The 144,179-nt window shown below is 42.8% G+C and overlaps 1 long non-coding RNA gene across 1 annotated transcript; it reads left to right on the top strand.

Moving 5' to 3' along the window:
* The first annotated feature begins 60,635 nt into the window (after positions 1-60,635).
* On the top strand, positions 60,636-133,586 carry LOC132679297 (uncharacterized). The gene is made up of 3 exons (XR_009610065.3): positions 60,636-60,751; positions 77,483-77,597; positions 132,250-133,586. It is a non-coding gene; the product is annotated as an uncharacterized LOC132679297 (long non-coding RNA).
* The last annotated feature ends 10,593 nt before the right edge of the window (positions 133,587-144,179 follow it).

Raw genomic sequence — 144,179 nt, 5'->3', positions numbered from 1 at the left:
TCCTTAAACTCACGCTTTTAAGGTCCTCAGTCTCACCAAAATCACAAAGACAAGCTGCTACGTTGCAGTTGGAGCCTCTTTTGGGGTCTGTGTTATTTTATCTTTTCAAACATCTCCTTTCGCGCTTTTATTTTATTTAAAAAAATTTTTTTTAATGTTTATTTATTTTTGAGAGAGAGAGAGACAGAGCACGAGCAGGGGAGGAGCAGAGAGAGAAGGAGACACAGAATCTGAAACAGGCTCCAGGCTCTGAACTGTCAGCACAGAGCCCGACGCGGGGCTCGAACTCACAAACCATGAGATCATGACCTGAGCCGAAGCCCGACGCTCAACCGACTGAGCCACCCAGGCGCCCCTCCTTTTGCGCTTTTAAATAAAACCATGAAGTGATATGTGGACAAATCCCCAGGTGGAAGACACTGGGTGCGCTCTTGCTCCCAAGGACCTTACAACACTTAATAGAGGATTTGATTTAACGTTCACTGAAAAGCCGCCTTTGGCCTGACCTGGTTTCTGGAATTTTCGGGGTTATGGAGGCTGTGCAGGTCTTCATTTTCTTGGCCTTGCCCGTGACATTCCATGCGGACGTGGCTGCGTTTGCCTGCTCTGTGTCTGAAATGTTCCTGGCGTTTTCCTTGGGTGTTTGCTACCCCAACGTTGTTGGTGATGGGTTCAGAGAGAAACCGGGCCACAGAGCAAGGCAGAGAGGAGATAGCGCCCCCCAGAGGGAGCTCTTGGGCTTTGCACACAGCCACAGGTAATTGGAGCAGAGTGACAGCGGTGCTGTGCAGGGTCCGGTGATCTCTCTCAGCTTCGCCCGGAGGCACCAGCCTGTGGTTCCAGACAGCGGCCACGTGTGTATATGCTGCAGACCTGGGAGAGCGGGGAGGGCTAGCTTTCTCAAGCAGCAGACCCTGGGAATAAGCCACATGGATGGTTCCCGTGAAGGTGGAAGCTAGGAGGGCTTCTCTAATCAGGAGGATTTGTGTTTGGAATACGCTACTTATCGGAATTTCTTCAGCAGGTGCTTACTCAGTGCTCGCGATGCGCCAGGCAGCATTGAGGGCATTCAGGACACATTTTGGCAGGACAAACTAGAGAATGTTTCTCTCTTCATGGTTTTCTTGTTGTGGGGGGAGGCAGAAATCAAATGATCAAATATGTAGGTATCATATGATTCAGGGAGAGACACGGCTTTTAAAGGGAAATAAAGCAAGTAAGGAATGTAGAGTGATGTGCGACCACAGACACAGAAGTCAGAAGAGTTTTTTCAAGGAGGTGATGCTTAGCAGGGATCTGAATGAAGCAGGAGAGTGAGCTGAATTTCTAGGGATTTATATTCTAGGCCCATGTGCAAATGTCCTGAGGAAGGTGCTTGCTCGGCTAGAGGAGCAGCTGAAGGTACAGTGTAGCTGGCACGAGGCAAAGAGCAGTGGGGGTGGGCTTGCCAGGCAGCCAGTGACCCCATCATATAGGGCCTCGCAGAAGTAAGACTGGTGCGAGTCCAGTCTGTGCCTCAGTTTCCTTATTTAATGCTGTTTGCAATCATAAGATACGCAATGAATTGTCTGGATGTAAGAGGCGCTCAGAAAGCGCCGGTTATCTTTCTCCTCCCCCAGGAGATGGCAACAGGAACATTTGTGATGCCCCCATCCCCATAGGACTTGCTTGGTTCACCAGGATTGTCACCCTTTAGTTTCGCCTTCAGTCGGGCATTTAAAAAGTCTAGTTTATCTCCACTTTTGACTATCACTAGACCTCCTGTGTGCTGACTTTGATTGTGGTGGAGAAAGGAATTGGAAGACCTATGCCATGGGAATGCTTTCCTTGGCTTGCCAGCAGGGACTGCGTCTATAGTTGGTCATTGTATTTGGTGCCCAGAGGAGGAAGAAGCATATGGTGCTTCATGAAGCCAGAGAAGGGGCCTGGGTGCCCAATGATCTCTTCAGTTCCCGCCTGTGATCGTTAAGCAGTATGGTGAGTGTTCACTTTACTCTTCTGCACCTATTTGTTTTTTCTTTTCTGTTTTGTTTTTATTAAAAATTTTTATAATGTTTATTTTTGAGAGAGACAGAGAGACAGAGTGTGAGCGGGGGAGGGGCAGAGAGAGAGGGAGACACGGAATTGGAAGCAGCCTCCAGGCTCTGAGCAGCCAGCACAGAGCCTGACGCGGGACTCGAACCCACGAACCATGAGATCGTGGCCTGAGCTGCACTCGGATGTTCAACTGACTGAGCCACCCAGATGTCCCTAGCTTTCCATTGTTGAGCTGAAAAGAAGAGTCCCCTTAGAAGTTAGGCATCCTTCATGCCCCATCCCCTCCCTCCCCCTCTCCCCTCCTCTCCATGGTCTGGAACAGCCTCTCCTCCTCAACCAGTTAATCCCCTGTGAGTCACTTGCAGGTGTGGGTGGGGTGGAGATGCCGGGGGCTGTCTCCAAGTGGCCTTCTGTGAGCAATAGATTGAATTCTGCCTCAAAGGGAATCCCACAGCATGGGTTTCATGGGACTTCATGTTGCCTTTGGCTCATAGATCAGTAGCAGCATCTGTTTATAATAAAATGAAGTGTCTGTGCCCTTACTCTGTTTGCAAAGGGCCACCCTGCCACAGCCATTCAGAATGGACCAGACCATTAGTCTGGCCGTCCACTAGAGAGCTACATGTCAGTTCTCCAAAACGAAACTACAACAAAACAAAACCCAAAACAACACGACCGCTTCCTAACAATAGCATTTAAGTGCCTTTTATTGTGGGAACTTTTAAGTATATACAAAAGTAGAGAGAAAAGTGTAATAAATCACCTTTGCATCCAGCACCCAGGTTCCCAAATTACCAACTTATGGCTGATCTTGTTTCATTTATAGCTCCCTGATTTCCCCCATGCCCTGGAATATTTTGAGGTAGATCTCAGACATCATATCATTTCATCCCCATACGTTGTTTAAAAAGACCATTTAGGATATTGAACCACCTGGTGAATGGTAAGCGGCAGAGAAAACCCAAAACCTCACTAAAAGCAGCCAGTGTGCCTATGACCTTCGAGGGACCTCTGTAAAAAAATGGAGTGGGGAAATGGCCAAACTAAACTCACTGTCTCAACGCTGAGGCAGCTACTAGGGGCACATCCGGTCCTGAGTCTTCAACTCCTTCACAGCATCAATCAATTAAGAAGTAAATTTTCTGGGATGCCTGGGTGGCTCCGTCGATCGAGAATCTGACTCTTGATTTTGGCTCAGGTCATGGTCTCACGGTTTGTGAGTTAGAGCCCTGTGTTGGGGTCTGTGCTAACAGCATGGAGCCTGCTTGGGATTCTCTCTCTCTCCGTCTGCCCTTCCCCTGTTCATGCACACGCAGGCACGCTCTCTTTCTTTTTCTCAAAATAGGTAAACTAAAAAAAAAAGAAAAAATTAAAATAAAAAAAAATCCTTTAGAAAAATTACAGCCACAAAGAAGAACATATTAATGCAGGAATAAGCTAGATAGAATCTGGGAACCTGGTTGTAGTCTGAGGGGGGATCGTGAAGCTCCCATCAACTTAGGGGGTGTGTTATTGAGCCTTGGGATTGGAGAATCAGTGACTCAGATGTATCAAAGAGGGACTTGTACATTTCTGAGGGAAAATGGCAAAACTGGTATAGAAGAAAATGATAATGCCTGATTTGCCTTCGAAAAAGGAACCCGGAGAAGATTTCAGTGGCCTTTTCCTTGTCATCCTGCTGAAGAGTGTGGTTAGGTGCCCACTTCCTTCCCTCCCCGAGCACTCCCGTAGCATGGGGACAAGCCACTCGGGTAGTTTTTGAAATGTCACCAGCTCCTGATAGACAATCTAAATAAGGAATGCTAAGTGAGTAACTTGTTGTAGTTGTTGTTCGGAATTTGAAATTCTAGAAAGTTTTATCCAGCATTTCTACACATTTTTTTTTTCTTGGAGAGCCTAAACAATTTCTTTATTTTACACATTTTGCTCAAACAATTCTGTTCTTCTCTATTACCACGGTCCTAATACATCATGTTCAACTTCTCTTTTCTTTTACTTTCTCCTTCTTCTTCTTCTTCTTCTTCTTCTTCTTCTTCTTCTTCTTCTATTCTAATGATTTTCATTAGTAATCCATGCCACAGGAAAAGATACAATTTTAACATGAAAGCAATTTTTCTTCCACCTAAGTAAACTATTAAAGACAATGGAAAGGAGAACGAATGTGCTTTTCAAGAGCCATTTTCCCCCTCCATTGTATCAGCTCATTGCAGATGGCATGTATACAATTCACTTTTGACTGAATCATAATAAATATGAGACAATATGGTATAAACCACTTTTTACAACACGATGCTTACCAATAAATTCCACTTATAGCCTTAAATCAAATTGGTGCAGATGCGAAAATTATATAAAACTGGTGGTACCTGTTCCTGACCTTGTGCGGGCCTTCCCAGATTTGACTCAATAAACTTTTTCTTCCCTAATGATCTGGCAGTTATTCCTATCAAGAGGATACAATGGGGGAGCTGCATGGTGGGGGAGTGAAGCAGTGATTCAGAGACCACCAGGGCCCTTAAGAAGATTAATTTGTATGAGGAACCTGAAAAGTTGGAAAAATCTCAGTGCATTTCTGAATACACATATTCATTTTGAGCTGATTTCTGTTCCTCTTGTGCCCTGTAAAATTTCAAGGAATGTAGTTGAGGTCTGGAGATTTCCACAAAGAGATTAAGAGAGGCTATAAACTGAAGAAATAGCGGTTTTGTATAACTGTTGGGCATGAAATATTTTCAGTGCCGAGATGATTTTCAGTATAGAAATCAGTACACTGATTTTCGGTATAGAAACTGAGTAAACACCTTATAAACATTTAGGGAACATTTCTATTAGTGCTCTTTTTTTTTTTTAATTTTTTTTTTAACGTTTATTTATTTTTGAGACAGAGAGAGACAGAGCATGAACAGGGGAGGGGCAGAGAGAGAGGGAGACACAGAATCTGAACCAGGCTCCAGGCTCTGACTGTCAGCACAGAGCCCGACGCGGGGCTCGAACTCACGGACCGCGAGATCGTGACCTGAGCCGAAGTCGGCCGCTTAACCGACTGAGCCACCCAGGCGCCCCTCTATTAGTGCTCTTAATAATAGGGCATATGAGTTTAAAAAGGGCCTGCATCTGTTATCTTTACTTGGAACAACATATGAGTCTAGTGTTGTATTATTTCATTAACTAGTCACTGAAGTGGCTAAATTTTCTGTAGACATTTATGTCTGATTTTGTGTTTTGTTTAGAAGCCAACCCCTTCGGGAACCTTAATGAACACTTTTATTTAATACTCGCTGGATTTCATGATAATAACCAAATACTTATCATCTTTCTACTTTTAAAAGAAGTGGGGCCCCTTGGCCCAATGAAATCCTGAAATGTTCTCTCACAACGCGTCCGTCAGTCCACTTTAGAGCAGGGCTAGACAGACTATTTCCTGGCTCCTTCTTGCAGTCCAGATGATGCACGGATCCTGTAACTGCTTGGAGAAGGGGGAACCTTATTCATTTCTTTGAGAGTGGTAAGGTTAGGGGATTTCATGGAGTCTTACCCAAAATTTTAGCTATTTCTAGCTCAGAGGGGCGCTGGGGGGAACGAGAGCAGGGCATGATGGGAGCAGGTGCAGTTAGGTAGACCTGAGGTGCAGCCTCACTTGAGCTACTTGCGGACTCAAGCAAGGGACTTACCCTCTTTCAACCTCTGTTCTAACTTGTAAATTAAGGATAATGTTATTTACCTCCAGGGTAGATGTTAAGATTAAATGACTTTGCAAAGTGGTATGTAAAATAGAAACAGTTATTTTATTATCGTCCTGTAATTATGGAGTGGTCCTGCATCCCTAAGGGGTAAGTAAGGGCACAAGTTTGAATGACAGGGAGTTTTTTTTTTTAAATATAATTTATTGTCAAGTTAGCTAACATACATTGTATACAGTGTGCTCTTGGTTTTGGGGGTAGATTCCCGTGATTCATCAATTACATATAACACCCAGTGCTCATCCCAACAGGTGCCCTACTCAATGCCCATCACCCATTTTCCCCTATCCCCCAGTCCCCCCCCCCCACCCGCACCCCAGCCCTCAGTTTGTTCTCTGTATTTAAGAGTCTCTTCTGGTTTGCCTCCCTCCCTCTCTGTTTGTAACCATTTTTTCCCCTTCCCCTCCCCCGTGTCTTCTGTTAAGTTTCTCAAGTTCCACATATGAGTGAAAACATAGAATATCTGTCTTTCTCTGACTGACTTATTTCACCTAGCATAATACCCTCCAGTTCCATCCACGTTGCTACAAATGGCAGGATTTCATTCTTTCTCACTGCCAGGTAGTATTCCATGGTATATATAAACCACATCTTCTTTATCCATTCGTCAGTTGATGGACATTTAGGCTCTTTCCATAATTTGGCTATTGTTGAAAGTGCTGCTATAAACATTGGGGTACAAGTGGCCCTATGCATCAGCACTCCTGTATCCCTGGGGTAAATTCCTACCAGTGCTGCTGCTGGGTCATAGGGTAGGTCTATTTTTAATTTTTTGAGGAACCTCCACACTGTTTTCCAGAGCAGCTGCACCAGTTCGCATTCCCACCAACAGTGCAAGAGGGTTCCTGTTTCTCCACATCTTTGTCAACATCTGATTTTTCCTGAGTGTTTAATGTTAGCCATTCTGACAGGTGTAAGGTAGAATCTCAATGTGGTTTTGATTTGTATTTCCCTGATGAGGAGTGACGTTGAGCATCATTTCATGTGTCTGTTGGCTGTCTGGATGTCGTTTTTAGAGAAGTGTCTATTCATATCTTCTGCCCATTTTTTCACTGGATTATTTGTTTTTCGGGTGTTGAGTTTGGTAAATTCTTTATAGATTTTGGACACTAATCCTTTATCCGATATGCCATTTGCAAATATCTTTTCCCATCCTGTCGGTTGCCTTTTAGTTTTGTTGATTGGTTCATTTGCTGTGCAGAAACTTTTTATCTTGATGAGGTCCCAATAGTTCATTTTTGCTTTTATTTCCCTTGTCTTCAGAGACATGTCGAGTAAGAAGTCTCTGTGGCTGAGGTCAGAGAGATTGTTGCCTGTTTTCTCCTCTAGGGTTTTGATGGTTTCTTGTCTCACATTTAGGTCTTTCATCCATTTTGAGTTTATTTTTGTGTATGGTGTAAGAAAGTGGCCCATTTTCATTCTTTTGCATGTTGCTGTCCAGTTCTCCCAGCACCATTTGCTAAAGAGACTGTCTTTTTTCTATTGGATACACTTTCCTGCTTCGTCAAAGATTAGTTGGCCATACATTTGTGGGTCCGATTCTGGCATCTCTATTCTATTCCATTGGCCTATGCATTTGTTTTTGTGCCAATACCATACTGTGAATGACAGGGCATTTGATGGATTCAAAACCTTTTGGTTTCCACCCTTGCCCCCTTCACAAGGTGATCTTAATTCCAAAGATATTAAATAAGTGGTATCTCTATGCTAAGGAGCAATTTTATTTTTTAAGCAACAGTAACTTAATCTATTATAAACTATAATAGATTATAATGAGATGTGGAGGATGTCTGTGGGGACAGATTTACTTCTCAGATAAAAAAATACAAAATATATTGGGGATAAAGCCTTCTGATTATCCTCTTCTTTGTTAATTGCAATAGTTATGTGAAAATATGATGCTAGTGCTCTAGCAGCCATCTTGCAACCATGAGACAATTAGCAAGAAAAGCCAAAATGCTTAAGATGGTGGAGCTGAAGGAAGGAATAAGTATGAATTTTCAATAGTAAAGTCAAGCTGCTAAAAGTGTTGAATTCACCTGCTTCCAGATTCCACACAGTTCAAAGCCCCCATTAGACAGGTTTCAGTTAGTACATGAACCCATTGGCTACTCTAGGCAATATTCAAAATGCAGCATGGGATCTGTGGCAGGGGGAAGATGTATGAAGCCTTTTCAGAGTTAGGGAAGATGCATCAGGTGAGGAAGAAAGGTCAGATGAACATTTCAGTTATAAGGAACAGAATGTGCAGTGACCCAGAGGCATAGTATTGTGTGGAGTGTTTTAGAAGCTAAGAGTAGTCCAGCTTAGTTAAACGCAGTGGTTGTCCACTGGACTACCTCTCAGAGAGAATTTGGAAATGTCCCAATGCCCAGCAGGTGATTCTAGCATTTGGTGGATGGGATGCTAACTGCCTTGCAGTTTGAGGGTTGTGAAATGAGCACAAATATCAAACAGGAAGTCCATATGGCAACAAGATCTGGGTTGTCTACCTTGTTGATATAACACCTCCTCTAGGGACAAGAAGTCTTCCTTTCTTCAAATGCTGAGAAAGAGAAAGAGTGATTTCATTTCTTAGGGACAAGAGACTGTAACCATGCTTAAAGAATGAGGGGACCCCCTCCTGACAGCCACTCTTGAATATCATCAGAATTGTCTTCTTAAACATTTCAGTCTCTCATTCTGAAATTTGTCATTCTTATCATTAAAAACCAACAACCCAGGAGCAAGGAATAAATGATCCCCACGAATGAAAGGTTGTTCTTATATTTAGAACAGATCCACTCTCAAAACTCCGTAGCTACATAGCTCATTCCTTTAGAATTTTAAGGACTAAAGTGTGGGCATATTTACAAATATAAAATAGGTCGAAATATTTGTTTATGTTTCTTGAATACAAAATAATATGTGCACATGGTAAGACCATGCAGTCTATAAAGTCAAAGTTTCCTACAATTCCCTTCCTTCCAGATAAACCCTATTAACAGGTTGATGCATTAGAATGTTTCTATTGATAAAGCAACACATTTACTTTCACGTGAATGGATAAGACCTAGTTTTAAATTTTGGGACAATGCACTATGTAACAGAAGCCATCTCTTACAAGCACGGTGGGGATTTTTCCACGAGGAGGCCAAGAAGAGGAGGACTTCTGTTTCTTCTAGGTTTGAGGGGCAGAGTGAATGTTCTGCCAGTGTGCACCAGTCCAACTGCAATCCGATCAGATTTGTTCTGTATCTGTTCTAATTGGTTGGGGCCTGTGCCCAATAGTTAAATATTTTAAATACGCCCCTCTGCTATGGACTGAATTGTGCCTCCCCCCTTCCCATTCATATGTTGAGGTCCTGAGCCCCTAGTGTGGCTGTATTTAGAGAGAGGGTCTTTATAGAAATAATTCAGGTTAAATGAAGTCATGAGAGTGGAATCCTGATCTGGTAAAATTAGTGTCCTTACAAGAAGAGAAACCAGAGATTCCTCTGTCTTTCTCTCTCTCTCTCTCCATCCTGTGAAGATACAGCTAGAAGGTGGTTGCCTGTAACCCACCGAAAGAGCTTTCACCAAACACTGACCCCTGGCACCTTGATCTTACACTTCCAGCCTCCAGAGAAGTGAGGAACAAATTTTTTTGTTATTTAAGCCACCTGGTCCATGGTATTTTGTGATGACAACCTTAGCAGACTAAAAGATCCTTCTAACAATATTGATTCACCCTGAAAATTCCAGCAGTGCATTTAGTTATCTTTAGAGTATGATAGCTTGAAAGAAGATTGTGTGTGTGTGTGTGGTGGTTTTTTTTTTTTTTTTGATGGCCATTTGCAATTTATCTGTCCATATGCGATTACATAAAAACAGACTCCACATTCAAATTCCAATAGCATCAACTTTCCAAGTTCAGTGTATCCAGGGAACCACCTCTGCCTTCCTTGGACACCGCTGGGTGGAAGAAAGTCCCACTCAGGAAAACTTTCTCACATAATTACCAGCCAGGGGATAACCCAAGTCCACGGTCCACAGACATCTTTCCTTTTCCCTCATTCTCAAAATCCTGAAGCTTGGATGAGGAAAAAAAGAAAACTTTTCCCATGGAAATATTGTGTCTCACACTCTCTATTCTCCTGATTTATACTAGGTCATCATTTTGGACAAGTGTATTTTGGAGTGGGCCTTGGGAACAGAAGGGGAGAGACAGAAAACAATTTGTTTCAAGCCATACTTGTTGCAGGGATTTGCATTTGTCCTTAATTTTAAAATTAGAAGGATTATTAAAAGTATTTGGTTCTAGTTGTCTATGAAGGATGTTTTTCTTCTTTTCTTTTTTTTTTTTTTGTTTTTTAAGTTTATTTTTGAGAGACAGAGAGAGAGACAGATCATGAGTGGGGAAGGGACAGAGAGAGAGGGAGACACAGAATCTGAAGCAGGCTCCAGGCCCTGCACTGTCAGCACAGAGCCCAACACAGGGCTCGGACTCCTGAACCGGGAGATCGTGACCTGAGCCGAAGTCGGCAGCTTAACTGACTGAGCCACCCAGGCGCCCTAGGATGTTTTTCTTCTTATGTTTAGAAGTAGGTGAATGTGTTTTCTGATATGCATTGACATAATAGGACATGCATAAGCTAGGTGATATTGGGACTTCCAGTTCAGTTTGTTTTCAACTCAAATTTATTTGGAATCTCATTGCTTGATAAAACATTCCCAGGAAAAAGAAAATTACTTAACTTTCTTGGGAAAAGCTGGGCCTTCTCATGTTTACCTGAAGATAACTTTATTTTACAACTTATTAGATGTCTTTCCTGAGATGGTTCTTCAATATTTCTTACAAAAATAATTTATTGGCTTTTTTTTTAATTTACTTCATTTCAAATAGCCTTTGAGAGATTTCTTTGGTTAGATTGAAATTTATTTTAGTACGTGATATGAAGCTTCCTTTTACTTATTACTGGAAAAATCTAAAGGGTAGCTCATTATATCAACACACCCTGAAGGGTAGGACACACTCAAGCCTTCCTCAGTTGTTTAATAGAAGCTCCTAATTTTCTCCTTGTCAGTGTTCATACCCGTTAGGATTTGTCCAGAATGTTCTTAAAGGTGCCTGTGCATCTTGCTCCCCAAAATGACCACACCCATGTCTAGAATGGAGGGACCTCTTCCTTGCCATGCAGGACAGTCAATTTTGGAATTTACTGGTGTGAGAAAAATGGAGAGGCTGGGTTGTTCAGGTCCGTCCCCTGAGCCATGGGGCAAGTTAAGGTAGAAGCCGAATTGTAGTTCATGGTCATGGGGGCTTCACCGTGATGGCCGGTTGTCCATATGCCCCTTCACACCGCAAAGGCAGGAATGTCATCAATGGGAAGAACCCCCATTTCCCTGTGATCAAATGACATACAGTTCTCATGTCCCATTCTGAGAGAATATATTTTATGTATTCTCTTTCCTAGTGCAAAAATAACAGTTGAAAACGTCTATCATTTATAGGCCTTTTATCCTCTTGGAGAAAACAAAGCCACGGAATCTCAGTGCTGTGAACCTGTGGCTTCAGACCATGGTGGGTTCTTTGGGAAAGTGCCAAAAAGCTGGTTTCTGGAGGAGAAACATCAGCATTTTCCTTGTGGGACTTTAATTGGAAAGAGAATGGTGGTTCAGCCTAGACAAGAGATCAAAATGAAACGAGCTGTGTTTTCATCCTCGTCCCTTAATGGACCATAATCCTAGTTGTAAAAACCCACCACTTAAACTTTGGCAGTCTTGCGTTCCCAGGAAGCTTTATTACTCAGTATTAGCTCGACTCAAGACGTAGCTTCTCCACGCCAGGTTTGAGCCAAGGCCACTGGGGAAGAGAATGTGTTTGTGGGCAAGTCAGGGCTCCCCCGTGGCCCTGCAGTGAGCTACACAGTGGTCCTCTGCGGCCCAATGGCATTTTTCTGGGTGGAGAAAATATGTTTTAGCCCATTCCATACAAACCATAGCTTGGGCCAAGGACACAAAGGGAGGCTTAGAGAATTCTGAACCTCAGGTTTTCCTGAGAGTGGCAAGCCAATACATAACCGTAAACCACTTTAAGAACATTTCCCCCCTTCAAGTGAATCCAGCATGCTCTGGATAATCTCATGCAAAAGGGTCAGGACCTGCAGGCCACCTGGGGACGGTGTTCCTAACCAGTTCTTGCTCATTTATGCCTAGTGCTCGGTCTGTTTACCTTTGCGCCAATCAGTCAACTCTGGGTGCTCTTGACCTTGGTGCTTGGCCCTGGCTGTTTCCTGGTCAGACTGATCTGTTCCATTCATCCTGCCAGTCAGATCTTCTCCTGTGTAGGCAGTTACATGCTGAGGAAGCATCCAAGGTTCTTGCTGTATCGTTTGGCTTCCCTGGATAGTCGTAAGAAATGGAATTTACTCCAGCAGAAACCCATCCCTGATTGCCGTAGGTAGATTTAATGTCAAAAGTGGACCCACTCCAGGGTCTGCCTAGGCTGAGGATGAGCTATACTTCTCTAATTCCAGCAAAAGATAATCCATGTCCAAATTAGACTTTTTTCTTCTCTGATCAATCTTGTGGCTTAAAAGAATGTAATGGAGATGAAGTGTTTTCACTTAAGATGACTAAGTCTTATTTTTCCAAATATATTATTAAACCACTTAGATTTCTATTGCCCACCCTTCTCGCCGTTGTGCACTTTGCGGATCCCCCAGAGGAACGTTGCTTTGCTACAATGGGCCCACTCAACAGCAGCAGAGAGGGGGGAAGCCAGCACAGCCCTGCCTGGCTAGCTTTCAGAGGATGAAATGAAAATCATTTCTGTGTCTGAAACGAGAGGGGGGATATTGTGTAGGCAGGAGGCAATTATCCAGGTTGGACTTGGGCCAGGCCAGTAAGGATCAGTTGCTCCTCTTGCAAAAATTACCATCTGGTCTTTAATGACCCAGAGTGGTCAGGCTGGCATTAATTTACGCCTCATCTCAGGAAGGCACCTCTGAGAATGAGAATGCCTGGTAATGTAATACTGCTTCTCGGCTCCAAGGGAAGGGGGCTAGTGTTAAGTGGAGATGGGAACTGTTTGTTCGAAAGAGTGTATTCCAGAATGAGGGCAAGGGTTCACAAAAAGGCGACCCTTTGAACAGAAGGCAGTAAGAGGCAACACAGAAGGGATGAGCCCAGACACTAGTAACCCATCCTAAGATGTGCTAGGTCCATTGGTACCATTCACGTGTTCATTTGGCAAAGGTTCATGGGAAGCTCACCAAGCATCGAAGACTGAGCACCGTGCTGGCAAGCACAATGGCACCATGGCTTACAGTGATGAACAGACGGCGGTCTCTGCACACAGGCCAGTGGGGATGTAGATATAAATACATATTTTTGTAGAGGTCTGTTCAAGGTGCTATCACAGTACCAGAGAGCAAGAAAGGACTTTTCTTGGGGGCAGGGGTGTAGAGTGTATCAAAGTAAGGAATTTTCAAAATCCATTGAAGGTGACCTAAATGTCGAAAGATGTGCTTTGATGTGGTCTTTTTTAAAGTTATAATAAGAAAAAAATAAAGTTATAATAATAGTTTACATTCATTTGAGCCTTACATATATCAATTGCTGTTCTAAGCCCTTTATATGTATTATTAAAAAAATTTTTTTTTAATGTTTATATATTACTGAGAGACAGAGAGACACAGAGTGTGAGCAGGGGAGGGGCAGAGAGAGAGAGGGAGACACAGAATCCGAAGCAGGCTCCAGGCTCCCAGCTGTCAGCACAGAGCCCGACACGGGGCTTGAACTCACAAACTGAGACCATGACCTGAGCCAAAGTCGGTCGCCCAACCGACTGAGCCACCCAGGCGCCCCTATATGTATTATTAATAAGCTAGATTAATCCTCCTAACATTAGCCCTGTGAAAGAGAGGCTATAATTATTTCTACTTTGCAGTTGAGGGAAATAAAGCACAGAGAGATGAGGCAGCTTGGCCAGGGATACCCAGGGACTAAGTGGCAGAGTCTTGATTTGAATTTGGAACAAGACAGAAAATTACATAAAAGAATATGATCAAGAAATCAGCATAAACCAAAAGATTACCTTGTAAAACAATGACGTTTGGTTATTAACAATGACATGTATTTTGCTAACATGAAATATATTCCTAAAGAGACCAAACCACCCTGCAATTCTTTCCTTTTGACCAACAGAATATGTCCTAACATGTTACAAAGAGAAAATGAAACACAGTTAACTATAACTTTGAAGAAATCCTGTTTCAATAGCTGTTGAAAATCATTCTGCTCAATACGAGTATCTGTAAACTCTACAAACAGTTGAAAGAAACCAGTTTCACTAAGTTGGTAAAGTTGGGAAATGTATCAAATGGGGCATTTAGATAAATGGTTTATTTGGTGGTTGATTTTTCGCAAATTAGTGCCTCACAAACTGATTCTCTGTTACTGACTTACAGCCAATGCTCACTCCTGAGAGAACTTAAGGTAACGACCAGCAAATGCCTCCTCTTGTACCTGTAGTCTGCAGGCTACGAGAATCATCAAAGAGGTCTGCCAATGTGACATGATAAAGAAGGAAGGTGGGTTCTGGACAAGAGAATTCAGTGGCTGCAACCCTTGAGGACTTGAGCAGATTCAGAACTCAAACCCAGTCGAACTTCATATTCCATGTCTTTTCTATGATGCTGTGTTGCCTCACAAGAACAGCGTCATATGAGCGTCAAGATTCCAGTGAAACATTTGCAGACCAAGCTCTGAAATCTTGTTAGGGCTCCTTCCTGGGATAGCTTTGGGGGACTGTCCTTGTGGTGTCTTATCTCTTACAGATTTCATGCAAAGAGGCTGGAGGCAAATGTGAAGGAAATGAAAAACAAAATAAAACAAAGCAGCTAACACACCCACAATCCTGAGATAATAGATAATGTTAAAAAACACGGTACCGGGGCGCCTGGGTGGCTCAGTTGGTTAAGAGTCCGACTTTGGCTCAGGTCATGATCTCATGGTTTGGGAGTTCAAGGCCCGCGTTGGGCTCTGTGCTGACAGTTCAGAGCCTGGATCCTGCTTCGGATTCTGTGTCTTCCCCTCTCTATGTACCTCCCCTGTTTGCACTCTGTCTCTCTCTCTCAAAAATAAATAAACATTAAAAATTAACAACAAAAAACCCCACATGATACCAACTGTCCTGATAAGCTGCTTGAGGAGGCCAGAAATGGGCTATGAGATCTCCTCCAGTCCTGTCCAGTCTTGTGAGTCTGACAGCTGCTGGAGTTTGTGGGATGCTTATCGTTGGTTGGACCAATGGCCTGGTCATACTGCCTGTAAATATGGAGTGTGGCCTCCCTGAAATGTTGCCGTAAGATCTTTCCATTTTGGTACCCATCCTCTTTAGTGTTTCCCAAAGAAATTCTTCGGAATGTGATCTGCCAGTTTTCAGCACTTCATTCCAGCGAGCCCAAGCTGTGCCCAACATTGCTTCACCACATCAAATAGGTGTTGACGCCACGTTGGCACAAGTGTGGCATTGCTCTGCACAGACTGCACGTGTCTGGTTTGTAAACATAACAACGCTGAGCTTTCACTCGGGTATGAGGCAAGTCCCAGCACTTGTTTTTCTGCCAGAGTGCCCCGATGGTAATAAATCTGAGACACTAGCATCACCCTGGTCAGCATCTCTTGAAGACAAGCCCTCCTTCCAAGAATGTTGCAATGTGTGGGCCTCTCTCTTGGGTATTTCTGCATTTTCTATCTATTACGTGTGCCCTGTTATGGACCTCTCTTTTTTTCCCCCATGAAGCTCTTAATAAAGTACAACATTCTTAAAACAAAGGGTATTTTCTTCAGAATCCTCTTTGGTGGCCATCTAACGATTTTTTTTAAAGGCTGTTAATACTGGAGGCATTCTTTAAACAGGGCTACCCTTCGCCAGGGGCCCTGGAGGATTTGTATTTCAAATGGCAGTACTGTGAGGGAGGAAGCTTTTATGGCTGGAAGAGCTATTCTGCTTTATAGTTGTGAAAATTTGTTTTTGAAACAGGTCTTTATGGATTTACAATACTGCATCAGCCTGGCGACCAGAACCTTATGCAGTTTTGTGAGATTTCGCTCACTTCCCTTCTTCCAGTATCGCCTGCATCACGGGTCACAAATAGCTCCGGGGGGAGGGGTCCCCATTTCTGCTGATGTGGCAAAGTATGGTACAAATTAAACTGCCCCGGTGGTATACGGAGGACTGCCAACATTTTCTTTTTTTGGTGCTTTTATCTTCAAAAGGGCAGAATTGGCCCTTAACATGTGTATTTTATTTACATCTCGTACATACATGGACAAGAATAGTTAACCAGAAACAAGCCACCTTGGGGCGCCTGGCTGGCTCAGTAGGTGGAGCGTGCAACTCTTGACCTCGGGACTGTGAGTTTGAGCCACACATTGGGTATAGAGATTACTTAAAAAAAAAAAAAAATCCTGGAGTGTCTGGGTGGCTCAGTCAGTGAAGCATCCGACTCTTGATTTTGGCTCAAGTCGTGATCTCACGGTTTGTGGGATTGAGCCCCACATCAGGCTCTGTGCTGATAGCATGGAGCCTGCTTGGGATTCTCTCTCTCTCTCTCTCTCTCTCTCTCTCTCAACCCCCTTTCTAATCCCCCCCCCCAGAATAAATAAACTTAAACAAATAAAATCTTTAAAAAAAAAAGTGTAGGCATTAGTCTTTTAGTTAAAACAGGTTTATTATAGGGACACCTGGCTGGGTCAGTTGGAAGAGCACGTGACTCTTGATCTCAGGTTTGTAAGTTCAAGTCCCACGTTGGGTGTGATAATGACTTAAAAATAACATCTTTAAAAAAATAGAATGAAGCCATCTAACATTTCTTACCACAAATTTGGTAATATACACAATAGAAATGTTGTAGTTCATAGTCTTATTTTGCTTTGCAAGCTATGTTGATGTACAAAAAGTTCTCTCTTTTCAAGCTAACACTGTATTTTCATTTGCCCATGCCATGTTGGCTTACTATGAACATACTTATAAAATAAAATGTTTGTATGGCATAAAAACAGACACATAGACCAATGGGATAGAATAGAACCCCAGAACTAGACCCACAAACATATGGCCAACTAATCTTTGACAAAGCAGGAAAGAATATCCAATGGAAAAAAGACAGTCTCTTTAACAAATGGTGCTGGGAGAACTGGACAGCAACATGCAGAAGATTGAAACTAGACCACTTTCTCACACCATTCACAAAAATAAACTCAAAATGGATAAAGGACCTGAATGTGAGACAGGAAACCATAAAACCCTAGAGAAGAAAGCAGGAAAAGACCTCTCTGACCTCAGCCGTAGCAATCTCTTACTCGACACATCCCCAAAGGCAAGGGAATTAAAAGCAAACATGAATTACTGGGACCTTATGAAGATAAAAAGCTTCTGCACAGCAAAGGAAACAACCAACAAAACTAAAAGGCAACCAACGGAATGGGAAAAGATATTTGCAAATGATATATCAGACAAAGGGCTAGTATCCAAAATCTATAAAGAGCTCACCAAACTCCACACCCGAAAAACAAATAACCCAGTGAAGAAATGGGCAGAAAACATGAATAGACACTTCTCTAAAGAAGACATCCGGATGGCCAACAGGCACATGAAAAGATGCTCAACGTCGCTCCTTATCAGGGAAATACAAATCAGAACCACACCCAGATACCACCTCACGCCAGTCAGAGTGGCTAAAATGAACAAATCAGGAGACTATAGATGCTGGTGAGGATGTGGAGAAACGGGAACCCTCTTGCACTGTTGGTGGGAATGCAAGTTGGTGTAGCCACTCTGGAAAACAGTGTGGAGGTTCCTCAAAAAATTAAAAATAGACCTACCCTATGACCCAGCAATAGCACTACTAGGAATTTGCCCAAGGGATACAGGAGTACTGATGCATAGGGGCACTTGTACCCCAATGTTTATAGCAGCACTCTCAACAATAGCCAAATTATGGAAAGAGCCTAAATGTCCATCAACTGATGAATGGATGAAGAAATTGTGGTTTATATACACAATGGAGTACTACGTGGCAATGAGAAAGAATGAAATATGGCCCTTTATAGCAACATGGATGGAACTGGAGAGTGTTATGCTAAGTGAAATAAGCCATACAGAGAAGGACAGATACCATATGGTTTAGCTCTTATGTGGATCCTGAGAAACTTAACAGAAACCCATGGGGGAGGGGAAGGAAAAAAAAAAGAGGTTAGAGTGGAAGAGAGCCAAAGCATGGGAGACTCTTAAAAACTGAGAACAAGCTGAGGGTTGATGGGCGGTGGGAGGGAGGGGAGGGTAGGTGATGGGTATTGAGGAGGGCACCTTTTGGGATGAGCACTGGGTGTTGTATGGAAACCAATTTGACAATAAACTTCATATAAAAAAAATGAAATGTTTTTATAGTGCTCCAAATAGAACCATCAGGAAAAAAATTGCAACCGTTAAAAATTATCTTCGGACTTCAGTTCCAAGATGGTAATTAAATTGATATTACCAACTTGGTTTTCACCACAGAAACATTTGTTTTAGTTGTTTGGTCTGACATTTATTATTTGAAAATAGAAAATAGAAATGGTTTGTGTATGGGGCATGACATCTTTTGGAAAGAGATCTTTCTGTTGGTGATGCGGAAAATGGTCATAATTTGGTTTGCATTGCAAATGAATAAGTGAATGGGTACAAAAGTGTTTAGGGCACCTGGGTGGTTCAGTGGTTCAGTCAGTTCAGCGTCCGACTCTCGATTTCTGCTCAGGTCATAATCTGTTGGTGAGTTCGAGCCCTGCATCAGGCTCTGCGATGACAGTGCAGAGCCTGCTTGGGATTGTCTCTCTTTCCCTCTCTCTCTGCCCCTTCTCTGCTTTCACTCTCTCTCAAAATAAATAAATAAAATTAAAGACATGTTAATGTGCTTCTGAAGTAATAATTGAACTTGAGGAAACATATGGAGGGTTTGGGACGATAAGGAGGTAGCCCCCTACAGAGCAAGAGGTTTCTCAAGGCAAACAGTATGGAAATGATTTCATCTCAGGAATTCCTACAAGGATTGAGATGTAACCGAGAAAAAAATGGTCGTGTGGATGGCAGGGTGAAAGGAAATAATCTGGGTATAGGTAAATGTTTTTAAAATATTTATGTATTGAGCCTGGGTGGCTCAGTCAGTTAAGCGTCCGACTTCGGCTCAGGTCATGATCTTGCGGTTGGTGGGTTTGTGCTCCGCATCAGACTCCGGGCTGACAGCTCAGAGCCTGGAACCTGCTTCGGATTCTCTGTCTCCCTCTCTCTCTGCCCTTCCCCCACTTGTGCTCTTTCCCTCTCAAACATATAAATAAATATTAAAAAAAACATTTATGTATTAAATTGTTGGAATTATTAATAAATGGTTGAGTTTGTTAATAAGCCAAGAGTGAGTAACGCTCTTGTGCACAGTAATAGGTAAGATGTAAGGTTTGTTTGTAAAAGTCAGCTGTGTGTAAGCCATGGCCTTCCTCTAAAAAGTTTGTTCTAGAAAATGAAGAGGAGGAGTTCCTTCCACTTATTATTGAGAAAGGGTGTTGGAGAAAAGAGCACAGCATTTGTCATGTGCTTTGAGCTTCAAGCGCTATAGTCCTGCTGCAAGGAGGAGAGAGGCTCTCTGGGGACGTCATTTCCGAAGAGAATCTTCTCCCGCATCACATGCCACCTCTAACCACAGTAGCATGTTCTTAGCTTTTAAATTTTCTCGAAAGAGTGCTCATTTTTCACAGCAGAAAGCGTTTTTGCTGCATTTGAAAATAGGTTTTATGAATTAATGAGTCCTGTTCTGTATTTCCCCGTTGACCTGGATATGTTCTTTACACAACACACTCCTCTTTTAAGTTAGAAGAGGGAGTAATAAACTTTTTTTTTTTTAAGGAGAAAATCAGAACTTCTATTTCCATTTTCTAGTGGCAGATCTTTTAAAAAGTTATGTAAATTTTCAGACCAAAAACAAAAGGAGAGAACAGATGATCTCAAACGCCCACACATCCATACCCTAGCTTTAACGGTTACTAACATTTTGCCAATCTTGTGCGAAGTCATTATAAAGTACAAGTGTCTGGGGACATTTTTTGCGATCAGACGCTTTCCTGTAAAGGGGCATATAAATTGGGGAAACTCCTCTTAAAAATCATTGAGGGAAACCCGTTTGTTGGAGTGAATAATCACCCCTTTATTTTCCTGTTTTGTAAACAGAGTGAATATCTTCTATCCTCCCTCTCTCCCTTCCCGCTTTCCTTTTTGATTCAATAGGGACTACTTTTTGCAGTATGTTGGACCAGAAGGTTGTTCTCCACAGGATTGTTCTCATCTGCTGACTTTAATGAGAAAGTGAAGAGTGTTACAGAGAGGTTTGTGTTGTTGTTGTCATTGTTGGTGTGATTTAGTAACTATGTGTTTGGTTCCTGTTTTATGGGTCAATCTTGTCTGAGGAAATCTTGAAGCCACTCGCTTCCAGAATTAGTAGTGATCAAGCCTGGATCCCACAGTTGCCCACTTTGCACAAGGCATGATATAATTCAGGATTTAACCCCCTGGGAATTCCGGGCAAAGTTGTCCCTTTTGGAGAGTGAATGCCTCTGGTACTTACCAGTGTCTTGGGGGAAGACAGACTGTTTCACTGAAGTCTGGGTGTGCCCTCTCCTTTGGGTAGAGATAGGTAACTAAGAATGCTCTGTGTTAGACTCCGCCGGGGACCTTCCCAGCATCCACCATCCCCTCCACCTTACTGAGAGAAATCTGATCCTATTTGGGGCGGCAATGCACCCACCCTGCCCAGTGAGATAGTAGTGAAAATCTGCCAGGGACTTGGGGGAAAGATTTTGCTTTTCTGGTGTAGGCTGGCATCACTTTCTTCCTTTATGCTTTCTTTCTGTCTGGACCAGGAGACTTTCTGTTTTCAACAGGTGTTCAAGACCACCATCTTGGGACCATGGTAAGAAGCCCGAGGATGAGGTGAATGAGACGGACACCTGGCTCACGTTGAGGAATTGCTACACTTGCCTGGGACGGCCACTTCAGGGCTGCTTGTTATGTTTGGGAAATAAACCCCATTTGATTAAGTTGGTAGAGTCAAGTTTCTGTTGCGTGCAGATAAAGGCAATTTCAACCAGATGCATGCATAGTGTATAGGAAATATTACCACAACCTCTGGTAGCATCTCTTGAGTTAGAGAGAAACTTTCTCAGAGAACCGTGAGACCAGGGCTCACCCTTCCAGGTAGTGAACGTTCTTCTTGAAAACAGCCCGTATTTTCTATGGAGGACGTGCTGCAAATGTTCCTGAGAAAAGAGAAAAAAATATTAAAAAAAAAAAAATTTAAGTAATTAATTATTTATTTTTTTAAAAGAAAAAAAAAAATTCTTATCCCCAGTCTGTGCTGACAAAGTGAAGCAGAGAACTGCGGAAATTGCCTGGAGAGTCCTGACTTCTCGAGTTCATCACAGGAACCAGTCACGTGATCGAGTCCCAGATGATTTTTAGGCATTTTGTGGGATCATTTTTCCCTTGGTGGGTGTAGATCTGCTCTTAATGTCTCCAAGTATTACATAAATACTCTAAGAAAGTTAGAATTGTGTCGTTCTCTATTTTTAAATGCTTTCGTGGGTTAGCTGAGAAGGTGCCACATGGGGGTGGCTGATTCGGAGGTGAAGAAGCAGGGCCTGGGATGGTATCACGGTGGCTTCAAATACTCAGAGCAGTATGTATAGGAGGGGCATTCAAGAGTGGTCTTTTTGAGAAGTGACAGATTACCTAACACAATAATCCATGCGACTGGACAAATTGGTTTGAAAAGGAAGACAGCTGGCTTTGTTCCAACACCAATAATACTATTAACAGCAGCGGCGGAATGATGCCAGGAGGGCGGGGGGAGGGGGTGCTGCTTGGCAGACCTGGATCCGGGCCAGCTGAGGGGAACATGCTCAAAGAACTTTCTCCCCGCCCCCCCCGTTTTTCTGTTTACACTCGGCCTTTGGCAGCCACAGAAGGGCTGTTAACATCGGATGTTGTGTAAATCTAAACAGGTAAAGAGCAGAACTGATTTTTAAGATGGAGAATTTTCCAGCAATTCATCTTGAACACAGAACTCCAGCATTCCTCATTCTCTGGGAGGCCTCCTTTGCCACCAGATAATTTATGACTCCTCGATCTTGGCATTGCGTTAAAACCCAAGGCATGTGACAAACGATATTTTTTAAAAAGTTTTCCGTGAGTCGGTTTCTAGCAGGAGGAATTTATGATGAGTTGACTTAATCCTTGCTTTTCGGAGACTTCTAAAAAAAGTTCTTTCTCTCAACAATGGAATTGTGTGTAGGGGCTGGGAGACCAGGCGATGGTAAGACGTCAGGGCCGCTGTGTGAGAGAAGTCTCCCCAGACGACTTCTTAAAGGCCCCTGTGTGCAGCCCGGCATCTGTGTCTGCCCTCTGAGCTAATTGTGCTGTATGGCTACTGGCAGGCTTCCAGCTTTACCTGAACCAGTTCCGCTCCTGAGCCCAGCCAGGTTGCCTCTGAATTCAGTTATTACAACTAACCACTGTGAAATCATTCACAGACCTTGGAAATAACATATGTAAGGTGATTTATTTATATATTTTGACTAATAATCTTAACTTGTCATTTCGTTTTTAAAATTTGATAAACGGACTGGGAATTTGAAGAGGGAGCTGTTTGTGTTAAATTTATAACCCTGCTTCCTGGCATTTTGGAATTGGTTATTGCTTTTGGATTCTGTTCTTGTCAGAGGGGTGTGTGTGTGTGTGTGTGTGTGTAAAGAGTCCCTTGCTCACTCTTTTCTGGTTTTCTCCCCAAATAGTATGATGTCACAAAGACAATATTTGAGAGGTGTAGGTTTCACAGGATGCATTGGTGTTTTCCAAATTTCTATGCACTGACAAAATGGAAAAGTGAAAAATGTGGGCAGTGTTTTACTAGTGCAGTTTTGGCCTTCTCTTGCTGTACTTCCCAATATAAAGTCAAATGGCGTTTCAGCGACTGTTCCGTTATTTTGACAGGCAAATAGAAAATTCAGATGCCCAAATCGATCTATTTCTTGTCTGTTTCCATTGCCAACTGCATGAAATTCAGTGATGTTCACGATTTCACTTCACTCTGACCTGAATAGACATGGTTATCTTCCTAACCCTTGTCTGTTTCTATGACCAAAGAGAAATGGATGGAGAGCCGTGAGACAAGGGTCTGAATATTTCATATCCCAGTTGCGGTTGCTCGAGGGAAAAATAGGAGGACAATTATTTTGACTGAATGCAGTTGACTGATACATCTCTTCCTAGTCTCTGCCTGTGCAGACGTAGATCTGCGCAGCTTGGCTAAACAACAATAGTTCCGGCAAAGAAAATCAGAGATGTGGCAATTATCTGCATAATTCAGGTAAAAAACTACTCGCCCTGGAAACACTTTCAAAGGGAAAAATGGTTTCGTGGGGACTTATTTAGATCAGAATCTAGCAAACTTTCTTCAAAGAACCAGGTAATAAATACTTTAGACTTTGCAGACCAGATAGACTCCATCGCAATCCCTCAACTCGGTGGTTGTAGCACTGAAAAAGTCAGAGGAAATACTTAAAGGGGTAGGCATGGCTGTATCCCATAAAACTTTATTTATAGAAACAAGCAGTGGACTGGATTTGGCCTGGGGGTCATGGTGGCCAACCCGTGATTTAGTCCCACTTCCTCAGTTTACTGATGAACAGATGGACCCAGTAGGATGGAGCACAGCACTCTGAGTCACCCAGCCAGGTATGTGAGGCTAGAATCCCTCACTTGCGGCTCCCGGATACCATGATTCCTTACCCAGACAGCTTTCCTCAGTTACTCCCCTGTGGATCCTCGTTCTCGAAGTCGTGTAAACGTTGACAGCCAGTGATTGCTATGCTCTGTGGGAGTAGCAAGCACCTGTGTGAGAATGTACCCGCGTGGAGCCGCCAGGGCTGTTTATGGGTGTTAAAATGAATCAAGATATAAGAAATCTGAAGTGTGTGCAAGCTACTTATTTTCAAAATTGGTAATGTTTTTACGCGGTCTTTTCTCCTGTCAATCTTTGTGGTTGCCCCAGCTTTTCCTGCAGACGTGCCGGTGGAGCTCGGGGTCTGGGACTGGCTCAGGGTGCTGACAGGCTGTGGGAAAGGTCTCAGGCAGAGACTGAAAAATGGAAAACCGACACCTTACAGAAAATGAACAGGATGACATGGTCTGGGATGTCTGAAGAAGTGAAGAAATGAGATGTTAAAGCTGGATTAGGCTGCAAAGCCTTTCTGAGGTTCAGAACTCATCTGTCATGGACAGGTACTGCTTTTGTCTGCCCCATGACTGCTCCCATCGGCCATAGAGACTGGGGCAGGATTGCCACATGTCACCCACTAGGTGAATCGGAAGCCTTCCCCGCACTGTTAGAACACGGGTCTGGCAGTGAGGGCGTCTTTCCTCAAGCCGGAGCTGTCTGTGACCGTGCTCCCTTTAGCAAAAGAAGCCCCTTGGCAGTAGAGAGAATGGCTCCAACGGCATATAGACCCAGGCACATGAGATGCGCAGAAAGAATTCTGGTGCCCAGTTTTCCTTTGCGATGCCCAGATCAGCTCCGATCCCTGAGGTCTTTCTCTGGCTCTGTGAACACAGCAGTACCTCCTGATTACTGTCACCCCCCACCCTCCAACTTTGCTTGAGCTATTTTTAGTTGAATATTCGACAGCCCAAACCAAACAGTACAGACTGTTTTTTAAAAAACCGTATCATTGGTAAAAGTATCTGTCTTCAAATGTCAAGTTGTATATAAAATCTATATTTTCATGTAAAATCTGTTTCTTTTTAGCAGAACTGATGCCGCTATATTCCTCTGACATTCATTATGCTCCTAAGAGAAGCAAAAGTTACCTTCCAATGTCTTTTTAGGGAGAAATGTATAATAATATCCAGAACTTAATGAGTTTATGTGCACACACTCATAGCACATACATACAATCATACTTACCCTCTCTCCTAGTCTGCAAGAAAGGTTGCTATTTTGAGACACAGCTACCTTTCGTAAAAAGAACAAATAATAAAAAGAACAAAGAATAAAACTTCCACAGAGGTTTAGGCCAGTATAGAGGAACTGAGCAGTGTTTAAAGAGTGCTTTCATTGCATAAGGGGATTCTTTGAGATTTGGATTCATATAAGCACATAACTGGTCTCCTCTGCTAAGGTGAAACAGAAGCTCAGGACAGAAAGCCAGGTGGAAAAACAGAAATGAATGTAAGCAGTGTTCACAAAGTATAAATTTCAAGGAAAAAGATTCTATTTGATATGCCAATTTTCATATGAGGCAGTCCATAAAAAGCTTGATAAATAGTTTATTTTAAAGAAACCTCTTGATTCTATGCAATGGCTATGCAACCAAGTCAATAGTAGAGACAAATTCATGAAAGAAAATGTCAATCACCTTGATTTCCAATGGTGAAGACATTCTTTTGAGTTTTTACAACTTATGTACAGTACAAATCTTAAGTGGACAGATTAGTCAGTGAATTTTGATATGGAATCACCACTCAAATAAAGATTTACAGTATTTCTAGCACTCCATAATGTTTCCTCATCTCCCCCTGCCCCCGGGCGCCATAAATTCCCACCAAAGGTAACCACTGTTCTGGATCCTTTACCATATATTAGCTTTGCCTGTTCTTAAACTTCATATAAATGAGATCAAATGCCATATACCCGTTTAAGTTTGACTTTTTCCACTCAATATATCCGTGAGAATCATCCAGGTTGTTGAATGTAGCAGCAGACTTTATTGTTTTGTTTTGTTTGTTTGTTTTTCTGTGTGTCTCTGCTTTGGTCTGTGTGTGTATGTGTGTGTGTTTGTTGTGGAATAGTCCATTGTATGAGTACACAGTGATTTATTTAACTATTTTGTTTTTTTTTAAGTTTGTGGCTATTACACATTAAAGTGCTAAAAATATTCTTGTATATATCTTTTTAAAAAAAATTTATTTTTAAGTAATCTCTATACTCAACATGGGGCTTGAACCCACAACCCCAAGATCAAGAGTCACATGCTCCACTGACTGAACCACCAGGTTCCTCTCTTGTATGTATCTTTGAGTGGACACATATACCTTTTTTTCTTTGTTAATATATCCCCAAGAATGGAATTGTTGGGTCATAGAACAGGCATATGTTTAGATCTAGTAGATACTACTAAACAGTTTTCCAAAGAGATTGTACTAATATCTACCCAAAAATGTTCCATATCTTCAACACTTGACATTGTAAGTGCTTTTAATTTTAGTTTTGTTGGTGGTCTTGTACCGATATCTCATTGTGGTTTTAATTTGCATTTCTCTGAAGACTAGTAATGTTGAGCAATTTTTATTTGCTTACTGACCATTTGGCTATCCTTTTGTAATGCTCAAGGTTTTTGCTCAGTTTTAAAAACATTGGGTTGTCATTTTCCTTATTGATTTGTAAGAGCTCTTTATATATTTTGGGTACTAGTCATTTGTCAGATATATGAATTATAAGTAATCTTCTCTGAGTCTATAATCTTTTAATGTTGGGTTATAATGAACAGAATTTCTTAATATTAAGAAAGTCCAGTTTTTCAAACTTTTGAAATCAACGCTTTTTGTGTTCTGTTTAAGAAATCTTTGCCCACTTCAAAGTTATGATAATGTTCTCTTACATTTTCTTCTAGAAGCTTAATTGCTTCGACTTTCACATTTAAGTCTATGATATGCATTGAATTAGTTCTTGTATAAAGTGTGAGGTAGGGGCTCAAAATTCATTTTTTTTTTATATGCAGATCCATTTGACATTTTTAATCATTTATTAAAAAGATTCCTCACTGAATTATAAGGTACTTTCATTGTAGATCAGATAACTGTGTATGTATGGGTCTATTTTTGTGTTCTCTATTTTTTTTCCCCTTTGGTCCGTTTCTCTATGCCTATGCTTCCATTACTGTTTTTACTGCTGTAGCTTTCTAAGTTTTGTTATCCAATTACATAAGTCTGCCAGATTTGATCTTTAAGATTTCCGTGGCTAGTCCTTTGTATTTTTATGTACATTTTAGAATCAGCCTGCTAGTTTCCACACAAATCCTGCTGAGATGTTTAATGGGATCACACTGAATTTATAAGTTAAATTTATTCCCAGGTATTTTATGATTTTTAGTGCTATTGTATTTGGCATTTAAAAAATTTAATTTCTGGGGCGCCTGGGTGGCGCAGTCGGTTAAGCGTCCGACTTCAGCCAGGTCACGATCTCGCGGTCCGTGAGTTCGAGTCCTGCGTCAGGCTCTGGGCTGATGGCTCGGAGCCTGGAGCCTGTTTCCGATTCTGTGTCTCCCTCTCTCTCTGCCCCTCCCCCGTTCATGCTCTGTCTCTCTCTGTCCCAAAAATAAATAAAAAACGTTGAAAAAAAAAATTTAATTTCTAATTGTTTTCAGTATTACATAAACATACAATTATTTTTTGTATCCAACAACCTTGCTAAATTAACCTAATAAATGTAATAGTTTGAAGTTTCATTTGGATTCTCTCTGTACACTTAATAATATTTTCTATGAATACTGATATTTTACTTTTTCCTTTTCAATCATTTTACCATTTATTTCTTTTACCATTTATTTCTTTTTCTTGCCTTACTGTACTGGGTAGGACCTCTAGTATAATACTGAATAGAAGGAATATGAGAGTGTTGCATGTAGAGTTTTGTAAATTCTTTTATCAGATTAAGGATTTTCTCTGCTCTTTCTAGTTTGCTGAGAGTTTTTTTTTTTTAAAGCATAAACAGTTGTTGAATTTTATCAAATGCTATGTCTGTGAGTATATTTGAGATACGACTATATTTGAGATGAGAATATTTCTTTCTCCTTTATTCTGTTAATGTGATTAATTATTTTATTTTATAATGTCAAATCAACTTTGCATTCCTGGAGCAAATCCCATTTGGTCATGACTTATTACCTTTTTAATCTATTGCTAGATATGATTCATTAGTATCTTGCTTAGGAGTTTTGCATCAGTAATTTTCTTAGGTCAGGTTCTAATATCAGTGTTATGGTCTTCATCAAAAAGTTGAGAAAAGCCTTTTTAAAAATATTCTCTGGAAAGGCTTGTGTAAGAATTTATAACTGAAGCCATTTGAGTATATGATTTATTTTGGGGGAAGTCTTTAAATTATAGATTTAATTTCTTTAATTGATGTAAGAATATTCAGATTTTCTATTATTCTTATGTCAGTTTTGGTAAATTGTGTTTTTCTGGAATTTGTTTATTTCACCACATTTTCAAATTTATTTTCATAAAGTTCTTCATAATATCATCTTATTATCTTTTTAATATCTGTAGGATTTGTGGGGATAGCCTCTTTTTATTTTTATTCAAAAATAAATTATTTTATTCATAAATAAATACATTATTAATTTACTTTTTAAAGTTTATTTATTTATTTTGAAAGAGAGAGAGAGAGCACACTGGCAAGCGGAGAAGAGGCAGAAAGAGAGGGAGAGACAATCCCAAGCAGGCTCTGCACTTGAGGCCGACGTGGGGCTCAATCTCATGAACCACGAAATCATGATGTGAGCTGAAACCAAGAGTCAGACGTTCAACAGATTGAGCCACCCGGGTCCCCCTAATATCTTCTTTTAATCCCCAGAATTGGTTTTTTGTGATTTCTCTCTTTTTAAAAATAGTCTTACTATATGAATTTTATTAACCTTTTCAAGCTACCAACTATTTGGTTTGTTGATTTTTCTCCATTACATATTTATTTTATCAGTGATTTATGCACTTATTTTTATCATAACTCTCCTATTTTTCTTGGATTTAATTTGCTGTTTTCCCCCCAAGTTTCTCAAGATGGAAGCTTATCTCATTAACTGTCAACCTTTCTTCTCTTAAAATATATGTAAATACTTAATATATTCATTTATATTTTTAATATATGCATTCAGTTCTGTAAATATCACTTTAAGCACTGCTTAAGCTGCATTCCAAAGGTTTTGATATTCCGTATTTTCACTTGACTCAAAATATTTTTTCATTTCCATTTTGATTTCTTTGATGATCTGTGAATTATTTAAAAGTGTGTTCCTTAATTTCCAAATACTTGGTGATTTGCTATTTCTTTTTCTGGTATTGATTTCCCATGCAATGCTACTATGATCACAGAAAATATTTTTATTTCAATCTTGAAATTTGTTGAGACTTCTTTTGGTCCAGTTTATGGTTTATTTTGATAAATGTTTCATAGGCACTTAGAAAGACTGCATTCTCCAGATGTTGGGTGGAGTATTCTAAGTACACCAGTTAGGTCAAATTGGTTAATCACATTTCAAACTATGTTTTTTATGGATCTATTATCTGCATGTTCCATAAGTTACTTAGAGAGGTGATTTGAAGCTGGTACCCATTTGGCTTTGAAGAAGGTGGGCTGGGCTGCCTTATGTAGCTGCAGAAGCTGGCCCTCCCCTTAGGGAATATGTATATGGCACTTCCTGAAGGTGTGGGTTGGAACTTCGGCTGAAAATGAACGTCAACCTAGGACTTGGACCTCTAAAGGCTAGACAATCTCAAGATGAGCCCGAGGCCTGTGTGAAACATTTAGTGCCATATGTGAAGGACCAGTCAAACTCTGTCGTTTATGTAGTTGGCTTCTGGTTGGATTTTTTTATTTCTTCGCTGTGCTATTTCTTTTTTAAGTCAGGCCATAAAAACACCACTTTTCCCAGGCTACAGAGTATACACTAAGACCCCTGGCCAAGTTCTGTGTGAAGATCCTGAGGAATGTGAATGTGAATGTGGAATAACATAGATGCTGGAGGGTGGGTATATGGTAATTATCTTTTATATGGAGATTTGCTTCCTTAGCAATTTCTAATTTGGGGGACCTGACACTGGCTGAGCCATGGGTTCAAACATCTCCCTCAAACCTATTTCTACGTGGTGAACATTTCCAGATGGGTGTACATGCTGACCCCAAATTGTCTATGGCTCTGGGCTTGGTACCGGTGAGGGGTTAACAAGCAAGCATAGACCTCTTCGGAGCATCACGCTGGGGAAGGACAAAGATTTTTGAATTCAGAAAGACCTGGATTTGAATCCTAGTGTTACACTTTCTTGCTACGTGGCAAGGACAAAGTCACAAGCTATCCGAGCCGCAATGTTTTTATCTGTAAAACTTGATTCACAGGACTTATGTTTAGGATGAAATGAATAGGAAGCTAGCAGCACTGTGCCCGGCTATAGAGAAAATGAACACATGCTCTTCCTCCTCCTTCTCTCCTAGTGTCCTAAGTGAAAAAACTGAAGAACGACCCTAGTTTTTGCTTTGATGTTAGACACAGAGTGTGGGGTTGGCAGAAGATCCCAACACTGGAGTAAGGCCGGGAATAGAGAGGATTGGGGTCCACGGCTCTTTGCCGTTGAACAACAGCAAAGTTTTCTCACAAAAGGAACAAGCACCCGTTCACTTGCAATTGCCGTTCACAGGCAATATTAGACCCTACCCGTTACTCTTGGTGATGCTGATGCAGTTACTCAACCCAGGAGAACTGTAAGACAACCAGGAAAGACCTGACGGGCACTCCAGCTTGTGTCCAAACGTGGAAAAAGGCCCTCACACATCCGGAGTCGACCCAGATATAATTCTAGTGTTTTACTTTTGCACAGGACTGGGATCTGTTAGCACTCATCACTTTCTGAGATTTGCAGTAAAGCACATCAGAGGAAAATGTTATTGCCAGTGACTGAAGGAGGGCTGGTAGTTGGGACTCAGCAGGAACTCGGGCAGAAATGGAAACGTCGGCTCAGGCTGGTGGAGGGCAAATCAGGAATAAAGAGTCATTTTAGGGCTTGGGTGGGAGCTTCTGGGAGCCCTAGTATCTCTGGGAGGGTGTTCAACTTGACCTGGGGTAATGGAGGACAAGCATTCTGGGTCAATACAAGCCTGTTTAAACTGTGAGAATAAGTTATAGGCAAAGCACGAGGCAGATACACATTAAGTAAGGTCTAGTCCCAGCATGGGCTTCATCTTTTGCAAGATAAATGGAAGATTCCAGAGGGTCTTCCTGGGTTGGTGCGAGATTAGGCAGCAACTGATTAGTGATATCTTCTGTGGAGCAGGGAAGGGCTGGTTGACCCACATGGGCTCTTTCTTTCTTGATTTCCTTTAGAATTTAATTTTAATTTTTCTCAAGGAAATATATTTACAAAATGGGAAAAGGCGATGATACTACAGGGCTTTAATGAGAGCAATGTCTGATCTCACCTTTCCCCATACTGGAGTCCTGCCTTCTGCCCCCTGGCTCCCTCTCCAGAGGCAAACCTCTTCCACTTTTTACAAGCTATAGATTCTTATGTCCATATTTCTTTTTTTTTCTTTTATTAAGAAAAGACTCAGACACAAGAGTTGAGAGAATGGTATGAGAAACCCCTCATCCATCACTTGGCTTCAACCATTATCATCACATGGCCAGTCTTGTTTCTCTCTCCGCTTTATCTCTTTCCACTAAAGACTATTTCAAAGCAAGTTCAAGTCACTGAGTCATTTCATCTCTAAATAATTCACCATGACTCTATAAATAAGGAATCTTGTTTTTAACATAAACACATACCATCATCTCCTTAGTATCACCAAATATCTGGTGTTCCAATGTACTTGATGATCTTATCATTTAAAAAATATTTTGACTCACTGTTTTTAAATGATATGCTTATATTTGAGCCACTTATTTTCGAATCCAATAGCATGGTTGCTGTCTTCCAGGGACCCTCATCTATTTTGCAGAGCAAGGTTGCGAATCACTGAGGGGCACAAAGGTGGCCGTGGGTGAGTCCTGATGGCTTCCCAGCTGGGGTCCCCTCTCCTGCAGCCTCCCCTGCAGATGCTGGCATTTGGAGCAGCCGTGTGCTGGGATTAGCTAACATGGGGCTTTGTGTTTGAGAACACAGTGTTGGAGACAAGTGTTAGAAAGTGCACTTACGTAGTCACGTTTATTCGTTCTGGACACTGGGAAAGCAGCAGTAACAATGCCAATTGTTTCTGAGGTAGCCAGTGTGGAAAGACATCATGGGTTTTGGAACTAGAGAGCTGGGGTTTAAATCCAGGCTCTGTCACCTAGCAGCAGCTGTGTGACCTTGAAAAAATGACATGACCTCTCTGAGTCTCAGTTTTCATATGTGTGATACAGGGATACCAACGTGTACCTCTAAGGGAAGTTATTGTAAAGACTCAATGAAATAACACATATATCACACTGGAATAGTACCTGGCACATAGCAGGGACTCAGTGAATTCACCTGCTCTTTGTCTCTTGGTATATACATATATATGTTACATGTATGTGTACGTGTGTGTGTAAATATATATATTTCCAAATATAATATTTTACTTTTTATAGACAGATAGACAGCAAATCCCACTCAATTTTATTTTGAGTATTTACCATTGTATTCACTAAAGAACCATATAGCCTTTCTATTTAAACTTCTACTTATGACTGCCTAAAATAAAAAACAGAAAACAATTCCTTTCAGTAAACCATCCTTAATTCAAATTAAGAATCAAATTATAGAGTTGAAAAAAATAAAATAACTTATCAGTTTCACATAATGCTAACTAATTGAATGTAAATTCTTTTGGTCTGAGGTGGTACTCGATCCCATGGCCCTGGGATCCATGACTTGAGCTGAAATCAAGAGTCGGATGCTCAACCGACTGAGCCACCCAGGTGCCCCTCCCTGTTTGGGCCTACTTTTCTTTTTCTTTTTTTCTTTTTTTTCTTTTTTTTTACATTTTATTTATTTATTTTTGATAGACAGAGAGAGACAGAGCACAAGTGGGGGAGGGCCGGAGAGAGAGGGAGACACAGAATCCGAAGCAGGCTCCAGGCTCTGAGCTGTCAGCACAGAGCCTGACGCGGGGCTCGAACTCACAAAGCACGAGATCATGACCTGAGCCGAAGTCAGACGCTTAACCGACTGAGCCACCCAGACGCTCCTGTTTGGGCCTACTTTAATGGACACATGACTCATACAGTTAAAAGTGTTTCAGTCAGGGCTCCTCTGGTTGCAAAGCACAGAAAGATAGTACCAACTTGCTTAAGCAAAGAGGCATTTTACTGGCTCCCAAATGGGGCAAGTGTAGAGGCAGAGTCGTCTCCAGTTATGTCATGATCCAGAGGCTCATCAAGCATTGTTAGATTTTTCTCTTTCTCTTGCCATCTCTCAGCTCTATGCATTGGCGCCCATCTATAGTTTCTTCCATTCTCAAAGGTGTTCAGGGTAGCCACCTACCATCCCCAGCTTGTCTTGTCCATGCAGCCCTTAATCCCAGAGGAAGAGGAACTTTTGTTTTTCAGGATCCACAAATCACCTCTCCTGGAAGACTCATTTTGGCTCACTTTGGTCATGTGCTCCCACAGACGGTGAGAGCACAGCATGGGCTGTGCTGGTTGCTGGGATAGGCAGTCTCACCAGGACCACATGGAGGCAAAGAGGTGAGTCTCCAGAGGAGAAGCAGAGTTGATATCCTCTAAGGATAGTGTTTAAGGAAAAATAATTATACCATTTACATAACTTATTTGTCAAGTGGATATTGGTCATGCTCACACAATCAATATATTGTAATTTTTATCAAACTGAGAAGGTGAGTTTTAAGCTGGGCTGTAAGGGAGGAACACACATGGATTAGCAAAAATTCAAGCAAAGCCATGGCTAACATAGGCATGAAGACTGACATTTATTTGTGCTGCCATGAATTAGGCAATCTATTAACCCCTTCATGTGTAGGCTTATATAATCTTCATGCATGATAACCCTACGGGGCAAGTATTAGCATTACCCTCATCTTAAAATATGAGGAAACCGAGTCGTAGAGAAGGTTAGGCAATGTGTTCAAGGTCACACAGCTGGTAAGTAGAACTGGCATTCATGCTGAAGTTCTAGCTGTTCTAGAACCCCAATTCCAACCACTATGCCCTTAGATATATCCTGTTACAAACATTCCCATTTAAGAAATGTTGAACTCTATCATGTATCATGTACAATGGTAAGACTGATAAAGCATTCATTTGGTTCTAGATGTGGGGAGATACCCTTGGGTCTCTGGTGCACAAGCGTGTGTGGGTTCTACCACCTTCACTCGTGTGGCAGAGCAGTTGACCTGGCAAAGGGACATCTACAGACATGAGTGGCACAGTGATATTGACACGAAGAAATGCCCAGGCTCCATATTGTCCAAGCTGGATCGTTCCAGTGATTTCCATGGATGTCTTTCCTGGGGCCATACATTACCAAGGCTCTGCAAAGAAAGTGAAGGTTGGACTATAAAGCACCAGTCTAACCTTAAGCCATTGAAACAGCAAGGCAACATTATTCAGAGTTTGCTCACATCAGCATAATCTGGGTGAACCAACCCCGAGGACAAGCCAAAATGAGTAAGGAAAGGCAGGTAAATGACATACAGTCATCAGAGGCAGAGGAAAAGACAGGACAAATTGACAAAGCCAGCTGTGTGACATTTTCTAACCAGCTTTCCATCATCTTTTTGGCTACAGGGTCCACAGGCACAACCCAAGTCCCTAAGTTGACAAAGAAGAAAAAGGACATGTGTGTGTTTATTTTGCGTGCCTGCATGAGAATGTGTGAGAGTGTTTAAATTCATGACGAGCAACTCTGTTGTATGTGTTAAGTGGCTGAAAAATTAGGAGAATGCCAGGCTCTGCTTTAATTGAATTTTCTAAAGCATAAATAAAAGGTAGGAGAGGGAGATGGATTCTTTGATTGATGTCTTCCCTCAGAGTGTGCACAGCTGGTCCAGAGTCCCTCTCTTGCCTAATTAAGGGACCTTATTCTGCTCACGCTCAGAGCTGCTGCCTGTGTGCTGGTCTGGAAGCTAACATCAAACCCATGTGGCCAGAAAACGCCTCTAGAGGTAGGGTGAGTACAGAAGACTGGACCCCTAAAGTGTTCTGGAATCTATACAGGAACAAATGTTAACGTAATGGAGACTAAAGAAACATGATATACAGCTCTAGTTTGGAGAAAACGTCCCTAGAAAACTGGCTTCAAGTGAGGTTTAAAAATACACCCCAAGGGTTAACCTTTAAGAGCTTCATGAAGATAAGCCCCTAAAACCTTTGAAGACCAGCCTTTTGTGGTGGGAGTTGGATTTGGCGAGGCTGGGCGAAGAGAGAAACCATCTTGTAGTCTTGTCTTCTATTGTCCATTTTCCTCACTAGGGCCAGGACCCCAGAGAGGCAAGGTAGGCACTTAGGGCATGAAATTTAAGGAGACATTCACTCTCTGGTTCTTGCAATACCACAGTCAGACACATCTTCCAACCATGCAAATATGAGTGCCGCAAAGATGGAGTCCAAAGGCCTTAAGGCTTACAGAAGTGCTTCTCCCATTTTAATGTGCCTATAGACCACCTGGGGAGCTGTCAAACATAAAATGCAGATTCTAGGTTAGTAGGTCATGAGCTGGTCCTGAGACCATGGACTCATGGTCCTGGTCCATGAGCTGGTCCACATTTCTAACAAGCTCCTGGGTGAGGCTGAGGCTACTCGTTTGGGAATCACACTGAGAAGAGTGAAGATTCAGCTGCCAGCTAAGTAAGGCCATGAGCCATATCCAGCCTGCTGCCTGTTCTTATAAATAAAGCTTTATTGGAACAAATTCATTTACATATTGTCTGTAGGTATGTCCTTGATACAGCAGCAGAATTGAGTAGTTCTGACAAGGACTGTACTGACCACAAAGCCTAAAATATTTACTATCTGTCTTTTATGAAAAAGTTTGCTGATCCTGGTTTACAAAATCAATTTTTGTTCATCACTCATATTTTAGCCAAATGCCATGTACTTCAATTTCTAGAGCTTTGTGAATGATGTTACTTCTCTTTTGATGTTCTATCTCTTTTCTTTGTTACCTCTTACCTTGTCATTCTGATCTCAGCTTAGATGTCATTTTTTCCCATGATGCCTTGTTTGACCTCCCAAACTGAGCTAGGTGACCCTTATATATATTCTCAGAGATTCTTGAACTTCCTCTTGAGACACTAATTACCCTGGACTATAATTGCCTATTTCATCGTCTGTATCTCCTCTTAGAACACAGACTTCTTAAGGATAAGGACAACATCTGCTATTTCTTGCATTCCTAGCCCCAGACACACAGTTTTCAGTTTTAAATTTGATAATTTTATGATGACTTTAGATACCTTTCTTATTTTTAAGCACCTTGAATGGAAAGAGGTCTTGACATTCCAGGGAAGCACAGCCCAGTCTGTTTCCCATTACTGGCCTCCTTGAACAGGATGAAATACTCAGTGGTCATCCACTCTTGTGAGAATAATGCCACCACACACACCCAACACCACACACACACACACACACACACACACACACACAATGGTTGTCAGCTCAGATTCCTGCATTGGCCAGAGGACCTACATGCCTTTTGAGATTAAAAATACTTGACAATTGAAAAATGGATCTATTTTTTCTGGAATCTTCTGCATTAGGATGCCTAAGAGCTTCAGTAAGAGTTTTGGGGTGTGGGATGTGGAGGGAGGTAGTGAAACTCTTGTTTATAATGATTCTTGGATTATATTTACCAGTTCTCCTTTAACAGGAAGCATGGAAATCCAGCTCAATGGGCCATTTCAAGAAAATAATCAACCACTGGGTCAACTGCCTCTTTTAAGAGGCCAAGGAGTGGTTTTCAAAGCTCATTTCAAAGCAGGGCCAGTGGAACGTTGGGTGAAGGGCCAGAGTCTGCCCCATGAGTCACTGTGGGCCAGCCTGGGGTCTGGCTGCTGCAGACAGGCCCCTGCAGTTCCCTCAGATTGTTCCTTGAACAGCACAGCGTGTGCCTCCAGGGTGGCCCTCCGGCAGTAGGAAGAGGTGTCCAGTGGCGAGGCTTGAACATGTTAAGTCAACCATTGATTGAAGGTTGGTTAAGATTAGCTGGGTGAGATGGTCTGAGACAACCAGATGTACCTCCAACCACTGATTCCTTCATTCTTCCCTGAGATGCTGAAATCATCACCACAATGTTTGCACATCACGAGGCATTTACCTCTTTTCCCCACACTCTTCATTTCTGCCTGTTTATGGTCAGCTCCACCAGGCTCCATTCCCTCGAGTTCATGGGTAACTATCAGAATCTATGTACATCCAATGCCGCTGCTTTTTCGTTATCACAGATGAGTACTTATGACTTTTTAATATCATAGGCATTTCCTCCACAATTTCTGTCACTCTTTTTTTTTTTTTTGAAGTGAGAAAAAAAAAAGCTCCTTAGGAGAAATTATGTAACTCTAGAAACACCAGCCAGCATTTGAGACAACCTGTGACAGTGAAAAGCCAAATTCCAGATGTTGGGTTTTGATACTCTAAAGCGATGTGTGAAAGGAAGGAAGGATTGCAGGCAGGTCAGGAACTCGTTAGAGAATTGATGGTCCCCCCACCCCGCCAAGGCGCACATGGTTAAGAGTTCAAGGCAGGCAGCTGAAAAAGGCTTCAAGGGACAGGTCAAGTTGGCCAGGACCTTCAGCCCTGTCCGCTGAGCAAGCAACGGTCCTCCACCTTCAGATGTCTGGCCTATCTTCCCTCCTGATGCTTTCGACAAGCTTTTACCGATGGCCATCTGAGGTAGGATGGATAGGACGAGGTGCTTGCAGAGGTTAGTTTATTTATTTTCCTTTGTGCGGGAAAGGAAATAAAAGATTTCCCCCCCTTTCAAATATGAGGTAGATGCTCATTTCTCTGTTTTAGTTTTGTCATAGCCGAGATTCCTCAGGCCACACGCAGACATACTTTTTAGTTTTGGCAAGAAGTAAACAGCCAAAGCTCATAAATTATATTCAGAAATATTTGGTGCACTTAGTTGTGTAGAGGGGTTTTAAAGGAAAGGAAAGAAAACTGAGACTGGGTAAAAACAAGCTTTATCTAGAGGAAAACGAAATCCTTCATTGTTTGAAGACTTGAAAGCAGTCACCAAGAAACAAAAATGAACTTTTGAAGTTTTCAAAGGAATCATATTCTGCTTCCAACGTTAACGGCACGGAAAATATCTCTTGATTTCAATATTTTTGGATTAAGTGTCCCAATGACAGGGTGAAGAAGTGGTTGCTTTTAAGAGCCGATGAATCACGAAGAAAAAGAAACTGCTCCTGGAACTAATCAGTGATCTAATACGGAACCGCTCTGGGGTCAGACGGTGGGCAGGAGTCAGAGAATCTGGCTTCTCATCTTCCATTCCTGGGGAGGGAAGCCTGCATTGCCCTCCTGTGTCTGAAAGAGGTAACTAGGTGTACCCCATGTGAAGAGGCTCTAAGTGCAACTCTTTGCATCTATCAGAAAGGATGCTGGTAGGAATGGTGCTTGTTTGGGGAAAGGATTCTTCACTTCTTAAGAGTGTTCGCCTCCATTTATCTAGTGGATTGCTTCAATACATTTAAAATAGAATTTAATTTCTAGAACTTGGATTGCCACAAAGTTTTTGTTTGTTCGTTTGTTTTAGGTCTCTATTGCGTAAAGTGAGATATTCTTGTATTCTTGTGCTGGCTAACTTTGTCTCAGATTTATGGGGTATCAACTCCAACTTCCTTGCTCAAAACCTCCGGTGTCTCCCCACCACTTGCCACAAGCTTTTGCAAGTTTGGCATTCTTGATATTGGGGCTGGATAATTCTTTCTTGTGGGCAGCCATCCTGGGCATTGTAGGGCGTTTAACAGTGTCTCTGGCCTCTACCCACCAGCTGCCAGAGGTATCCCCACTCTCGCTTGTAACAATCACAAATGTCTACAGACATTGTCAAATGTTTTTCCATGGTGGGCAAAACTGCCTTCAGATGAGAACTAGTCTCTTAAATGAAGGATATAGGTATTTCTTTCTCTACCATCAAAAGTTTGGACCCCACCTCCCTTGCTCTCTCCTTGAGGCACGTTTATCTACGAGTCCCCATGATACATACTTTGTTCATTATCTCTTTTTGGTCACGTGTCTTTCTCCCTTGACGCCTTTCTTTTTGCTTGTTCCTGTATAAAGCCTTCCCCTTCTTCAGATATGTCTCTAGTTCCATCTCCGTCAGAGTTCTCAGCCCATATCTTTTTCCCTTCCAGACACAGGTAGTGTTTATTTTTTCCCTTGTGCTTTTTGGGCCAGCAGAAACTCCACCTATGGTTAGGGAAATCTGAGAGCAGGGAGATCTTGAGGTCCTGGGGACAGCCCTGGAGAAGAATCAAGAATCCAGAGTGGAAATGACTACCTGGAATTGCCCAAGAGTTCCTGTTACTCAGAGGGGACCAGATGCTTCTGAGAGAGGACGAGACTCAATGCAACTTTGCAATAGGTTGGCAGTGATGCCTGGTGATCACCTGAGGAGGCTGATTCCAGAAATCCAGATGGGGACAAGGAACATGGCTCTTGGGGATGGGTGACAACACTGAGGATAATTTCCTTGCATGCCGACATCTTGGCACTGCATAACCTATTTCAGACAGTCAATGGTGGCACCGAATGGGTAGCTTAGAAGTTTAAGTACCCCACAATCCCATCCGATTCTTCTCTAGTCCCTATGATAATGATGATGATGACGATGATGACGATTTTATTACTTAAGAGTGACCAACTCTCTCAATTTGCCAAGATGGGTCGCAAGGAGAACCTGGGACTTTCAGTTTTCAAATTGAGGGAGGGGCACCTGGGTGGCTCCTTGCTGAGCGTCTGACTCTTGATTTCGGCTCAGGTCATGATCCTAGGGTTGTGGGATTGAGCCCCATGCTGGTCTCCAAACTGAACGTAGCGCCTCCTTAAGATTTTCTCTCTCTCTCTCTCCCCCCCTTGACCCTCTCCCCCACTTGCATTCTCTCTCTCTAAAATAATAAAATAAAGTAAAAGTTAATTAATTAAAAAAATAAAATAAAATGGAGAGAGTCCCGAGCATGTTGGAATGAATTAGTCACCCTACTGCCACTGTTAACTACGGCAACTGTCACCATCATCATTACTGCAGGTTCTAGTCTTCTCTGTCATGTACAATTTAAGTTGTCTCAACTTTAGGCAAAGGTAACTGAAAGCTACTTAAAAAATTTTTTTTTTTCTGATCTGTAACATATAATCCAAGAGAAAAAAATTGTGCCTATCACCAAACATCTTTCACCCAGAGGTCCGTCCTCGTGAGGCTCCTCCAATATAGAATTCTGGAGTTCCCACTGCCCATAGGGCTTTCATTATGCCCCTGGCTGGGATACCGTTCTGTCTGATGGGGGTCAGAACACGTGTGGTCATGAGGTTGCCCAGTCATGAAAGAATATCCAAATATTTGAATGAGTAGGTTAGGTTTTCTTTTCCATTTCTGCAGTTCAGGACTCTTTACTGATTGAGCCAACTGGGTGACTCCATCTATGCCCCCTGTATTTGCTATAGGCAACTGTTCCATTTGTAAACCACCTTGAGTTCCAGATAATTTAGTTAGCTAACCTGGATTCTCCAACAGAACAAAACTAGCCAGCAAAACTAGTTTAATTGTGCTAATCCGAGTAGACTTGGTCACAGAAGTACTTGTCCTGAATTCCAGTCTCATATACATTACTGACAGGCCTTATAACTATACAGACCAGTTAATTCTCCCCCACCTCTGGCTCTCTCATCTATAAAATGGAGAAAATATTGCTTCATTTACATCAAATGAGGTGAAAGCATGCTGAGAAATGTAAAATGTTATGCAGATGGAAGTCTTTGTACTGAAAATGCTTTCTTTTGGTGACTTTTAAAAAAGAATGTTATATTAACCTTATCCTGGATTTGTGTTCAAAATCTTATGATGCATCAGCACTCGATTTCACATGTGTGGTATAGCTGTTATTTTTGGCTAATGTCATTATTCCATTCACTGTGCAGTCCTGAAGTTTGAGCCCTGAGACAGCACATGGGGAACGGAGACAATGGAATTCTCTATCCTTGGATTCCATCAAATGCCCTCGACTTCACACAGGGTCCACTTGATAGTAACTCTGAGCTGTATTGCTCCAAAGATTAAACTACCACAAAGTATTAAAAGCCTTGTTCCGGATGGACAGAGGCAACACTACCTAAACACGCCTCAAAATTCAAGCTCGAAAGAAAACGATCCAATTCTATGATTCCTATGTGATGTTTCAGCCTGGGCTATGAGGGCTGGGTGTTGGGTAGGACGTTGGGTGGGGCCTATTTTACTGCTTCAATAGTATTTTTGGCATTGAGAACATCATGGAGGTTCTGAGAGAGAGAGAGAGAAAGAGAAAGAGAGAGAGAGAGAGAGAGAGTGTGTGTGTGTGTGTGTGTGTGTAAGGAGGATGGAGGTGCACATCAGCTTTAGAGTTAGACTACCCTGGGTTTAAAGAGCTCTTTACCTGTGACTTTGAATTAATGATTACTGAATTAATAATACTCATATTAATAATTAATATAATTATGCTGGCTAAGTTGAGATGAGAATGTGGTCTTTGTGTCAAGGATGCCTGCCTGGGTGGCTCATGATGAGACAAACCTGGGAGGGTGCCTGAGAGAGGATGATTCAAGACAGGAAGAATTAGCTCTGGCCTCATCCTATCAGCATGACTGTCTTGTAGGAGAATCACCTGGGAAGTAGGTGTGTGGAAGGCTGGTTTCCAGAAGGGTCTACTGGCAGATAGAAGAGGAATAGAGGAAAATTGTCACCTAACCTTCAGGCAAAGGGGAGAACACTTCAAAAGGTGTGGCTGGGAGGGGCAGCTGGGTGGCTCAGTCGGATGAGTGTCTGACTTTGGCTCAGGTCATGATCTTGCAGCTTGTGAGTTCGAGCCCCACATCGGGCTCCTTGCTGTCAGCCTGTCAGCGCAGAGCCCGCTTCAGATCCTCTGTCCCCCTCTGTCAGCCCCTCCCCCGCTTGTGCTCTCCCCTCAAATAAATAAATATTTCAAAAAAAAATGTGTGGCTGGGAAAAGAGAGTCTTCAAGAGCCAACTGCAGCCGGGCCCAGACTGGGCCTGGTGAGGGATGGGAAGGTGGGTTTCAAGGTGAAGGACAGGAGCTCTGTCGTCTAGCAGCTCCAGGCTGTTCAAGGGCGTTCAGATAAACCTGATTCTAGACTGTGGGTAGAATGACCCAGTCTTCCTTCTTCCTTCCTTGCTTTCTCTGCAGATTCCACTCACACCACAGTCATTTCCACGTGCTGGAATCCAGCCCACCTTGAGGTCCATCTCAAAGGACTCCTTCTCCCTGGAGTGACATAGCTCACAGTGCTCTCGCTGCCCTGACTGTTGGGGTGAAGGCAAAATAAAAACAGAGAAGGAAACAATGTGAGGTTTTGGAGAGGGTAGGTTGTAGATGGACAACGTTTATGTTACTAAGTAAGGATATTTTAAAATGCACGACCAAAACTATTGTTATTTAATTTTATAAAAGTTAATATTTTAATTTCAAAGACAGGAAGAACATGTATCCAGAATAAACAAAGGCTTTTTAAATACAACAAATTTAACCTTACAAAGAAATCTGTTGTGCTGTCCTTTTTTATTTTTCTTTGCCTCGTTTCACCTTGGATTGCTGAAAAATACACTATGGGCTTATATTCCCCCTGCAGAGAGTGGGATCTCAACCTGTAACAATCTCAGCCCTGTAACAATTTATTGGTTCTTTTTTGACCTTTCTCAAGGTCCTCACTATGCTGGCATGCCTTTGGGCATCCTAATCTCCTTGGTAGAACTCTGGCCTTTCTTATTTCTGTATCCTATAAAGCTCTTAGTCTAGTCAATCCCCATAAAAGTTTGAATGGATGGATGGATAGGCTATGCTTGAACAAGATAGACTTCTGGGTGGACCGGAACAAATGATAAGGGCTTTCTTAGGTGACCTTTACTGCCCTAGTTCCAAACTGGAACCAGTGCTATGATTGATTGCATTAGCTGTCCTTTTTCTGTAACCTTATAGTGCCCTACAAGGGGCCTAGCCATATGACTTATTTGAGAAAATTGGACATTAGCACACATAATGCAAACAAGGGCTTGAAAAGGATACTTGCTTATTTCCACTTGTGTTCTTGCACTTGGTTATTGCGTTGAAAAGAACATGCTGGAAAACTGCCTGCTGGGAAATGAGGTAAATGAAGAAAGCCAAGTTATCCCAGTCAAAGCCAACCTATATTAGCCAGTGGAAAGCCAACACTCCGACACCCAAGTAAAAAAAATAACACTATTATAGGCAGAGGCAACTGGTCAAACTGCAGCTAACAAGAGGCTCATGAGATTTCAACTGAGATCAGCTTTGTTAAAATCTGAAGTGAGCAGAAAGAAGACTGAGCCAGAAGAGGGGATGGAAAGAAAAGGAAACCTGCAGAGAGGGGAGGGGGCAAAGACCACCTCTGCCCACTCAGCAGTTATCCCTGGGCCTGGACTCAGCGGCGGCCCTCGAGTTCCTGGGGACCAGCTGAGAGGGGTGTGGCACCTCTTGAACAGGATCAAGGTCCCAGGAGATGCCTCTCTGCTCCCTGGGACTCCTGGCCCTATAGTCCCAACCTCTAGCAAATGATTTTGCTGGTCTGATACACAGGTAAGTACTCACCTGATTCTGAGTTTGTTAATTAAACACATATAAAATGCATCTACATATTTTCGAAACAATGTGCCATAAAAAATAGCAAAGTTTTGATATTTAAAACTAAGCCAGACTAGACAGGCATCCCGCCTCTTGATGCCTCTGCTGCATTATCTTTCATCTTCTCAAATTTCTCAGCCAACAAGCAGGGGTGGGGCGGGGGGGGGGGGGCAGGCTTATAAAGTTTGCAAATATATAATCAGCCAGTACTCTCAGCTTTTCTGAATTCACTACTATGGAAAATGCTTTGCCCAGCTCTGGCTACAAACTTCCCTGCCATCTTGGTGAGATTTACTGCCTTTTAACACAAGCCTCTGGTACCTCTTGCCAAGCCATAGGTCAGGTGCAAATGAACCATTTTCTTCTGGCTTTTCTTAAGTTTTCAAAATTCAGCCCTCCTTGTAAGATACGGAATTCTGCTTTGAAAGGGCTTGAGAAGAGAATAAGTAGAACGAATGTCGGCCGTTCACCAGAAACCATTTGGCACCCATGGTCAAAGTGGTCTGTGGAAGATGGGATTGATGTAGCTATCTTCTAGAAAATGTGTGATTGTACTTCTTTTTTTTTTTTTTTTTTTAATTTATTTTTGGGACAGAGAGAGACAGAGCATGAACGGGGGAGGGGCAGAGAGAGAGGGAGACACAGAATCGGAAACAGGCTCCAGGCTCCGAGCCATCAGCCCAGAGCCTGATGCGGGGCTCGAACTCACGGACCGCGAGATCGTGACCTGGCTGAAGTCGGACGCTTAACCGACTGCGCCACCCAGGCGCCCCTGTACTTCTTGGCTACACCTACATGTGTACCTATAGAAATCACCTTGCTACTTTCTCTGAAAGTAGTTTCCCTGGTATAGACATAAAATGCCTTACCTTTTTCTGTCCTGGGCAATTTGTTAAAGGCTAGGCAGTCTTTGGTTTTGAAGAGACTGTAAGCAGTGGTGGATATGTGGAATGGAAGGTAAGTGGTTCTTCACCCCGGCTAGACAGGAGAAGCATATGCGAAGCTGTAAAATGACCCATGACGGTTACCTTTATGTGTCAACTTAGCTGTGCCACAGTGCCCAGGTATTTGATTGAACATCATTCTGGGTGTTTCTGTGAAGGTGTTTCTGGATGAATTTGACACTTAATTTGATCAAAGTGGACTCTTCCCATAATGTGGGTGGGCCTCATCCAATCAGGTGATGGCCTGAATCAAACGGAGGACTGAACTCTCCCAAGCAAGAGGAATTCTGTCGGCAGGCACAGTTTGGACTTCCAGTGCAGCACTGGCTTTCTGGGTTTCCGGCCTGACCACTTACCCTGCAGATACTGGATTTGCCAGCCTCCATAATCACATGAAATGGTTCCTTAAAATAAATCTCTCTCTTTATATATATGCATCCTACTGGTTTCTGTGGAGAATGCTGACTAATAACAGCAGTCGTGTTTGGACCCTTTCCCCTGTCATTAGGATGCAGTTGGCCCTGTGGTGGGCCAGAGGACTGTTATTTCTGTAAGATCTCTGGTGATACACATGTGACCAGTGTTGAGGACTACTGCCAGAGTCACTGTCTTCTCCTTGCACATAAAATAGGTCCTGGTCCATGGGGCACCTGGGTGGCTTCGTGGGTTAAGCATCTGACTTCTGCTGAGGTCATGAACTCACGGTTCATGCGTTCAACCCCGTGTTGGGCTCTGTGCTGACAGCTCAGATCCTGGAGCCTGCTTGGGATTCTGTGTCTCCCTCTCTCTCTGCCCCTCCCCGCTTGCGCTCTTTCTCTCTTAAAAATAAACATTAAAAAAAATATAACATAGGTCCTAGTCCAGTGATATCACTGTCATTTGAGTCTTGATTCTGCCGCTAACTGGCTGAATAACCTTAGGCACATAATTCTGAAACTTTCTGAGGCTCAGCGTTCTCATCTCTGGGGGACCTCAGATTGCCGTGATGATGACGACGAGGTGTCCCATGCAATGAGTGTGGAAAGGTAGGTGAGTGTGAATGTGCGCGTGTCATACGCCTGTTACTTCTGCAATCTTCGTGTGTGAAAAACACAAGGCTCTGTGAGTGATCGGGGAGGGGTTTCTTCACCCTCCGGCACTCGCCTTCGGCCTCTCCTCTCCAGTGGGCAGCTCAGTATCTGCTGTCAGCCTCCTGTGGCTTAGAGCCTGGGGTCTGCCCCGGTTTCAGCACAGCAGGGGCCAAGTCAGGATGGGGGGGGGGGGACCCTGGCTAGTCAAGATTCAGCACTTGTAGTTGATTTCGGTGGGGGGGAGCGGGGGGAGGCGCTCTGCACAGCGGGACTATCCGGGGCTTTGGGTGAAGCCATAGGTCACTTTGCAAGTGTTGGTGAAACAAATTGAAACATTGTGGTCCAGTCGAGGAGCCACACATCTGAGCGATTTTCACGGTTAGCCCTCGCCTGGGGCGAGAAGCTTCAGCTCATGTGTGGGTGAAAGCGATCCCGCTCCAGCCCAGGGGGCAGCCTGCTGCGGGTGGCTTGTTCCTTTCAGGCGGCCACGCTCCCGTCCAGGTATCGGGAGGCCCGGCTGGGAAGCACGCTCCTTGGTGCAACTTCATACCAGGACATTCGAGAGGGTTATGGGAAACCATTTTTCCCTTACTCTGTCATCTGGAATGACACGGATTCAGGGCGTGTAAAAAGCGTGTCCTTTAATTTATGGCCACATAAACAAACCTGAGCAGCCTGGACTGAAAATCAGAGATGAAGGTGATAGGAGAGAAGCGTCGGCGTGGATAATGCTGTTAACATCCTTTTACCTCCTGTGACGGGGCTCCGGGAGGGATGGCTTCGGCACGCGGGGTCTTTGCAACATGTTCTGCTCACATTAAAACTGTAGAAATAGCAGTCTTTGTTTACTTCCTGCATTGGAAGAGGGCGTTTTTAAGAGCCGAAGGAAAGCGCTTTACTGGCAAGGATTGGAGAATAAGAAGTCAGTCTACATTCCGAAAAGCGTATAGCAGGTATGCAAGTTTTCGCCTTATCCAGTAAAATGCAGTATTCAGTGGCTACCAATGGAAACCCCTTAGCAAGATCATGAAATTCTTGATGGTTTCAGATGTAATCTGAATCTGAATCTGAATCTGTAATCTGAATCTGAAGTGTAATCACTTCAGCATATACTTATAGGCCAACTCGGTAAGGTTCTGTGCTAAACTCTGAACAGGAAAAAAGATGTGTTCGTGGAATGCCAACCCTAAAGGGACTTAATATTAAAATGCAGTGATTAACACAGTATGCAAGTTCCAGGTTTTACTAGTCGAGTAATTATATGCAAACCACTTTAAGACTCAGTTTCCTCATCTGTAAAATGGGTTTGACAGTGGTGATGATGTTGATGATGATGTAATAAACACATATTGAGCATTTACTGTGTGCCAGGCTCACAAGGAGCTCAGTTGTAAGAGCATGTATTTGTCATTCAATCCTCATAATAACCTGAAAAAATAGGCTACTATTATCTCTATTTTTACTTCCTTCATAGGGTATAGCTAGGATTAAATGAACTAATGTATATAGAGCACTTAAGACAATGCTTGACATTTGCAAACCTCAGTAAATGTTAGTAATAATAATAAATATTACATTATAATTGGTTGCCAGAAGCCAGTCCCCTAATAATTGTAATATTTTCTCTAAGAGAGGTATAAGAAAAATGCTATGAGGGTTCCAAATGGGAAGACAGTACGTCTAGCATGGGTAGAGACTCCATGAGAGAGGTGGTCTGGGAACTGGGCCTTCCAGAAAAGATGTGATCATGACAGACAGGGTGGCTGCAAAGGCATGTAGGCAGGGGCACCAGCATGGACGTGACCCACACAGTGACCAGGAAGTAAGCCAGTGTGGGGCAAGTCTGGGGCGACTGTGACTAAGCCAGTTGGCCGAGGGCAGAGGAAATCTATAGGTTAAGATTGAAAACGTGTGTTGTATTGTGGAGCGCCCCCAAGCATTCCAGTTTCCACTGGATCTGGTAGGCGGGGAAGCCACTGAAGGACTGTAAGTGGTGAACGCCATGGTCAAAGCTGTTTGCCTCTTGAACACAGTGGCGCTCCAGGAGTTTCCCAGGGAACACATAAAATGTTGGCAAAACCATCAGTCCTGGGATTCAAAATGCACTCAGAGCCAGGCCATAGTCCAAAGTGGATACGAGTTTGGCTTTAAGGGTAGGATTAGATCAGACCTGAAGACTCACAGGGGCCAGATTTAGCGGGTCTGGTCCTGGCGTCAGGGGCAGTGCCAATAGTTTATCTGTTTTGAAAATGATCCTGCCCATCTTGCTTTCGTCTTTTGCCCTTCTGATAGAGACAGTTAAAAGGAGCAGCACGTAGCACACACCTGAGACCGAGCCGTGTTGGGTGAAATCTGTGTAAAACTTGCCACTAAATAGTGCAGCATTTCTTCCCCACTCCCTGTTACTTCTAAGTGGGACAAAGAGTGATTTAAGGACAATCAGTTCCTTGTGTATTTCTTATGTGATTTCAACACGCAGGCACGGAGCTATAAAGCTGCGTCCCATGAACCCTGTCCTTTAAGAGCTTAGAGTCTCCTGGAAAACCTAAGATGGGAGCATAAATAGCTGTGAGATAAAGTGAAAAGGAGGTAAGAGCATTTGGGAGCGTGCAGGCAGCGTGCTTGGGTGGTGGTGGTGGGGGGTGCAGGTGATGATGACTTTCCTTGGAGAAAGGCAACGTATATTATAACCCACCCCCCTGATTTTGTCCTTTATAATTTAGCACACCATCTACTGTGAGCTGTTTGGTATAGCGTCTTGAAGTCAGACCTTGGTTTGAATCTTGGCTCCGCCTTTTACTAGTAGGACTCCCCTGGTACATTTTTTGAGTTTCTTTTTCTGCAAAATAGTGATGATATTGGGGTATGATAAGGCAACGTATCAGTTAAGATCTGTAGATACTTTTGTGCGCAAGTAGCAGAAAACCCAACCCAAACTGACCAAGTGGGGAACTCCTTAGCTTGTAACAGAGGCACTTTAGAGTAGACTAGCTTCCAAGTGGAGCCATCTCGTCAAGGGGCATCTCTCTTCTGGTTTCTAGCCTGCTGTTCACAGTGTCAACTCTCCTCGGACCTGTTCCACTTCCGCTGTAGCATGGATGTCAATGTCCACATGACTTTATCCATATTCACTTCAGTTGAGCTAACTTAGGCCAGCGCCTGCTCCTTAACCAGGGGCAATCATCATAGGTGCCTGTGTGAATTGCTGGAAAGTTGTGAGACCTTATGTAAGTTTCTTAATCTTTCTGTGCCTGAGTTCCCGCCTCTGTTGAATGAACTAGATGATAGTACTTACCTCATAGGGGTGGTGTTAGAATTTAATGAATGATGGTTACCTTAGATCAGTGTTTTGCTTTGTTTTCCTAGACCATCTGCAGCAACCTATTGGTAAGTCATGAAATAAATTTAGTGGATTGTGGCTATCTTGAAGCCACAGAGAAAAGAAACAAAATAGGACAGTAGTGAATAGAGAATCTCAGAGCATGTAGCATATGATAAACATGAACAGTGTTTCATGAAACCTTTTTTAAGGTTTTATATGTATTTGTGCATGTACTTGGTTAAGACAGAAAACTTATTAGTGAACTTGATACATGGAAAAAAAAAAGTTGAGGAACATCAGCTTGACTAATCAGGGCGAATTGCTTTAACCAGGACATCGAGAGAGAGGAGAAACTGATGTTGGGGAGAAAGACTAATCACTAACCCTTCCACAGGGATTATTACCAAGTGCCAGGCACTGATTTAAGAACTTTGCATATATGAACACATGAGACATTTGCATCAACTGTATAAGTTAGGCTCCTTTATTAAACCCATTTTCCAGATGAACATTGAATGCTGATTCTTAGTGTAGTGTAGTAAAAATGTGGGCTGTAGGTTCAAATCCATGCAACCCAGTTCTAGAGCCCAATTTTTACATTATATTGAGAATCAGCATTCAATGTTCACTCCCTAGATTATCAGTGCTCAGCACAGGGCCAGACACAGAGAATAAGCACTCCAGAAACGTAGTTATCATTAGGAATATTTTTTTGAAAAGACCAATTTGCAGTCAGGAAACGCCCTTCTTTGGTTTCTCTGCAGCCTGAGGATGTGTAGACATATCCACGGGAGGGTAGGAAGCCTTGACCTTGTGTTCAAGTCGCATGCTTAATAAAGAGGACACCATGGTGTCCTCAAAAGACCTTTTAGGACACAGCCAAGTTTTTCAAAGGCTGTTCATATCTATGGGGTGGTCTGGGACAAAGGTAATTTGTTTTAAAATGGGCCACCTCTATCACCCTGAGCTGTGTTAGCGAATGGTTTCAATGGTGCATCCAGAAACACATAGTACTAGCCCCTGGGGCATGATGAGGTAGGTGCTGGTAGATGAGCATCAGCTTGATTCTTGTGTTTAGAAGATATTCTGATCTCTTCCTGGGGTGTTTTGAAGGGAACCTGGGAGACTAAAGTGAGGGACCTGTGTGTGCCCTGGTGTAGGCAGGAGCAACAAAGAAATATCCTGGAAGATTCTGACCTTATTTTATACAGGGCGTCTAATCTAATACAGCGGAGGAAGAATTTTTGCAAAGAGTCCCAAGAGGACTAATAAAATGGCTTTGAATTTCATTACGTTTGAGAGGGAGGCACTAATTCAATTAGCCACAAAATGAGAATTTTCCTACCCCTTCTGTTTGGAGCAGCTCCGAAGCTAGGCTGCACCCAAGGAAGTGCTCGGACTGCCTTTGGATATAGTCTTGCTTGTGAGGAAAGGCGATTCTTGTCAAATTTTAGGCCACCTTCTGAACCTTTAATCTTCTGCTCTGTGCAGTTTTTGGGAGCCAGGATAGCGTAGTGAAGAAGAACACAGACCTTGCATTCAAATCTCAGCTCTGCCATTTATGGGTGTGAGCCGTGAGCAAGCTACTTAACTTTCCCAAGCCTCAGTCCCCTCGCCTGTGAAGTGGGGTTAGTGAAAGTAGGCATCATTGTCATAGGACATAATATGAGTATTAACTTAGTTAATAGATGTTAAAGCATTCAGAAGAGTGCCTGAAGAGATTTCTGTTCTTCCGGTCTTAGAGTCAGTAGACAAGCAAACAGAAGGGAATCATCACACAAGCAGTCAGTGCCTGACATGGTAAAAGGCCCAAGGAAGGAGCAACTGTCTCTGGAATATGTGGGGAAGGAAGGAGGTGAACTTGGATCTTGAACGATTCACAGGAGGCCGCAGAGACGGGACTCAGGAATAGCATGTCTGAAAATGGGTCTTGTGCTCCCATAGTGTCTCCGGGGATTGGTGGGCATTTACCAGGGGGTGAGGCCAAGCATTTATGGGGTGGGCTGGTGAGGTAGGAGGCTGGAAGGTCCCTGGGGGCAGGCAATGAACAGGACTGTTCATTTTGGCAAGACAAGATCGTTCCATTAAATTAGGAGTTCTGTGAGCTTTACAGAATTCAATAATTCTTGTCTAGGTTTTTTTTCTTGGATAGAGGATTTCAAATACTTTTGGAGAAAGCTCATTCCATAGCTGAATAGTCATGTCTTGGGGTTGACATTGGATCTTTCACTGGTGACTGCTCTGGTGATCCTCCCTCCACTCCCCCCCCCACCCCCCACCCTCCCCCCGCCACCAACAGGAATTTGCCATTCTGGTTAAAAGGATTCTGTAAGAATCAGAAAGAAAATGTCTGCAGTTTGTTCTTCCTAAACCTGCTAAATTGTTAAAATCACGGTTACAATTTGATATGTCCATGGAATATGTGGTTTTTGACTTTGGCAGAATGTGCCATTCTGCTCTTGAAATTATTCTCATAAGTTTTTTTTTTTTTAATTTGTCAGTTTCAGAACCCTATTTACTGCATAATTCCTACTTGTAAATGGGTGATGTTTTAAAAATTCATTTTTTTTTTCCAACGTTTTTTATTTATTTTTGGGACAGAGAGAGACAGAGCATGAACAGGGGAGGGGCAGAGAGAGAGGGAGACACAGAATCGGAAACAGGCTCCAGGCTCCGAGCCATCAGCCCAGAGCCTGACGCGGGGCTCGAACTCACGGACCGCGAGATCGTGACCTGGCTGAAGTCGGACGCTTAACCGACTGCGCCACCCAGGCGCCCCTAAAAATTCATTTTTAAGTCCGTTGTTTGGACCACAGATTGCATAGTTCCATAGAAATGACCCTGTCATTTGTTAGGTCTTTAGGCAAGTTTATCAGACTTAGTTGACACAAAATGTAGCTGAACAGTAGCTAACATTTATTAAGCCAACAATACAATTACACTAATACAAATTTTTGTTATGAAAAGATAAGAAGACACTAATGGTGAATAGAAATTTTAAATTACTGTTATATTTAAATTTTTTATTTTTAACATTTATTTTTGAGACAGAGAGAGACACACTATGAACAGGGGAGGGTCGGAGAGAGAGGGAGACACAGAATCCGAAACAGGCTACAGGCTCTGAGCTGTCAGCACAGAGCCCGACTCGGGCTCGAACTCATGGACCGCGAGATCATGAGCTGAGCCGAAGTCGGACGCCCAACCGACTGAGCCACCCAGCTGCCCCAAATTACTGTTATATTTAAATATAGATCAGCTTTCCTAGATTGCTACTCTTTCATATCCTTGATAGTTTATAGGGTGCTTTTGGATACATTATCCAATTAGAGCCTCAAAACCAGCCTGTGTGGGGAGTGCAGAGAAGGAAACTGCAGTTCAGAGAGGCACACTGGCTTGTCCAAGAAAATACAACTTTCGTCAACACTCTTCAAAAAAAAAAAAAAAGGTACATTACAAATGGATGATGAAGTAAGGTTAGCTTCACAATGTCAATTGTATAGAAATCTTGCTACATTTTGATTCGAAATTTTAGAGGAGATGTTGGCTATAAGATGACAAGATCCTGCAACTGTTTACCTAATCTATTAAGTATTTATTGAACTCCTACCAATCAGTCCTGTTTTTAGGGGGGGTGGGCAGGGGGAGGGTAGAGAATCATAAATATTCAAGGCTTGGCTTCTGGTCTTTTTTAGTTATTGTGGTACAAATTGTAGGGTAGAAGGTCCCTTACCCAATGCAGGTGGGGCTGGGGGTCTGTTGGTTAATCTAAAATTGTGGTTTAAGGTAATAACGGGAACAACAACAAAAAAACCACACGTTTTCTTTTTTTTTTTTTTTTAAACAATTTTTTTTTTAACGTTTATTTATTTTTGAGACAGAGACAGAGCATGAACAGGGGAGGGTCAGAGAGAGGGATCACAGAATCCGAAACAGGCTCCAGGCTCTGAGCTGTCAGCACAGAGCGCGACGCGGGGCTTGAACTCACGGACCGCGAGATCATGACCTGAGCCGAAGTCGGCCGCTTAACCGACTGAGCCACCCAGGCGCCCCAAACCACACGTTTTCAATAGCAAATATCACCATGTCTTTCTAAATACACCAATTTACCCCAAATAAGTCAACACCTTGTAGAAAAAGCAAATTGTTTCTATAGTAGAATGAATATGTCTTGCTATATTCTAGGGCATAGGAGAAAAAAATGAGAAAATGGCAGACTGAGGTTATGTGACAATGTAACAGTCATCTGCTCATATGGAGCACCTTCCTCAGGCTGTGATGGCAACTTTTCTAGGATTTATTACTCTGTGATTTTTAATTTGCATGAATACTTCTTAAAACCAGAGACCTGCCTTATTTTTTCTGTGGGTGTTCCATGGCAGCTAATTCTGTGCTGAGTAACTAGTGCTGGATAAATGTTTGACGAATAAATGAAAGGATAATTTAACACAATATTAGCGATGTTAGTAGAATAATAACGTGAATCGGAGTCTCAAGCAGTCAGTTATTCTTTCCTGTTTAACTGTCTCCCAGAGACAGCCTTAGGCCTTGGGAGTTGAATCTGCCTCGGCTGAATTTTCAAATGACATGGCCAGCTTTCTTAAAAATGTATTTCCATTCCATTCCATTCCACACTTTGTTATGATTCTTGGCTGTCTTCCTGGACCTTGTGACAAATCCTCACGGAGAAAATGCCTTCTACACCGGGACATGTGCCAAGAAGAAGAGAGGTAAAATTCTACCCACCACCATTTTTTTTTTTTTTTTAACTTTGAGGATTCAAAAAGGGGCGGTAGGACATTTTCGTCTTACCTCCAGATTTTTCCTGGAGTTTATTTTTGCCTTCTGTGATGCATTTAAGCTCTATTGTTCCCAGTGTATTTATTTGTAAAATGGATTTAATTCTGTTCTTGTAAAGCCTTTAGAAAGGTCCGTCAGGGGCAGGCAGGGGTACACAATGCTTAAGAATGATGTTAAGGTTTTAAAAGAGATTTATTTGACCCCGAGGCCAAATGGCACAGCCTGCAAATGTGATAAATCTAACAAATAAATAAACAAATAAATAAATAAACATAAATGCCTTTGAGGAGGCAACAGGCCAATAGGCAGCTTCGCAGTTGGCATTTGCTTTTACAAGAGCACTTGTTAATCCCACATGCTCAGGACAGTTATAAAGGTTTCATTTCCTCCCCAGACCTTACTTCCCCCGCGGGTGTATGGAGTGGAACACTTTATTTGAGACCAGAGTCGTGAATGTACTCCCTGCAAGGTGATGACTTCATGTATATTGATATTGCCAGTAGGGGTTTATTTTCTTTCTTGCGAGGCTGTGATCGTTTGAAGTAAGGAACGACGACCAACACAGCTCTTTGCACAGAGCTTTATACATAGAATGTGTTCGAGAAACACTTGTTAAGTGAATGAATGAAGAAGGTCCTATTTACAGCTGTACCTCCAGCACCAAGCACCGTGCCAGCACCCGGGAGGTGCTCAAGAAATACTTGTCAAATGAATGAATTGTGCCAATCATGGTTCCAGCAGGTGTTTCTATCTTCAGTACTCTTGCAGATCAGAAGCAAGGCAATATTGGAGTTTTTCCGTTGCTGGAAAGGCACATTGTCATTATCTGAAAAAGTCAGCCTCAGAGCTTATCTCAGTGACATGTGGTGCTGGATTGTAGAAGAGGGAGGAGAGAAAGACTAGAGAATGAGAGGAGAGAGAATCAGAAGCACAAATGTCAAACATATCTGTCTGTCTGTCTACCATTCATCTATGTATCGTCTACTGATGCAGAGCTACACACGTATATGAAACTAGCTGTTGAAATTTATTAATCAACGTGGAAAACTAACATCCGCATTTATTTCCGTCTCCATCTATTTATATATAAATGTAGTTTGTGCCTTTCTCCTGAGTGAGAGACCTGAGTTCCACTGCTGTGGGACATTTCTGCCTGTATGCCCACTGACAGCCTAAACTCTCTTGTGTGTCCTTGAGGACCGAGAGGTTGAGCCATCACAGAAGTCAGCTGTACCCATCTCAGGATCCACTTTAGATAAGGTCTCTATCTCAACGATCCCCTCCCACTGTTTTACATGGAAATTTTCTAGGGGGTCCATCACTGACGTGCTGCAGATATCTGTGTAAAGTCTACTCCTACTACCCTTTCTGCTGCTCAAAAACCTTCAGTGGTTCCTCATTATTTATAGGTTGAAATTCAAATGCCTTAGTCTTGTTTTTAAAGAACTTTATAACCTTTCCTTGGAACTCTCTCCTAAGACTCTTAAGACTCTATTTATAAGACTCTATTTATATTCCGCTTTTCTAGCCGGGCTTGTACTTTTTCTAGAGAAACGGCTGTTCATTTCCATTTCCCCTCAGTGACCCTCAGTGAGCACCCTGCTATATGCCAAGCCCTAGATAACATTTTGTTTGTTTCTTCACCTGTTTGCTGGACACAGGAATGCCAGCTCTCCCTCCTCCCAGCTGAGCCAAATCCTGACATCCTTTAAGGCCTGTCTCAAGTCCTTCTTTCACCAGGTAGCCTGCTTTGACAATCCCAGCCATAGTCCTCTTTCCCCTATTTGGGCTGGTCACTTACTATTGTGTGTTGATATATCTTATAATGTTTGCCTTGTCCCCCTAATTGCATTGTAATTGTGTTGTCTGCTCCCATGAGGGAAGAGTTCCATCACAGCCTCTCTCTCTCTCTCTCTCTCTCTCTCTCTCTCTCTCTCTCTTTCTGTGTGTGTGTGTGTGTGTGTGTGTGTGTGTGTGTGTGTGTATTGCTTGCTAAAGGCACTCCTTAACTGGGGGCTAATTGATTGTGTAACTACTTTTCAACATTTTGAACCTTTTATTATTTTCTAAATTTGTACCACTTTAACAAAAGTGCCTTTGAGGCAAACATAATTTATTATACAAAAATTTCAAATCTCAGTGTTAATACACACATAGATTTGTTTATTTAATTGTTTATTTATACACATCATTTTAAACATGGACATTTAAAACACGAGTTTGTCCTTTCAACTCTCCTTAACCAACATTTTCTTTTCTGGAATGTTGGTAAAAAAGTAAACTTATCACACTCATGTCTACTTTGTGAGCTCGAAAGGATTGGAGAAAGGTCTGCCTCAGGCTCAATCTTTCCCTCATTCCTGGTGGAATAGTTGAAGGGTCATAAGGAAAGATTGTATTGCTGAGAAGTCTGGTAAAATCTCCACTATTGACTATTGACTAACCATGCTACTTTGGGTGAGACACCCATGGCTTATGCTTCAGTGTCCTCATCTATAGAAAGGGGGAAAAGGGGAGCCTGGGTGGCTCAGTTGGTTAAGCGTCTGGCTCTTAATTATGGCTCAGGTCATGATCTCATGGTTCACGGGATCGAGCCCTATGTTGGGCTCTGCGCTGACAGCACAGAGCCTGCTTGGGATTCTTTTTCTCCCTCTCTCTCTGCCCCTCCCCTGTTCTCTCTCTCTCTCTCTGTATATATCTATATCTATATCATCTATATCTATATCTATATCTATATCTATATCTATATCTATCTATACCTATCTATCTATCTATATATCTACATCTATATATAAATCTCAAAATAAAAAAATAAACTTAAAAAAAAGGGTGGTGATACCAGCTGAGGTCATGAGGTCATGTAATGCGCAGGAAAATGTTCTGAGAACTATAAAGGTCTATCTAAATGTTAGGTCTTATCATTGTCATCATCATATTACCAGCATCCCAATCACTTTATCACCCCTGCCACCATGTGCCCTCAACTCAGGCATCAAGATGAGAAATGCTTATCGGAGCTGATGACTTCTTATAGGAGGCATCAATCTGCCATTTTCCAAATGTGAGTGATTTGTAGCTCATACCTTCTTTTGTACATTACAACTTCTGAGGACACTGAGTGGAGTAGACCATTTGCCTCTTTTGCAGCACCAGGGTCCCTTCTGGTTTTTGTGACTCCCGCTCTCACTGCTGCAGTGGGTCTTTTGGATTATAAAATGTCTCTGGGGAATAGACTGGGAGTTTTAGTTTAACACTGTGAGCAGGTGGTCTTGCATATCGTTATTTTTTTGAACCTAGAAAAACATCAGCTGTAAAACACACCATTATTTCTAAAATCCCCAAGAAAGGAAAAGCTAACAATTTTCAAGTATGCCACACCATTGATTACAGATACATTCCTATTTCAGAGTTGTTGAAATGTGAAAAATGAGTGTCTGGGAATTAGTCACATACAGTGGGGTGATGGCCGGGAGAGTTTGCTTTGAGTTTTCTAAGCCCCAGCCGTGGTGGGTCCTGGGATCTCCGTGCCCCCTCCCCCTGCCCCAGCCTCCTTTGTACACATATGCTGCTAAGCACTCCTAGGCTGAGTGGCCACTGGCTGACATCCTGCTTCTTCCAGGCTTTTCGTTCTGTGTCCTATAAGGGCAGTGGGAGGAGGAGTTGGTATGGGCAGAGGGTGACGACAGGAGATGCCACCCCCTTTGTCCCCACTTCGTCTCCTTGTTGCTATGTTAAATTTTTTTTAACATTTATTTATTATTGAGAGACACAGCATGAGTATGGGAGGGGCAGAGAGAAGGGGAGACACAGAATCTGAAGCAGGCTCCGGGCTCTGAGCTGTCAGCACAGAGTCCTATGTGGAGCCGGAACTCACGGACTGTGAGATCATGACCTGAGCTGAAGTCGGATGCCTAGCCTAACCACCTGAGCCACCCCAGCAGCCCCCCCCCCCCCCCCCCCCCCCCCCCCCCGCCGTTGCTATGTTAAATCAGCCTGGTAAGAAACTGCCCCAGAGGCAGAGCCTTCCAGGTCGGAGGAAGCACATTCCTGGGCTTATATGTTCTCTTATCCAGAGGCACTGGAAGATCAAGTGCCCACTTGAGGCTTTTCCCAGCCCTGAGTAGCTCCTATTTGGTCAGGGTTCATCTTGTGACAGGGACCTGCCAAAGTGACAGTAACCTGATACACTAGGCCTGGGCTAAGAGCAAAGTGGTTTTCTTTTTTTCTCAGAGATAGAAGTGAGGGCTGGAGGTAAGCAGAAGGTTCAAAGCTATTTGCAGCAAAAGGCCTGATCCCTGCCCTTGCATGCGCGGGGTGGGGGCAGGGGCGGTCACCCGTGTTCTCAGGTGTCACTGCCAGCGGCAGATATTTCAGCACCTCTTTTCCTTCAAACGTCTTGGGTTTCAGAGAGGGAGGTAACCGGACCCTTCACATTTGTTACAGTAATGCTGTTTCAGGCCCTGTTCCTTGACCTTACAAGTCACCTGCTCCTCTTGAGATATTGTCACCCTGTGGGGTGAGACATCTACTATCCAGATTTTGCTGACGATACTGGGAGTAATGTGCAGCTCTAACTCAGGTTTATCATTTAGTGTGGCTCTTTGGGTAGCTTTTGGTAGCAAAGTGTGTTATTCTACAGTGGCTGTGGAAAGGGTTTAACTGCTTTCATTTGCATAATGAGTTAGAAGGTTCTGTGGATGTTGCCTCTGACCCCTGAAAGGTTGTTTAATCTCTCCATAGACTTTCCGTCTGCAGTACAAGTCTGTTCTCTAAGCATTGAAGAGGAGAGGCTTTTCAGTGGCTTCCCAGCCCTACCTCAGGAAGCCCAAACTCCTTAGTATAACATTCGTAGCCGAACTGGTCAGGAGTCTTGGCTCAAACTAGCTCAAAGGAGATCAGTTAATGGCTCACGTGACTGAGGAGTCTAAGGATGGATCTAGAGCCTCAGACAGAGGTGGGTGCAGGGGCTCAATCAACATCTTCTGGGCCCTGTCTCTCTCTCTGTCACCTCCTGGCTTCAGGTCCCTCATTGTCAGGGCTTCACCCTACAGGCACAGTCTGTTCAGAAAGTGGGGAAGATGGCCGCCCACATGCAAACTGATAATCTTTCAACATAGGAAGAAAGAAGCACTTCTTTTTTCTGTTATCGTTGTGTGAAGCCAGGAAAGCCCTGATTGACCCTACTAGGATCTTGTGTCCAGCCCTAGACCAGTCATTCATGCCGGCTCTGATTAGGTCCTCCCGAGCCATGTGCCCACCCCACGACTGTGGATGCCTGGACTCAGTGATGACAGACCCACTGGGACCACACGTAGTGAAGGAGGAGCAGCTGTCTAAAGGCAATATGGGTGGCGGGTGTACAAAAACACCCCCTGTCTTCTGTAAAGGTCCTGTATGGTTTGGCCCCTTCTGTCTGTCAAGCTCCTCTCAAGAGTCCCGAATGGCCTCTTACCTACCGATCAGATTAGACTATTTTCTCTGGTGAAGATCTGACTTCAGCTTACCACCTTATTTTCTTAACCCCCAGTGTCCCCTGGAATTTCTTCTTCCCCTTCTACACTTGTCAAAATTCTTCTCAGCCTTCAAGGCTTAATTAAAATGTTACTTCCTTCAAAACTTTTCCCTATATTTCTGGTCTTTCCACATGGCAGTCAAAGGATTTGGCTGGCAGCACATTTGTGAAGTTTGTCTGTTCTTCCCTCCATTTGCACCTGCCTACGTGTCTGCCCCAGAAATGCAAAGATCAAACTAGTCATTTAGTATTGGTCCAGTGTCATGTGGGAGATATGCAATAAAAATGTGTTGGATGGATAAAAGTTCTCTCAAGATCTTTTTTGAGAGGATCTCATGTGTTGGATCTACCCAAATACACATGCGCATACATTGTCAGAGGTTGAGTTCACGTATGTCCTATCTGCTTACTGATAAACACAGAGCACTTTCGTATATTCCCAGTAGCACTCTGGGAATGACATTGCTCTTTTAGTTACAAGTATACTGTCTGTCTCATCTGGTAACTTTTCCATCTCGGGATTAGGAAGCAGAACAAACTGGGAGTGGGGTCATGGAAGAAATTCTGTGAGGCCAAAAAAACCCCCCAAACTGGGCGGGTTGTGGGATTGAATCACATCACCTCTGGGAAAAGAACAAAAGCTAGGGGAGGTAGCTGAGCGTAATGGGTAAGAATGCGCCTCCAGGTTTGAGGCCAGTTCCCACTGCTTGTTAGCTGTGTGACCTTGGGCAAGTTAGCAAATATCTCTGAGCCTCAGTTTCTATGTAAAATAGAGACCATAGAGCTTTTATGTGGCAGGATGATTGTGAAAACAAAACAAGATAATGCATGCAGGGTACCTAACATAATACCTGGCTACTAGTAGGTGCTGCCCCTGCCCCATCCTCTCTCTCTCTCTCTCTCTCTCTCTCTCTGACACACACACACACACACACACACACACACACACACACACACAGAGGTGGTGGTACAAATAATTGCATGATTTTTCTTCAGTGTGACCAGCCACACTGGGGAGGTCCATACTGGGAATGCATTAAAGAATGCTCTCTCTCTGTTCTGACTGTGGTTATCTGGCTACTATTGTTGCGATCTAATGACCAGAATGATGACCGCAGTGAGAGGTGGGAATATGTGGATGGCCGGGAGCCAGTTGCCTCTGTTGAGAACTGCAGTGCTGGCGTCGACAGCAGCAGTGGATGACTGGATGACGGGTTTTTATTTCCACTGCGTCTGAAATGTGCAATTAGCCTGGAGAGCGAGGAGAGCAGAAACCCCCTTTGTCCAGATGACACCTGGTGTGTGGACGAGCCCCCCCGCCCCCGTCTCTGGCTAAAGGATCTGCATGTTCAGGGAAGGAGACTAAGCCATTTTCTGGATTAACTCTGTGTTTATTTGTAATAAACTATTGTAGGCGCTACAGGAAAGGAACCCCAGAAAGTGGTCCACTGCCAGAATGATGACGACTCCTGGAACTTTCTCTGATTCTTATTGTCCCTCCTACCTTGCTCATCATCTTATGTATTCAAATCCTTCTTGTATTTATGTAGAACAGCTACGATGCTTCACCCAGACGATTGCACATCATCACATCAGAGAGGAAGACACATGTGTGATTCATTTTCTTAAGCCTCAAGTCTAAGGATTTACCTAAGGACCCAGGAATGTCATGAGGTAAGTTTTGGAAGTGTCTGAGGTGGTCTGATGATTATCGATTGGCAGGCTCACCTCCTCTTCCACTAATTGGCTATGGGTTTGCATTTACAAACTGTGACCCACCGTGTTGATAATCTGATGGAACATTCTAGAATGTGGAGAAAAGTAAATGGATGGTCATGAGTGTGCTTACGCCCTGTGTAGCAGTCCTGGACACCGAAGGGAGGCCCTCAGGAGCCATAGAGTGTTGGGATGGGGTCAGGACTGGAGGGCTTTAAAGGTTATCTATGCAGACCCAGTCATTTTACTAATAGAGATCCAAAGAAGCTGTACTTTCTGTCCAGGGCTCCCCAAGCATTTATTTAGTTTCTCTCTTCATGTGAGGATTGATCACACTGCATCATGATTACTCATGAGTCTGTCTCCCTGTGCGTTCAGATTCTTCAGCTGTAAGTAACAGAAAACTCAACTCACACTACTTTAAGCAAAAAGGGGACTTGATTGGCTCAGTAACCAAAGAGTTCAGCTGGATTCAGAGGCTTTAACAATGCTCTTGAGATCCAGTCTTTCTCCGTTTTTCAGTTTTGCCTTCCATTGAACTGGCTCTATTACTCAGGCATGCTTTGCCTGGTGAGGCCAAATGGCTGCCAGCAGCCCTACAAATAGATCTTCCCAGCTCCAAATCCAGAAGAAAAAAGAAGACACGTTTGTCTGCTAAATTGGCTCACGTTGGCTGTGAACCACTCCTGAACAAGTCATGTGGCTCTAATGGGCCAGCCGTGGGGCACATGCCCTGAAGCTGGGGATGGGGTCAGTCCTACCTAAACTGCAAGGAGGGGGAGGGTGGGTGCTCAAACAATATCTAGGGCACCATTGTTATAAAGGAGGAAGAACTGGGGTGCCTGGGTGGCACAGTGGGTTGAACGTCCGAATTCGGCTCAGGTCACGATCGTGCAGTTGACAAGTTCGAGCCCCGCGTCGGGCTCTGTGCTGACAGCTCAGAGCACGGAGCCTGTTTCAGATCCTGTGTCTCCTCTCTCTCTGCCCCTCCCCTGCTCGTGCTCTGTCTCAAGAATAAATAAAGATTAAAAAAAAAAAGGAAGGAGGAAGGACAGAAGCTGAGCATACAAAGAAAAATAAATAGCTCCTGCCCTCCCAACTCAAACGTGAGCTCGTTAATAGAAAGACAGTGCCCATGAATTTTGCTTCTGCCCTGCTTCCTAGGGCATTCCTACCCATGACCAGGGAAGCAGAGACTCATACATGGTGACTATTGTGAATTTCTAGCTATGGGAACAGCTGGGCTAATTCTTAGTGTGAGGTTTTCACACCCTTGATATTGGTGACATGGTGGCTTCTGGAAAGGCTTAAAATCATCTATGCTTTTGGCATCGTGTCCCTTCCATTTAAACAATGTATTTAAGAACGTATTTTAACTTTGCTGTTCAAAGTCAGAAACGTCAACGGCCTTGGTTTTGGCCAACGCCATGTTCTTTGGCAAAGTGATTGGCACTTTGGTAGTTCTTCCTAACTTACAGGTATGCCAAACCTGTAGTTATAGTAGGGATTCAACTTGGCTAATTGCATTTGTACTGGACACATCTCACGAATATCTTCATATTCTTTCTGCTTTGCCTCCAGGCTCTCAGCCGCTCTCTCTGCTCAGTCCCTCCTGTGGCTTTCACTCGCTGAGGGCTGACATCATTCTGCAGCCTGACGCCATGCTGTCACACACCCACCTCTCTGGTTCTCTGTGACATCCTGGCTCTGATGGAATGCTGCCCTGCAGGCCATGGGCTGTGTCATAGGGACTAGATGGTTCAATCTGGAAGTGCGGGGTGTTAACTCCCCATGGTGCACTCATTGACCAATGGCAAACAGGAGATAGACAGGAAATTGGTAAAAACATTTCCTCTCCCTCCTCCCGCTCCAGATTCTTTGAGGCCCACCGTGAAGCATCACTTGGCCTTGCTTTTTATCCTTCCCTGCCTCGCTTCTCTTTCCTTTCACTTCTGTTGCCCCGAGACTATACCTGCCAAAGAAAGCAACAGAACTTAATTCCTGCTTCTGGCTCTGTTTACTAGGAAACCTGGTCTAACACATTATTTCGTTTTTATGTCCCATTTACTCTCAAAGCTGCAGAAGAGGGTTTTAAGTCCAGTCATCTTGATTGGCTTTAATAAAATGGGGGTTCTCTCTCTTTGCCTATTTGTAAGATGAATAAACTGAGGCACGCAGTGGATGTAACTTGGTCAACATTACAGGCTTAATCATTGGGCCACTTAAACACAGAATCTGAGTTTCCCATCTCCCCATTGAAGGTTCTGCACCCAATCACAAGGTAAGCCTCCATCTGCATGTACAAAGTGTTAGGGAATAATTGGGACAAATATCCCAATCATTCAAGCTAGGCAAACCAAACCAAAATAGCTACATAATTGAACTCAGTGTCTCCACTTCACATTGGGACTCTGGAAACAGCCAAAGACATGCTACCCAAATGTTGCCTTTGTGTTGTTATAAGTGCTCCTGATGGTGGTGGGTATGTATTTTTAAACAGCTCATTCCCATTTTTTACATTTGTTTTTAATGTTTAGTTTTTAGAGAGAGCACGTGCAAGCAGGGGAGGGGCAGAGAGAGAGGGAGACACAGAATCCAAAGCAGGCTCCAGACTCTTGAGCTGTCAGCACAGAGCCTGATGCGGGGCTCGAACCCCCAAACCGTGAGATCATGACCTGAGCCGGAGTTGGACGCTTAACCGACTGAGCCACCCAGGCACCCCCATTTCTTAAAATATTTTGCATTTTGGGCCAAATTCCTTTGCTTTTTAACTAATGGAGATGAAAATACAGTTTCAGCAAAGGTAATAGACTCTTCACAGGAGGGGAAATGTCATGATACATAAAACATTTCAGACTTGGCTAAAGACGTAGTATAAACATGAAGGTAAGGTTAATTAGTACGTGTATATTTTGTGCTCTGGTGTCTTACTGATTTCAAAGTGACTCTTTGCCATTGTTACGAGTTTGCTTAAAATGAGCTTTTTAAAAAAGATCTGAAATTATACTCAAATACTTATAGAAAACCAGTAATAAAGAGGAATCAATTACAAGAAAAAAATTCTGGTGATAGGATAAGCTCCAATCCAAACCTAAAAGGAAGATGTGATGGTTCCTGAACTCTCCTCTGTGTGGTGGCTAATATTTAGGGTAGGGAGTGGGTGCTTGAGTTGCCCTGATTTATATAGAAATTTTTAAAATTCATAATTGTGTTATTTTGGGGATCCTACTCTCTTTCAAGTATTTTCATTAAAAAAAATTAAGTTTACTTTAATTTATTTTGAGAAAGATACAGAGAGCAAGTGAGGGAGGGGAAGCGAGAAAAGGAGACAGAATCCCAAGCAGGCTCCGTGCTGTCAGCACAGAGCCCAGTGCGGGACTCGACCTGACAAACAGTGAGATCACGAACTGAGCTGAAATCAAGAGTCAGAGGCTTAACTGACAGAGCCACACAGTTGTCTCAAGTATTTTAAAGTAGTTTTTAAAAAATGCTTATTTATTTTTGAGAGAAAGAGAGAGAGAGAGAGTGAGAGGCAGAGCACGAGTGGTGGAGGGGCAGAGAGCGAGGGAGACAGAGAATGTGAAGCAGGCTCCAGGTTCTGAGCTGTCGGCCCACCGCCTGACACGGGGCTCAAACTCACGGACCTTGAGATCGTGACCTGAGCTGAAGTCAGACACTTAACTGACTGAGCCACCCAGGTGCCCCGCCCCCAAGTATTTTTCAAGCACAGTTGAGGATCTGATGCTCAGAATGCAGGTGCTTCATCATGGCACTACCGTCAGCACAGCATACGTTCACCTGCAAAGACAACGCATCAATCCGGCAGGAAAGACACTCATGCACACAGGCAGCCCAAATTGTCAATGACACACCAACAGTAAGAGCACGATAGTGCTTTCTGGCACCCATTTAAAACTGCATGCGTGGTGACTGTTCTAGAACAACAGCCAATTATATGCATACTTCAAGTACTTAAAGTAGAAAAACTCTTGGCTTTAATGAATGTGCATCTAAAAGAACTGAAGAAAAGTTTTACTTTGCTCAATGTTTCCAAACCTATCAGTTTGGAAAACGATGGTTTTAGGTTTTTGATTGGCTCCCAGCTTGGATTTTGATTTTTTCTGTAGCTTGGGTCCTGGAACAAAGAGGGAAAACGATTAAGACTTCATAGAAAATCTTGATCAGGCATTCAGAGAAAGGCCACAGCTATATTCTGTCCTGGAAAGACCAATATGAAATACCATTCACATGATGTAGTTGGGAATTACAAAGAAGGACAGGGCCTAAGCCATGGTGTCCTTGTGGGAGAGACTGTTAGAAAGAAAGGCATGACATCTTTTATTTATTTATTTTTTTGAGAGAGAGAGCACTGAGGGACAAAGAGAGAGGAAGAGAGAGAGAATCCCAGCACAGAGCCAGCACAGAGCCTGATGTGGGGCTCAACTGCATGAACTGAGAGATCATGATCAGAGCCGAAATCAAGAGTTGGATTCTTACGTGACTGAGCCACGTAAGGACAGTCCACGTTAGGACTGTGCCCTAAAGGCGTGATATCTTTTAACATCTCACCTGTCAACCTTTGCTGAAATGATAGGTGATGTGTTGATCAGTTCTCATGGAAATCTGAGAATTTATCACGTTCTGATCAAGTGTATGGAACAAATGGAAACCAAGATGAGCCAGATTCTTCTCTCTTGATTCTTTCATCTCCAGAGTCTTAGAAGAAACTTGGAAATTTCAAAAAGCTCTCTGTTTCCCAAGAAAGATAAGGAGGTTCCAGAAAGGAACAGCAATTGGCTATTTGGTGTTGTGAACTTGTCAACACTACTTGACAGAGAAGCAAATGGTGCAGAGCAAGAAAACTGAGCTTTGAACCTTGGAACATTTTCAAACAAAGATCTTCTGCCAAAGAATCTTTAATATCTATTACTGACTCTCAAATTATAATAAAAATACCATGAAATTCAATGAAACACATTCATTTCCAATATACAACAATGCTAGGCTTTTGGTCCCAATTAAGCACATGTTTTTCCAGGGCGTTGCGCTTTGTGAGAATTTGTTTTCTCACAAAAGGTTAAACAGCTCTTTCACATGAACTGCTTCAGTTTCTAAATGCATAAACCATAATAAATGTTAAACATTAGAGAAAAAAGATCATGGGACAGAATTTGACGATTAGCTCTTTCTGGCTGTGGAAGCACCATGATACTCAACTTCATTTTGGAATAAGGTAAACTTTTTCTCATTACTTAGTTTAAGGATTTACTGGACACCAGCATCTTGAGAAAAATCATCTGTGGCTGGTTCATTTCTGTGCTGTTCCAATCCAGCTTTTGGGCTCCATGGCTTGTCCAGCCCTCAGCTGAGCTAATGACAAATGCTCATATCAGGGATGCATCATTATTAACCTTAGGAACAAGCTGAGCCATGTTACTTTCTTACCTCTTCCTTTGTTCCGTTATCTCCTTCCATTCCTTCTCCTTGTATATTTAAGAGCAAAACAAGTGTTTGAAAGTTAAAGGGCACAATATCTTTCAAAGCCAGTCAACTGTATGAAAGAAACAAGGGAAATCTTACATATTTGGATTAAATTTATAGTCCACTGCTATGAAGAAGGCACTCAATGCTCATTACTCCCAACCAGAGTTAATTTTATCTTTAGAATGACTTTACTTTTCTTAGTTAAGTTCCCTTTTAAAAAGCCAGTCTTCTCCTAGATAATGATTATTCTAGTAAATTCATTATAATCCATGAGGTCTGGGAAAGTGAAGCAAAGATTAATGTGCCTGTGTATCTTTAATCCCTGGTCTAAGATCATTGTTGAGGTTCAGGGTCTTGGAAAAATTTAGCCTTATTACTGTTTAAGGATCTGACAGCCAGCTGTCTCTGTACTTTTAACAGATCAATTCATTCATTTTTTCAAATGAGCTTTTCCAAAATGCTTCTGTGCAGTGCCAAGAATATACTTCTCATATTTAAATTTAAGGCTGATATATTGGATTTCTTTTCTTAGTCAATTATTTTTGTTTTTTCCGATTCATTCTGTATCTCAATTCCTTCCAACTTATTGCTGTTTTATCATGAGGGCTGTGAATGTGGCTAATAGAAAATAGTGGATAATTTTAAAAGTAATGAAATTTACCTTTGAATATGGGTATATATGATGTTTTAGAAATTCGTAACATTCCAAGGAACATGTTAGAGCCATCCTCACAGGATTTGTTCCAGTGGGGATTACAGGTGGTCATTCAGATCCTCAGTTCCTGTCCCACTGTGGAGAGAGACGGAAAGACAGAACTCTTAGCACAAGGCAACCTGCTAAGTAAACATTTATGTTTCTGGCTCAGCATTTTCCTGAGTTGGTGAGTAGGGAAGAAGTTAGGTATTATTATGTTGAGTGCCTCTTACCGAGTCTCTTGGTTTGCATGGGAGAGAAAATGAAAGACAGAAGAGTGGTGTTTAGGATAGATTTTATTGCTCTTTTATAAGAATCTGACAAGAGTAGACTGGTTCGCAGTGGGGGTATCCTCGCACATAAGTAAGAGTGAATTGTCTAATATAGAGTCTAAATGGTAGCAACCACTTATTCCATTGAATTTGAACTGTAACAGGTTTGGTTTAAGGTTATTCCCAATGTAACCGGTCAGTGGAAGTTACTATAAGAATATACAATCCACAAAGATAGTACCCAATGGATATTATACACCAGGAAGGAAGCCTTACTGTCATCGAGGACCCAACGGACCATTTAAGTCCAGTCCCTGATATAATAGATGGTGGAATGTGGGGCCAGAGAGGGCTATGTCAACCTCTTGGTTGGGTGCAGTCAGGAATTCCTTGAGAAAGTAGTAAACAAAGATGGTTGTCTTTCCAACACAGATGATTTGATATTCAGATCTCATACTATTGGGCCTTCCACTGAGAAACATTTGGAACCCGTTGTCTGTGGTAAGGCCAGAAGTGTGAGCATCTCACAACACTGGATCTGAAATCCTTGTGAAAAATCATGAGGAGGAGGGATGGGGTTATGGGGCTTTGGAGGGTGACGTGGAGCCCCTGGATGGGAACCCAGGTCGCCATTCAGCACCCAGGAGCTCCAAGCATCTGCTCACTTGGGGCTACTCCAAGTGACATTTTTGAAGTAATCCATCCTGAGCGAAATGCTCCCTGTATCTTTTTAGATAGTAACTGAAGTCTTTTTTCGGTGGCACTCCCCCCCCCCCCCCCAGGAATTTAGACCTCTTTGTGTGTATCCCTGCCTATCTGCCCAATCCCTTAGGTTGGTTTCCTCTCAGCTTCTGCGATGAAAATGTGCAGAGATCGCAACCAAAGACCTGCAAAGCAGTTTGGAAATGTTTATTCGTTAGTGAACCCTTAGTGTCTCCCATGACTGCTGCAACTTCTGTTGGTACAGATGGCAAAGGGCTGGCTCCTGAGTGTGTCTTCCTGAGGCCATAGAGCAGGAAGATGACAATCAAGTCACCTCTTATCATGCTGCCCACTTGCTCCTCTGCATAGAGCCCCAGTGCCAAAAATCTAGTTCATTCCAAATATCCCCAGGCACAGTCTTCATGTAGGTGGTACATATTCCAAGACCCAGCATCTGGATGCCTGAGACCAGGGTATTGCTGCGTGGATGGACTTCAGCCACTCCAGATGGGGTTTATGTTCAGGAAGTATGGGACCCCCGCAGAGCCTTCAGAATGAAGGAGGAAATAAGAGACAGAAAAGAGATAGATATCATGGCCCTGGCAGCACAGAGAGGGCTTTATGTACATGTTCTTACAGGATTTGGCTAAACATCGTGTACGGTTTATGTGAAAGTGGGAAGCCCTGTAATCCCTGTCCCTGAAGCACCATAGAAGTATTGCAACAGAAAGGCCAGCCAGCCTTGGGGCTTGGCAGTGGCTCTCTCCAGCACTCAGTTTGGTCCAAAGTGCTGCCATTACCATTTGGATGTAGCTCCCTGTAATGTGCAAAGGCTACCAGGAAAATGCTTGCAGTCACAAATGCTGCCATCACAGGACACGGAAAGACAACCACGTATCTTTGTAGGAGGCCATCATGGCTCGCATTTACCTCCCTTGTTTGAGGCAGAATCCAGAGAGGGTAGAGAGAGGAGAGGAGGGGGTAAGAGGCAATAAGGCAATTTTTGCCAGTGAAGCCAGGAAGCTCAGGTAAACGCACCCCTTCTTTGTCGTTTTGGGTCTTCAGGGTGATCGGCTGAGGCCGAGGAGTCTTTGGGGGCGAACCCAAGTTAGCTTGTGTGTGTGTCTGGCCTTGAGGAAAGGAGAGAGCAAGGCAGAAAAACAAAAATGGGAAGTGGTTGCTTGGAGCTGAGTTTGGCTTAGGGTTTTGAACTCCGTTTGAGCCTTTGGGCTCCAAGCAAAACTCAAGGGGGAACGAAAGCCACAGGAACCCAAACAAGGCTAAGGCTTGGCAGGAAGCCCTTTGTGGGGCCGAGGGCTTTTCACACAGCTCTGCCTATGCCGGCCTTTCGGTGGTGGGTCCACCTTCCACCACTAATAGCGTTTCTTTGGGCTCGTGTGAACCAGTCATTGAATGTATTCAGTCAGGACTTCAGTTTTCCCAGAAGTAGAACCCCTCTTTGACACCTAAGACCGTGTCCTTGGCTGGCAAGTTATTTACCCCGTAGCCCAGCCAGGCAAGGAAATGATGTTTTTGTGAAGCAATTCACCCTGGGGTTGAAGAGATGCGGGGGGTTGTAAAAGGAAAATATGAGCAGAGATTTGGAGCTGAGACTTAGACTCTGATGGGTGAGCCCCCTGCCCACCTCCCCCCCCCCCTTCTCTATAATAGTCCTAGAAAAACAGAGGTGATGTCGTCATAGCAGCTGCTGATGGCCTGACAGACAGTTTCCGCAGCGCTACATGAGGCCCTTTGGTGTCCCTGTCAGGAGATTGGCGGCTGAATGACACCAATGAGGCCAGGCCTGTATTCCCTCTGGGAATGCCGCCCTAATTGATAGACAGAAGGCAAAGAGAAGGATTGTTTTTGAACCTGAAAAGAATCCCCTTTTTTTCTCCCTAAAGCTCATGCCCCCACTCTCCACAGCTCTATTTTCCCCTCCCCCCGACACTTTTTTTTAAAGGTGTTTTGTTCCCGAGCAGTTACAGGGCTTAATGGAACCGAATGACTTTTACCCTTCACAATCTGTCAGTCAAAAGCCCGACTCCAGGACTGTTAAATAAAGTCCTTTCAGAGGCAGACAGGAGAGGAATGTGTCAGTCAGGCAACAGACCCTGTTGTGTTTTAATCTGTCAGAGGGGTGATGGGGGAGGGCAGCGGGCCCCAGGCAGGGCACATTCCCAGCAGCCGTTAAGAGGCCTTGACAAATCCAGGTGTGGAGCCAAAATGTCACCCAATCACCCACATTCTTGAGGTGTGGGCTCAGAGCCCCCAGGCACTCGGGTGTGCAATCAACTATGAGATGTTTGGGCAAACTTTCAGCACAGGCTTCAGACTAAGCATTTTTAACATAAAACCAACCACTAAGTGCTGGGTATCGGTACAAGGCATGGCTTTCAAATTAATATCCCGCTTAGCCGCGAGCCCTGCAGACAGTAATCCTGCAACTGAAGGGCCTTCACGTAGACTCCAATTCCAAACCAATTTTGCAGAGCCACTTTCGTTTTTTTCTAATACTTTCCCTTCACATTATATGACAATCCATTAATCTTGCCCATTAACTTAAAATTGCTGGGCAATTTTTTTTTTTTCTTTGAGAGCTCTGAACAGTTGCTTTTGTTCAGTATGGATTCAGAGCTTTCCATAATAAAAAATGTCTACCGTTAGACATACTAATGATCTATTCCTTATGTTTCAGTGACATTTCCTTTAAGGGATTAAAAAAAAAAGTTGGAAGAGGATGAGGGTAGAATGGAAATGGGGCAGAAGTGGTGGGGAAGTTAATATTTAAACAAACAGGGCTTGTTCTTATCAGAATGCTCCAAAGTACCAGTGCAGATATTTCTACAAAGGCCAAAGGCCTGAGTGTTAGGGCAGGAAAGCCACCCACCGACCCGGACAAGTGGCTTGCTCATGGCGGAGGGGTCGGCGGGACAGGAGATCCGCAGTGTCTCAACTCTGAGGGTTGTTTTGGCTCAGGGGTACATGTGGGCATATTATTTATTACTTGCTTGCTTTTTTCCCTCTCTTTGGGAGACTTTGCACAAAACAAAGGAATTCCTCCCCATTCCCTGGTTGTCTTTCCTTCCGTATGCCATCTTCCACCTCCCAATGCACAACTCCCAAGATACACAGAATGAGCAGAAAATGACGTCTCTCCTCTTTTTCCCCTTTTCACCCCATGCCCAGAGCCAGGTATCGGGGTGTCCACCTCCTAGCCATCCCTGGGGCCATTGTTGATACTTGTGTGTGTTCATTGTGTGATGAGAAATCCCCCCACCCTCTTCTCTCCTTCCATCCCTCTCTAGCCAAAACAGAGAGGCTGTGTTTTCTTCTATCCGTGCATTCGGGCCTCTAAGGGTAAGCCGATTTTCGACGAATTAAAGTAAGACGTGAAAGGCCTCTGGCCTGGGCTGATAAACTGTCATGTTGAAGTAGTTCTAAACATGGTTAAAACAAATGTGGCACACTTCATGTTACTGGAGCTAAACATTTGCCAAAGAAATGGATGTTCAGCATTTTGCTACAATATATAAGCCTGGAGACTCAAAACAGGCGAAACCGGAACTGATTAACAGCAAAGCAAACCAGCTTATTTCTGCATTAGGGTGGAGAACCGCACTTCTCCCGAGTCCACTGATAAAGTTCTGGAAGCTAATCTCAGAATCTATTGCTCCTCTGCAGTTTACATGGCGCTGAGTTAGATTGGAGGCCCAGAGGAAACTTCACGGGAGCAATCTTCCTCTAGAATATTAATGAAGTCTTCAACTTCAGCCCTAGAAATATGTGCACTGAGGCTTCTCGAGTTCATCCTTCACCGATTATTAATGATCTGCCACCCTTAGAAAAAAAGCCATTTCTCGGCTCCCTTTCTGCCTGCCTTCCTTTCCCTCCACCTAAAACAAACATTGCATCTGGGGCACTGCTGGAAACACAGGGGCCTTCTTCACAAGGGAAACAGTTTTCCTTTATGCCTGAAATGCCAACGGATACCGTGGCTTCTGTTTTTAACATTAATGGCTACACAAAAACTTGCAAGCAAACCCCTACAGCTGATAGAAATGCTTCTTGAAATGGCAGTGTGTGCTCTAGTGGGAAAGAGAAACCTCTAGATAAAGCCCTCGTCCCTCCAAATTCTCTGTAGGTGGCAGTCAGAAAGCTGCTCTGGCTAAAACACAAATAAACACACAGACGAACAAATAAACAAAAATAAACCCCAATCCTACTTGTTTATCTGGCAGTCCCCAAGTTCAGTGAAAGCCCAGTGAGGAGCAGTTTCTCATCCGTCCTGGGCCATGTCTACAGCTGTGGATGGAGACAGGCAGAGCCTGTTGGTAAGTCACGCCCTGGGGCAGTGTGGTGACACTCTCAGCGTTGGACTGGTGGTGCCCACATATGACCCAAATCTCCTGTCCCCTCACTTGCAAAAGGAGCCCGTCCTTCGGTTTGTTGGTGGCTGGACAGAGCAGTCACATATTGGCCATAACATTTCTCAGCCTTCACACTTAAACGATTCTTATGAAACCTACATCCGGCTAAGTTTTCATTCGTGATGACACAGTTTCCTTCCTAGAGTTGTACATGGAAGCAACTGGAAGCCGCATTTGAAGGTGGTTGAAAAGTCCCGCTATTTTAATATTCAGCAACTTCAGTTAGAGCAATAACGTGCTCTTGGAGTTTCATCTGAAGATGTCAAAACCAGATTACCAAAAAGCCTGAGGAGCTGTCTCCATGGGCAGAGCCTGGGGAAGTGAGACACAAGTTTGCAAATCAGTACGTCAGTGACTCGGGATTGGCAACAGACTCAGAAACTTGGCCACCGCTTGTCCAGTTCATTTGTTACCAGTTCTTACATGATTTCTTTCTTTCTTTCTTTCTTTCTTTCTTTCTTTTTTCTTTCTTTCTTTCTTTTTTCTTTCTTTCTTTTTTTTAAGTTTTATTTATTTTGAGAGAGAGAGGGGAGGGGCAGAGGGAGAGAAAGAGAGAGAGAGAGAGAGAGAGAGAGAGAGGCTTCATTCACACTGTCAGTGCAGAGCCCAATGTGGGGCTCGAACTCATGAACCATGAGATCGTGATCTGAGCTGAAATCAGGAGTCAGACGTTTAACTGACTGAGCCGCCCAGGCGCCCCAGTTCTTATGTGACTTCTAGTCAAATCAGATCATCTTTATCATCAATTATTTGAAAATAATAATTTTAGTAATGTTTATTAATTGTAATATGTTGATTAGACATTATATCATGGTGTAACAGTAATAATATATGCTGGACGCACTCCACCTACATTCTCTATGCTTATCCTACTTACACCACAAAGACACCTGTTTGGGGGCGGTGTTTACAGCAATTAAGGGAATGACCTCTGGTGACAAACCGTGTGCTTTCAAACACGGGTACTGCCAGTTACCGCGTGTGATCCTCATCTATAAAACAGGGGTGATAATGGCACGCACTTCACAGGGCTTTTGTGTAACTAAATGAGTTCACATGTGGAAAGCCTCTAGAACTGTGCCTGGCACGTCCTAAGTGCCGTGTAAGTGCTGTTACTTGTTATTGTTTGGTTCCACTGTGTGCAGCCGGCATTAATCACTCAAGACGTGGTTTCCACCAATGGGAACAGCGTTTTTTTTCCTCCCCATGACTTATTCATTCCCAAACTGGAAGCCTGGGTGCCCTGCTCTCCGAGGGCTAGCATTCTTTATCAACAACAACAGGCACTGGCCTGACCGTTGACCACTATCCATCCTCCAACTGTTCTGTTGGTGTATAAAACAGCTCCAAAATGGCGGCAGTGAATTTCTTGTGAGAAAGTGGTTTTTTAAAAAATTTTTTTAAATTTTTTAAATTATTTTTGAGAGAGAGAGACAGAGAGAGAGAGAGATAGAGAGAGAGAGAGACAGAGAATGCAAGTGAGGGAGGGGCAGAGAGAGAGGGAGACACAGAATCTGGAAGCAGGCTCCAGACTCTGAGCTGTCAGCACAGAGCCTGATGCAGGGCTCGAACTCGATAACTCCAAGATCGTGACCTGAGCTGAAGTTGGACGCTTAACGCACTGAGCCAGCCAGGCGCCCCAGGAAGTGGTTTTGGAAAAGCTTCTGGGGAAAACTCCCTTGTGAGCAGACAACCTTGAAGGGACAGCCATTCCCCCAGAGTCATGCTCAATGAATCCCCTGTGCCGCGATCCCTAGAAGCGGCTGAAAACTTCTGAGGAGCCACAGGATGGCACCTTGTTCTCTGGATCCCTGTGTGTTCTTCTCACTGTGCAGTCTCAGAAGTGCTGGGCCCGGCCCTTGAGGCCATATTCTTTCAAGATGTTTGACCCTGGCCATTAAACCTGTCTTGGTTCTCCCCCAGGCTGCCCTTGATCTATACTGTTTAGTGCCATGGCAGGATATTAAAGTGGCACCCTCTGTTAAGAAAATAGTCTTGAAACTAGAGAAGATCTCTTAACAGGGCACACAGCAGAGCGTGGTTGCTTAGTAAGGGTATTCTTGAAAGCCAAAACCCCTTCCTTGGCCCGCCCTGGGGTGTTCTCAGACCATCTTGCATAGTGGATGAAGTCACACCCTTTGGGCTGCAAAGCACACACGACTTCTGCCAGGACACTGTGCCTGCTGTCTCCTAACTGCGACCAGATCTGCCACTCGCCTTTCAGAAAGACAGCTAAACTTGCCAGGCGTGGCCCGCTGGCCTGTTTAATTGAAAGACCAGACCACGCTGAATTTAATCCAGCTCAATTCAACAAATATTCATTGAACACCTCTATAGGCCTTTAATCACTTATTTTCTTTCCTATCAATAAATCGCTGGGTACATATTGCCATGAAACAAGAACATCTGCAGAACCAGACTATTTTAACGTCATTTTCTGATAACCTTGGTCCTCCCCAAATGAATTCAGAAGAGCCTGTGTTTTTTGGCTCATTCTAGAAATGGAATGTGGCTTGCCCTCTAGCTCTCACCTCTTGCAGGTTCACCTAGGTGTGGTAGGTTTGGACTGGTGTCCATACACAGCTTTGTTTGGTTTGGGGTAAAGTAAGGGGCGCTTGAGTTTGAACCTTGACCAGGTCTGACCTGGTCACAGGATAGTCTATAGCCCCTTCCTCCCAACAGGAAGCAAGCTATGGATCCATCCTGTTCTTAGGGGGGCAGGAGGAGTGGGGGAGGGTGGCACTGTCCAAATTAGAGTAAGTGGTGAGCTGGTCTTTCAGCCTCATGAACACCAACTTTGTAATAAGGACCTAGTTCGTTAATCAGCAAATGAAGTGTTTTGGAGCTCACGGGCAGGATGGTGGGGGCACTTGAGGACGAATGAGCGAGACAATACTGGACATCGTAGTTTTGTCTGCCTCTCTTCTCCTTCCGCTGGGAAATTTCTTCATCTCTATCCTAGGTGTTTCCACTGGATTGTTTGTTAATAATAGAGCCTCATCCCTGGCTGTCTTAGGCAGTTAGTGCTGCTGTAACACAGTGTCATAGACTGAATGGCTTTAAGGCAACAAAAATTTATTTCTCACAGTTCTGGAGGCAGGAAGTCTGGAATCAGGTGCCAGCGCAGTTGGGTTCTGGTGAGAACCCTCTCCAGGTTGTAGACTGCCGACCTGTATCCTCACATGGCAGAGAACAGAGACGAGCAAGCTCTTTTGTGATCTTTATAAGGGCACTGACCTCATTCAGGAGGGCTCTGTCTTCACAAACTCCTCTCATCCTAATTACCTTCCAAAGGCTTCCCTCCCCAACACTGCCACACTGGGAGGCGGGTATCAAGATATGAGTTTTGGGGGTACGCAGATATTCAGTCCATGATGCTGACCCTGGGAGTAGACCCATGACCTAGGCTTCGGCCAAATCCAATCTTTCTCTCACAGGGATTGGGCCCAGCCTTGGGCATACGGCCTAAGTAAGGTCAATCATATCCTTCCATGGGAGCTGGTATATGGGCACTGGGACAGATTTAGGGCCTCTTGCTTTTGTGTGTAGAGAAAGCCTGTGATAAGAGAATGAGGCCAGTATACAATATACAAACGAAGATAGGTAAGCAGAACAAAGAGATGGAAAGAGAGAGAGAAAGAAAAAAAGGACATTGTTATTATTTGAGTTCCCGTGCCTGAAAAAACCCCAACCTTTAACTTCCTAGTTTATGAGCCACTAAATCTACTTTTCCGTGTAAGGTTGTTTACATTGGGTTTCTTTCACTTTTGATGGAAAGGTGCCTGACTAACATATAGGGTTTAGGGACCAATAGTACATACAAGGTTTAGCTATTCCTCAACTAATGACTTGGCTTTGGCAATCTCTTAACTGATCTACATACCTCTTTCCTCACTTGTAAGTGGAGTTAAGTGTGGCTACAGTGGAGGGCACACAGTGCCTCTTAGGAAATGTATGTGGAATAGTAGGAATAATGTATGTGGAAAGTAGCTAGTAATATAGGGATAGTATTGGGTTTAATCCTATGAAACTTCCAATATATGATCATGTTTGGTCCTATAAAAGAAGCAGCTTCGTGTGATTAAACTGCTAGCAGATTTCGTTTACTGAGCAAGTAGAACCCCATTGTCAGTTAACATTGATTGTGAGGACCTACTATGCACAGGCTTTGTGCTAGAGGCTGTGGGGGAATTAAAGGTGGAGAATACAAGGTCCCTGTTCTCAGGGAGACCACAGCCAGTGAGGGACACACAACTTACTAAGAAACCATTGCTAAAGTGTTGGCCTCACCCTAGAAACTATTGAAAAAGTCTAGTGTTGGCTTTTTTTTTTTTTTTTTTAAGATTTCATCTTTATCAGTGAAATGTGTCTCGTACAATCTGAGAAGGATGTAGATAGTGTCAAACTGAAAGAAGAACTAGAACCCCTCCTTTTGCAACTTCTCTCTTTGAATCCCTTTGGAACTGTCACTCGTCAGCCCAAAAGAGTCAAGGATCAAGGAAAATGCTGAACACAAGATGCCTTTTCAGTCATCTCTGTGCCGATTCACCCTGTCTGCATGAGAATTTTCGCCTTTTGTCCCTTTTGTCTGGGAAAGAACCAACTTAAACTCTTATCTGTGCTGGCTCAAATCCCCAATTTACATCAAGCAGAGGCTGAAGAATAATAATGGGACACAGCCAACGAATAATGCAAATATTGCTATGACTTTAACCCACACGTGACTGGGTTGTCCCACGATGTGGCATTTGAGATGCGTTTTTATGCCCATATTTCTTGCTGTAGATTTCTCGACATGGTGCAGCAGTCTGGTGTGACGGCTGATTCTAAATACCTCAGTTTCAGGATGTTTGTCCATCAATTCTCCTGCACATAATGTGTACTTAAGACAGAGCCAGAGCCTTGCAATTTGCCCAGATCAGGCTGGCTGCTGATCTCATGTAGGAAAAGAATCACCCACGGAGAGCACGGTTCTTACCCTTCTCTGAGCGGCCATTTGGTTAGCTTTCCTTTGCTGACTCACTGGGGCCTGAGGACTTCTTCCTAGGAAGGGAGTCCTTCTCAGCTTTGAGTAAACAGCATTCTCTTCTTTTTTTCTTTATTTTAGGTCCTGTTTCCTCCTTTTACTTAAAAACGTCACCTTCGTGTGAAATAACCTGCTATTTTGCCAAACCGGTCTGTCAGTATAAGGAAGCCTGGGAATGCCTTAGGGGACCTATAGAGTAAGTGCTCTAATATATGTACGATGGGCTGAAGGTAAAAATGCGTGTGGGAAAAGCCATAGTCACTAGCATGCAACCCTGATGTTTGGGTTTATCTTTTGTAAATAAGAGAGATGTTCTTCTTCTACGCGTACATAAACACAACAGTTTAGTGTAACCCAAACTGTGCTGTGCGGCCTCAGAGCTCTTGTGGCTTTGCCAAAGCCTCATGCTCGTGTACACACATTTCACACGGGGCCCTTCCCGTTGCTAAAGGAGCTCGAGTCACTTTTTTGTGAATGTTCTGTGATTGGCAGGAAGGCTGGCTGTTGTAAGTATCATATTGTTCCGTGGTAGAGAATATATTTTATTGCTAGTTCAATAGCATTTCACAGTTATTAAGCCAGAGTCATTGTCTCTGCAAGCTCCCGAAGGCTCAGAAACTTTGGGGCACAGGCAAAAAAAACCCACACATGCTCAAAACCTGTCAGTTATCCCCATTGTCCCACTGTGGCTGTCATACTCTGCCTGTGGTGTTTAAAATGTTTGGGGGGAAATGTTGAGAAAGTGGATTTCTAAGCATATCATGTATAGCCATTTTTTTCATAAATAAGAATTTATCAGAAATCACATTTGTTTTGCAATGCTTGAAAATAAAAACAGTTGAAAAATGGCACACCTATATTATTACAACTGCAGATTAAAGCAGGTAGATTTAAAAAAAATGCTTGCAGCATTAGCAGATAAGGCCAATTTTCTCAAAAACTCCAAGATCAATGCCTGCCTGAAACCATGGCTATGCCCAAGTAAAAGGATCCAAGCAGGAGATGGATGGATGTGATTGGGCGGGGAACACATATATTTCTCTGTAAGTAAGAGCTCCCCCAGCTTATCTAGCAGATAATGAAAATATCCCGGGTGGATGACCTTGTACAATTGGCAGGTGTTAGGTGACAACTGAGAGCTTTGCCAGGAGAAAAAGGCAGCCCCCTTGGACAAATCTACGAGCTCCCGTGAGGAGACAGTGTGGGATCTTGGCTGTTTCTGTAGGGCAAATGTGACATCCCAACAGGAGCACATTGTCTTATGTGGGTCACCCCCGGTAAGAAGCACTTAGGATCTTCCACAAACACCCAACTTCCTGGAAATTTGATTAACATTTTGTTATTTTTCCTGACAGCGCTGAGCCGGTTCCTGCAAATTTTGCCCTCTTCAGCTCTTTGTGTACTTTCTGTATTGTTTTCTTTTTCTTCTTTAGACCAGAGTTTGTGAGGCCCCGAGGACCACACCGACACTGCAGTCGGTGGATGTTCAGTTAATCTTCTGCCGAAAGGAAAATGTATTCTTATTTCTCTTCAAGTGCCCGTGGCAACAACAGGGTGTGGGCAGAAACTTGTGTTTATCTAAACGAGAACAGAATAGCTATGACCTCTCTTAGCACTTCTGGCCAGCTCTTCTCTAATGATGCCACTCTATGGCTGGTTTCTAATATTTTTCTAGAAGTAATTGCAACTTTAAAGGAACATACTCTGTTCCCTGTTTAGAGGAACATGCCTGGGAGGAGATATACCCAAATGGTAGATGGTTATCTTTAGGGGGTTAAGGTCATTTTTTTTCTTTTTTTTAAATGTGTTTCTGTATATTCTGAATTAGTACTTACACTAAAAAAAGGCGGTGGGGGGTGGTGGTGGGTATTTTGCCAACAACCCTTTCCACAAGCTTCTCAGTGTTTTGGTGATTTTTAATGAAGTTACTTGTAAAAAGATTGTGTCTCCAAAGAGGATCTGAGTATAAGGGCTTAGTCTGCTACCTACATTAGGACATCACTTTGAATAAGTCAGGGTTCCTCACATAAGATAAGACCAAAACCTACACTGGTAGAAATTATGGCAAGAATCTAATGGCATGACGTATGGAGAAGACTATGATACATGTAAAGTGCTCCTCGGTGGGAGGAGCAACAATAGCAATCATTTGTTTGCAAGGAATCAATGGGGCAAATGTAGACCAAAGAATCTGCAACAAGGGAATGTGCACCCTGGTGACCTGAAACAGACAATATTATACTTCGGTTAGCATGGATGGAAGAACCCTTTCCAGGAGCCTTCCAACTTGTGCAAGCAGTTTAATATTCTTAGTACCAGCTTCCAGCACTGTTTTGTGAAGGGAAAGTGTGTGTGTGTGTGTGTGTGTGCGTGTGTGTGTGTGTGTTGATAACCAAAGTGCCCACATGTAATACACAGGGACATCAAACAACATTTAAAAGTAATCATTGAGGTGCCGGGGTGGTTCAGTTGGTTAAGCATCCAACTCTTTTATTATTATTATTACTACTATTTTTTGAAAACTTTTTTTAATGTTTATTTATTTTTGGGAGAGAGAGGCAGAGTACAAGTGGAGGAGGGGCAGAGAGAGAGAGGGAGATACAGAATTCAAAGCAGACTCCAGGCTCCGAGCTGTCAGCACAAAGCCCGATGCGTGGCTAGGACCACGAAGTGCGAGGTCATGACCTGAGTTGAAGTCAGACGCTTAACCGACTGAGCCACCCAGGCGCCCCTATTATTATTTTTATTATTTATTTATTTTTTGAGTTTTATTTTATTTTATTTTATTTTATTTATTTTTTAATTTACATCCAAGTTAGTTAGCATATAGTGCAATAATGATTTCAGTAGATTCCAGTGAATCATCCCCTATGTATAACACTCAGTGCTCATCACAACAAGTGTCTTCCTTAATGCATCCAGCTCTTGATTTCAGTTCAGGTCATGGTCTCCTGGTTTGTGAGGTCGAGTCCTGCATCTTTGGGCTCTGTGATGACAGCACAAAGCTGCTTGGGATTCTCTCTCTCTCCCTCTCTCTGCTTCTCTTCTAGTCCTGCTCTCTCTCTCTCGAAATAAGTAAACACTTAAAAAAAGGTAATCAATATATAAAACCCCACTACCTGACTGATTCAAGGGGTTTTTAAAGACTGTTTTATGTGGGGCCAGAGGTTTGGTATGCTGTCACAGAAAGGTAAAAATCACTAGAAACAGAAACCAAAAGCAAACAGAAATAACAGCCGTCTCTCACAGAACACCCAGCCAATCTGCTGAATGAAATAGCTCTCTAGTGACCCAACTGCAGTGGTGTTTCCTCGCTGTAAGGAAGAAGTGGAAGACAAGGCACGGCCGTGGTGACGATAAACTGTCTTCTGGGAACAGAGGCATGTTGAAAAACCAGTGCGTATGTGGGAATACCTTGACTGTCCCTGAAAACACTGGACACTCCCCGGTCTTGTCGAAGATGTCCTGTCTGCAAGGGCTCAGAATCATGTTCAACACAGCCCACGTGCTGGAGCGGGGTGCTCATCTCAGGTCTGGACTGTCCAGCAGGGAAGGGGTTACGCGCAAGAGTGATCAAAGATTTAAACTGTCATGTCGACAGTAAGCTGGGGGAACAGGCTATGCGGGGGCCTTAATAAATCTGCCCTTGACTTATGGCCGAACTTCATTCAGCAGAAAATTATTTCTGCAGCATATTGAGTGCCGTGCTCTGATGGAGACAGAAATAAAAGAAAGGTGGAAATGGGGAGAAGAGACTGGAAATTCAATCCACATGTGGTGGGGAGGACTCTTCAGTAAATTCTTTCTCAGATGAAATAAGAAACAGAATGTGTAAGACTCTCAGAATATGGTACATTCCTTTTACTAAAATGTCTTTGGGGAAGAACATGGGCAAGGAGTGATTCTCGGGAAAGACTGATATGGAGGGTGGGGAGGGGGAAAGAGGGAGAAAATCTTAGTGATTTAGACATGATTGTTCATTTATTTGTTAATTGAGTTAGCCAGGCTCTACTGAGTGCTTACTAGGAGTGAGATGTTGGCTATCAAGATGAGCCTCACGTCTTGAGGGGTTCACGGTGAAGGAATTAGATCCACTCTAAATTTGTCCCCTCCATCCCCAAGCTCAGTTCAGTCCAGCGCAATGGAGATGCTCTGCTGTCCAGAGGAGCAAAGTGCTGCAGAATCTTCTCTGAATAAAGTGTGAGAGCACTAGTCAGATTTTAGGTATCACAGAAACATCAGCACATTTTCCCAATTCAACATAAAGAACAGACTTTTCAATAATTTGAAAGGCTGATTAAAAAAAAAAAGACATCTCTCTTTTTTTGATGTTTATTTATTCTTGAGAGAGAGAGACAGAGAGAGAGAATGAGTGGGGGAGGGGCAGAGAGAGAGGGAGATGCAGAACCCGAAGCAGGCTCCAGGCTCTGAGCTGTCAGCACAGAGCCCGACGCGGGGCTCGAACCCACGAATGGTGAGATCATGACCTGAGCGGAAGTCAGACACTTAACTGACCAGGTGTCCCCAGACATCTCTTTCTTAGAGGATATGTGATTTAAATTTTCTTATTGCTTTTCCTTATGACATTTTAGAAAGAGAAGAAAGGCTTAAGATTGGGGGACTCAGTATTTTTCAGGCCAATTCACAAAGGCACAAAGAGTCCTTTCAATACCAGACCAGAGATAATTTGAATTCAGGAGACAGTTTAGGAGGCAAGACTTGTCTTTCTCTATCGGTTTTGAAGCTATTGGGAAACACTCAAGAAGATAATGAAGGCTTTTCCTCTTGTAAATAATTTATTCACTGTTTGTTTGTTTTTGTCTCCCTATACTTTCATTCCCAGAGCTGTAATGAGTTTTAGGAACAGAAGGTGTCAGATATTGGCTTGTTGCTTTTGTTGAGATCTCCAAATTCATGACCCCTCTGGGCATTCTAGGCGCAGATAATATGTAATTTACAGAGATCTGCAGCTTTTGTGTTCTCTTCCCTCCAAGTTTTGGAGCTTTTTGTTCAAAGGGATGATTTGTTTCTTCGTAGTGGAACCAGCCACATTGAGTGGAGGATCTGACACCCGGTGGTATTCCGAGCCTTCGCAGAACCTTGGTAACCATGCTGCACATTTCTGTGAGCTGGGCTTGTGGATTCTTCCTGTCTAGGGAAGGAGAGGGACCAAGGCAGAACCAGCCGGTTGTCTTCAGGAATTAAGGTGAAGGCTCAGGACATGTGTGAAAATAAAGATTTTCATCTGCTAGCGATCACGGTGGTTGGTTGAATCAGAGTAAGGATATGGTGGGCTGAAAGAGGGGAATTATGCTTATATTCCTCTCTCAACACTTCAGAGAACAAGGATACGTTTAGGCCAGGGGTTGTTCCATGGAGGACGGGACTATCACTTAAGGGCTGGGTTAACCGTCCAATGTGCAATACCCAAGGAAAGTTTGTCTCTGGTAAAGAGTGTGTAGGTCCCTGGAGGTAAAACCAATGCAAATGATCTTTTCTGACTTTCCTATCTGTATCGCTATCCCTCTCTCTATCTCCATTTCCATCCCTCTTTCTCTTTTGATGAAAGAGAGTTGGACTCTGAGTGGCCTGAAGGGGCCTGGGGTTCTGGTTGACTCTCTAGATAAATCTGGATACAACCTTGGGGCTGCAGACCTGGATGAACCAACTATTGCCAAGAAGACAGACTGTCAATAAACTTCTCTTGCTGTGTTACATAGGTAGTGATGTATTTTATTATTTGGAGGATGTTACTCATAAACTCAATTTAATATCTTTTTGTGCACGTGTTTTTTAATTTTTTTTTTAAACCTTACTACCTGTTTAGCTATACAAGTAGATTTCATCCTAACAGGGTATCCTGGTGAAGGATATATTACATATGGGTGCACAGAACCTTGTGCTTTGTTTGGCTACCCTGGGTCAGTTATGTTGTCACTCCGTTCCTGGTTTTCCCCATTTGTACAAGAAGAGAATACACCTCTTTTACTCTTGTATGAAGACTGAGATGATCCCCCTCTTCACGTTATCCCTATCAAGAGTTAAAGTTCTCTGTGAAGCTTCTATGGAAGTAATAATAATGATGATTTAACAATTTTTGTCATTATTATTTGGCCACTCTAATTTAGAACCAGGAGCAAAATTGTAGACATGTGATGGTCTCATGAAGAGTGTTAGTTATATGATCTACTTTAATTCACAGTCAATGAATAAATCCAAGTTGTCTCCCTTAGACATCATTTATCTCTTTCTGCCCAAATCCTGCCAGGAGATGTGCCAAACTGAGTTCTTGGAGGAGTTTTCTCTCCCTGCTTAAGAGAGAACTGTTAGACAGCATCTAGCCCAGGGTTCGGGGCAGCTGAAGCCCCCTCGTGCTTCCCTTTATCCTTGGCCAGCCTCTCCTTTTCTTACCTAGGCCAAATTCCTTCTCTTTCCACTTGAATTCAGAGAGTTCATGCTGGACAAAGGGGTTGGAGAACGCAGAGGGACCTTCTGACAAATGTCTTGGTGTGAAGGGTGAGCAGGAGGCGGGAGAAGCTAAAGGGAAAAAAAGTTAGGGAAAGAATGAAAAGGAGGTGTGGGGCATCTGGAGGAGGGTTTGGTTATCAATTCCTTTGAACATTCCTGCTTTGCCAGGCAACAAAGACGACTTGAAGCATGTAAAAGAAAGGAAAGCCCCGGAGCTCAAACAAAGCTGGTAAATTACAAGAGAGAGAGCATCAGGGCAGTGGGTCCTCCAGGACGGAGGGTGGGTGGAAATCCCGCTCCCCCCCCCTCCCCCCCTGCCCCGGCCCCAAACCCATGGCTTGATTCCAACTCAAGAGAAAAGGACAAGAGAAGAATGTGCCTGACTACACTTTTTCCAAACCTTGTTTTTTAGCTTGCTACATCTAAGATTGAAACCTAGCCAAATAATTGCAGGGAAAATATTTGGTTAGGTTTTGAAAGACTGTTTGGAGAAACTGACTAGTTGTAAAACGGAGTATTTGGAATGACTGTCTGGGAAAGATAAACTTAAAAACTGGAAAGGTGAGCCCCGCAGACCTAAGGGAACAAAAAGGCAGAGAGGAGAGCGTGGTGTTTTGCATTTGGGAGGATGAGAGTGAAGGTGTCTATGCAGTCATTTGCCAGGTTTTGAGTTCGGAGTGTTTTTCTTGATGCGGCTTCCAGGAAGGATTACGACCTTAGTCTTTTATGCAAAGTGGTGTCTTATTATAGAAGTAAAAGTAATCGCCTCCAGTTACCGCATCTGAAATCCTGAGCTGTGCTCCAGGGGTCCATCACCCATCTAGTTAACTGTAGAAAATAAAATCGGAGGGAATTTGGCCTTCAGGTTGTAGGGCTGGAAAATGCTTTGAGAGGCCTTCTGGTTGGATTACTTCTAAACCCTCCCTGACAGATGAAAATTTATCTTATTTTTAAATGTTCCCCAGAGGAACAGTGTCCACCGACTCCCTTAGTAACTCATTCCAGTTTTTAACGACCTCCACATTCAGGAAATTCCTTCTCCTGTCTTACCTAAACCTACTCTGCTACAGCTTAAGTCCATTTTCTTTTGACCTACCCCGGAAGAAATGGAGAAAAAAGAGGTCATCCTCTTGCATAAACATCCTTTCACATAATTAAAAATTGTTTGAATCTAGAAAGTTCTGTATCTCCTTTCTTGATCCCATCAAAGCTCCCCCCTTCCTTTAGCCTTCCCTGGGGGGATCCGCCTCCCAGTCTCTTCCCCACCTTTGCTGTAGCCTCAGAACCTTCGTCTGTTGCCTACAGTCTTGGCTGTGGTTGGGGAGAGAAGAAGGAATGAGGTAGTGCAGTCCTTCCCTCATTTCCTTGGGCTGCCTCTGCCAGAGCTGATGTAAGAGACTAAACAGTAGTGATAATGTACAACTTAAACATTGTTCTTGTCCACTTGATATTTGTTTTCAAAATCAAATTTGTCTCATACATCAGGTCTGTGGACATGTATGGGGTACATATCTTAAGGTTTTAGAGAGGCCGAAAAGAAGTATGAGAGTACATGAATACACTATACAAAGACTTGCTCAGTAGAACACAAAGGTAGGTTCAATGGTGGCCCTTAGGTAAGCAAAAATAGACTTTCTCTCATGGACTCCTTCTATTAGGTATATGCACTTCACAAAGCATCCTTTCAGCTCTGCCCAATTTTTATTAGAAATTTTCCATGAGTCAGTTTCCGTTCCTTGTGTGGAACCACTGATCCTTGTGTGGAACCTTGTGTGGAACCTTGTTCTTGGTGATAAAATCTTAAAGCTTTAACTAGATAGGACCATTGCCAGAACTTTACTCAAATGCTACCAGGGCAGGGCGAAGTCTTGCCTTGTTTTCTTGGGCATCAAAGCTGTTGACTAAACAAACTGATGTACCTTTTAGGATTTATTTTTGCTTTAAATGAGATCTAATCTGTTTGTACAGTTTCCAACACTTTTACATATGCGAGGATCAGACAGTCACATAGATGACTTTATTATAACTTGCATTTCTAATTCCTAAAAAATGCTAAGAAAATCTGAAGCATTCTCAGATTTCCCTATAGTTTTCAAAACATGCTTATGAGGGTGTTAAATAGGAAACAGGTGCTTTAAAAAACCCTATTTCTATTTTTATGACTCGTGTGTTTACTCTTACTTGTGCCTTAGCAACAGATCATAGAAGAAGCCAGAGAGAGTTGCTTGTCTGTCATTATGAAGAATGAGTTCATAGAAAATCAGGGGATAGTCTGGTTTGGAGAGGGAGTCCCAGAGCCCTCTAGGACTCCACATGCGGCCTCTGGGACTCCACATATTTATCTGCAGAGAATAAAAAGAGACAAAATCACCATCCTCAGAGAATCTACATTTAGTTTAGTTTTATACATTTATCTCCCACAGGACCTAATAGAGTTGGGGATTTTACCCTTAAAAACGTATGTCTTATTGGGGGCCTGCCTGGGTGGCTCCATTGTTAAGCATCAGCTCAGGTCATGATCTCATGGTTTGTGAGTTTGAGACCCACATTGGGTGAGCTCGTGCCCAGCTTGGGGTAAACGTGAGCCCCACTTCAGGTGAGCCCCGCTTCTCTTTCTCTCTCTCTCTCTGCCTCTCACTCACTTGTGCCCTCCCTGTCTAAAAAAATGTATCCCTTATTTTGTAGCCATTAAGAGTTACTATTTATGAGAAATTTATAATAATATGGAGAATGCTTCCTGGGTTATAATGTTGGAGAAAAGAAAGATACAAAGTTATCTATGTATTCTAAGTTAAAACTAAAAACAGCAATGTAATCATCTTTTTACACACACACACACACACACACACACACACACACAAATAAAGGTTACAATAAATAGGCATACAGAAAAGATGAAAAGAAAATACAACAAAATACTAATGGTGCTTGTCTTTGGGTAGCAGGTTGACAAGCAATTCTTCTGCTTAGTACTTTTCTGCATTTGTCTTTTTTTTTTTTTTTTTTTTGGTAGTAATCACATATTACTTTTAAAATAGAATGACACATGTTCATTAAAAAATTATTCCCTTCAATCTCTAAAGGCTTTAAGATTTTGCAGAGTCTGTCATTAAAACGCACGTGGGATGAGTCAGTTCCTAAGCCACTGTCAGTGAAGACTTGAAAGACAAGCACCTGGGGAAAAGAGGTGATGCTGAGAGGGAGGAGCATGGGAGGGAAACAAAATCAAACTTCAGTAGCAGCACACTTTTCCCACTCCCCAACAGCTATTCTCTGGACAGTCTCAATGTTTTGGGGGGCACAGGTGTTTTTTCACCTGGATATAGAAGGAAGAAATAAACATTTAATAAGTGCATCAGGCATTGTGTATTCCATCCCATTTTATGAGCAAGGAAATTGAGCTTGGAAGCATTTTGGAGTTGCTTAAAGAAAGTCAGAGGTGCGGTCAGGATTCAAATCCAACCCTGCCTGGCTGGACAGAGGTGATCTGCTCTCCCTGAACTTCCAGAAATGCCCCTTAGACCACAGGGGCAGAGGTTCCCAATGTTCTGGAAGGGCTTTAGGTTTGGCAAGTATGTGCCTGGAATGTTCAGAGTAGTCCTAATTTAAAAGAAATTGCATTATTTTTAAGAAAAGCCATTTAAAAAATATGTAACTAAATGTGACTGTAATTTTAGTAGGTTGGTCAGAATACTTTCTTTTTTTATTAAAAAATATTTTTTGGTAATCTTTATTTATTTTTGAGAGAGAGACAGCATGTGAGCAGGGGAAGAGCAGAGAGAGGGAGACCCAGAATCCGAAGCAGGCTCCAGGCTCTGAGCTGCCAGCACAGAGCCTGACATGGGGCTGGAACTCACAAACTGTGAGCTCATGACCTGAGCTGAAGTTGGACGCTCAACCAGCTGAGCCACCCAGGTGCCCCGGTCAGAATACTTTCTATCAATTTAAGCATGAATCAGAAAATTGCTGGAGCGACATTACCAAGATGGTGGCATGAATTATTCCTGACTTTGCTCCCCTTCCCAAGAACAACTAATACCTACTCATGAAGAAGACACTGCTGGGAGAATCCTAGAACATGGGGGTAAGGCTGAAGCACCTTACAGAGATCAAGACAGATGGCATTAGAAGGTTAAGAGGAGAGGCTTCTCATTGACCACATTGCCCCTCCCCCAGGACCACACAGCTCTACACAGAGAGGTACCCCTGAATGTTTGGTTCCTCCTCTGGGAAAAGAGAACCCAGCAGTGGAGGACAGCCAACCTCCCTCAGCATTGTGGGTTGCTTTGAGGAAACGCTTGACTTGATCTCCTACTGTGGGGACTACCCTGCAACCTGCAGGGCCTGGCCACTGGGAATCTGGCTGTGGCAGAGAAGGCGGGGAGGGACTTGCAACAGCGAGCACATGGGTCTCTGCAGACTGGGTTCATGTCTGCAGTGCTCAAGTAGTAACACCACCAGTGGTTTTGGTCATCTGCAGAACCAAGCTGGCAGCTCACACGGACCAGGGAACTTGGTGGAGTGTAGATCTGCTTGATTTGGATCCTCACACGAGGAATTTTGCCAGGCCCGAAGCCCCGTTTGCTCATAGCCGGGCAAGGTGCTGAGTCACAGTCCCGTCCACTATAATGAGTGCCTTCCAGCTCCATCTGACCAGAAGGGCTGGGGACAACTGGTGGAAGTTGTGTGGCCCAGCTAAAAGATGGGCAAGCAAAGCTGATCACCTCCAGAGTAAAGTCAGTACCAAGGGTGGAGTCTTCCCATGCTAAGCACAGATAGGGGGATTAATTCATAGCCAAATTGGAGGGTAGCTCTTTCCCTCCCCAACTGGAAAGCCCGTTTGGGAAATTGAGAGTAGCCTGGAGTACCCAGGCTGGGGGCGGAAACACAGCCATGCCTACTGTGATGAGCACTTTCTGGCCCTATCTGACAAGAAGCGCTGTGAAAATGCCTGCAAGCTGTACGACCCAGTGGTACTCAAGTTGAAAGAAGGGCAGAGATAGCTGATAGTTTGCAGAGCAAAGCCAGTGGTCCTGTTCAGCCAAGGAACTTGGGGTGTGGGTTGGCTTGAGTTAAGACAGTGAAGAGCATTAGTGATTTTAGAGCTGCTTCTCCCGTTGCACCCAGGCAAAGAATCTAATTCATAGCTTCACTCATTGTTGAACACAGTCTTTATCTTGTCTAAACAGGGAACCTAGGTAGAGTGCAGGGGAACCTGCAGAGCCCATTCAGTGGCCTGTGTACAGTGGCACTTCAACAGAGAGCACAACCTGTGGCTTCCCCTGTCTGCAGAGCAAAACTGGTGGTCTCACCTGACTAGGGAATTCAGTGCACGCTCAAGATTGATTCAGGACCTCAAACAATGAGCTGTATAGGTCTTGGGCTCCAGTCTGCTGCTCTGCTGGGGGAAGGAAACTAATTTATAGCCACATCTACTACTGAATATAATACCCAGTCCCAACCATCTAGTATGCCTGACCAGTGAATCCAGGCAACTTCAGAATGCATCCTACAGCGTCACTTGGGTAGGAAAACTCATCTAACTGCCCTCAGCCAGTGGATAAACCCCCATCCCTATCCCTATCCTTAGAGCTTGAACAGTTGCCTTGCCCCCCAAATAGACCATAACAGAAGGCCCCACTTGTCCAATGACATTACCAGAAAACACACCAAGAAACCCAAACTGGGCTAACTGGTGAAGAGCTATCTCTCCCAAAGCAAACTTGTAAAGTGTCTAAGAGTAGCTCCATTACTCAGATGAACAGATATCAACATAAAGAATCAAGGGTCACAAAAAAGTCGGGTAACTATGACACCATCAAAGGAAACTAATAAAGCTCTAATAACTGACCCTAAAGAAAAGGATATCTATAAATAGTCAGACAAGGAATTCAGAATAATCCTCTTAAGAAGGTTTAGAGAACTATAGGAGAACACAGACAACTAAAAAGAATTTGAAAAACAATGCATGAACCAAATGAGATTTGACAAGAAAATAGCAACCATTAAACAAATAGAAATCCTAGAGTTAAAAAATACAGTAACTAAAGTGAGAAATTTCACAAGTAGGCTCAAACATGCAGAAGGATCAGCAACCTGAAAATTAGGACATTGAAAATTACCTAGTCAGAGGAGCAAAACAAAACAAAACAAAACGTTGAAGAAAGCCTATGAATATTCTGGGACACGATGAAAAGAAATAGTATTTGCAGTATGGGAATTCCAGAAGGAGAAGAAAAAGAAAAAGAGAAAGGAACAGAAAGCATATTTAAGCAATAGTGGCTGAAACATCCTAAACCTGGGGAGAGAAATGGACATGCAGATCCATGAGACCCAAAGGATCCCAAGTAGATTGAATCTGAATTGGGCTACACTGAGACACATTATAATTAAATTGTCAAAACTCAAAGACATAGAAAGAATTTTGAGAACAGCAAGAGAAAAGAGAGAAGTTACACATAAGGGAACCCCTGAAAGACAGCAGATTTTTCAACAGAAACTTTTCAGGTCAGAAGAAAATGGGATGCCATATTCAAAATATTTAAAGAAAAGAACTGTCAACCAAGGCATTCTATACCCATTGAAGCTGTCCTTCAGAAACAACGGAGGGATAAAGACTCTTCTGAACAAACAAAAGCTGAGGGAGTTTGTTACCACCAGACCTGCCTTATAAGAAATTCTAAAGGGAGTTATTTGAGTGGAAGTAAAAGAACACTAATTAACAACATAAAAACTCAAAAGGTAGCATACGTATCATTGGTAATGGTAAATATATAGTCATAGTTAGATTCTGACATACGGTAATGAGGTGCATAACTCACAAATGTAGTTTAAGAGTTAAAAAAAAATGAACGTAGCAAAAATAAACATGAATACAATGATCTCTTACTAGTTACACAATATAAAAAACATGTACATTGTAACAGCAATAACCTGAAATGTGAGGGGGAGAAGTAAACACATGAAGTATCTGAATCCTATTCAAGTTAAGTTGTTAGTTTAATATAGAGCGTTATAACTTTAAGATAGCTTATGTTTGCCTCATGATACCCATAAGGGAAAATCTTGTAGTAATTACACAAAAGAACATGATAAAAGTTTCAAAGCATACTGATATCAAAGACACAAAACACAAAAAAGACAGCAGGGTAAGAAACAAGGAATAACAGATCTATAGAGCAACCAGAGAACAATTAGCAAAATGGAAATAGTAAGACCTTACCTGTCAATAATTACTTTAAATGCAAATGGATTAAATTTTCCATTCAAAAGACATAGAATGGCTGAATGGATTAAAAAACAAGATCCAACAATACATTGCCTATAAGAGACTCACTTTAGCCTTAAAGACACACATAGAATGAGAGTGAATGGGTGGAAAAAGTCATTTCAAGCAAATGGTGACAAAAGAAAAAAAAAAAGCAGTGTAGCTATATTTATATCAGATAAAATAGACTTTAAATTTAAAATGATAGAAAGATGATAGAGACAAAGAAGGTCATTTTATAATAATAAAGAGGTCAATACATCAAGAAGATATGACAATTGTAAATATTTATGCATTTGACATAGGAGCACCTAAATATATAAAGCAAACACTAGCAGAGCTAAAAGGAGAAACGAACAGTAATACAATAATAGTTGGAGACATTAATACCCGTTTTTCAACAATGCATGCATAGATCACCCAGACAGAATCAATAAAAATACAGTGGATTTGAACAATGTTATAGGCCAATGTACCTAACAGGCACATCCAGAACATTCTACCCAACAACAGCAGAATACACATTCTTTTCAAGCTAACATGGAATGTTTTCTAGGATAGACCATATGTTAGGCCATAAAACAAGTCTTAGCAAATTCAAGGAGACTGAAATACCAAATAGCTTTTCTTGGCCACAACAGCATGAAACTAAACATCAATAAAAGAAAAACTGAAAAATTTATGTTCACATGGAAATTAAACAACATTCTCCTGAACAATCAGAGGGTCAAATAAAAAATTAAAGGGGAAATAAAAAAGTTTCTTAAGACAAACAAAAAATGGAAACACAATGTACCAGAACTTGTGGGATGTAGCCAAAGCAGTTCTAAGAGGGAGGTTCACAGGAATGAATACCTACTTTAAGAAGCAAGAAAGATCCCCAATACACATCCTAAATCTATACCTTAAGAAATAAACTGAGCCTAAGAAAAAGAAAAATTAATAAAAATTAGAGCAGAAATAAATAAAATGGAGAACAGAAAAAACAAGAGAAAAAATGAACCAAACTAAGAGTCAGTTCTTTGAAAACATAAACAAAATTGACAAACCCTTAGCTAGACCAATCAAGGAAAAAAGAGAAAGGACCCAAATCAACAAAATTATAAGTGAAAAAGGAGACAACTGATACCACAGACATTCAAAGCATCATTAAGATGCTTCTATGAACAACTATATAACAACAAACTGCACAATCTAGAAGAAATCAAAAAGTTCTTAGAAACATAAACTTACCACGAGTGAGTCAGGAATAAAGAGAAAATCTGAGCAAACCAATCGTTAGCAAGGAGATTGAATCAGAGATCAGAGTCTCCCAAAAAAGAAAAGCCCAGGACCAGATGGTCTCACTGATGAATTTTACCAAACATTTGAAAAAGAAATAACACCAATCCTTCTCCAGTACTACCAAAAAATTAAAGAGGGGGGAACCCTCCCAAACTCATTTATAAGGTCAGTATTATTCTGATACTAAAACCAGAAAAGGACACTACTACAGGCCAATATCTCTGATGAATATAGAGGAAAAAGTCTCAGCAAAATCCTAGCAAACCAAATTCAGCAGCGCATTAAAAGAGTCATTCACCTTGACCAAGTGGGATTTATCCCTGGGATGTAAGAATGGCTCAATATATACAAACCAATCATTATGATACCTCATAGTAATAGAATGAAAGAAAAGAATGATACAATTATCTATAGATGTAGATACAGATATAGACTTAGATATTTCAGTCTGGTTTCAAGATTTGTGCTGAAAGTCTCTTAGTTCTTGCAATCCTAATATAGCCACAGAATCTCTAGGGCTTACTGAGTTGTGAGTTTAATCAGACTTCTAGTAAGCTTCAGAGATACTTTCCTAAGGTTTGTCTTCAAAGGACCAGAGGCCATGGAATGATCTAGCTAGTACTTTGTTTACTGTTTTCTTTATCAACTTTTAGGCCCTTAGAGGTTACTGATCACGGTATTGGAGATTCTCTTACTTACCATGTTAGAGGAGGTAGACTCAAAAAGTTGGAGTCAGTTGGCTCTGTATCTAAGAGGTCACACAGCATTGGGTGGTTGGTAAACTAAAGCACTTACTTGGGGATCCAAGTAAAATAACCGTTTAACACACTCAACATTGGTCACTCTGGAAGCCAGGGCTCCAGAACTCCTTTCAAACCCCTGTGGAACATCTAAACCACCATACCTTCAAACACTGGCTAAGAGTTAAGGAAGAAGCGAAAGCTTCCCCAGGTGAATTTTTTCTTTTTCTTTTTCTTTTTCTAAGTAAGAAAACTCAGATTTTTGCATCAATAGATGATAAAGTTCTATTGCTCAGCTTTTAATGATAGCATGAATTTTAAGTAAACATCGATGAAATACAACTTGTCAGCACAAAAATACCGCCTGTCATAGTCATTTGTGTATAAAATATGACCTGCAGGTTTGAACCATATGGTTACATGAGTTCTAATTTACGTGGCATCTTCTTAAGTCAGCAGAATGCGTCCTGGCCTGCCTGTGGGAGGTGGAGTCAGCACCTCACCCACTGAAGTGGAAAGGGCTCCCTGGGGCTTAGGCCAGTGTCAGCTGCTGCAGTGGAGGCTGGAGATTTGCAAGGCCAATGGCCCTGGCCCAGGCCCGTGAGGGCCATCGCTTGCAGTGGCACGGTTGTCCTGATAATCAGCCTACAAAGTCGGACATGCAAACTTGAAAAATATTCAACACCGCAGCTTGTGACTTAGGCGTTCCCTCTGTTCTCACTGGTGGGGGAGTGGGGGGAAGGTAACACAACCTCCTCTAGATGTGATGGGAAGAGCGGACATTTGGATGCCATTTTAAAGCAACGTTTAATGAAGTGAGAAAATGCATCTGCGGCGTTGTGCTTCGTGGCACATATATGCAAGGCCAGAAGTGCACAATGGACACGTTCTGTGATTTAGACATGAAGTGGAAAAGCCAAGGAAATGCCATGGAAATAAAAATCAGACTCCAGAGTCTAAGCTGAGCCAGAAACAGACGTACTTTTTGCTACTTAAAAAAGAAATTCTTCTTTTCCCCCCTCAAGCTGTGCCCTGTCACTATCTTAAGATGACCTTTCCACCGGGTCTCCCTGAGATGCTTTCAGGGAGCTGGTTGGCTGACAAGTGACTCTTGACCTTTCTGCAAATTCACGGGGAGCCCCAGGGTTCTCTGGCTGCCCTCTGGGTGGTCCCTGAAGACATGGTTGCAGATGTCTACTCCTGATAAGTGTGGAGACCAAAGGCAGGAGGCGACCCATCAGGGGCTGCACTGGAGGGTGAAGAAGCAGCCGGGGGAAGTGCTGGGCCCCGGAGCAGCTGCTCACGCTGGGAGACTGAGGGCTGCAGCTTTGGGCTTTGTGTTTCTTTGGCAGGTGTGGGGGGAGGTGACTCTTGCTTTTTGCGATTTCTTTCCCCTGCCACTGTCAGCTGACAATAAAATCTTTCTGGTGTTGACATCCTTCTGAAGGATGCTATCAACACTGAGACCCAAAATAAGGCTCCGATATTCATTCCAAGTAAGTCTCAAAGTGAAGTTTGCAATTCACATTGCTTTGGAAGAGTAAACAGAGCAGCCTTCTTAGGAAGGGATGTATGGCCAGCAGGTACAAAAGGGGAATAACTGACTAAGCATACACGTAACGGAGAAAATCTATACATCGTTGTTCCAGTTGCTAATAAATCACCGTCGCTGTGGAGAAGAGAAGAGATCCAGTGTTTACTGAGTAAACCTTACTTACATACCTACTAAATACCAAGTACGACCCTAGCACTTCCCAGGACGTGTGGCTTTGTATGGTCTTTACCACAATGCTGGGAAGGTGGTATGATTGCTCCTGTTTTAAAGATGAGAAACCGAAGTTCACAGAGATGCAGACACGTGCCCCTGGGCACAAAGCTAATAAACGGTGAGCCAAGTGACTCTTGTTTGTGTGGATCTGGATCCGGTGTTCTTTTATCACAGAAACAGCTGGTCCGAGGACCTATTAGGCTATTGTTTAAAATTAAAACATGTTTTCTTCATTTCCAGTAATGAGCTAGAATTTAGTTACCATGACTTGAGATGAGGCATTCCTATCTGGGAGTTTTTCTGCTCAAAGAAGTTCATCCCTTTTTGTCCCTTCAAAGGGATCCTGTTTGTTTGCCCATTTGTGTTAAACCCACCCCAGGTATGTACATTTCATCATTTCATCTAGCCCTTTTATTGGTTGTCTGCTCTGGTGTTTTTTTTTTTTTTTTTTTTTTCTCTCAGATTCCTTGTTCTCCAACTTCTCCTTCTGGTGCTTTGGATCCTGTGTCTTAGCCACTGTTCTCTATCTGCCTTGGTCTGAACAACCTGGTTTGGTTTTCCTCTCTTTCGGTGCCGACACAGACCTGCTCCCAGGCATCACGTGTGCCTGTGATGGGCAAGTGTTTCTGGAGGCAGCCCCTATCCTCCGGCCTTCCTGGTCCACAGAAGGTATTGGGTCACCCTTATCTGCACCATAGTTTTAGTGCAGGGATTTGTTTTTTACTTAGAAATACCCTGACAGTACAATACACATTTCTGCTTTCTCAATAATATTAAAATTATTATAATATGGTGAAGCAATGTCCTAATATGGTCAGATCATGAAGAAGGTCAAGACCAAGAGCCTCTTGACAGTTCTGTTGCTTTGTTTATCTCTGCTGCTGGCTTTTGCACTTAATACCTTGTCTTTCTGCCATCGGTGTAGCTTTTCATGTGCAATTGCCTTAGACAAACTTGAAGGTGCTTTTTATCATGCTTGAGGTAGGAGGGGCAAGGGCTTTTGATAAGTCTCTCCCTCTCTCTTTTTTTTTAGAGACAGAAAGAGAGTGAGAGTGCAAGCAGAGGGGAGGGGTAGATGGAGAGAGAAGAACGTAAGCAGGCTCCACACTCAGTGCAGAGCCTTGTGCTGGGCTCGATCTCATGACCCTGGGATCATGACCTGAGCCAAAACTAAGAGTTGAATGCTCAACCACTGAGCCACGTGGGCACCCTAATAAGTTGCTCTTGTTTTAAGGAGATCTCTTTTGCTTACTTATCTCTATTACTCTCAGTTCTACATGATTAAAGTTGCCTGAACTAGGTGGTATGTAGCCAATTAATAGCCCTACCTTGAGAAGGTTATATATCCGTGGTCTCAAACTTTCAGCCAACTGAAAGCACTTCATTATTTTCTTTTCTCATCAACCCAGTGTTTCGAAAGATTTGATCTGCAAATTGCATTTGTTTTTCCCATTATTCTATTAATTTCCCAGAAAAACACAATTATTCAGTGGCAGAATGAGATTCAAACCCTGGTGTGTCTGTTGATTGAAATCTGAACTCCTGGCCCCTGTGTTATGGGTCAAATTGAGATAGTACTAGGTCGAACGTCTAGAATTGTTAGCGTTTGACTATTTCTGATCTTCAAAAATGGCAATGGCTCCACCAAAAAATTATGGTTCCACCAAAAATTATTGGATTGAATTAATATCATTTCAGACAAAACCGACGCTTTATACGTCAACTGGCCTAGGTAGCCTTATCTTGGAAACCATATGACTTCTGAGAAAACTTTTGTGGTAATGGCAGTCGCTCTGACACCACTTTACCTGCCATGCACCCTTCCCCTAATCTTCCCTGCTCTGCTCATTCCTTAGACTTCCAAAGTCTCCTTGGGATTGGGGACATTAGCTTGGGAAACACTAAATAAGATGTATACTACAAATTATGTTTGATGGGTGTTTTTTTTTTAAGCTTAGTATTCATACCTCATTAGTATTCAAATAGGATTCTAGGACCTTTTCACTTAAACATTGTCTAGTTCTTTGTCCTTCGTCATAAAGTAAAGGAGAAACTTAGAAGAAGAAAGAGAGAGCATAAATTTGGAGGCAGAAAAACCCCTCATGACTTGGACTTGTGTACTCTGAGTGAAGCATGAGATTGCTTATGATTTCTAACTATATGGAGACTTCCTCTGTAGAAGTCATTCTTCATCATCATCATCATCATCATCAAAATAGCTAACATTTGTTTTATAGCTTCCAAAGAACTTTTATATACTTTGGATTCTCCTAACATTCCTGTGAGACAGATATTATTAGTTCCCTAATTTTTCAGATAAGGATATTGAGTGAAGCTCAAGTTCATGGTAGTGGGCTCTTTGACTGTAGAGCAGAGCTGTCCATTAGAACCTTCTGCAATGATGGAAATGTTCTGTATTTGCGCTGTTCAATATGGTAGACACTAGCCACATGTGGCTATTGAAATGTGGCTATTACGACTGAAGTTTAAGTTGGAATGGCCACATGTGCCATATTAGTACACCTCTAAAACCTGCATTCTTTTCCTTGCCACATGTTTTCCATCTGGGGCAGGGATTCTGCCCCAAAGGAAAAGGAAGGAACACAAACTCTAGCATATAATTTGATGGCTACAAAAGAATTGTAAGAGGCTGAAAAGACTTACAAGAGGTTACACATGAACCTTGTGTGATATTCTGATTTGCCTGGGATTCTTAAACTATCTTATGCCCAAAAAACCCCTCCAGGCCAGGCTAAAAACCACACTCTCCCAGTTTCCTTCCAGCCATATGGTCTTGTGACAAACATGACTAATTCCTGCTCTGTTTGGTCTGACTCTTGTTAATCTGCCAAATGGTTAGTACCCATTATAAAGCAGCTTTTATCCAGAGATTCTCATTAGCATGGGAAATTAGTCTAAGCCTAAACTCCATTTTGCCAAATCCCCCGTCAGTCTGCTCTTGAAATAGAGTCTGTTCACAATAGAGGTTTTGTTTGTTGAGTGTCAGGGCTATCTTCCATGAGGTCAGATCATTTGCTGCAGATTTTTTTTTTATTTTCAAATGTATAACACTATTTGCTGCAGCCCAAACTTTGGTAGAATTATATGTGTATATATATACAAATTTATATATATTATATATATTTATTTGTTTAATATATATATTTTAGTTATATATATTTATTTATAAATATTTATTTATAATATATAAATATTTATTCATATATATAATGTATATAATATGCATATATTTAAAACTTTTACTTCTGCTACCAAGAAGGAATATCTTTTGTTGCTCAACAAACAAATTTCTTATGGCTTCATAACAAATAATTTTAAATTATTATTTTGTTAAATTTCACTTTATCCACTGGTGGATATTCTAATTATTCACTTGTCTAATTATTCTAATCTAATTATTCCCTTGTCACCAAAACCTCTCAATGTCGCCAAGAAACCTTGCTTTTTCTACACTCTTCCATCAGGGATAGTAAGTAATACAAAGAATCAGACATGGATGGATGAAGACAAAATTAAAAAAAATAAAGTTATAGGAAGGAGGATAGGTATGTATATGTGATTCCCCTAAATTTGATGGTTTATTTCTTTCAAAATAATTTTTTATTAGTTTTTACAAAATAATCCATACTGATCAGAAAAAATGAGAAGACTCAGAAGCAGTTATCCCAAGACTTTCTCGAGTAAGTAAAAAGTTTTAAAAAGTAGTTTTGTTTCGTGTTTTCAATGGACACTAGGTAGCCAACTCTTTATTTGGTCAAATAAAGACAATTTTTTTTAAAGTACATCTTTTAAAAAAATTTTTTTTTACATTTATTTATTTTTAAGAAACAGAGTGAGACAAAGCATGAGCGGGGGAGGGGCAGAGAGAGAAGGAGACACAGAATCTGAAGCAGGCTCCAGGCTCTGAGCAAGCAGTCAGCACAGAGCCTGATGCGGGGCTCGAACCCATGAACCGTGAGATCATGACCTGAGCCAAAGTCGGACGCTCAACCGACTGAGCCACCCAGGTGCCCCATATAAAGACAATTTTTAAAAAGAGAGAAAGAAAAAGAAAATGAACATTTTCTATCACTTTCTTAGAAGAAAGGGTATTATAACACTAAAAAAAAGAAGAAAACAACTTCAGAATAAAGAATAACCACCTAAAGTAAACAAATGCAACCTTATAAGGCTCCTTGCAATGTCTCTTTTTCCTCATCTTGACCCAGACGTGGGAATGTCATGTTGGAAGAAAGAACATCTGTAGAGAAGAAGATAACAGGCCACTTGAATCCCACTTCGCATCCTGTTCAATGATTTCATTACACTTTATTGGAATAGTTCTGACTGTCTGTGAAGGAGATCTGCATTTTCGGTGGTGTTTCCCCCCCCTCTCTGGCTTGTCTATCTCCCTTTCTACCATGTTTGCAATGCCTGCCTAAAGGAGAAGCCTCCAGGAGGAACGACTGCAAATCATGCTATCAGTACAATCTTCAGAGACTCTTGAATCACATATGTTTTTTCCATCTTGTTGACTCTCTTTAAAAAATATTTATTAGTTCAACCAAAAACAAGATGGGAGATAAGTTGAATAAGAAACGTGTACCACAGTTTCCTCTGTTCCAGCCAAGAACAGTAACCAAACATTAGGAGAACTTACAGTATGCCGGTTAAGAGCTTGGGCTTTGGAACCTGCTGTTCTTAGCACATCCATTTACCAGCTTGGTAATGTTCTGAGTGTTGGTTTTCCCATCTGTAAGATGGGGACACCTATGTCTTCTCACCTATTAAAGTTGTCATAAAGATTAGCTGCCAGTTTGTTAGCGTAGGATCTGGATGGTGGTCAGGGCACTATTGTGAGTGGCAGCTATTGTTATTTTTATCTGCAGGACACTGGGCGCTGGGTGGAAGGTAAAGGAGCTTTTGTGTGTCTCATTGTTCAGGGTGCATTGTCACTGCTCACTAAGTATCGATCCTAATTGTCATAGAAAGTGGGTGCGTGCTTTTTGGAAAGGGCACGAAGGGTCTGTGCAGGGCAAATGTCAGCTTCTTTGATGTGCTGCTGGATCATAGCTAGCTTCTTAGAAACTCCAGCAGACTCAAATTTGCCTCCTCCTGAATGTCGATATTCTCTGACGTGAAGAATCCAGGACAGAGAAGTTGAGAGAAATCTCAAGTGTGGGTGGGATTCCCTGCAGAAAAGCTGTCCAAGGAATGCAGGGGGGGCTGAATCCTGATTCGTCAACCCTTTGTGAAGGGGCCCAAGATCTTAGATGCTTCCTGGGAGGGCTTCGCTTTCAGAGAAGACAAGTTCTAGGAAAAAGCTTGTTGTTTGAGGAAAAGCAAATATATTTTTATTTCTTCCTCTTTATTCTAATTTTGTATTTGTCGAGGGGCAGGAGTGGGATGGGGGAGATGGAGTGGGTCATAGATGGACTGCAAAACTCCTCTGCAAATCGACTGGGTGAAAGCAATTCGTGTTCTAAATAAGTATTTTACTATTTCTGTCCACCACAAACTGGCTTGGTTTTCCTTGGAAGGTTTTGGTTAACGGGAGAAGAACGTTTTTGCTGCAGATAACATTTTTTTTTTCTTTTTTCTTGGCTATTCCCCTCACTAGGAAAGAACGCTTGACAGCTTACAATGCCCCAGATGGTATTGTTTGAATCTAGAAGTGTAGCTTGACTAAAATATTGCGGCTACAACTTTGGCAAATTATTTACCTCCCCTAAGCTTCCCTTTCCCCATCTCTCAAATGGGGATGACAATAATACCTAGCTTATAAGGCATTTGGGAAGAACACATATGATAATGCTTGCAAAAAATTGAGCACAGTGCCTGAGCAGAGTCAGGTCCAAGGTCAGTTGACAGTAGATTGTCATGGGACAGGTAGAACTGGGCTCTATGGGTCCCAATTCATTTCACTGATTTTTTTCCCTTGGGAACTTGTGGGGGTGTGTTTCCTCCAGCCAATCAGAAGCAAAAGTAGGGATGGTGGCAAAAGGAATCATTGCTTCTCCTAAGCACAATCTTAAAGAGTGCTATGTTTTCAACCTATTTTAAGCTAACGTGTTGACTTGAGATTTGTTTATTTACAGTGGAAAGATACTAGACAAAGCCAAGAGAAATATGGCATTAGAACAGTCAAGTTAGAGTGGAAGTTCTCTCACATGCATTCCGTCACCCACCCCTGGTGTAGGTCCTTGCCCCCTGCTGCACCCCCCAGCTCATCCCACTGTTATCTGAACACTTCTGACCCTCTGCCTCCCAGTATTGGGCTCTCAGTCCCCCGCCTTTTTCTCCCTGTGCTTTCCTAGGGTTGAGTCATGCTTTATTTGGGACCTAGGGCTATATAAGCCTCCTCTCCCATAGCTGTTGGAAATGAAGGTAAATTGACACACAGGTGCTCAAAAAATTGTAATAAATTTCAAGAAAACAGCCTACCAGTAACTGGTGCCTTTTTTGAGTTTTCTAAGCCTGGTGATAGGTTGTGTTGCATCTTCCACATTTTCACCTTTGTGATAAACTCTTACTAAATGGGTCGTTAGGCTTGAAGACGCAGCAGAGTTTGCGCTTTGACTTTTGTTTTTCTTGTATAAAGCAAACTTTTCCACTATGGGGATGCAGTGTATGCCTTTCAATATGCTTAGTATTCTGTTTTCCGAGTGCCTCACAGATCTGGCTGCATCTCAGGAAAAAAAAATGGGGGCAGTGGTTTTCAAACAGTTCTGGACCTTGGCCCTGAGGATAATTCAGCGGGTCTGGACTGGCGCCTAGAGATGCCCATTTTTATCATCTGTCCTGAGAGCTAATGATGGAATCAGGTCAAGGACCAGCATTTAGGAATTGCTCTATCAGTGATAATTACCAGCACCCCCATACATGCTGTGGCTCCCCAGCAGATAATAAATCCCTCCATAGGATTAGAAGCTCAAGGCCTCCCTTTTCCAAAGGAGACAGCCCTCAAAAAGATTTTGAATGATAAGAAGCCAAGCCTGATCAAATTCCCAGGGATGGAATTTAACAGTGACTGATTACTCATCATCTGCTAGTTGAGTATCATAATAAAGATGAATGGGAACTTGGGAAAGATCTCTCCATAACTCACCTATAGCAGTCAGTGCACTGTAGACCACAGGGCAAGAGGCTGGGCCCTGGGAAGGGCAGTTAATAGGTACACACTGAGCTTATAAAATGTTTTATTAAACGACAAAATCCTAAACATTATACGGAGTTCTATTTTGTGGTCCGTATGCTGACTAAATTCCCAGATGACTTTAATGAGTGAATGGCAGCCCATTAAAATTACAGTAGTTTTGCAAAGAAAATAGCTCCCCAGAGGAGGAGAAGAAAACCACCAGGCTGCTACTGTGTTGATAATTGTCCCGAGAGCTCCTTTCTCTTGCCCAAAGCTCGCTGGTGGAAGAGAGTCTGCTGTTCTGAAAACTGTTCCCCTCCCGTCTGGCCTGTCCTCCTATGCCTGGGAGATACCACTGACTCTTGCTAATCAGTTCCCAGCCTTGCTGACCTTGAAGCAATGGAGAAAACAACACCGTGTGTGCATTTTGCTTAATAAAGAAAACATTATTAACCACTGGGAGAGAACGTATTTGTTTTTTCCATTTCGGTATAGAAACCTTCGCTTTTTTTCCCAAGAGACAGTCTTGTGAAACAATAACCTCCGATTCTACTCAGTTATCCAACTGGAGCCTCTGGCTTATGTTAGAGGTCACTAGAATTTTTGCTTTGTTTTGTCTTCAGAAAAGACACTGTTCCATGCTAGACCAAAGGGACAGTTTCTGACATCCTCTGTATTTTTCTGAGTGCCTGTGCAATGCCCAGACATGATTGGGACACGGCTCTCTCACTGTCTTAGGATCGGTTCTACAGAGACGGCATCTTGAATATTTCTTTTCTGTGCACATCATCATGCAAATGTATTCTAGAACCCTTGCCATTACTGGTTCCTAAGTGGAGATCAATGTTCAACTGACAAATTCTCAGAGGCAACAGAACAAAAAAGATATTCATTATATTAAGTAACATTATAGTATACTATATGGATGATAGCACATGGCAGCACTATCCAATGGAAATTTCTTTGATGATGGAAGTGTTTAATATCTGTTCTATACCTATTAGAATAGGTAGCTACACATGGTTACTGAGCCCATGGAGTGTGGCTAGTATGACTGAGGAACTGGATTTTTTAATTAAATTAGATTTTTAAGAACTTACTTCTTTTTAGAGCAGTTTTATTTCACATAAAAATTGAGAGGAAGTTACAGAGATTTCTCATACACCCCCCCTGCCCTGACTCACGCATAGCCTCCTTCCTTTATCAACATCCTCCATCAGAGAACATTTCTCATGATTGATGAACCTAATAATGATTGACGTATCATTATCACAAAAAGTCCATAGTTTATATTAGGATTCACTCTTTTTTTTTTTTTAAAGTAGGCTCCATGCCCAATGTGGGGCTTGAACTTACGACCCGGAGATCAAGAGTCACATGCTGTACTGGCTAAGCCAGTCAGGTGCCCCGGGGTTCACTCTTGGCATTGCACATTCTATGGGTTTGGACAAATATTTAATGACAAATGTATCCATCAGTATAGTATCATCCAGAGTATTTTCACTGCCTTAAAAATCTTCTGTGCTCTGTCTATTCATCTTGTGTCCTACCCCCCATCCCTAACTTGTGGTAGCCACTGATCTCTATACTGTCTCCATAGTTTTGCCTTTTCTAGAATATCACATATTTGGAATCATACAATACGTAGCATTTTCAGATTGGCTTTTTTCATTTCATAATATCAGTTTCAGTTTCTTCTATGGCCTGATAGTTCATTTCTTTTTGGCACTGAATAATATTCCATTGTCTGGATGTACTACAGTTTATCCATGTACCTACTGAAGGCCATCTTTGTTGCTCCCACATTTTAGCCATTATAAATAAAGCTGCTATAAACATCCATGTGCAGGCTTCTGTGTGGACATACATTTTCAAATAATATGGAGCAGGATTGCTGGATCTTAGGGTAGCCTAATTTAATTTTAATGAATTAAAATTAAAATCACAAGATGTGGCTGGCGGCTACTGTGTCAGGTAGCCAGACACACACACACACACACACACACACACACACACACACACACAAGCTTTTTCCAGAAAGAATTTGAAGCCAGGTAGGACATATAGTACAACCTTTAAAAGAAAAGCAAGAGTGAGGCAATGTGGAGCCAAGAACAAAGGTTCAAAATATATACCAGAGTTATCTACTTCCATTATGGACTGGCCCTGACCTGAACTCTACATTTTCTAACAGAGAACACATAAAAAAGAAAAAAAGTCAATTACCCAAATGAGGATGTCCAACAGCCTCAAACAAACCAATTGTTTAGGAGAATTACAATGTAGTCCTAAGATTGAACAGGAATTCTTCCCAGACATTCTCATTTCATCTGCACTGTTTTTCTTCTTAAAACCCTCCAGCAGCTTCCTACTGACCTTAGAATAAAATTCAAAGTTCTGACCATGTTGTGTCAGTCAGAGTTCTTAGGTGCAAGAAAGGGAAGTGAACTGTGGTTGGTTCTAGCAGCGAAGAAAGTTATTAGAAAGTGTTGGGAGTGGGGAGCATAGAACCCCTAGGGAGGCTGCCGAAGAGGCTCAGAAAGCAGTCAGAGCAAGGAAGTACAGGTAGAGCTGGGACCATAGCCAACATCTCACCACAAGGCATTTAGTGAGCACACTGCTCTTGCCACGGTTGAACATTCCAGGCCACTGTGTGACGACCACTCCTACTCCCGTGAGATTCTGAGCTCTGCTCTGCAACTGTGGCCCTGGTTGCCCTTGGAAACCTATTCTGATGTGATGCTACATCACCTGAACTCCAGGTGGATTCACCAGGATTCACGCTTCTTTGCATCAGTACCTTCCGGTTTAAAGACTGGGGCTTGTGCATCTGATTGGCTGAATTAGACCATGCACCAGTACCCACCTGCAAGGGAGGCTGGAAGAGAAAGTCCTTCATGTTTTTAAGTTTTATAACAAGATTGGTATGCCTCCTGTTAAGACTCAGAAGCTGAGAAATTCCAAAAGTTCTTAAAAAATAACAAAGGGGTTCAGCCACTGGGTAGACAACTGAGAAAGAAAGGAAAGAAGGGAAGGAGGAAGGAGGGAGGGAGGAAGGACCCACCAAACATGCTACAGGGTCCTACGTGATCTGGCCCCTACCTGACTCTACAGTCTCTCCTTTGGTCACTATTCTCCAGCCTACTGACTTTCTTTTTGTTTCTATAACGTGCTTCTGCCCTTGCACTCACCATTCCCTCTGCCTACAAAGCTGTCTCATGACTAAATCTTTTCATGACTGGCTCTTCATCATGCGAGTCTCCTTTACAACGTCACCTCCTCAGTGAAGTTTTCTCTGGCCAGGTACTCTAATCCTAGTTGTCCTTGCTTGTCACTCTCCATCTACTCCTTCTTTATTGTATCATTCTATCTTGTCTTTGCTCTAACACGCGCCACTAGGCAATACCATGGTATCCATTTATGGACTTGTTTGTGTTTGTCTTTCCCATCCTTGACCCTGGAACAGAGGCTCCATGAGAGCCGGGATTCCCTACATCTTGCTCACCACTGCATCTCCAGCACTTAGAACAGTACTTAGCTCAGGGTGAAAGAAGACAAGATTTGTTGAGTGACTCACCAACGTAAATCCTTTACAACATCACATTTGATATAACAGTGTGTTCCATGTAACAAGTTATAACAACTTGAGGACTACTGCTAGTCAAATCTTTTATATTGGAAGAATGCTTTCCAGCTTTACAGTTTCTCTTCATTATTTTATTTATTCCTCAAATAACCCAGTGATAGATATATCAGCATATGCGTGGCCCAGAGCATGGAGACAATCACTCCTATTGTCTGCTACCCATTAGTTGATCCTCAAGACCATAGACCTGTAGTAGCTTGTATAGTTAAATTATGTTGATTGCCATAATGTTTTGATTGCTAAGATGTTACTTATTTTAACACTAAGAATTTTAAAAATCCGGTGCAGTAGGCCCCATGTAGAGAAACACTTGCTAAGACTTAAAAGAGGAGGGGGCTTCCTACTCCACCTGCCTGCTCTGATCTGTCGGCTCCAAAGTGGACCTAACTTATAAGTCCTTAGCTTTTCAATCTCTACCCTGATCTGCTAAGTAGACTTCCCACAAGTTTTATTTTTGGCATTCTCCTTTCTTATAGTCGATATTCTACTTTTTGAGTGACAGAAGTGGTTTCCCACTAAATTTTTTTCTTGAACGATTGGTGCCATATTTTTTTTCAAGTTAAGGAAACTCTGCCAATAGCTTTGGAACATTATTTGTATTTTGGGACTTGATGTCACCTAATGGGGAGGTCACCTCATTGAGACTAACTATAATAAAATATATTGGCCCAGTTAAGTATCAAAACATGGGGCAAGGCAGTCAGAGTGGCCAAAATGAACAAATCAGGAGACCATAGATGCTGGAGAGGACGTGGAGAAACGGGAACCCTCTTGCACTGTTGGTGGGAATGCAAATTGGTGCAGCCGCTCTGGAAAGCAGTGTGGAGGTTCCTCAGAAAATTAAAAATAGACCTACCCTATGACCCAGCAATAGCACTGCTAAGAATTTATCCAAGGGATACAGGAGTACTGATGCATAGGGGCACTTGCACCCCAATGTTTATAGCAGCACTCTCAACAATAGCCAAATTATGGAAAGAGCCTAAATGTCCATCAGCTGATGAATGGATAAAGAAATGGTGGTTTATATATACAATGGAGTACTACATGGCAATGAGAAAGAATGAAATATGGCCTTTTGTAGCAACGTGGATGGAACTGGAGAGTGTGATGCTAAGTGAAATAAGCCATACAGAGAAAGACAGATACCATATGGTTTCACTCTTATGTGGATCCTGAGAAACTTAACAGAAACCCATGGGGGAGGGGAAGGAAAAAAAAAAAAAAAAGAGGTTAGAGTGGGAGAGAGCCAAAGCATAAGAGACTGTTAAAAACTGAGAACAAACTGAGGGTTGATGGGGGGTGGGAGGGAGGGGAGGGTGGGTGATGGGTATTGAGGAGGGCACCTTTTGGGATGAGCACTGGGTGTTGTATGGAAACCAATTTGACAATAAATTTCATATATTAAAAAAAAAAAAAGATAAAAGAGCCACAAAAAAAAAAAAAAAAAAAAAAACAAACCATGGGGCAAGGGAGGACGTCACTTTTTCTTTAATTCTTTAATCCCACCTCACTGTCCATTTTGAGATTCCCAGAAAGAAAGTCCTGTTGCCCAGGGTGCTGTCTAGTTGGAAGCAGAAATCTGCACTGGGGGCAGGTGGTTGTAGATGCTTCACCAACTGAGCCCTGTTGAAGGATCTGAGGATCAACAGGTAAACTAGATTAGGGCAGCCATTTGTGGGTTCTAAGTTGCACACTGCTATACCTATACCATATGCATAGATATTGTAGTGAAGAATGAAGGTCTGGGACAGAAAACCCACCCTGGGGATTCCTTGAAGGTTGTAGGAGATGCCTGGCCCTTCAGACTAGCCCTGTAGTCTCGAGAGTTTAGGAAGTGATGATGCATACGACAGACGTGCAGGGTCACAGTTGTTCTCGACCACGCAGAGTTTAGCCACCGTCCAGATGGAAACTCTGGCCAAGTTAACTTTACTGTAGAATCTCTAGACGGGCCCAGAGAATGACAAGTTCTTGAACTGTTTCTTATAAGAGTAGCAGTACTTCTAGGAGAAGGCACATCAATTTTCCCTGTGGCTATGATATCACAAGGTAATAGACTGCATTTGGCACGGGGCCATGTGCGCACTTTATTCTGCAAGCTCTAAATGAAAACTGATTTTGTTACTGTGTAGTTACACCATACCAAGAGCACGATTGTTATTTCCTTTATATCTTAAAAATGGTTATGATGTTTTAAAGGGAACACTTGTACATGGAGGTATAAGGTTTTGATCAGAAGAAGGCTGGGCAGGGGTGAGAAAGCTGGGCCTTCCTTGATCCTTGCCTCTCTTGGTTCTGTTTTGGTCCATGTGCCGTGTTGCTTCTGTCTGAGGAATGCCTTCATGTTCTTGATGCCAATGAGTTCTTTGCTCCTAGGAGCACTATCTCCACTCACCATCGGTTTGGGTGACTGCAGATCTCGAGACAGGTTTGGGAGACTAACACCAGGAACTGAAAATCTGGCCTTCTCGTTTTATGAGTGAAATCAGCTTTTTAAGGAATGAGTGGAGGAAAATGATTTTTCCCCTCTGAGGCAACTTCACACAAAATGGAAGGGGGATGCGTGAACCAGCGTAAATTCAGTGTAAACACAGTTGCAGTCGTTATTAGGTGCTACCGTGTACAGGACACAGCGATGTGCTGGGGATACAAAATGAATAAAGTGTATGTGCCAGGAGCTCATTGGCCGGTGGATAATAGTAAATAACCAGACCAAAAGTCTCCATAAGTTTCTTTTAGAATTTAGAGGAGGGGCACCGGCTTAACCTGGAAAGTATGAGTAAATGAGTAAATCTGACAGATGATGTCAAGCGAAGAGAGGTGGGACAATGGATCCAAGTCTTTAAAAAGAATTCAGAGAAAGACACAGGCAGAAGGAGAAGGGTTCTAGACAGGGAGAATAGCACCTGAAAGTGAATGAAATCAGAGCATTTACAAGGGACTGGTCCAGAAAACGCAAAGCTGGGGAGGGTGGAGAGGAAGGTGATGTCATCTGAACCGCCAAACTTTCTGAAGGAACAAACATGGCAGCATCGTGTGAGGTCTGAGTCTGGCTGGAGATCTGTAAAACAATTATGCTGACAATAAGCTCACTTACAAGGGTCGAAAACAAGATGCATGTCACATACATCAAGCTCATTCAGACATGTGTCGGGGGAAACTGAGAGACTTAAGTCCAAGCAATATTGTTAATATTCTCCATCAAATGCTGGATCCAGGCCAGAGAGAGTTTTCTGTAATAAATTTTTTTCTTTGGATTTTATCCTGTGTGATATATAAAGCTTAGGGCTGTCTGTTGAGACACATTCTTTAAACCAGAAACAACTGACATTTTGGTCTTGTAGAAGTTGAGTGTGTATGGCTCCAATCTAAAAGGGATGGAAATTATTTTTATTCAGCAAAGAATCTTTTTTGGAGATATTATAAAGCCCACTACAAACATGAAGTCACTGAGCCTTCCTCTTTGCATGGAAAAATGTGCCCAACTGGCCCATGTGGAAATCAATTTTCTTTCCTGAACTGGCAAAGAGGCACCAATACGGGGATTGAACTTAATAGGTCTGGAGACACACACACCAGTCGGGCACCAGGCGCTTTTCTAAGGACTGGCCTAGCAGGTGCCATCTTCTTTAACACTGGCCTGCAGCAGTCATTTGGGAATTCAGTATTTAGGGAGTGCTTTCATGTGCCAGGCTCAGCTCCAGCCTGTGGGTCACTGTGGCCAACAGGACAGAAAGAGGCCCCTGCTCTCATGAAACTCAAGCTCTGGTTGAGGCACTTGGCAGTCACAGAATCATAAACAGGAGATTACCAGGGGGTGCTTCATGCCCTGAGGACAATCTAATGGGATCCTGGGAGAGGGAATGGCTGGTGGGAAATGGTCAGGGAAGGTCTTCCTGAGGAAGTGATACTGGGCTGAGGCTCAGATAATAAGGAGGCAGCTACACAAAGATCCCGGGGGAGGGAAGAGCCAAGTCCTTGCAGAAGGAATGGGTTGGCAAGTTCACAGGTGTTAAGGGACGGTTCAGGCTGAGGCTTCTGAGACCAACCTGCCCGGGTTCCATCTCAGCTCTGCCACCTGCAACTGTATGATTTCAGCCGTGTTACTTAACCTCTCCAAACTTTACTTTTTTTCCTTTGTAAAATAGGAAATGTTAGAGTAGCTGCCACGGACATTATGAGGTAGAGCAGGAAGAATGTCTGACAAAGAGTGTGCTTGAGTCAGTGTTGCTCTTCCTTTTCAATAATTACTTCAACACGTTTTTATTAAGCATCTACTATATTTCGGACATTATCCCACAAACTCATTGTCAGGTGTCTTCTTCTTCTGTCAAAGTTTAGGGAAACATTTCCCTCTTTCGACTATGACCTTAGGGTTGACAGAGACATATACGTAGGGGAGAAGCTATTTATTGCAATATCGCTCGTGGTACTTGTGAGTTAAATGGATTATTGTACCTCAAAACCCTTATTTCCCCGATAAATACTTACTGTGTGCCTGCTCTGTTAAGCACTATTTTAGGTACTTGAGACAAATCATGAACAAATTAAAGCATTTGAGCTCATAAATTTTACAGGCGAAAACTCTTGGAAAAGACTTTTCCATGTCTAATTTGATTAGAGGTTCCAACAAACAATTCTAAAAAGGTATGAGAGGCTCTTGTAAGCTTTCTCTGGGTACAACTGAACACACACACACACACAAAGTATTTCCATTTGGACCACCAGCAAAATTGCAGTTATGATTTGGGCTCATGGCTGCTCATGATGATAAAAACTCCCTTGAGGCTAGATTTGAGGTATCATTTGGGGAAATGTTATTTCAGGTGCCCACCACCTACTGACCCGAGATGCGGCTTTCTCATTGAAAGAAGGGAAAGTGATGGCTGCTGATAGCAATCACATCGGCTGGTTGTGTGGATGAAGTGAGGTAATATAGGCAGAGGGTATAGCATGGCGTCTGGCACAAAGGAAATAAGAACCCTGGCTGTTATTCATATGTAGATATTTTAGACCCATGGCATAAGGTTCCCCGACCAAATTGTCATTGCTAGATGGTCTTGGGAAAGAACCACACACATGGACTGAAAACCCCCTTGTTCTAAATTTGAAGCTGAGCAATACAGGCTGTAACCTCATTAGCTCTTGGCCAATGGCACTATGCTGTCTCTTGAGACAAATGTGACTAAAGTATCACTTTGGACAGAGGACAAATATGTTGGTAAGTATGCTGAACCAGGAACTCTTGGGTTGCGTTTTCCTCTAGGACACAAATGGGTAGAAAGGCAAAGAAAATGAAACTATTTAAGAAAAATTGACATTTTGTTTTTCTAAGCAGAACAATGTTGAAAATTTGAGTAGTAGGAGACTTGAGAAACATTCCAAGCATATAACAAGCTTTACAGATACCTATTCATCCAACAAATATTTATTAACACATGCTATATTCAGGCCATATTTTCTGACTTTTCTCTTCTAGGATCCTACTCCTCCATTTCATGGTGTATCTATTGAACTCATCCCAAACTTATTCTGAAAGTATAGCTAAAATTTATCCAACTTCCAAACAAGTCAGCATATTAATAGGGAACGTGTGAGTTTTCTTTTGATTAAACTTTGAAATTTAATTAGTAAGTCTCTGGAGAGTGCAGTTGATGTTACTGTCAACATTATGCAGTCGCTGATCCAACAGGATCTTGGCCAAATTTGTTCTAATTGTAGAACAGGGAGAAGAAGTCTATAGACTTGTCAATGTCAGCTTTCCCCAAGCCTGTTCTTCTCCAGGAAAGGACAGAATTTGGTTTGCACACCAGTTTTGTATAGATAGAGACATACATTCAATTTCTCCATTATCTGCTTTTCTATCTTTATATCCTACCTTTATTGGTACCCAGACCTGAGACATTACAAGAAAAGGAAACCATAGACTTCCATCTCTCATGGATATAGATACAAAAATCCTCAGCAAAATAATAGCAAATTGCATGCAATAAAATATAAAAAGGACAATACATTAGGACCAAGTGAGTTTCATTCCAGGAATGCAAGGCTGGTTGAACATGCAAAATCAACATTCAAAATCAACTAATATAGTTTACCCTAGTAACAGACTGATGAAGAGAAGCTATTTGGTCATTTCGATAGAGAGCAAGCATTTGACAAATTCAACGATCACCTGAGATAAAAACTCTCAACAAATTAAGAATTCTTCAACCTGATAAAGGGCATATGTGAAAAATCTACAACTAGTAAAATAATATTAATCTATGGTTATCAGACTTGGTGGTAAGAGACTCGAAACTTTCAACCAAAGATTGGGAACAGGCAACGTTCTGCCCTCTTACTGATCTTATTTCAGGTAATCAAGAAACAAAGTAAAGAAGGTGTACATCCTAGAAAAGAAATAAATCTGTCTCTATTTTTAGACAACATGATTGTCTATGTAGAAAAGCCTAAAGAACCTACAAAAATGCTCCTTGAACTATAAAGTGACTTTAGCAAGTTTGTTCGACACAAGATCAACATATAGAGTCAATTATATTCCAGCAATGAACAGTTGCAGATAATGAGAGGTTGGTGTTCACTGTGGATGGTTATAGAGAAGCAAAGGGGTAATGCTAGAATGAACCCAGCGGTGTTGGATTGGAGTCAGAGAAACCAACATAAATGCACATTTGTTTTCACATGTATACCTTCAAGTAGACACTGAAGTAAATATGTACAGATAAATACGCATGGGTCAGCATACATATATATGTGTCCTAGCTCTGTCCACTAAAAGCAGGGACACCCCTCAGCAACAAACACATCTGATAATGTTGCTTTCTCCAAATGTTAATCTCCAGATTAACTGTTAGCTACTATAAATTAATCTCTAAATTTCTTGGTGGTTCTACTAACGTTCTTCATTTGGTCCCGGATCCGATGTACAATCTCACATTGCATTTGCTACTTACTGTCTCTTCTTACTCTCCTCTGATTTGTGATACTTTCTCAATCTTTCATAACCTTTGAAGAGTCCTGACTGGTTATTTTGTAGACTATTTCTGAAGTTGTGCTTTTCCCAGTTTGGGTTTTGTCTGATGTTATATGCTGCTTCTCCGATCACATTGCTCTTGATTTAAATACAAATACATAATTCAAGAATGTTTTTTTTCTCTGACGGACATTACCTGGGCAATCTTTTCTGATGTCAAATATACACCTCTGTTGGGAATTAGTTTTTATTTGTGAAGCCTTTTCCAAGGCTCTTAATGTGGGCTTTTTTTTTTTTTTTCCTGGTTCCATCTTTGGAGGAGGTGAAGAACAATCCTCATTTCGAGCCCCCTCCTCAGGATTCAAACTGACAGCAAAGGAATAGGTGTGCTTCCCTCAGGTCTGGGAGACCAATCACAGAGGCAGGGCCACACTTTAGCCCATGCAGAGATGTCTCTGGCTTTTTGAAATGAGAGCAAGGCTCTTCAGCCAAAGGTTCTGTCTCCTCCCTTTTTAAAATTAAAAAGAAATTTTTTTCATTAAACATTTTTTTAAATATTTATTTATTTCTGAGACAAAGAGAGACAGAGCATGAGCAGGGGCGGGGCAGAGAGAGAGAGGGAGACACAGAATCTGAAGCCTGTTCCAGGCTCTGAGCTGTCAGCACAGAGCCCGACGCAGGGCTCGAACTCACAAACTGTGAGATCATGACCTGAGCTGAAGTCGGTCGCTCAACCAACTGAGCCACCCAGGTGCCCCCTGTCTCCATCCTTTCCAACATGGAAACTCCTCTTCTGAGTTGCTGAGCACGCAGGTACCCACCTCTGCAGGTTTGCCTGTCAAACACTTGCTTTGGGTTTGGGCTTAGCCTCTTACTCTTTAAACAAAGGGAGTGGAGACCCAGCGACATCTCCAAATGCACTCTCTGCCTTTTGAAGCTTTGAGAGGCTCCTTGCACGGGCATAAATCAAAGGAGAGGGAGCTTACTCATTTAGCTCGTCAGAAAAATCCCACTGTCATCATGTCACATACAAGAGTTTATTCTTTTAATAGCTTTATTCTTTTCCCGTTAGGAAAGGAATTATTCCAGGGCACTCATTCCATACTGTATATTAGCCATTTCATTTTTCACAGAGGGAAAAAAGTACCTTTCCACACATGATTAATACTGCAGTTGAATACCAGAAGAGCCGACCATGTGCTGGCTTTGGGCCATCCATCAGCAATTTAACATCTGTAATCTAGCCACAGTGAGTCACTGCTAACATCATGAACAAATCATGGCTGGTCCGTGGTCAGAGCAGTTTATGGACCTTGTGTGAGCAGAACACACATTCTCTCCTGGGATCTGAAAATGAGGATGGCCTATAAGGAAAGCCACATATGAGAGGACCCATAGAGTTTTGTCTTTAAAACGTGCCCTTTTTTAAAAAGTTTATTTATTTATTTTGAGAGGTAGAGAGAAAGAATGAGTGGGGGAGGAGCAGAGAGAGAGAGGGAGAGAGAAGAGAAGGAGAGAGAGAGAATCCCAAGCAGGCTCTGCATTGTCAGCGCAGAGCCTGATGTGGGGATTGGACTCACGAGATCATGACCTGAGCCAAAGTCAGACACTTAACTGACTGAGCCACCCAGGTGCCCCAAAACATTCCTATTATATTCTTGCCAATGGGAGTTCAAAGCCCTGTTCTTCTCCCCTTAAAGGAGATCAGGAAGACAAGAAAGGCTCATGTTCTAGAGACAAGGGGGCAAGAATTGTCAGAATGGGGCTGTTTGCAGGATCAGAACAGTGGCATAAATATTCTCTGATTTTTTTCTCCAATGGGTCTGAATTGATAGCACAAGTTGGAACCAACTGGATGGGGTTGGCATCCCAGTTCACAACTGAGCATTTGTCTTTGGATGAGCCGCTTAACCTCTCTGACCTCCTGTTGTCTCTGGGATCTATACCCACAGCCCAGGGCCCGTGTGTGAGGCCCCGTGGAGCTGCACTAACATATGTGCATATGGTGCCTGACGCATAGTAGGTATTCACAGAACATATGTTTCTGCTCTTCCCTGCCTCTGTCCTCTCCAAAGAGAACTACGTGTCTTGGTCAGGATTAACCTATCAAGACAACTTTTCTGGAAGTTAGTTGAAGGGCAGATCCTGTAGGGGAACATGAATAGCTTTATAAATTGCCTTCAAAAGTCGCACCAAATCCTTTAGTCAGTTTTAAAGGAACTGTTTACCGCTGCATATGGCAGTCATTATTTGGAATAATAAACCCTCTGAGAATCTGAACATTCATGGGCCAACAGATGGGTCAACTTGCTTCGCAATTTAACAAAGTAATTTATTTCAATCACTGGGACAGGGCATGTGAAGATTACTAATTCAGTTCACAAGCAAAAGGAACAAACACCAATACGTGGCTGAATTGTGCAGCCATTATGGAAATGCACACCTGTTCAATTGGTTTTGAGACGGTCTTCATTTCGATTAGTCTTCCCTTTCCTTCGAAGGTGTGTATAAATTGCCGTGGATTCTTCTGCCGAAACTCATGTGCTAATTGGCGTCAGGATGAGATAAAGATCTCAGGGAAAATTTATACCATAGCGCAGGTAAAATTAAGGTCATCAAAGTCGGCGTTGGGAAGTAAAACAGGTGTATCAGAAGTATATTCTTGTAATAATTGGGCAATGTGTTGTTCTTTCTTCTTGAAGCAGTCTGCCCAGGGTTTAATAGGGAAGGAAAAAAGCCAGGATCTTCCATCGTTCATCTTCGGATCTGCTTAAATCTTCCACATCTTGACATCTTCTCTCTTTCTCCATCCATGCTTGCTCGGGCCAAAGGGAGCAAGGAATAGAAAAGGCGGTCAGAGAGTTTCTCAGGACATGTCTGTGCTCAGAAGTGGAATTCTAGGTGTTAAAACGAACTGGAGTGGAATACCCCCGATCTTCCCATCTCTTCACCCCACACCCTCATACCGAATTGGACAGAACCTCCATGACGTTGTCAGGAAGCTTCCCACAGAAGATGGCACTCACTATATGTTCGATTAGATTGTTAATGCTACAAGGATGGCTTCATTGTCCTTTTTGAAAGGAAGATACTTTTCTTTCTTCTATACAGCCTTCCTCCACTTTGAGGACTGCTGTTATTAATTCAAAGTAAATGATTTCTCTCTTCCTCACCATCCCTCCCTGAATATTTAGTTATTGAGTTGCCTTCTCTCTGCCAGAGGCCAGGCTGGCCACTGTGCTTTTAACCCCACATCATCCCTCAGACAGCGGGGAGATGGAGGAAGATACGGCAATTATCGTTCAGCGGAGAGATTGCTACAGTTGGAGGTGAGTGTGGGTTATGAGGGGACATCGAGCCAGAGCTATTAGAAGACCTTTCTTTCTTTCTTTCTTTCTTCTTTAAATAAGTCTCCATGCATATGAGGACAGTGAATAAATATCCCGGTAGGGCTGCAAAATTGCGATGTATCTTGCAAGTTTATACTTACCAAATTTTCAACACCCACACAAACTCAGGGACTGTACACATAAACTCCTTTAAAGGCAGCATCAAGTCTCAGTTTGAAAAATTCCACGGATCCAAGGTCTGGGCCAAGTGGCCCCCCCCTCACCTCCGGGCCCACCTGGCCCTCGCCGTCCTGCCTTCCCAGCTCCCCTTAGCTCCATTTGGACGGCCTACCTCCCCACATCCCTGCCCGGCCTCTCCTGAGCACTCTAAGCTCAAAGTGTCTCAAACCCACATTTTCATCCTGTCCTCAGTCACCAAATCAGTATTTCTGTCTCCAGTGCCTCTTGAGGTAGCACCGCATTGTCATTCCCCTAGTGCTTTGGCCTTGTCATCGTTCCTGACACTCTGACCTGTTTTCAAGAACAGTTGGCTCTTCCTCTGCCAGTACCTCCAGCCCCACCTACCCCGTCCCTCCTCACTGCCCCTTGCCTCGGCTAGGGCCCTGGGGCCGTTCACCTGAATTTTCACAGGCCTGGCCAGAGGCGTCTCCTCCTCCAGCCTCTCACCCACACGCTCCACCTCTCGCCCACCTGGCAGACGGTTCCTCCTGGTACCCAGGCCTCTCCCAGCTCCCTCTGGCCCACGGAATAAAATTGAAACTTGCCAGCCTGAGGATCAGCCCTTTCTAGAAGAGTCACTTCCCATTCCTCTCTCTTATCCTTCCCTTCACACACTTTAAGTGCACAATAAGCAAGAATGCTGGCTGTTCCTCAATTTCATCTTTGCTTTTCCACCTCTGAGTGTTTACGGACGCCGCTCCTCTGCGGGCGATCCACCGCTGAAATTCTGCTTGTTGAAACTCTATCCTTCCTTTAAAGTTCACTTCAAATGTTTCAGGAAACCGTCCCCCCCTCCCTGCCCCCCTTGAGCCAGATGCATGGTTCTGTCTTTTGAACACTAGTAGCTCTTTGATTCTTTTACTGTCTTATGAAACCTATCTTTTCCTAACTTGCATTCAGCTCAATCCCAGTCCACACACACTTAGCAAGTACCTGTTAGGAGCCAGAGACTGGGGTATGTGCTGGCGGTAAGCAAGATAGATACAGAAGATCCCTTTCTGGGGCGCCTGGTGGCTCAGTCAGCTAAGCACCTGACTCTTAATTTTGGCTCAGGTCATGATCTCCTGGTTCAAGATTTCGAGGCCTGTGTTGGACTCCACACTGACAGCATGGAACCTGCTTGGAATTCTCTCTCTCTCTCTGCCCCTCCCTTGCTCTCTCTCTCTCTCTCAAAATAAATAAATAAACTTAAAAAAAGAAGATTCTTTTCTTCATGGAGTTTATAGTGTAATGGAGGAAGCTGACAGGTCAATAGTCAATTATAATAAGATGATCAAGTAAGATCATATCCAATGGTAGTACAGAGATGGGCTGCTCATGTAGACTGTAGGAGAAGCAGGCCCAGAGTGGGGGAGGAAGAACCCACACACACAACCTTCAGTTATTTATATTTTAACTTATCTTTTCTGGGTGGACATGTTCTTGAGGGAACCTGGCTCATACTGCTGTATCCCCTGTAGGTCGGAGTATGATGCCTACACATAGGCAATGAAACAGTGTGGAAAGATTTTTTTTCCCCAAAATAACGTGTTAAGTCTTAAGTTTGCAGGAAGTTCCCTGGTGGAGAAATAAAAGCCTCAGGAGAAAAGTAAAATAGAGTAAAATGCAAAGAGGATTTCTGACAGTAAAGCTTGTACATATTTCCAGAGCTTGAATTGGCCAATATGCTGTCTCCACGTGGAGAGCTGTCTTCATCATTTGTCCCATTTTACAGCTTTCACAAATAAAGGTACAGGCTTTGGAGCTGAGATCAGGAAAAAGCCTCTGAAGTCCAATGGCTTTGCAGCACCATTAGTCCCCTCTGGAAACTGCCAGGACCTTTAGTAGAATGATTTATGTAGAGCCCACCGTAGGGGTTGGATAAGCAAATGCTGAGCACTGAACATGGTAGAGTTTGAGGGAAACCTTCTCAATCTTATAATATGTTGGCTGGGATCTACAGACTGGCAAGCTGTTGGCCAAACCCTTTTCTTTTCCTTCTCGGGATTGGATGTGCAGTCCTCGCCTCACTTGTGGTTCGTTTGGTCAGGCGACTGAGTTCTAGCCCATGGAATGGGAGCAGACCAGGTGGCCACCACCTCTGCCTTCAGGCTCTGTCTCTTTGCTGCAAAGCGCCCTGTGGAAGATGCAGTCAGAGATGGAAACAGTTAGGGTCTTTGCATTTCCATGTGAAAGCTGCCAGCTTGCTTGGCACGCCATGTTGGGCTGTTCGGTGAGCAAGAAGAAAATTTCGACCATATCAAGCCACCGAGACTAGGGTTATTTGTTAGAGCAGCTGGTGTCACCCTAACTAATACAATCCACTCTCCACCGTGTTCAGGAAAGTGACGACAAAGAAGCAAAAGCATCCCTGACGGGCTCACTGAGAGACCAGACTTGCTTTGTGCTGGGTTCGTTGCTTTGTCTCTGAATGCCCTCGGCAGGCCTCTGGAAGCTGTCGCTTTTAGATTTGTTCAATAGTATGTTTGAAGTTGCTCTGCATTAAATTAAAAAATCAGTAGTTTGAATGTGGATGCAAATTCCTAATAGCTTTAGCAACTGAAGAAAAATTTCCAGATGTTTCACAAAGCACTAAAATACTGTACATTGTTTTCTTTTTCAATGGGAAATTATTCACAGGGCAATAAAAAGTTGTTTTTTCAGTAAACAGATTATGTTTCAGTCTGCGGTGTGAACACTTAAATGGAACGATGCAATATGCCGCTTTTTTAAAAGAGGGTTTTAAACATGTCAGTACAAACCTTTCAGCCCTCTGTCCCATAAATTCCACTTTTTAAAATGAAATCAACCTGAGCCTTGTGAAAGCTCACACTACTATATCAAAACCAGTGAAATCTGCCTGTTTATTGCCGCTGATGGAATGTGGCAAAGAAACATTCTTTTCACATGGGACAATTTCTTCAACTTTACACCAAGTGAAATTTAATTGCTTTCACTTCCTGGAATCATTAGGCATTAGTCCCTCTGGAGGCGGAGCCAAAAGGAGAAGGTGAAAAATACGTCTGTGTTTAATACATCTCACCTTGGAATTTTTATCCTTCTTCCCTCCCTTACTGGTGATGTAGCAGGTTCCAGCCTGGGAAGGCACTTCAGACAAATTTAAGGAGGAGGGAAATTATAAAGGAAAAGAAGCAACAGGTGTCCTGTTATGACCAGTAGTCCCCGCAGAGGTAAATGGCATTCAAAGCAATTCCCAATCATTGCTATCAGTCCAACACTTGGAAATTTCTGCTTCTTTCAAGTTCATTTTTGGGGTGTGTTTTTCGTCTTCACACATAAAAAGGTAGTAAGTGCAGTACCAAGTCAGCAAAAAGAAGCACGGGCAAGCGTTTCTCTGGGCCATGCTTGTATTCCCGGCCGGCCGGTCAGAATTGGACGACACAAGTGCTGTGCAAGATTGGTATTTGTGTTGCAACAGATTGTCTCACTTTTCAACGGGATTCATCGATCCTTTTAGAGTTAGTTATAACCCATCTATTAGAGTTTTTCATGGAGTTTTTGAATGAGTGTTGCGGTGAATACTTGATAGGAAGAAGGAGAAAGGGTGAAATTAAAGGCCTTTGATGAAGTGACCACCCTAAATGAAGGTGAGCATTCTCTTCACGGACAAGGGAAGACAGAGGGGAATGAGAGCTACTGGGAACTCAGGGCTTCCAGATCACACTCCCTTTGTAGAGTGAGGTATACCTGTGTTACATGTTGTAAATGTCCCCGCTTCTGAGAGCCCTCATCCCAAGATAACCTGCAAAGCATTCATTGTGGTCCTTGGAAGGACATGGTGAATAGATGTCTGAGATTTGAAGACCCTTCACTCTTGGGAGCCACCAAGGACGGGATACAGAGTTGAAAAATGTCCAAGGGGGAAAGCAGAGCAGGACTTTTTTGGGGGGAAAGGGGAAAAACAGTTGTGAGAAGAGCAATTTCTTTACAGGCAGGAATTTCAATTTGTACACATGTTGGTTTCACAGTTCAATAGAATTGGATTCTGAGCATCCTGGAAATCAGGTTTGTTTTTTGTTTTCGTTTTTTAAAACAATGGGCACCATTCATACCTAATGGCGATCTATGAACTCTGTGTGTGTTGTGTGTATTTAGACAATGAAGAAAATAATTATTTCCTAATAAAGCGTTTTACAATGTGGATAATTTGGGGTGCCTGGGTGGTTTAGTCGGTTGAGTGTCCGACTTCAGCTCAGGTTATGATCTTACAGCTCGTGAGTTCGAGCCTCACATCGGGCTCTGTCTGACAGCTCAGAGCCTGGAGCCTGCTTCGGATTCTGTCTCCCCCATCCCTAACCTGCCCCTCCCCCACTCACACTCTATCTCTCTCTCTGTCTCAAATATAAATAAACATTAAAAAAAATTTTAGATGTGGATAATTTGGGTGCAAAAAAACCCCCAACTTGATTGAAGTCTCTATATTTCATTATGTTTGATTACTCAGACTTCTGGTTTACTTTGAAGGCATATTTTTCAGAATAAGAGGATAGAAGGTATTTCATTTGATTGTTCATTAGCTTGATTTTAAGCTAATAAATATTTATTTTTTAAGTTTTTTAATTTATTTTGAGAGAGAGAGAGAGTGAGTGAGCATGAGCAAGGAAGAGACAGGGAGAGAAGGAGAGAGAGAATCCCAATCAGGCTCTATGCTGCCAATGTAGAGCCTGATGCAGGGCTCGAACTCACGAACATTGAGATCATGACCTTAGCTGAAACCAAGAGCCGGATACTTAACTAGCTGAGCCATCCCGGTTCCCCAAGTTTATAAATATTTAGATAGCTGGTTTTGGGGCCTCCATCTGTCCTGTTGAGCCAGGCCTCACAACTCTAAGGGGAGGGACCATCCTAAAGATCCGCAGCCTCTTCCTTTTCTCTCCCTTACATCCAACAGAGAATAAAGATTTTCCCCCTCCAAAGCCCTCCCTGAATTTGCTTCAGGGGCTTCCACTCCAATGAAAAGTTTAGTTTAGGAGAAGTTTCTCCTTATTAAGAACTTTGTCCCACAAGGAAGGAATGCTTTCTGAGGGCCCATGTATAGTTTCTCTTCTAGGCTTTGGGGAGGTTATACTAGCCAAACAGATCCAGTCTCTGCTTTTATGAGGCTTAGTGGGGAGACAGACATTTAAAACCAGACTAACTCAACCCACTTATCTACCATGTGGTCAGTGTGAGGAGGTCTGCCGAGGAAGGTTACAGAGTCTGCGAGGGTGCATGAGGCAGAACCTGGCAAGATTTCTTTATTGACTCTTTCTGCCAAGACTTGACAGTTGAGTAGGATTTGATTGGGAAAAACAGACATGAAGACTATTTGGGGCAGAGCTGTAGTTCAGGGAGGCTGGGAATGGGCAGCTGGTGGGGGAGGAGGCTGGGACAGGTGGTGGGGTGGGTGATAAACAGGCTGGTCATACACGTAGGGAAAGTAGAGTGGTGGGAAGTCAGCATGTAGTACAAAGGTTTGGAATGGGCCTTGCCAAAATCAAAGTTGCTTGCAAAGATTTGAACCTGTTCATCCTGGGGGGGTTCTAAAAACATTTTTTTGTGTGTCACCTGGGCTGAATATCCTCTTGATGGGGCTGCAAGCAGAACTTTGTGGGCCATGGTAAGACTTCACATAGTGATCTGAGAACAATGGGAAGACATCAGAGGGTTTTAAATAGAAGGGTGTCTTATCAAGTTTATCAAGTGCCACCAACAAAACTGTCATCTTGACCCAACAGAATTAGTAGCTCCCAATGTTGAGACTTAAGGGCTTTGCAAGGAATATTATAATGTGTGCGTGTGTGTGTGTGTGTGGTGTGTTTATGACAAGTCATGATTATTAATTTTTAGAAACTGTTTAAAAGGGGAAGGGGTTACCAATGTTTATAGCTGCCCTATCGACAATAGCCAAAGTGTGGAAAGAGCCCGAATGTCCAACGATGGATGAATGGATAAAGAAGATGTGGTATAGATATACAATGGAGTATTATTCGGCAATCAAAAAGAATGAAATCTTGCCATTTGCAACTACGTGGATGGAACTGGAGGGTATTATGCTAAGTGAAATTAGTCGGAGAAAGACAAATATCATATGACTTCACTCATATGAGGACTTTAAGAGACAAAACAGATGAACATAAGGGAAGGGAAGCAAAAATAATATAAAAACAGGGAGGGGGACAAACCATAAGAGACTCTTAAATATGGGAAACAGAGGGTTACTGGAGGGGTTGTGGGAGGGGGGATGGGCTAAATGGGTAAGGAGTATTAAGGAATCTACCCCCCAAAATCATTGTTGCACTATATGCTAACTAACTTGGAGGTAAATTAAAAAATAAATAAATTTAAAAAAATAGGGAGAAGGGATTAGTGAAACATGAGGACATTTGATCTGCCTAATTGCTGTTCAGTCTAACAACACACAGCTACACTAAAAGAGAACTGAACTCAGTATCTGACTTATAACTGTTTGGGACCAATTGATTTTTGCAGTAATCTCACTCCTAAAAAAAATTGTATTCTTAAAAGAAACTCATGGTGAGAGGAGCAGAAGCTAACGCTGACATATCAGTCTTTGATATGGAGGTACAGTAGGCAGACATGAATTTTCCCAGATTAAAAACAAATGTGTAATGGAAGTTGAAATATAAAGAATTTCTCCATTTATCTTCTTGACTAAAGGGAGAAAAAAGCATCATACACACTGTAGATCATTTGAGTTTTAGGCTGATGATTTGAAACATTTTTATAATAATTCAGTGGCTCTTTTTGAATATCCAGATGTTAATAATGGTTCCCTGCTATGTGATTAGGAATGAATCTGCCAAGGAAAAATGAAGCCTTCTCTCTTGGGGAAAGTTGAGTTACTTCTGTTATTTTCCCAGGCTTCCTGGGGAAGTCTATCAACATACGAATAAATGATGGGAATAGGAGTCTGGCTGGTCACCACGGAATTATCGGCCTTGTTTTTTGAGTTAGACCTTTATTATTTACACACTCAGTTTGAAATACGACAAATGTAGTAGCCTTCCAATGATTTTATTCCTTGAAATCCAGCAGTCCTTATAGGTTTTGAGGTTGGAAAGCCTGTGCTATTTTAAGAAAAGTTTCTGTTGTCATTGCTTGTGAAAGCCATGACTGCTGCCTAAATTAAGAAAAAATATGAATAATATGAATAACAATGGGGGGTTTCCTTTCTTTAGGTTAAACTTTTTTGGGGGGAAGAAAAACATCATTTTCTTTTTAAAGAAAAGAAACATTTAGAAACTATAAACCTCTCTTAGAGACGTCTCTCAGAGTAACCAGCTTGGATAGTTTTTGTTTTACTGCTCTATGCCTGATATGGCACTTGCTTTAATTTTCTCCTTAGTATCGAAGGTACCATGCTAAGGCATCTTCGGTCTAGAATCCCTTTCAGAATAATTGTGTTCAAGCATTACAATACTTCATGTGGTCTTTATCTACTTTTGCAATCTTCATGTATACTTAGGAATTGGAACATTTCTGTTATAATGCTTAAAAATGAAGATTTAAATAAAAAGGCCTCTAGATCAGAGGCTTTCAAGGCACGGTCCATGGACTGTTTCCTGGGAATCCACAAGATCAAAGTGTTTTCATACTAATAGTAAGATGTTATTTGCCTGTTTCACTGTCCTGGCATTTACACTGAAGGTACAAAAACAATGGCGGGTCAGCTTGCTGGCTCCTTAGCATAAATCAAGGCCAGGCACCAAATTGTACTAGTGAGCATGTATTCACCACCATGTACTTACAGAGGGAAAAAAGCCACTTTTACTTAGGAACACCCTTGATGAAGGTGTAAAAATTATTCATTGTATTAAAACTTGACCCTTAAGTGTACATCTTTTTAATGCTCTGCGTGACAACATGGGACATGAGCGTTAAGGCTTCTCCTGTACCTTGCAGTACAGTTGTCTTGAGGAAAGGTCTTGTGAGATACTCTGAGCCGGGAGCTGAACAGTCACTTCCTCCACGGAGTCCCCTTTTTACCTGCAAGAATAACACACACATTGTGGATATTTAGACTTGGCAGATGTAGTGGGTCTTTTTTATGAGAATAAACAAAATATGCTTTTTATGTCAAAGAAGTCACTGATTGTAATGTATGGCTAATAAATAATGAATGCAAGCTTTCAAGAGAAAATTGGAATTTTGGAAAACTTGTATTCAGCACCATGAGCTTGATAAATCCAGAATATTTAAAGACTTTTCTGATGACATCAGAGGTGATAGTAAAGCATGCAATACTTTAGATACTGTAATATTAAATGGGATAACATTTGGAAGAGTGAACCAACATTTCCCCAACAACCAACAGTCAATGTGAAGAAATCATGCATGGGTAAAAGAGTCATGTAAGGTGCAAAGTAGAAAATGGATTTTAATGTAACGAAGCATCAAAAGTTAATTTTTATGGTTTCAGACTCTGTAGTACAACTAACCTTTAAGAAATTACCACTTGTTGAATTTTGGTGTAGTATCAAAGAAGAAGATCCACAATTATCTGATAAAATTACCAAAATGTTTTCCCTTTTAACCACTTAATCATGATGGTAGACAATCAAAACAATGTATTGCAGCAGAATGAAAGTAGCAGCAGATATGAGAATCCAGCTGTGCTAAGTTAGACAAAGAGAAAAATTAGATCTGCAAAACTGTAAAATCATGCCATTCCTATTACTCAATTAAAAAAATAATTATGGGGCGCCCGGGTGACTCAGTGGGTTAAGCGTCTGGCTTCGGCTCAGGTCATGATCTCACGGTTCATGGATTTGACCCACGTCGGGCTCTGTGCTGACAGCTCGGAGCCTGAAGCCTGCTTCAGATTCTCTGTCTCCCTCTCTCTCTGCTCCTCCCTCACTTGCACTCTCTCTCTCAAAGATAAACAAACATAAATTTTTTTTAAAAATTTAATTGTGGTAAAATACATATAACATAAAATTTACAGTCATCACCATATTGAAGCGTATAGTTCAGGAATGCAGTGCATTCACATTATTGTGCAATCAATCCATACAACTCTTTTCATCCTGCATCAGTAAAACCATACCATTAAACAACAATTCCCCATTTGCTCACTCCTCCCCAGCCCCTGGCAACCACGCTTCTACCTTCTGTCTCTATAAATTTGACTACTCTGGGTACCTCATATAAGTGGAATCACAGTATTTCTTTTTTTATGCCTGGCTTATTTCACTTAGTATGCATTTTTGTTCATTTTGGGAGATTAAAAAATGTTATTTATGTTAACATGCCCTTATTGTTATTTTAACGAACGGTAAATACTTTACAATTCCCAGTTTTAAATTCTAATACAATCAGTACTGATAGATAAAAATCAGCTCTTTGCAATGCTCAGTAAGTTTTTCAGAGTATAAAGGGGCCCTTAAGGCAGAACGTTTGAGAGCCACTGTTGTTCTAGATACATTGTGTCACGGAAAGCTTATCACTCTGTATGGTTCAGAGAGCCTGAGTCATTTCTCAACATCCTACAACTAGCAGATGCCCGAACTCAGATGCCACCTCTTTCAGGAAGCTTCCCCAGAACTAAGTGCTCTCTCTTCTGCTCTCTAGGTGTCTTACACACGTTTTGATTGTGCCAGCAGCTGCACTACCGTGGTTTTAATTCTTTTGTTTTTCTTCCCACCCTGTGATGGCTATCAAGGCAGGAACTGTACGATGTTCACTTTGCATCTCTATTTATTCTGTATTTACATTAACTGAATACTTAATAAGTGGATGGATGACGAAAGCCAGATGGTGGCCAACAAACTTTGAAAGTTACAGGTCAGCTGTATGTCCAAGTGCATGATGTGGAATTTTAAGGGGCTCTGAACTGAATATTGTTAATGGTTATTATATAGTTTAATGGGTTTGAGAAGAAATACCTTTCATGTGGAACTTGTCATTTCATAGATTTCATTGTTCAGTATGAGCTTAACGTTAAATGTTAGGTAATTAATATTCTAGTGAGTACTTTGGAAAGGCACAAAATTGCGAAGGTGGCCCTCTAATGCGGAAATTTGAAAAATTGTGTCTTATTCCCAAATAGTATTACTTCTGATGAATAAGTTTTCTTGCTGTCCTCCTTTTGTACCTCTGCTGATTAGAAGAAATCTATTGGTTGAGATTCCTCGAAATCTTTTTTTTTTTAATTTTTTTTTAACGTTTATTTATTTTTGAGACAGAGAGAGACAGAGCATGAACGGGGGAGGGTCAGAGAGAGGGAGACACAGAATCTGAAACAGGCTCCAGGCTCTGAGCTGTCAGCACAGAGCCCGACGCGGGGCTCGAACTCACGGACTGTGAGATCATGACCTGAGCCGAAGTCGGCCGCTTAACCGACCGAGCCACCCAGGCGCCCCTCGAAATCTTTATAACATGTGCAAATATGAATTAATACAGAATATAAGAATGTCATAGTATGGGGTTTGAAAGCCCGTGCTAATATAGCTTAACAAATGTTTTTTAAAACCTCATCTTTTCTTCACAATGGCTTTATTTCTTACTTGTTGAAAACATGCTTTGAAGTCTTTCTCTTGATAGATGTTCTGTTTCTCTAAAGACATGGAACCACTGAGGAAAGTTTTTGAACTTGATTATAAAGAGTCTGTGTTAAAGATTAAAAACTCGTGGAATGACACATTAAATCCTTGCACTCTTCATATGTTATTAGTAATAAACACAGTTAATACGTATAGATGCTGCCATGATAAAGAGATTTTCAGTGCTGTGAACATTGTTTTCTGATTTACTATGATTTGGGTATTTATTGATCTAGGACAATTTCCAGCCTGAAGTTATTAGGGTTTGGGGTCTAAATTAGGCAAGATATCAGAAGATCTTAAATTCCATAAGGAAGAGTGTCTGGGAAATGTGCCTTTTGCTGGTCTCTGAGGAGTAAAGCTTTTGATCTTCTGCATACTTGGTTTTGATTTACCTCCAAAGCCACGTTGACTACTTTGGCGCTCACAGCTACAGCGGAGTCTTTTAACTAGAGTGATGGGGCAGGCTTCAGTTCCCGTTGCATTCAGACCAGATGCAGGTCTTGTCTTCCCCTCCCCACTTGAAGAGTGTGGGGAGGATGCATTATGAATAATGTCTTCCTCCTAGGGACCTGGTCCAGGGATCAGAATTTTTTGGAAGTGAGTTGGCCTGCTCTTTTATCTAACCCTGTTTCGCTCTGAAAATCACAGACTATCTGAATTGAAAGGGAATCAAAGACAAAGCTATCCAACACGCCTCTTTCACGGTAAAGAAACTGGGAACTAGAGAGACTAAGTAATTTGCTCAGTCAGTTGTGAATTGGTGACTGAAACTCAGGTCCCTCATCAGAAGTTCAGTTTTCTTTCAGCTACCAGCTAATGGAGAATGTTCGTGGACTCCTTGGAACGTAGTCCTGGAGTGTATAGTGAAGTGGGGTCAAGCCCACCCCAACTCCTCTCTCCCTCTCTCTCTCTCTCTGTCACACACACCACACACACACACACACACACACACACACACACAGCATTCCAGTCTCAGGTCCAACCCTCAGCAGCTGTATGACCATACTCAGCTCACTTATGGAAACTTCGGCTCTAGGAGGCGATTGTCTCCGCAGAGATGCTTGCTCCTGTTTGGGCTGTGGCGTGGATTCCATGAGACCATGTATGTGGAAGCCCTCTGTGAGCTGTAAAACGTGGATGAGCGTAATGTAGTGGCATTAACAGAAAGCCAAGCCCTGAAATGCTTTAGTGTGTGCACGGGTACGAGAAATCTCGCAAGGTGGTGGTGAAGCCTGCCGTGTGTTCTCCTTTGCATAATTCACAACTCTGTAATTATAATATTGTTATAACCAAACAGGCAGTCCTCCCCCTTCCTCTCCTCATCCCTTGCAGCTTCTTAAGCCCAATTCTCAATTTCAGACCTTACTGGAGGTCCCCGTGGGCCTTCGGTTTGTTATTTCAAAGCTATGATAAAAAGAGTTTAAAGGTATAGACATGTTTAAGAAAAATATACGTATTGCTCTGGGCCTTTTCATTCACTCTGTGATATCTGACAACCTTGTTATACTTGCTAGAGTTGTGGGCTGTGGGGTTTTCGGTGGGGTGGGGCAGCTGGGTTTTGACCCCTGCTCTGCTCTGTGTCCCTTTGGATCACTGTGTAAAATAAGAAGGCCGGCTCAGAGGACCTCTTAAGGCCCTGTCTCAGCCAGCCCAGGCTGCCCTAACAAAATACCTTAGACTGTGTGGCTTAAACAATGGAAATTTCTTTTCTTACAGTTCTGGAAGCTGGATGTCTGACACCAGGGTGCCAGCGTGGCTGGGTTCTGGTCAGAGTTCTCTTCTAGGCTCCCAGACGGTTGGCTTCTCTGCATCCACACACAGCAGAGAGAGAGAGAGAGAGAGAGAGAGAGAGAGAGAGAGCAGTTTAAAAAAAGAGTTTCGTTTTTGTTTTGTTTTGTAACCCCACTTTTTATTTCTTACACGAGTTAAGAGACAAAGGCATGCAAAATAATAACTATCCATGTTACAGGGCACACAATATAGAGAGAGTTAATTTGGGACATCAGTAACAGAAAGGGAGAACAGAGCTTTCTGGGGCAGAGTGGGGGGAAGAGTTGGGGGGTGGTGACTTTGTACCCTACTGAAGTTAAGTTGGTATCAGTTCAAACCAGATTGTTACAAATTTAGGATGCTAAATGTAATCCCCATGGTAACTCTAAAGAAAGAATTTAACAGATACACACAACAAGAAATGAGAAGGGAATCGGGTTCACTGTAGAAAATCAACTTCATTCCCAAAAAAGCAGTAATGGAGAAAACGAGAGACAGAAAAAGGTAGAAAACATAAAGAAAACAAATAACAATATGGCAGAAGTTCTTCCTTATACTAATTACTTTAAAAGCAAAAGGATTAGACTTTCCAAACAAAAAACAAAACTTGGCCAAATGGATAACAGACAAACAAAAAAAAATGGCTCTTTTCTGGTAAGGGCACTCATCCAATCATGAGAGGCCCATCTTCACCATCTCATGTGAACATAATTTTCCCCCCAAAGCCTCACCTCCAGATACCATCACGCTGGGGGTTAGGAGTTTCAACATAATGAATTTTGGTGGGTGGCAGGGTTGGGGGGGGGGTGGTGGGAATGCAATTCAGTCCATAGCAGGCCTCTTCTAATCGAAAGGCTGCGAGTCAACATTACATGTGGAATGTAATGCTAAGTACTGAGAGATACCAGAAAATTCTTGGTACAGAAAATCCATAAAAGATCTAACTCCTAAGGAGGACATAGCCCATTTGGAAAGCAACTGTAGTACAAAGCCATATGAGGAACAAGGGCCTGCAGAAGTTCAGAAGAACGAGAGAGCACTTAAGGCTGGGAGAATTAGGATGGCTTCCTGGAGGAGGTGGCATCGAGTTGGATTTTGAAAGATAGCAAGATGTCAGTAAATGATGGTGGGTGTGGGGTAGGTGCCAAGTGACAAGCACAGAGATGGAAGGGGGTTGGAGAACAGATGAGTCAACCTGCTGGCCTTGAGTTTAGTTGGAGATAGTCCCGGAAATACTGCTTCAACTCAGACAATCCTAAAAGCCAAGCTGAGAGTTTTGGAACCTATGTGATGCCTGGAGAACCTCTTTATTTTGTTAACAATCAAAGTGGACTTTGGGGAAAAGTAACCCTACTGCAGAGATGGGACTGCCTGGGGCAGAGAAAAGATGAACAGAGAGACCAGTCTGGAGCCTATAGGGAAGTGTAACTTCTCACTTTCTCTTAAACATCTAGGATGTCCGTTGCAAAAAACAAACAAACAAACAAAACAAAAAAACCAAAAACAGCCTTGGACTTATTCACCACTGGAAGCTGCAACCGTCCTTCTGGTTTTGGCTTCTGCTTTAGGTAATCAGATTTATTTCCTCTTGTCAAGCATTCTACTCTGTTGACATAGTAGACAGAGGCTCTGGGTACATCCTGATAGGCGTCTGTAGCCAGGACAAGAAAAATGTTTTTAGGAGCAACTGACACAGGGGAGGACTGGCATTTCACAGGTCCCTGCAAACCACTGCTTTGGCAGGACTGGACTGCCTTGCTTTGGCAGGACTGGAAGGAAAGCATGAAGAAGAATGTGCTCGACATACGTGACATCTTAGGAGCCATCCTCTTGATGGATAGATGACTTTTGGTCCAGTTTTCTGTATCCCTGACTCCTACAAGTTGAGGCAGGCAGTCTGTTTGCTTTTGTAATCCAAAATTCCTTAGGCTTCTCCTGCTCTTGAACTTGACTGTTTCTGGCCGCATGGCAGGGGCACCTGCGCCCTCCTGTCCAAGCCTCCTGATCTTATGTATGGGTCTATTTCCCATGGGTTCACACACAGCTCTCAGGGCCCCTTTTGGTGCCTGTTTCCTCCAAAGGCACTGGAGAGTGCTGATTCCTGGACACCGACTATTGGAGTTTCTGAAGATTTCAGAAGCTACCAGGCCTCCTTCAGCTCTCACTCTACTAGAGCCACTTTGTGGTCAGAGAGAAATGGGGAGAGGTGGTCCACGGTTTCCCCTCGGGGTCTTTGGTGTCTCTGGCTGGAGCTAAGAGCACAGACCTTCTTCCTTCCAGGCTGTTTACTTCCTGATAACAAACACGCGAACCCTCTGGTCCGCAAGATTTGCAGATGCGGCCGGACCCTGAATCGCAGAGCCCGAGTCCTGCCACAACGCACGCCAGCCCTTACAAGGTTTGCTTGTGCCCTGTCTTGGTTGTGTAAGTTTAAAGCTGGCTGGGACAGCGGAGCAGGTGCCAGGGGCACTGACGGCAGCTGCTCACAGGGTGTTGGGGGCTCTCTGGTGGGCCAAAGGGTGGCCCAGAACCGCATGTAGATCTGAGGCATCAGCCAGGAACGTTTCATTTTCACAACCCCCCAGAGACAGGCTGGGTTTTCACGGTATCAAGACAGAGCTGGGGTTCTCAGAGGGACGAGCTCTGTGACAAGACTGCTGGCAGCTGAGTCCACTGGGTTCCTGGGGAGGGTAAGGGACAGCGATGCAGGACAGTTGTCCTGATACACCTGTGCCAGACCTGCCACAGCACCACATACCATATGGTCTCATCGTGCCCTGTTTGGTCCTCCTGGGCATATCTGCCGCTGATTCCATCTGAGCTCATGCTGCGCTTCCTCAGTCGTTACGGCTTTTTATCATCCACTTTATTACCCACCTATTGACCTATCCCCTACTGACAGATATTTGCGTTGCTTTTAATCTCTTGCTGTTTTCACAGTGGTGCCATAAGTTATATCTAACATACATCATTTCACAGATGAGCAAAGTACTTGTAAAGGGCAATACCTTTCTCGAAGCAGAATTGCTGGATCAACCAGTATATTCACTTAAACTTTAGGTAAATATTACCCAGTTGTTTTCTGTACAGGCCATCCCTCTCTCCACTCGCACCAGAAATGTATGAGAGTTTCCATTATCTCACGCTCGTATCAACACATTCTATTTTTAAGCTTCTTGGTCTTGCCAAACTGACCCGTGAAAAAAATGTTTTCTCGTAATAGTTACAGTTTGTTTCCTACTATCCTGAAAGAGGTTTTGCACCTTAAGAGAGCACCTACAAAAATCACGTACCACCCAGCCCTTTCTGAGTAGGCAGAGGACAGAAGGGAAAAATAATTCAGAAACCGAGGTCTCAACCAGCTGAAAGATCACTGTCATACGTTCCTTGAGGACGAGCACGTGCCTTTTTCCGTTTCATCTCCACTGGCGCACAAAACTCACCATAAACGTGTGTCAGGTTGAATTTGCGTCACTTTGGTGTAAGAGGGGAAGTCTTTTTCATATCTGCCCTTCAAAACTTTGATGTTTTCCTTTCAAGAGTTTGGAAGTGCTTTCCTGAAAAATTCAGTTCAAAGAGTTCAAGTTTCAATTCTTGTTAGAGTATTACCTCCTGAAGGCTCCCTTCAACAATAATGCCATTATTTCCCCGACTTTGTTGTTGTCTTTCCAGAATCATTGTGCATCCGTGAGGAAGGTGTCGGAACCACGCGGCTCTGAGGGCATGGGGAGAAAACATTCTGTGAACCGTCTGGACTCCAAAGCTTGAAGAAAAGTTTCTCAACAGCCTGCATCTGCTACCAAAGTTTTCATGTTGCACGAGCCAGTATTAAACGTCAGTGAATTACAGCTTTTTGGTGCACTAACCTTAACTTTAAGACATTTACCAAAGGAGTTCTAATCACTGGAGCCCAGGGGAAACATTAGTATTATAATCTATACTGCAGCCCAGTATTGAAAACTTTATTAGCATGCGGGATGATATATCAAGATCTGTAAAAAAAATGAATCATTTTCGCAATTTGTCTTTGCAACCATTAAAACTTTCTATAAACATAGATCTATGCATCCAATAAAGAGCATCCAATATGATGCTTTTTGTATGCTCAGATTTTTCAAAATTTAGGATAACAGTGGTAGTGGCAATGAAACTGATATCTATGTTCCTTGTTCTGCCCCCCGTCGGGCATAGAGAAATATCTGTTTTTAGCCACCAGGTTCCATGCTAGATGCCATGTAAAAAAAAGATTATGGATCAGATCTCATTGCCTCTCTTCTTCCCTTCCTGCTTCCTTGTCTTCTTTCCTCTCCTCAGGTAGATGCAGTCAAAAGCGTATGTAGGTGTACTTCTGGTTTTTCTAAGCCTTTGTACAAATACATTATTTTTTTCTGAAAACCTTTTCATTGGCAACAAACCCTAAGAAAGTAGGTGACTCCACAGCCCAGAAATAGTGGTTACAACACCCCTTTCTTGTGCAAAAATCTTCTTTTCGCGTATCTGAGTGCTCGGTATTCTAACGTTAGGGTTTTTATCCAATTAGTTTATTTGTTAAATATTTTTTAATGTTTGTTTATTGTTGAGAGAGAGAAAGAGAGGGCGTGAGCAGGGGAGGGGCAGAGAGAGAGGGAGACACAGAATCCGAAGCAGGCTCCAGGCTCCGAGCTGTCAGCACAGAGCCCAATGGGGGGCTTGAACTTGACAACCGTGAGCTCATGACCTGACCTGAAGTGGAACGCTTAACCGAATGAGCCACCCAGGCGCTCCTTGCCTTCCTTTGAATTACTAGCCTTGGCACTATGGATTTAAACACGAAATGGACTGGCAGGGTCAGAGTCGTGTATTGGAGTGTCTGTTAATTTAGATGCTGTGTGATGTTGAAGCTGAACCACATGACACTGAGCCCCTCAGAATAGATGGTGTATATATACTAACGAGCTCATTGGATGCTTCATGTGGGGAAGACATGATCATAAATGGGAATACAGCCAAATGAACATATAACACCGAAAGTTTGGCAATGCAAGGAACAGTTATCCGGGGCCAAGAGTGAGAAAACAGATGGGTACTCGGACTAGACCACCCAGGCGGGCACAGCCAAGGTGCTCATCACGGTGGTGTGGATGATTGTCCAGTCAACTCCCACCTCCTGCTCTCCTTGCGAAAGATCTTGGGTGAGAGAGGGTCCAGATACAGGAGGCAGAAGGTCATCAGTAGAGACACTCCAGTGGGGTCGCCCTGAAGCTAACTTGTTCCCAGTTGAGATGACTTTCCGAGAGGTTGTTCGAGGAAATAATTTGGGCGTTTAGTTTACCTTGGAGAGATCTGAGGGCTTAGTTGAAGAGAGGAGCCAAATGTATTAAGATTAGATTCTGCTGAGGTGGCAGAAACCTCACCATAACAGTGGCCTAATAAAAACTCTTATTATTCATATAAAAGATGAAGACATGTGTCAATCTGGAGCTGATATCTTGTTCTACGATGTCAGGCACCCGGTCTCCTTCTACCTTGTTGAGCATGTGGCTTCTACCATGGGACACAAGGTGGTTGCTCAAGCCCCTGACATCACATCTTTCCAGAAGCAGAGAAGGGGAGAAGGGAAAGAAGGGCATGCCCCCTCCCATTAAACACAGTTCTAGATGGTGCCCACAGCCCTCCCTGCAGTTGCACACCTATCCAGGATTACTCAGAATCCTGACATGTCCAGCCCCCAAATTAGAAGTTCTTCTTGTCAAAGAACAAGGGGAGAAAGGATTTATTTTGTAGTATAGCCATCAGTCTTTGCCACTTGAGGGCAGACAAGAGGAAGGTCTTGAAGTTCTGTGAGTCGATAGGGTTGGGCTTCCAGGGCTGGTCACTCCAGATCTGTAACTCGGGCACTACCAGGAAGTGCTGTACACTTGTGGGGTGAAGACAAGGTGGGGGCGGGTTGGAGAGGCAGCTCGTTTCCCGAGGCCCATGCCCATGCATACAAGCACCATGGGATAGACCCACCATGTGGACCAGCGACATCTCCTGACACATGCCCCTCACAACAGCACTTCTGCAAAATGGTAGAAGGCCTGACTCAAAAGTTGGGGTTCTAAAATAATTCTGTGCAGTGTCACTTTATAGACATGAAGCAGGCCTCTTTATGGTGAGAGGTCTCAGGACCTTTAGTGTGGACAATAGCATATTGTGGAACTCCAAGGGTAGGATCGGGCCTGTGGTGTCCTCCCTCCCTCCACCCACAGTGCATCTCCAGGATCCTGGGGTGCCCACCCGTGGACTCAGAGACCCACAGGACAAGAGACTCTGCAGGTGAATCTCCTGGTGCTGTCTCTGGCGATGTGTGAGTAACAGCAGACTGGTGCTGCATGAGGAGATTGGGGGAGGGGCAGCAAAGGGAGCGAAAGATGCTGAAGTTCAAGTTGAAAAAGGAAGAAGTGATTTGCAATCTGGATGCGATAGCAAAGGCATGGGGATTAAAGTGGAAACTCTCAAGTAGGACAGGTGTGACTAGAATTCTGATTGATCCTCCTCCCAGGATGGCAGAGAGAGAGGACCTGATTGTTATGACCCAAACGAAGATCAGCAATGCATTCAAAGCAATAGGAGAGGGAGCGCTCCATGTGTAACCTGCAGGCCGACCATGAGATAAGGATAGCTTGAGAAAGCCAGAGTGACATTAGACATGTCCTTCCACACGCCTTTTAGCCATTCTGGATAAAGGGCTCATCATAGACGCTGCTTACGAGCCGAGCTTTAGCCCTCCAAAAATATGGAGAATTATCTTTCCCTCAGATTTAAAACTTTTATTTTAGGGAAAACGTCCCCCTTTTCCTAAAAGGTGTAGGGAAAATAAACTTCCAGAGGAGGAGTCGGTGGTGGTGGTGTTCATATGCGATGGGGAAGTGGGAGTGGCCTTCCCCGTGTCCCCTCTTCTCTATGTGGGTTTCTCCACATTATCTGCTATATGGAGACAAGTGTATGTCTTTGCAAACCCCATCTTTGAGGGGTGGAGAGACAGAGAAGGAGGGACAAGAAAAGGAGGGTGAGAAAATATCATTTTTCTCTTGCAGCATCTATCCCTACCCCTTCACCGCCCCCCTGCTCTGTCACTTCTGGCTCTATCTTTCCACAATTACTGAAATTCACTCATTTGATACAACCTTCTGGATGCCCCTTCTCCTTCTCCATTTTTGGGGTTCCTTCTGTATTTTGACTTCACAACAGAAATCAGAGCTTGGCTACTGGCTTTTTTAGATGTTGAGAGCACACAGTCAGTGCTCCCCAGTGGAGCCTCGTCCATGGTCCAGGCTGGGGCTGGGGTGCACATTCTGGGCTGTGATTGAGGATCAAATGGCGGGTCTGCTGGCAGGTGCTAGGTAGGGGAGGCTTGAAGTTCATGTGCATGCACACTCTCCCCGTTATCTAAGCCTCCTTCAAGCTGCCTTTCATTTATTTTAACCTGATTTTACTGGAACAAATATGCTCAAAGATCGAGTTAGGGGTGGAGACAAAGTACTGCTAATTCTCCCTTCCCTCTGCCCATCAAGCTAACCAGTCACTTTGTGCAGCTCAGCAGAGCGGAACCGAAAATTCCTTACCCTTGTTTGTCTCCATACCCGTTGGAATTTAAAATAGAGAGCAAAGGTAGTTTCTGAGAGAGCCTCTCCTTTCCATATTTGAAGATTAGCAGCACGGTGTGTATTTCTAGCAGGACTTGGTATGACCTAAGCGATGCTCCCAGCACTCCCCTAGAGGCACTATTCTGTGCACAAGCCCATCTCACATGGTATATGATAACTTGTCCCCAGTGCTGCAGAAAACTGAGAGGGAAGAGTGAGAGAATCCACTCATGCATAATTGAAGTCTAGGCAGATATTTATTGGATTCATAAGCCTGAGTTATTGACAAAGAGAAGGGCGAAATAGCAGAATTGTCAGTGGCATTAATAATCTGTGCCAAAGGGTAGCAGCACCTACGTACTTCAAGAGGGCAATACAAAAGGCACACACGTCCAGCGGAGGAAGACATTCAGTAAGCCCTGGCCAGGGCAGCTCGAACAAATCTATACTGGATCCCCAGCTTGAAAAGCTCACACTGAGACTTGATAAATGTGCCACTTCATTTCTCTGAGTGGTGTATTCCATACGCGGCCAAACACTTCAACACTTCAGACCACATCCTTTCTGATTTTAGAATTTTTCCCAACAAGAGTGCGTTTTAAAACCTGAACTCTTGGATGCAGGAAGAAAACTTTTGTGGACAGACCAAGCAGAATGTTCAGCTGGCCGTGGCTGCGGGGAAGGAAGACAATATAGGCATTTACAGGCTGGGCCTTCTGGAATCCTCGTTGAGAAATGTTGGATGTGGGCTCCGGAGAGGTCTGCCCACCTCCCCATCCTTACACTGTGCTGCAGCCCCTTTCAAATATCACACATGAGCAGCAACAGAAAGCTTCTTTCTTTCCCTGAATGGGAGAAGTTAGACTTAAGTTTTGTGCTTTGTATCGAGTGGGGCGCTTTATTTTTTTATTTTTACTTTTGATCGTCCCAAATTAAGTGTTTTGAAATCAACTGACATTCCGTACCCCACCCCCACCCGTGCCTTTCTTGGCAGCAATTAATTTTTTGGTCTGGAATACTTTCAAAACCTATGGAGAACTAACTTCCACGAGCCACTTGGTTTTCAATCATAAATGTCAGATACATAAACAACGCGTGCAGCACTGTCTCACATAACACAATTAAAAGATGTAAATACAGGGTCTTTCAGTCAAATCAACTGTGCAAATAAATACACTGTGGAATGTGTTACATATGTGCATCTTTAAGGTTATAAACACACACATCTGTTTAAATCCTGTGTGTACGAAGCTTGCACACAAGTAAAAGTTGGCGATACTATTTTTTCTTCCTCACCCTGTTAAAACAAAAGTGCATTTGTGTGTCAAAAAATAGAGTGCAATCTAAAAATGATGTGTAATTCCACCGCGTGTTTTTATATAAAATGAAATTACCCATCATACTTGGCATTTACGTGACTTACATTCCCCTTCGTCATGAGCAATATTCGCATTGGATTGTGTTTACACTGTACCTGCTGGAACCTGAGGGATTCAGGTAAGAGCCGACCTGGGATGTAAGCTCCGGTCTTCCCTTGTGGCAGCTCTGTGAAGCGGGCAGGGAAGCAACCGTCGAATGAGGTGAGCGGGGTTTCAATGACATGCAGGCCGGCTCTGCCTGTAAACATCAGCACATCTGTTCGGCCAGGCACCCTGTCATCTACATGGCAGCTGGGGGGGCACGTAGAGGCCAACTTTCTGTCAGGAAGCTCAGCACATAAACTCAGAAACTGGGTGTAGAAGGAGGACGTTTTAATTCTCACATCTACTCCTTTAAAGTCAACACAGTGGGGGTTCCGGAAGATGGCGGCGTAGGAGGACGCGGGGCTCACAGCGCGTCCTGCCGATCACTTAGATTCCACCTACACCTGCCTAAAGAACCCAGAAAACCGCCAGAGGATTAGCAGAACGGAGTCTCCGGAGCCAAGTGCAGACGAGAGGCCCACGGAAGAGGGTAGGAAGGGCGGCGAGGCGGTGCGCGCTCCACGGACTGGCGGGAGGGAGCCGGGGCGGAGGGGCGGCTCGCCGGCCAAGCAGAGCCCCCGAGTCTGGCTGGCAAAAGCGGAGGGGGCCGGACGGACTGTGTTCCGACAGCAAGCGCGACTTAGCGTCTGGAAGGTCATAAGTTAACAGCTCTGCTCGGAAAGCGGGCAGGCTGGAGGACAAAGGGAGGGAGAGCTGCTGAGCCCCCGGACGGCAGAGCTCAGCTTGGCGGGGAACAAAGGCGCCAGCGCCATCTCCCCCGCCCATCCCCCAGCCAAAATCCCAAAGGGAACCGGTTCCTGCCAGGGAACTTGCTCGCTCCGCGCAAACACCCAACTCTGTGCTTCTGCGGAGCCAAACCTCCGGCAGCGGATCTGACTCCCTCCCGCTGCCACAGGGCTCCTCCTGAAGTGGATCACCTAAGGAGAAGCGAGCTAAGCCTGCCCCTCCAGCCCCCGTGCACCTTGCCTACCCACCCCAGCTAATACGCCAGATCCCCAGCAACACAAGCCTGGCAGTGTGCAAGTAGCCCAGACGGGACACGCCACCCCACAGTGAATCCCGCCCCTAGGAGAGGGGAAGAGAAGGCACACACCAGTCTGACTGTGGCCCCAGCGGTGGGCTGGGGGCAGACATCGGGTCGGACTGCGGCCCCGCCCACTAACTCCAGTTATACACCACAGCACAGGGGAAGTGCACTGCAGGTCCTCACCACGCCAGGGACTCTCCAAAATGACCAAACGGAAGAATTCCCCTCAGAAGAATCTCCAGGAAATAACAACAGCTAATGAACTGATCAAAAAGGATTTAAATAATATAACAGAAAGTGAATTTAGAATAATAGTCATAAAATTAATCGCTGGGCTTGAAAACAGTATACAGGACAGCAGAGAATCTCTTGCCATAAAGATCGAGGGACTAAGGAACAGTCACGAGGAGTTGAAAAACGCTTTAAACGAAATGCAAAACAAAATGGAAACCACAATGGCTCGGCTTGAAGAGGCAGAGGAGAGAATAGGTGAACTAGAAGATAAAGTTATGGAGAAAGAGGAAGCTGAAAGAAAGAGAGATAAAAAAATCCAGGAGTATGAGGGGAAAATTAGAGAACTAAGTGATACACTAAAAAAAAATAATATACGCATAATTGGTATCCCAGAGGAGGAAAAGAGAGGGAAAGGTGCTGAAGGGGTGCTTGAACAAATTATAGCTGAGAACTTCCCTGAACTGGGGAAGGAAAAAGGCATTGAAATCCAAGAGGCACAGAGAACTCCCTTCAGACGTAACTTGAATTGATCTTCTGCACGACATATCATAGTGAAACTGGCAAAATACAAGGATAAAGAGAAAATTCTGAAAGCAGCAAGGGATAAATGTGCCCTCACATATAAAGAGAGACCTATAAGACTCGTGACTGATCTCTCCTTTGAAACTTGGCAGGCCAGAAAGGCTTGGCACGATATCTACAGTGTGCTAAACAGAAAAAATATGCAGCCGAGAATCCTTTATCCAGCAAGTCTGTCATTTAGAATAGAAGGAGAGATAAAGGTCTTCCCAAACAAACAAAAACTGAAGGAATTTGTCACCACGAAACCAGCCCTACAAGAGATCCTAAGGGGGATCCTGTGAGACAAAGTACCAGAGACATCACTACAAGCATAAAACATACAGACATCACAATGACTCTAAACCCATATCTTTCTATAATAACACTGAATGTAAATGGATTAAATGCGCCAACCAAAAGACATAGGGTATCAGAATGGATAAAAAAACAAGACCCATCTATTTGCTGTCTACAAGAGACTCATTTTAGATCTGAGGACACCTTTAGATTGAGAGTGAGGGGATGGAGAACTATTTATCATGCTCCTGGAAGCCAAAAGAAAGCTGGAGTAGCCATACTTATATCAGACAAACTAGACTTTAAATTAAAGGCTGTAACAAGAGATGAAGAAGGGCATTATATAATAATCACAGGGTCTATCCACCAGGAAGAGCTAACTATTATAAATGTCTATGCGCCAAATACCTGAGCCCCCAGATATATAAAACAATTACTCATAAACATAAGCAACCTTATTGATAAGAATGTGGTCATTGCAGGGGACTTTAACACCCCACTTACAGAAATGGATAGATCATCTAGACACACAGTCAATAAAGAAACAAGGGCCCTGAATGATACATTGGATCAGATGGACTTGACAGATATATTTAGAACTCTGCATCCCAAAGCAACAGAATATACTTTCTTCTCGAGTGCACATGGAACATTCTCCAAGATAGATCATATACTGGGTCACAAAACAGCCCTTCATAAGTTTACAAGAATTGAAATTATACCATGCATACTTTCAGACCACAATGCTATGAAGCTTGAAATCAACCACAGGAAAAAGTCTGGAAAACCTCCAAAAGCATGGAGGTTAAAGAACACCCTACTAACGAATGAGTGGGTCAACCAGGCAATTAGAGAAGAAATTAAAATATACATGGAAACAAACGAAAATGAAAATACAACAATCCAAACGCTTTGGGATGCAGCGAAGGCAGTCCTGAGAGGAAAATACATTGCAATCCAGGCCTATCTCAAGAAACAAGAAAAATCCCAAATACAAAACCTAACAGCACACCTAAAGGAAATAGAAGCAGAACAGCAAAGGCAGCCTAAACCCAGCAGAAGAAGAGAAATAATAAAGATCAGAGCAGAAATAAACAATATAGAATCTAAAAAAACTGTAGAGCAGATCAACGAAACCAAGAGTTGGTTTTTTGAAAAAATAAACAAAATTGACAAACCTCTAGCCAGGCTTCTCAAAAAGAAAAGGGAGATGACCCAAATAGATAAAATCATGAATGAAAATGGAATGATTACAACCAATCCCTCAGAGATACAAACAATTATCAGGGAATACTATGAAAAATTATATGCCAGCAAATTGGACAACCTGGAAGAAATGGACAAATTTCTAAACACCCACACTCTTCCAAAACTCAATCAGGAGGAAATAGAAAGCTTGAACAGACCCATAACCAGCGAAGAAATTGAATCGGTTATCAAAAATCTCCCAACAAATAAGAGTCCAGGACCAGATGGCTTCCCAGGGGAGTTCTACCAGACATTTAAAGCAGAGATAATACCTATCCTTCTCAAGCTATTCCAAGAAATAGAAAGGGAAGGAAAACTTCCAGACTCATTCTATGAAGCCAGTATTACTTTGATTCCTAAACCAGACAGAGACCCAGTAAAAAAAGAGAACTACAGGCCAATATCCCTGATGAATATGGATGCAAAAATTCTTAATAAGATACTAGCAAATCGAATTCAACAGCATATAAAAAGAATTATTCACCATAATCAAGTGGGATTCATTCCTGGGATGCAGGGCTGGTTCAACATTCGCAAATCGATCAACGTGATACATCACATTAACAAAAAAAAAGAGAAGAACCATATGATCCTGTCAATCGATGCAGAAAAGGCCTTTGACAAAATCCAGCACCCTTTCTTAATAAAAACCCTTGAGAAAGTCGGGATAGAAGGAACATACTTAAAGATCATAAAGGCCATTTATGAAAAGCCCACAGCTAACATCATCCTCAACGGGGAAAAACTGAGAGCTTTTTCCCTGAGATCAGGAACACGACAGGGATGCCCACTGTCACCGCTGTTGTTTAATATAGTGCTGGAAGTTCTAGCATCAGCAATCAGACAACAAAAGGAAATCAAAGGCATCAAAATTGGCAAAGATGAAGTCAAGCTTTCGCTTTTTGCAGATGACATGATATTATACATGGAAAATCCGATAGACTCCACCAAAAGTCTGCTAGAACTGATACATGAATTCAGCAAAGTTGCAGGATACAAAATCAATGTGCAGAAATCAGTTGCATTCTTATACACTAACAATGAAGCAACAGAAAGACAAATAAAGAAACTGATCCCATTCACAATTGCACCAAGAAGCATAAAATACCTAGGAATAAATCTAACCAAAGATGTAAAAGATCTGTATGCTGAAAACTATAGAAAGCTTATGCAGGTAATTGAAGAAGATATAAAGAGATGGAAAGACATTCCCTGCTCATGGATTGGAAGAATAAATATTGTCAAAATGTCAATACTACCCAAAGCTATCTACACATTCAATGCAATCCCAATCAAAATTGCACCAGCATTCTTCTCGAAACTAGAACAAGCAATCCTAAAATTCATATGGAACCACAAAAGGCCCCGAATAGCCAAAGTAATTTTGAAGAAGAAGACCAAAGCAGGAGGCATCACAATCCCAGACTTTAGCCTCTACTACAAAGCTGTCATCATCAAGACAGCATGGTATTGGCATAAAAACAGACACATAGACCAATGGAATAGAATAGAAACCCCAGAACTAGACCCACAAACGTATGGCCAACTCATCTTTGACAAAGCAGAAAGAACATCCGATGGAAAAAAGACAGTCTCTTTAACAAATGGTGCTGGGAGAACTGGACAGCAACATGCAGAAGGTTGAAACTAGAACACTTTCTCACACCATTCACAAAAATAAACTCAAAATGGATAAAGGACCTGAATGTGAGACAGGAAACCATCAAAACCTTAGAGGAGAAAGCAGGAAAAGACCTCTCTGACCTCAGCCGTAGCAATCTCTTAGTCGGCACATCCCCAAAGGCAAGGGAATTAAAAGCAAAAGTGAATTACTGGGACCTTATGAAGATAAAAAGCTTCTGCACAGCAAAGGAAACAACCAACAAAACTAAAAGGCAACCAACGGAATGGGAAAAGATATTTGCAAATGACACATCGGACAAAGGGCTAGTATCCAAAATCTATAAAGAGCTCATCAAACTCCACACCCGAAAAACAAATAACCCAGTGAAGAAATGGGCAGAAAACATGAATAGACACTTCTCTAAAGAAGACATCCGGATGGCCAACAGGCACATGAAAAGATGTTCAACGTCGCTCCTTATCAGGGAAATACAAATCAAAACCACACTCAGATACCACCTCACGCCAGTCAGAGTGGCCAAAATGAAGAAATCAGGAGACTATAGATGCTGGAGAGGATGTGGAGAAACAGGAACCCTCTTGCACTGTTGGTGGGAATGCAAATTGGTGCAGCCGCTCTGGAAAGCAGTGTGGAGGTTCCTCAGAAAATTAAAAATAGACCTACCCTATGACCCAGCAATAGCACTACTAGGAATTTATCCAAGGGATACAGGAGTACTGATGCATAGGGGCACCTGTACCCCAATGTTTATAGCGGCACTCTCAACAATAGCCAAATTATGGAAAGAGCCTAAATGTCCATCAACTGATGAATGGATAAAGAAATTGTGGTTTATATACACAATGGAATACTACGTGGCAATGAGAAAAAATGAAATATGGCCTTTTGTAGCAACATGGATGGAACTGGAGAGTGTGATGCTAAGTGAAATAAGCCATACAGAGAAAGACAGATACCATATGGTTTCACTCTTATGTGGATCCTGAGAAACATAACAGAAACCCATGGGGGAGGGGAAGGAAAAAAAAAAAAAAAAAAAAAAAAAAAAGAGGTTAGAGTGGGAGAGAGCCAAAGCATAAGAGACTGTTAAAAACTGAGAACAAACTGAGGGTTGATGGGGGGTGGGAGGGAGGGCAGGGTGGGTGATGGGTATTGAGGAGGGCACCTTTTGGGATGAGCACTGGGTGTTGTATGGAAACCAATTTGACAGTAAATTTCATATATTAAAAAAAAAAAAAAAAGAAGAAAGTATTCAAGTAAAAGCCAAAATCATAACCAACAACAAAAAAAAAAAAAAAAAAAAAAAAGTCAACACAGTTTGTGGGTTCCAGTTTCTATCATGCTGCAAAAATACTTCGTGCTGAAAAAGCACACTTTTTTAATGCTCGCAGAAGTTGAGAATTAGTAACCGTTCTAAATGAGCAGCAGCCACAACCACAAGCACATGGATACTTGGGGCCCTCAGATGCAAACGACCTCATGCACAAGAGCGAAGTGAC

The sequence above is a fragment of the Panthera onca genome, chromosome A2 (genome assembly GCF_046562875.1).
Source record: "Panthera onca isolate mPanOnc1 chromosome A2, mPanOnc1 haplotype 2, whole genome shotgun sequence".
In the NCBI taxonomy this organism is placed as follows: domain Eukaryota; kingdom Metazoa; phylum Chordata; class Mammalia; order Carnivora; family Felidae; genus Panthera; species Panthera onca.
Note: the sequence above shows the minus strand (reverse complement) of the source record. Positions and strands in the feature narration are given on the sequence as shown.